The 144,179-nt window shown below is 34.8% G+C and overlaps 4 protein-coding genes, 2 long non-coding RNA genes, 1 other non-coding gene and 1 pseudogene across 10 annotated transcripts; 3 read left to right on the top strand and 5 right to left on the bottom strand.

Annotated features, from left to right (window-relative positions):
- Positions 1-9,121: 9,121 nt before the first annotated feature.
- On the bottom strand, positions 9,122-10,916 carry LOC141487096 (zinc finger MYM-type protein 1-like; annotated as a pseudogene).
- Positions 10,917-23,844: 12,928 nt separating this feature from the next.
- LOC111512688 (uncharacterized) lies at positions 23,845-73,855 on the top strand. 3 transcript variants are annotated; one of them, XM_023168833.2, is made up of 2 exons: positions 23,845-24,546; positions 25,984-27,294. In XM_023168833.2, the coding sequence occupies exons 1-2, from the start codon at positions 24,228-24,230 to the stop codon at positions 26,805-26,807; spliced, it is 1,143 nt and encodes a 380-aa protein (XP_023024601.1). In that variant the 5' UTR covers positions 23,845-24,227; the 3' UTR covers positions 26,808-27,294. The 3 variants fall into 3 exon arrangements, 2 of the variants coding, with proteins under 2 accessions (XP_023024601.1, XP_074042028.1); XM_074185927.1 differs by lacking the exon at positions 25,984-27,294 and adding an exon at positions 73,579-73,855 and having other exon boundaries at positions 23,846-24,546; XR_012468212.1 differs by having other exon boundaries at positions 24,412-24,546; positions 26,952-27,294.
- On the top strand, positions 39,267-51,865 carry LOC111512687 (uncharacterized). Its single transcript, XR_002723109.2, has 3 exons — positions 39,267-44,621; positions 50,813-51,049; positions 51,103-51,865. It is a non-coding gene; the product is annotated as an uncharacterized lncRNA (long non-coding RNA).
- Positions 46,251-49,442, bottom strand: LOC141487126 (uncharacterized). The gene is made up of 3 exons (XR_012468214.1): positions 48,653-49,442; positions 48,267-48,342; positions 46,251-47,590 (listed from the first exon to the last, which is right to left on the bottom strand). It is a non-coding gene; the product is annotated as an uncharacterized lncRNA (long non-coding RNA).
- On the bottom strand, positions 67,939-76,884 carry LOC111512685 (uncharacterized). 2 transcript variants are annotated; one of them, XM_023168831.2, is made up of 3 exons: positions 76,589-76,884; positions 75,395-76,370; positions 67,939-69,926 (listed from the first exon to the last, which is right to left on the bottom strand). In XM_023168831.2, exons 1-3 carry the CDS (start codon positions 76,781-76,783, stop codon positions 69,046-69,048), a joined length of 2,052 nt encoding a protein of 683 aa, XP_023024599.1. In that variant the 5' UTR covers positions 76,784-76,884; the 3' UTR covers positions 67,939-69,045. The 2 variants fall into 2 exon arrangements, with proteins under 2 accessions (XP_023024599.1, XP_023024600.1); XM_023168832.2 differs by having other exon boundaries at positions 69,793-69,926; positions 75,390-76,370; positions 76,589-76,880.
- Positions 76,885-79,564: 2,680 nt separating this feature from the next.
- On the top strand, positions 79,565-79,636 carry TRNAD-GUC (transfer RNA aspartic acid (anticodon GUC)). Its single transcript has one exon. It is a non-coding gene; the product is annotated as a tRNA-Asp (tRNA).
- A 4,016-nt stretch (positions 79,637-83,652) lies between these two features.
- Sou (required for meiotic nuclear division 5 protein souji) lies at positions 83,653-101,216 on the bottom strand. The gene is made up of 5 exons (XM_023168827.2): positions 101,010-101,216; positions 100,372-100,926; positions 90,591-90,859; positions 83,987-84,141; positions 83,653-83,896 (listed from the first exon to the last, which is right to left on the bottom strand). Exons 1-5 carry the CDS (start codon positions 101,143-101,145, stop codon positions 83,833-83,835), a joined length of 1,179 nt encoding a protein of 392 aa, XP_023024595.1. The 5' UTR covers positions 101,146-101,216; the 3' UTR covers positions 83,653-83,832.
- Positions 101,217-104,351: 3,135 nt separating this feature from the next.
- Positions 104,352-105,005, bottom strand: LOC111512684 (uncharacterized). The gene has a single exon (XM_023168830.1). It carries the CDS (start codon positions 105,003-105,005, stop codon positions 104,352-104,354), a length of 654 nt encoding a protein of 217 aa, XP_023024598.1.
- Between the last annotated feature and the right edge of the window lie 39,174 nt (positions 105,006-144,179).

A 144,179-nucleotide genomic window follows, 5' to 3' on the forward strand; every position in this document is an offset into this window, starting at 1 on the left:
TTTGTTTCACAAACTTTTCAGTAGTTATAAACTATTTGGATAGTTGAATCCCGAAAGCTCACTCCTTTTTGGGGGGTTGAATCAACAGTCACTAAGTGAAAAATGAATATTTTTTTCAAGCAAACAATTTTGTATAAAATATCTATTTCATTAGTAATTTTTTCACAGATTCGGGGAACGTTTTTGTTGAAACAGAAAATGGAACAGTCATCGAGAAGAAAGAAAAGAGCTTCAATGAAAAGAAGTCGTCAGCGTTATGCCAAAAAGAGTTTGGCATTGCAAAAGATCATATTATGAAACCGTATCGGTGCAAAATCTGCTCGAAATCATTCATTTGGAAATGTCATTTAAAAAGACATGACAAAATTCATACAGGGCAGAAATCATTCCAATGTAAAATATGTCTTAAGTCATTTGTTGAAAGAAGTAATTTGAAAGCCCACGAAAGAATTCATACTGGTAAAAAGCCATTTCAGTGTAAAATCTGCTTGAAGTCTTTTAGTCATAGTAGTAGTTTGAAACCCCACGTAAGAACACATTCTGAGAAAAAACCATTTCAGTGTAAAATCTGCCTGAAGTCATTTTTTCAAAATAGTAATTTGAAAAGACATGAAAAAATTCATACTGGAAAAAAATCATTTCAGTGTAAAGTCTGCTCGAAGTCATTTTTTCATAGTGCTAATTTGAAAACGCATGAAAGAATCCATACTGGTGAAAAGCCATTTCAGTGTAGAATCTGCTTGAAGTCATTCACTCAAAATAGTAATTTTCAAAGACATGAAATAATTCATACTGGCAAAAACCATTCCAGTGTATAATCTGCTTAAAGTCTTTTACGAGTAGTAATTTGAAAAGACATGAAAGAAGTCATACTGGAAAAAAATCATTTCAGTGTAAAGTCTGCTCGAAGTCATTTCTTCATAGTGCTAATTTGAAAATGCATGAAAGAATCCATACTGGTGAAAAGCTATTTCAATGTAAAATCTGCTTGAAATCATTCACTAAAAATGGTAGTTTGAAAAGTCATGAAAGAACTCATACTGGGAAAAAACCATTCCAGTGTAAAATCTGCTTAAAGTCTTTTACGAGCAGTAATTTGAAAAGACATGAAAGAAGTCATACTAGAAAAAAAACATTTCAGTGTAAAGTCTGTTCGAAGTCATTTCTTCATAGTGCTAATTTGAAAATGCATGAAAGAATCCATACTGGTAAAAAGCCATTTCAGTGTAGAATCTGCTTGAAGTCATTCACTCAAAATGGTAATTTGAAAATACATGAAAAAATTCATACGGGGAAAAAATCATTTCAGTGTAAAATCTGCTCGAAGTCATTTTTTCAGAGTACTAATTTGAAAATACATGAAAGAATCCATACTGGTGAAAAGCCATTTCAGTGTAAAATGTGCTTGAAGTCTTTTATTCATAATAGTCATTTGAAAACACATGAAATAATTCATACTGGAAAAAAATCATTTCCATGTAAAATCTGATCAAAATCTTTTTTGCAGTGTGCTCATTTGAAATCGCATGAAAGAACCCACACTGGTGAAAAGTCATTTCAGTGTAAAATCTGCTCATAGTCCTTTTTTTACAGTGCTAATTTGAGATTGCATGAAAGAACCTATATTGCTGAAAAGCCATTTCAGTGTTAAAGCTGCTTGAAATCATTTAATCAAAGTGGTAATTTGAAAACTCATGAAAAAACACATTCATAATGCTTTTTTATGCAGAATGTATACTGGAAAAAACCATTTCAGTGATAAGTCTACTTGAAGTCTTCAAAAACTCATGAAAATCAGGAAAAATATTTCATTGTGCCAAGTTACCTTTTGATAATTTGTTTTTTGGTATCGAAAATGGAGAAGTTGATGAAATGAATGTATTATCTTAAAATATAAAATTATCAATAATGTCTTCATTTTTTAATCCTTTGCAAAGTCCAGTATTAATACCCCTCCGTTCACCTGAGTACCATTTAAAATTATTCAATATTAAGTACATTATGAACACGGAAGCAAATATAACTAAATAATTATACTTGAATTACACAAATCAACAGATTGAATTGAAAGTGCTATATTTTTGGGAAAGAAAGGTTTTTGCCTTTCTACTTCTTCACCTCTATATAAAAAAATCTGTTTCTCCGTTGATGAGCTGTCGCTCCCATACGAACGACAACTCTCAGAAGTTGATAAACTTGTGCGACTAACGAGGTCTTACCTTTTAACGTGTGATTCCTAACACGTGGGAATCTTCCAAATAAAGGAAGAAAGCAAATAATTTTGAAATAAACTCTTCACAAAGATGTGCTGATCATGCAAAGAAGTAACATTCAAACACAAAACTGGAAGAAAAAAGCCCTCTCAAAACAACTACTCTCATATAAACATAGAATTACACAGAAGAAAAAGAAACTTTGAAACAACTAATTTTATATGAACATTGAATTATACATAAAACATTTTTTCCCATTGAGTTTACTTCAAATATTCGTTATGGAATCGAATCAGACATCAAAAGATTGCTATTAAAATACTTAGTGTATAAAATAGGTGATATTTTACTCACATGGAACACTGTCACCCTTCAATAGTGGATATTGATGTTTCGAAATAAGACACTTGCCTTATTGCCTTTTCAGCATCATTCTCAAAAATTAATCTCAAGCTGAAGATATACCCGTTTTAATTTAATTAAGAAATTTTTCTAAACACTTAAAATACATAAAATTTTGTTTCTTCAGGAACAATTTTCATAAATACTTGCAAGAAAATGTTTTTCCTGAATTATTTTTTGTGAATAATATAAACTAAATTCGTTCTTTTATTAAAATACTCTTCAAAGTTTTTTTAATAAACACTCATTAAGGCCGGGATATACTTCTTCATACACCTCTCCGATCTGACTCCGATTTTATTTTGCTCCAAAAACGGATCGGTGCAGGATCGCCAGTGGGTAATCACACTTGTCATACATGCTTCCGACTTCTTTCCGATCTACCGCTCCGGCTTGATACACTAGTCACTCTCGCCAGTGTCGATTCAAACAATATCTTGGAAGGTCCTCTAAGCAAAATGTTCAAGAATTTTAGCAACTGCGATTTAGCCATTATGACACTCCGTTTGGAAGAAGATGAAGAAAATCGAAAAGCTCTCATAGAGAATCGCGGAAAACGAAGATTTTGGGTACATGCTGCTTGGAATAGAAGATCTGCATGTAGAAGGAGAGTATTTCACGCTCGTACCACATCTGTTGGACGACAAAACAAAATTTTATCAATATTTTAGAATGTCCATGTCGGCGTTCAATCTTTTGGAAATTAAACTCCAAGAAACTTTGTTTAAGCAAGATACATATTTTAGACGAGCAATCACTTATTCTAGACATCGTTTGGCATTTTTTTTGAGGTAAGATATTAACTTACCTATCGACCCATTTACTTTTTTTTATTACAATTTGAAATGCACTAAGAAAAAAAAAAGCAACGTATTTTTGCATGAAACTTGAAATTTGTATTTTAAACAGAAAATCTTATTACAAATTCAAAAATGAAACGTCATTGCAAATTCGAAAATGAAAGGTCGTCGTCTTCTTGTGTAGAGGTAACAGGTGGTGTTGGTATTGGTGCATCTTGGTGTTGAAAATTTTCAAGTTCATATACATTTGAATAGGGTTTTCATCTTCTGATGGTGTATCTTGTAGAGTAGGGAGGGTGAATGTAAGCCCACAGTACTTAGGCCACATGTGACCCATTGTACATCCTCCCGAGGAGTTGTCCTCCTAGGTCATCGTCCAACCTGTCCTGTCCAGGAAGGTGGACAGGTCACTGTGAGACATCTCCTTTATATCGGCAGGTTCACACATCCTGCAGTGAGGTGTGTCCACCAGCTCCATATTATGGAGGTGACCAGTCAGAAATCCTACTGTTAGGCGTAGATTTTTCCTGGTCACTGCCAAATATTTCTTCGTCGCCAGCTTCCCAGGGTCACCCAAGGTGATCCTGGCAAGATTACATCCTTTGGTTTCGTCCCATCTCTTTAATTGTCGAAGTCATCAGGCCGTAGGTGCCACTAGGTCTTAAAATTCTTAGTCCAGCCGCTTCCTTGGCTAAAAAGTCGGCAATGCGATTACCTTTACTCCTGTCGTGCCCTTTAACCCACCTCAGGATAATGTTATCTACCGAGGCTTTGGCTAAATCTTGGTGACACTCTAGTACTAGCCCTGAGGTTATACGTTGTCTGTTCAAGGCTAATAGGGCTTGTCTGCTGTCAGTACAGATTGTTATGTTTTTGCCAGAAATTCCTTTCTTGGTTAATTCTTTTGTGGCGATTGAGATACCAGCCAGTTCTGTTTGGACCACGCTGGTATTTCTTCCCATTCACCACTTAATTCTTAGGCCTAGTGATCTGGAATACACTCCACACCCTGAGCCTTCTTTGGTTTTTGAGCCGTCTGTGTAAATCCGTATTGAATTTGTATCATCTGACTCTATGTTCTGCTTTATTTGTATTTTGTAGGGTTTATTAAACACAAACCTGGGTTCAATTGCATCGTTTGTTGCCTGCAGCAGAGGTTGCGCAGTGAGCGCCTCCCGCCACAGGCCCAGCCTCAATTGACCCATTCCTACTTCGAGGTTTACACCAGCCGTGCGCAATCGTACCATGGCCATCAACGCAACCTCCTTAACTTACAGATCAAGAGGGGTCAGACCCATGATTAATTCCATTGCCGCAGTTGGTGTTGTTCTCATGGCTCCTGTGATGTTTAAACAAGCCATTCGCTGCATTTGGTATAATTTTTGGATGGTCGTTGCTTGTAGAACTTTCGGTCCCCATGCAATGGCTCCATGCGTTAACATAGGTCTTATTATTGCAGTGTAGATCCAGGTGCACACGGGGTGAAAGACCCCATGCGCGTCCCACTGTCCTCCGACATTGCTCATAAGAAACGTATGCTCTTTTTGCTCTACTCTGTAGATGAGAGTTCCATGTTAGCTTCCTGTCGAGGATAGTACCAAGGTATTTTACCTCTTCAGAGAATTTCAGTTTGCTTTTGAAGACTGATGGTGTATTACGCACAGGCGTTGAGGCAGAGGACGTTTGTGCTGATGATGTTGACGGATACATATACGGCATGGTAGTTGTTTGTGGTCTATTTGCGTGAAGCTGTTGCAATTCGTAATCTTCAAACGATTTCAGAGATGGTGCGATTCCGGCCAAAAAAGAGTCAACAGGGTGTTGTTGAGATTTTGACGTATTTTTTGAATCGCTTTTTTTCTCAGCCAAAATATATGCCATTAGCTTAGATGATGCAGATTATTTCACTTTTGTATTTAGGAGTTTCCGTTTACGTCCTGCTGATCCAGACTTCTTTTCGGTTGGAGTTATAGCCGGTGGTAATGGCAGGGGTTCTATGATCTCCTTAGTTTCATTAACATTTTGTAGTTGATGTAATTCCTGAATGGAGTTTTGCTGATGTGACTCATGCTGTTGTGGTTCGTTACCAGTTTCGGGTGCATCGTCATCAATTTCTTCAGCTGGAACGTTAGTTAACCCTTTTCTTTTGGCGAGATAAGGAATTAAGAATTCAAGAATAGCCTCATACTTGCACTTATTAGTTGATGTAGCTGCCTGACCAAATTTTGTTTTTCGTTTCTGTCGAACTCTTCAACTGTCTCGAATACCGTTCCATTTTTTTGCATTCTTCCTCTTGGCCTACTGCAAGTTATTTAAAAGAAAGTTGATTATAACCAAAAAAAGATAAAGATGGAAAAGAATAGAAAATAGTGATAAAGAAAAGATTAAGGTTATCATCCATGTAAAATTTATATTCCTCCCAATTCTAATAATGATATATACCAGGCTCACTGTACATCAGTAGAGGATCTTTGTTCCAAATCCAAATATGTCAATCAAAAATTTTTGGAGATTGAGATTGAGATATTAGGCACATTGGAGATTACAATGTGCCTAATACCCTTTGGGATAATGATCATCTGGGTTTCAAAGCTATATGCCCTGCAACTTCTTATGGAAATATCCTTGCCAATACTTTTGGTTTCTTGCAGTTTTATCAATTGAATTCTGTAGTGAACAGTAGAGGCATATTTCTTGATCTGCTATTTTCCCAAATTCATGATGTTGTGGTTTCTCCTGCTGTTGATCCTCTTTTTAATGACACCATTCATCACACTGCAATCTCTTTTTCAGTTAAAGATGGTAAGATTAAATTGTCTTCTCCAGAGAGTCATTATTATCATGGCTTTAAACATGCTAATTACATAGCTATAAATGATTTTTTGGCAACATTCAACTGGAATAGTACTTTCGCATACTTAGATACCAGCACAGGAATTTTATAAGATTATTCAACAGGCTATTGACATATTTGTCCCATTGAAACTTTTCAAACCGTCTAATTTCCCAAAATGGTTCTCATCAGAACTGAAACAGATAATTATAGAGAAAAAGCGAGTTCACAAAAATTACAAGATTTACAATCAAAATGAAGACTATATAGCTTTCACACAACTGAGATCACAGTGTAAAATTCTTACGAAAGTTTGCTATGACACCTATTTAGAACATGTTGAAAATAACTTAATTAATGACCCAGCAGGTTTCTGATAATTTGTTAATGATAAGAAAAATACCAGTTATATGCCAAATGCAATGACTTATAATGACTACACGTCTACTGATATGTCGAGTACCGTCGACTTGTTTGCTAGATTCTTTTCTACAGTTTACGTGGAATCTGATCCAGATCCTACGCAATTCTTGTATGAAAAAACTTTAGATTTATCATTTTGTACATTAGAATTAGCAAAAATATTTGAAACTATATGTAACTTGAAATCAAAATTTTCGAGTGGACCTGATGGTGTTCCTTCATTTTTCCATAAACAGTGTGTATATACTTTATCAACTCCTCTTTTCATTTTATTCAATAAATCACTGACCAGTGGCACGTTCCCTGATCTTTGGAAACGGAGCTTCATCTGCCCTATTCATAAAAGGGATCACATTGTGGCCCTTTGTTGTTCTGCCTTTTTATCAATGACATTAGCTCAAATATCACTAATTCAAAAATCTTGTTATTTGCCGATGACCTGAAAATTTTCAAGGTTGTAGAGAAAGTGTCCATGATGCTAATCTTCTTCAGAGTGATATAAACTCCATTTCTGATTGATGTGAAGCAAACTGTCTTTATCTCAACACAAAGAAATGCTACTCAATGATGTTCAGTAGGTCTCGATCACCAATCAAATTTAAATATTTTTTGAATGATGAAATGTTGGAATGTAAAGAAGAGTGTAAGGATTTGGGTATATTGTTAGATGCCAAGCTTTGTTTCAACAACCATGTGAATTCTGTTTCTATGAGAGCTCTAAAAATGCTCGGCTTTATTGTGAGATCATCAACCAATCTTTCTCCATTCACAACCAAAGTATTATATTGCTGTTTAGTACGCCCTATCATAGAGTATAACACCATCATCTGGAGTCCCTACTACTATAAGTATAAACAACAATTAGAAAATGTGCAAAATAAATTTCTAAGGACCATGGCATACAAACTAGGGTTGGTTATAAGTGGATACAGTTACAGTGAAGTGATGAGTATATTATCTCTGTCGAGTCTTGAGGATAGAAGAACAACTGCGACATTGGTTTATCTATTCAAAATTATATGTGGTCTCATTGATTGTCCGGAAATTCTATCTCTTATCAACTTCAACGTTCCACAGAGGTCCACTAGACAAAAAAAGCTATTTTTTACACCGTATCACTCAACCAACTATGGTTATCATTCTCCTTTATCTGAAATGTTGAGACTGGGAAATAACTACTGTGATAAAGTCAATTTTTTCTGTGATAAAATACTTTTAAAAAACAAGTCTCTCGCTCATTAGTCATATAAATGTATTTTATTAGTTAATACTGTCTGTTTTTATTGTCTTTTGTTACACACATAATGGTATTTATAATAATTAGTATAGTGTATAAGCTTTTATTGTTACACAATTTATTGTAAACAAATATTGGGGTTCACCCGTAAATAAATAAATAAATAAATTACTCGTAAGGTTTCTTCAATATCATTACAAACATACTTTTCTCCTTTCCTTCTTTTCTACGTACATATACTAATAAAAGATGCAGGAGATTCCTTTAAGACGATATCCTTTAGCTACAGGTTGGGAAGAAGTACAGTTTGTTCCATTATTCATCAGAAGAGCAAAGCAGTAATTGAAGTACTGCTAAACGAAGTGATGCCAGTTCCGGATGAGATGAAATGGAATCAAATAGCAACCGAATTTTGGGAAAGATGGCAGTCTCCCAATTGCATTGGTGCAATGGATGGCAAGAATGTGACAAAACAAGCCCCAAAAGTCTACTGGAATTACAAGAAAACCTACTCCATTGTTCTTCTAGCATTAGTTGATTCTTGTTACAATTTTATTTTTATGGACTTTGGAAGCTACGGAAAAACTCAGATGGTGGTATTTTCTCTAATTCCAATTTTGGAAAAAAACTATTTTGACATAAACTCAATATCCCAGAAAAAAAGCTGCTTCCAGGGACTAACACTGAACTTTCCATGGTTATAGTGGCTGATTACGCTTTTCCTCTCACAATAAATATCATGATACCATTTCCTGGGAAGAATTTGACTGACGAGCAGAGAATTTTCAACTACCGATTGAGTAGGGCAAGAAAGATATCGGAAAATGTCTTTGGCATTTGGTTCAAAAATTTCGGATGTTTATGAGGCCACTTCAGGGAAATCCTAATAACATAACGAGGGTTATACTCGCAGCATGCATCTTGTCCAACTTCATTCGAAATAACGAATGCTACAATGTGCATGAACCATCTGATATTGATAATGATACGGCTCGAGCAGAGAGATCTCGACTTCAGTACTTTACTCAGTTGCCGGGAAAGGGAAAATCGCGAAGAATTTAATCTGAGGGAGCAATTTAAACAATTCTTCAATTCTCTAGAAGGTAGTGTGGAGTGGCAAGAACGTCGCGCCCTCATAACTTGATTTATTTGATGTTTTTGTTTTACGACCTAATGTATTACTATAGCTGTGCACCTTAAAGTATATTGCATAACCAGCGCCGGCTCAACGAAACTTGGCGCCCTAGGCAAAACATTGGAACGACGCCCATAAAAAACACAACAAAAAAATACTAGGTACACCTATTAAAGAGTGACAAAACAAAACTCCGCACAAACAAAACTGCGAATTCTGTACTTTTGAATAACCCGGAAATAGCATATTCAAAGATAAAAAAACATTTTTACTAGGTACTGGCATGGGTTCAGGTAATTAAAGCAAAGCAGATTATAAGTGTATTTTTTAATCAAATAATTAGAGCATAGTCTTGTGACATGATTCTGTTGCTAGGCTGTAGACATTAATTTATGAAAAATGAATTTTTCTTGTCTTCATTCTTGCAAATGTAGAAACCATTTCTTTTAAATCAATTGTTTCAGCAATTTCTTGCTCTATAGATAGAGTCGATAACCCCACAAGCCTTTCTTGAGTCATTGTGGACCGTAGATATGTTTTAATCAGTTTAAGTTTAGAACAACTGCGCTCTCCACTGGCCACAGACACGGGAAGTGTGAGCAATACCCTTATTGCTGTTACTGAATTAGGTACGCTATCTAGAAGCCCATTTGCACAAATATAATTTAAAACTTCTTGTGGCGCAGTGTTATTTGGTACTCTTCTTGCAATAGCTTGTAATTCACTGCATAACTCAGTTGCATCAACATCCTTAGAGTTTCCATCACTAAGAGATTCTTCCAACTTTATGCAGTGTTCCAGAACAACTTTGGAAGTTTTATTTTGCATCTCATGAACGTTGTAGAGAAATCCAAACACATGACTAATATCTAGCACAGCAAAATAAAAATTTATTTTGAACTGGTCTTTCGCATCACATATTGGCTCATCTTCCGCTTCATAGCTTAACTGTCTTTTCTTTTTTCTTAGGCGCACTGGCTTCGTTTCTGATGCGAATGATGCTTCAATATTCATTTCTTCTGATAGTTCTTTAGCTTCTACTAGCATTTTTTCTAATCCCGAATCACTTCTGCAGCTTTCAAGAAATGTTTTCGTTTTTAGAAGAGCATTTGTAACGGTATTGAGGTTAGATTCCTGGGATTGAAGAACTTTGCTAGTCAAATTAATTTCGAACAAAATATTATACCACACGACAAGTGAAGCAACAAACTTAAAATCCGCATTTTTTTAGTAATAGACTGGCACATGACGCAATAGGACTTCCCAACGATGGGTTGAGGCAGAGAAATATACATATATTTTTTCGACCAAGTTGAAAAAGGATGTCGCTGCCAGACAACATTTTGCAGCATCATTCACAACAAGATTTAGCGTGTGTGAACTACAGGGTACAAAAAAAGCACGTGGATTTATATCTAAAATCCTTTTTTTGAACACCACTGTGCTTACCTTTCATGTTACTTCCGTTGTCATACCCTTGCCCACGTAAATTTTCTAATGAGAGAGACATCTCATTTAACTGATCAAGAATTTTTTCAGTTAAGCCAGCACCGGCGGTGTCTGAAAGAGGGACAAATCCTAAAAAATATTCTTTGATTTCACATTTACGTTCATCAGTAATCAATTTGACAATTCGAACGATGATGGTCATTTGTTCAACATGACTAACGTCAGGTGTACAATCTAGAATTATTGAATAATATTTAGCTGAGTTAATATACGCCAGTATTTTCTCCTGGACAGCTTTAGCCAAAACACTGATCAGTTCATTTTGGATATTTTTTCCGAGGTAATGAACATGAATATCTTTGTTACTCGCTTTTCTAAGATGTTCATTCATTATAGGATCAAATAAAGCTAGATATTCAACCATTTTCAAAAAAATTCCATTGCCAGGAGTAAATAGTTTATCATGCGTTCCACGAAAAGGTAAGTTTTGACTTCCTAGAACTCTCACTAAAGCAATCAACCTTTCGAGAACCTGTTGCCAGTATTTTTCCTCGTCCCTTATCAAACGTAAATTTTCCTCATCGATTGTTTTATTAGTCCTCAACCGAAGCTCTAACTCTTTCCACTGTTGGTAGTTTGCTAAATGGCTACTACTTTTCTCGTGATTTGATAATATATATGAAATATTCTTCCAGTCATTCGCACCTTTGTTGCATAGAGCGGATTTTTCATCTGTAGAAAATAGCTTACAACAGAAACAGAACACAGAATCCTTTGAAGCTGAATATTGCAGCCATGAACGAGGCACACGTTCACCATTGACTAGTTTTCTCTTATAATGCACTGTAGAAAACTTTCTTCGCTGGTTATCTAATGGGAACTCGATATTTTTCACTTGATCTGGCCCGTGTTAGACGAGAATTTGCCGCAGATGATCAGTAGAGACATCCCATGTTGCAGGGTCACTGAAGTTTAAAATGAGACAACTTTCTGTCGGAGGATTATTAGTGTCTTCTCCCATATCATCATTTGTACTTTTGCATGGTTGTGGTTGTTTGGTTATTTCACGCTGTTGTGGAGTATTTTCTTTTGCTGAAAATAAAGCGGGACCTTCTGTAGTACAGCTTCCTGTGGTGGGATTGGTTATGTCTTCTTTCATATCATCATTTGTATTGCTGCCTGATGGTTGCTGTTCTTGAAGATTTGGACGAAGATACTTCTTGAACGAGTCTGCTTGCTTTGCTAACGATAATTGTTTCTCTAATTTTCTCTTACGAAATTGTGCTCCAGACATTTTTTTTTTGTCATCTGCCATGTCTCAAGAAATGACTGGAACAGAAAAAAAAGACATTTGTGTAATATCAGTTTCAACAATTATCCGTTATAGCGGATACATCTAGGCGCCATGAGCGCAAAGGCCGAGGTGTCCCGGTGTACCTACAGTTATGTTACTTGTGTTAAGCGAAAAATAAAATTTTTTACCGTGATACAAAAGCGCATTTAATTAAAAAAACCCACCCCGACTACACCGTCCGTTTCATTTAAGCACTGCACTTTTTGGAAGTGGTACGTGTGATAACGTGTGTAACCCATCTAAGTAGGTTCAATTTAAACTCTCTCCACTCAAGATGTAGGATCTAAAGATTTCATAATACTCGCTAAGCGAATACATCTTTCAGATGTCATTACACTCGAAAAATGCATGCCTACTGTATGGACATTAGACATAAATTATATTAATAAAAACTTAATTATTATTCTAAATAAAATAATACCTTCACGAATTACTTACTTGTAGCCTGTAGGTGATTGCAATTATTATTATTCACAATGATAGTCCGAGGAATTCACTTAGCGCATAGAGTTGACGGAGAACACATGAGATAGTTAAGAGTGCGCGGCGGCGACTGGCGCCTGGCGGCGATGGCATGCGTGGGGGGCGGCGGTGGCGCGCTCCGCGAGTTGCGATGCGCGTCGCGCCGCACGTACGATTCGATTGATTGAACCATTTTTTTGATCGATCCGCGTGCTCAGTGGTGAAGCCGCTCGCATTGCTATGCCGCCCTCCAAATACGAGCGCCCTAGGCAGTTGCCTAGTTTGCCTATAAGGGCGGGCCGGCCCTGTGCATAACTTTAACAAAGTTGTAGATTCAATTCCTTCATAACTTTTTTCCAGATTATATCTTTATACTCGGAGTTTCGGTACAGCTCTTTAGTCTGGTCATAAAGAACTGGATATTTTCTAACTTGTTCAATAAGTTCCTCCGGTTTTCAATAAATTGATGGATGTAGCCGTTACTACGTGGTAGGAGATCATAATGAAAAGAGAAATGAAAATTTCTATGTTTTTTACCACTTTTATTTGTAATTAACGTTATTGCAGTTTCGTCCTATATGGACATTCTCAAACTAAAACATAGAAATTTCCATTTCTGTTTCCTCCGGTTATAATGATGTTTTTTAAATATAATTTAAAGAAAACAAAAAACTCAAATATACGCGTCCCGCAGCTAGATAACAAATAGACTGCACGATCGGATCATGATCGGAATGCATGAACGGAGTCGAGTGGGAGCGGGGTTGGCTACGTATCGGAATATCGGAACGATGTGAACTACTTTATTCGTACTAAAGAACCATTTCCCTCTCAGACACTCGTCCGACTGTATGATGGGAGTCGGATATGAAGGGTGTATGACAGGTGTGTCCCGGCCTTTATCTTTATTACAATCTGTTTTATGCAGTATGTGTTTTTTGTTGTATGCAAATGAGAATTGTATGTCTTAGTTTTAGTAATTTGTATGCTGTTAATATAAGTATTTAAAAAACAACTTTCAGTTTGAATAAACATCAAGGTTGGGAACTCCATCCTAAGTCAAATATTTCATCTTACGTGGAGAGTATGGAATACAGTAGAGATCCCCATTTATCCGGATCAATTGGAACCGACGTTGGTTCAGATAATTGAATATCCGGATAATTGAATTTGGCCAATAGAAAAGGCGTATTTAAAAGACAAAAACCCCCGAAAAGGTTTTAGTGACTGAAAAAATGACTTTTATTGAAATCAAACTTGGACAAACTTACTACAAATACTTACAGAAAGCAAGAACTTGGGTTTGTTGCTAGATGCTGATCTGCAATTTCACAAACATATAATAAATTCAGTTTGTCGTAGCTCGTACAGTATCTTACGTCAACTCTATCATAGTAGAGATATTATAACTTCCAAATTGAAGTTGAAACTTTGCCAAATCTTTATATTGTCTAGATTAGCATATTGTGATATAATCTACTGGTGAGAAAATTATCGAAGTGCTTCTACGCTCAATTCGTTTAATTTTCGGACGCTGATTTTTTTAAGCAGACCAGTGCCGGCTGCTACTGACGCAATTTTTGGTACATTTCGTTGATTTCATTACAATAGGACTCCGCTGTGATGGTTTGGCCCTGTTCTAGTGAATCACACAAGCCGCTGACCACCATAAAGTAATCATGGTCTTTTTTTTTGGTGGGTTTTCGCCTTTGGGAAGTGCCTGGGTGGCTCATCGGTGTCCAACCACAGTCCTGAACGTCTCCTGTTGTCATGAAGGATCATCACACGTGAAGATGAGGCTCGCTTGTGTTGCGCAAAGGGAAAGGAAAACAGATTGCAATATTAGCCTGGTCAGATAACCCTTCACAAAGAAGAAGAACTCAGTAAGAAGGACGTTTGCCATCAGCAAACTGTACAGTACAATGTTATACACTGTACAGTTTGAACGATCCTTTTTTTTCTCAAAATAGGCCTCAGTTTCAGCAATGACCTCTCCATTCGAGCGAAATTTCTATCCGGTGAGCATTTTTTTGAGGCGAAATTGAAGGATGTGGGAGCAATCAAAGTTCAATTCATGTAATTTTGCCATTGTTTTGATTGATTCGGGACATGATGCATTGTCTTAATGAAACATTTTTTTCTTTGCCATATGCGGTCGTTTCTTTGCAATTTCGGCCTTTAAATGCTCTAATAAAGCAATATAATAAATATTCACTGTTTGATGGTATTTCGCTTCTCAAGATAGTCGATGAATATTACACCACGCACATTCCAAAACACCGAGCACTTTTCCTTTCCAGCCAATTGTTGTGCTTTCGGGCACTTTGGAAGAGGTTCATCAGTTGCTCTCCACTCAGATGACGATCGTTTTGATTCCGGAGTGAAGTGTCATGTTTCATCCATTGTCACATATCGACGCAAAATTTTCGGTTTGTAATGCTTAAACATGGCCAAACACTGCTCAGAATTACCAAGACGTTCTTTTTTTGGTCGATTGTGTGCTCACGTAGCACCCACCTTGAACAAAACTTTCTCATACTCAAATGCTCATGCAATATAAAGCCAACACTTTTTTTTGATAGCTTTACATTTCAACTAACTCACGCAACTTTACTCTTCGATTATTTAAAACGATATTATGGATTAAGACACGAAATTGTTTTTGATCCATTGTTTTGAAAATAACAAAAATAGTTGTCACTCTTAGCTCAATAACTCACAATGATATTTTAAAAAGGATTTGTGAGCTGACTAAACTTGCTCGTACTACAATTTTTACTGTTGTTAGAGCAGGACATGTCATTGATCATTTTGTAAAACAAAAAAAATAATCATAAGCTCAAGAAGGTTGATAATGCCGACGAAGACGTTATACGCCGAATTGTATATACATGTTACTAATAAAACAAGGTTTCAACTCTAGGAATGGTTCGTAACGAGTTATGGGATTATCCCGATAGTGAATATTAATCTTTGAACACGCTGCGTAATATTTTGCTAGATGCTGACTCCAAGTACAGAAAAATAAATGAAAGAATGTTCATAACGGAGTCATCTCGCATCGTAGCATGGCGGCAGCAGTATTTGCGATAAATTAGGAAATATCGCCAATCAAAACCAGAGATAGTGTCCTTGATGAAACTTGGCCCGAAATACATGATTTTGTTAAATATGAAAAGGCGGATAACGGTAATATGTGCTCTCTAAATGGACCTTGTTCTCGCGGTAAACAGGTTTACATTCTACACACAGGCAGTATAAATAAAACAATAATCTGTTGACTACGATGAAGATATGACCGCCAAGTCTTTTTAAAAATTGATTTAATGAACAACTGCTGCCAAATCTTTCCCCAAATTATTTTACTGTTATAGACAATGCGGCTTATCATTTCCGTCTACATAACAAAAGTTCCTAATATTAACACAAAAAAAAACATTCTTAAATTCTTAAAAATATAGAATTTCCAAAAAAGGCTACGATAAAAATGTTATTGAAAGCTTAAGAAAGCACCGTTATCGTATTGGCTCTGTAGCATCTCTCTGTGATGGCCACTTCTGCGTCACCTGAAATATTATTTACCAAAGCGGGAAACATGGTCAGGAAAACACGAAACCGTAATTTAGTAAAGAGATAATTAAATTTATTGTTTTTAAAATCCTTACCTAGAAGTTTATGGTAATAAATATTCTAGTCAAATGTAAAATGAGGCTGAACATTTGTGAAAATAATTAATTTTAATTTTCCATTGTTTAAACTCAAACATTGATGAAATATTTGTTTTATATGTTACTTTTTGAGACCATAAGATGCTCATCATTTCATTTTATGTTCATTCTAATGAAATGTTTGGAGGTACTTGAAATTTGTAGCAATAATATTTGGTTTCCTTAGTCTTTACCCTGAAAGTTTGAAAAAACATTTTTTTTTTTATTTTTAGTTTTAAAATCAGAATGTTGTCATTTTAGTTATTTTTTATAATTATCATTTCATTTGATTTGTAATGTCATGAATCTCTTAGTTTTATTATTGGTATATAAATAGCATGTAGGTAGTTTGTTGAATAATAGTAAAAATCGAATTTTTCACAGAAATCGATTATTTCATTCTTCCTTCCGAAATCGATTTCTGACAAATCGATCAATATTGAAAAAAGGAAAATCGATTTTTAATGATAGATTCTTTTTTTTTTAATCTCAATGAATAATACCTGGTGTTTTAACCGATTCAGTTCTGTTTTATCAGCTCTTATCAAAAATTAATCAATCCTAAAAATATAACCCCTTCAGCTCTTGTTATTTTGAAAACTGATGAAAATATTACCCAGTAAATAAATGTCACATCATGATTATGAATTCTTACCTATAACAAAGTTATTTCACAGTAAATGAATTTTATATCGTAATTATAAATTTTAACCTAATATTTAAATCAACAGATTTCAGAGTTGAAAGATGAAATGTAAAATATTATTTTTCCACAGAATAATTATTGAAACTCTAACAAATTTCATGAAATTTAGCCCAAAATTATAACAAAAGGGATTACTTTTTAGCGAATTTCAAATATAAAAACAATTCTTCATTCAAAGGTAATTTTATAGTAGTTTCATTACTTTTTTATTCAAAATACTACATTTTTGTTTTAAATATTGCTAATCGTTGAGTAGGTTTTATTAAGGTGAGAAGAACCAAAAATACATCTAAGAACAAAATAGATTGATGTATTCGTAGGTTGGTGTGGTGTTGAGGACCAGTCACGGCTTACCAGTACTCCGTGTGGAATGAAATTCTAGATATGAGCACTTTTCATCTTTCCGGTAACGGTTAGGTTGCCATTTCATCCGATGATACTGCAGGATAAAGCCTATGCTGGGGTCAGCGACGTTCGCTTGGAATTTATTGTACTAGAAATGAACTATTTTTTACACTAGATTCAGATGTAAAGTACTAGATACTTCCGATATATCAATATCACTGTTGCTGACTTCTTCATACTCCTCATAATTTCCCTTGTCACTATTGTGAGTTTTCTAGCCCTAATAATCTATCATTTCCGTACTCTGATTATCACTATTTTCATCCTCATTCGAGATTTCATTAGTTTTTACCTATATAGTAACAATATCTGCAGCTTGGGACTCTTGAGAAAGGCCAGCTTTTAAAATGTTGGTAACATATATGCGAAAAATATATTTGCTCGTTAGGAAAAGTCGCCTGAATACTAAATTTTACCAAATACCTACTTTTCCATCTCTCTTTGAAATAAAAATGATCAACTCTATTTCCAAATTTCCAAAAACAATGAAAACAAAACATCAAAAATCAAATAAGTTGTCATTAGTTTAAGTTTACCGTCAAAATCGATTCTTCTTGTTATATTGTTATAATATGCTATTTTCAGTGTTCTTCAATATTTATGTGAAGTAAAGTAAGTTTATTATTGAGTTACTCATTGATATACTCAAATATGTTTGTAGCAAGCTCAGAGTAATAATGAGACATAGAGTTGCCAGTTGCCATGTCTATACCAATACAATACATTTGTTTTGAAACTGGTATCGTAATATCCTTTTCTATACCACTTAATGGCGAGGGGGCGGGTAATGAGGGGTTATGGAGAGTTTGTTTACATTTGAAGAAAGTTGGACCATAAAACAGTGGCGGTTGGTTCAGTTGATAATCAATTATGATAATGTATTCTGTTTAAATAGTTCTTGCAGGAAATCTGATTTATTGATAATGATTATGGAAATGAGGCCAGTTTTTCTACCTCCTACTAGATGTTTATTCATGTATGGCTTCATAATAGAGCGCGTGGTTTACTGGCTTAAAATACATTTATTTCAAATGATAAATGTTAATTTTAAAAGTAATGAACTTTGCTTCATATAATCAGATGAAGAAATTTGTGAATTATTCTCGGATTTTATAAACAAGCGGTATGGTTTGTGAGGTCCGATATAAAGAATTTTCGATTAGAAATCATGAATATTTATAATTACGATTGAGGTTTGATTTTATTATGTGATTTCTTTCAAAATTAGTATCTAAGGGTCATTGTAGACCGACATTGTTTTTTTTTCAATAATTCCTGCTGACGAATTCTAGAATTACGAAAAATCTATAATGTAAATGAAAAAAACTGTACTGAAAAATGAAAAATATGTTTTTCATATGTGTGCCATGGGTCATATTCATTGTTTGTTTTAAGGTGGTTGACAATGTTTCGTGGTGTATTTCATCAGTTCGGACTAATATAATGTAATTGATTGAAATCCCTGAAAAAAATTAAGAAGATCAACCGAAAATAATAATTTTATTAAACAAAAAAACTGAAATTACAAAATAATAACATACAAGCAACAACCAAAAAAAAATATAAAATTGAAATATTAATAAAAGTTGAAAATTAAAAAATATCATTAACAAAAAGTGAAAAATAAAAATTGAAAGATTCCAAACCAGGTTACGTCACCACGTTTCGATTGTTACTATCCACAATCGTTTTCGGATGATAACTGGACTTATTTCTCCGAAATCCAACTATTTATAGGTCATTCGAGTGCTTTCACCTATCACCTGTTCCCTCTCACCGCTTCATTGGTTTTAGCGGGAGGTGACCGTTTGACGGGAGTTTTTCGCTTCTGTGATCAACAGATAAAAAAGCTTTCTGCTCAATGTTCAGTTTGTATAGTAAATAGTTATTCTTGTGCAACCGGTCTTAAATCTGTTATTGCTCACTTAACAACTAACTCACGTCATATTACAAAGAATATAATTTCAGTCTTGGTTTTTCTTTCTTTGCACGAGGCTTTCGCGTTGCATACAGACAATATTCAACAAGAAATGACGGTTGTCCTTTTTTCAACCATTTATTGGTTGGGATATGTGAAATAATGGAATAATATAAACCTAGTTTCAAAAACTTTATTTATAAGAATAAGATAAAAAAGAATGATAATTAAAAACATCAAAAATATATCCTTTTATAATATCGATCCACAAAGACCCCTAGATACCAATTTTGAATGAAATCATGATTTCTAATCCAAAATTTTTTATATCGGATCTCACAAACCGTACCGCTTGATTATCAAATCTGAGCATAAATCACAAATTTCTTCATCTGATCTTATGAAGCAAAGTTCATTACTTTGGAAATCAACATTTATCATTCTTATGAATTAGTTCATATGAAATAATTTAATTTTAATCCAGTAAACCACGCGCTTTATTATAATGCCAAACATAAATAAAAATCTAGGAGGTGGTAGAAAAACTGGCCTCATTTCCATAACCATTAATAATAAATCAGATTTCCTGTAGGAAGTATTTGAACAGAATACATTTTCACCCGAAATGATTTATTTTATAAATATATACTATCCTTCCGATTATCAACTAAACCAAACGCCATTGTTTTATGGTCCAACTTACTTCCCATTAACCAACAGAGTTATGCTGCATTCAATGTAAGGATGCAAAAAGCCTCTCTGTTGTCTTTTATTACCCTGAGGTAGCAAGTCATTTACAATCGAAATGAGTCATAAATATTCGAAAATACAAACATTTTGAATATTAGACAACACAAACATTTTAAAAACTATCTAAAATATCCTTCAGCCAGAAAAATATACAAAATATCAACCAACCTACAAATGAAAAAAGAAGAAGAAATAGCCAATGAACTAATGTCAAAATTAGGTTGTTGAAGTATATTCATTGACTCAGTAAAAAGAATATTTCATAAGATAGTTTTCACTGTTTTTCAAAACTTGGATCTACTAAGAACTTCAAACTCAAGGGTAAGACGATTATACAAAGTATACTCCAGGCTATTTTTTGAGATTTTGTTATGAATAGATGTCGGCAATGTTATCTGTAATTAGAGTGACTAATGATTCGTATGTCCCTTTTTTGAATCTTAAAAATATCAGCAGCTCCCAGAGAACTACACCATAGCTAATCGGAGAGTGAAAAATAAGTTGTTTTTAGAATATGGGTACTAGTTACTGATTAGTGTGACAGTTTCAAGTCAGGTTACTACCAAAAATATTCTCAATAATTTTACCTCTTTCAAGTCATCATTCACAGTAAGCGCAGAAAAATGCAAATTTTGCGTTTTATTCGTATTTAATTTAAGATTATTCATTGTGAACAAACTTTCTGCCATATCATTCACTTCATTAGAGAATTCATCGTTTTGACTCCTTGAGAGGATAAACGCGGTGACGTCTGGAAACATAACTGATTTATGAGGCTGCTTGAAGTTAGAAATATTTATATATAATGAATAGCAATGGCTCCAGTACTGATCCTTGGGACATCCCATGTTTTAGAAGTTCATATTGAGATACTAGCGGACAGTTAATGAATGAGCAAATTTAGGAATTTAAAATTGATACAAAATTATTAAGTATGAAGAAATAAATGGTATTAGTAAATAACAAAATGAATGGGAATTGATAAGTAAGAGTGCTCTCTTCAGTAAAGCACCCTGTGATATACATGTTGCGTTTTATTATAACACGTCACTATTATCACTGATGTTTTGCCTCTTTCATTATTATTATTTTTAATGATGAAATATAATTTTTATCACTCATTATTCTATTCCCGATAAAGACAAATTAAAAAACAAAAATCATAAAAATGGGTCCAGCCGTTCTTGAGTTCTTCCATTATTATAATTATTTTTATTGATGAAATTTCATTTTCCAATACTTATTTTTCTATTCCCTATGAAGACCAAACCAAAAAGGCAAAAAAAAAACATGAAAATTGGTCCACTTGTTCTTAAAATCTTTTATTATTATTACTCTTTTTAATGATGAAATATCATATTTCAATACTTATTATGCTATTTCCGAAGAAGACAAATGCGAAAACACAAAAATCATAAAAATTGGTCCAGACGTTCTTGAGTTTTTTTACCGAAGTATGCGCTGATCAGGCCATATCCCCCGAAGCCCCGATACATTCGGGAGGGCGCGCCAGCATTATCAACCAACGACCCCTCCCCACACCGTGAGGAAAGTGAGCATTGGGTCCGAAAATCATGTGCCCTGAGCAAGCGCAGTGAGCCAAGAATGACAGCCTTCTGCATCTGTCCGGCTGAGATTTCTGCCTTAGTGCGGCAGACCGGTATGATTTTAAGATTCGAGAGTATTATTATTATTATTATTATTATTATTGTTGATGAAATGTCATATTTCAATACTTATTGAGTTTTTTTTATTATTATCGATGAAATATTATATTTCAATACGTATTTTATTCCTATATGAAATATTTTTAGTTCCAATTTGAAATTTCTAGAATGGAGTCGAAATAAAGTCGAAATTTCTAATTTATAAACTAATCACCGGAGTAATCGACGAATTTGCGAACGGTCTACCGATGTATCGATCAACGGTTGATTTAAAAAAACTTGCTTCAAAATTCAGAGAAAATTACTTTTATTGACAGCAGATGCGATAGCAATTTGTATTTCATTACTCATTATCAACGGAACTTCAAATTATCAGTCCAAAGGGCAAGGGAGCTAGGCTCCAACTTGTTAGAAATTAAGACGACGTGCAGGAACTTCAAATTTTTTCGTTACTAATACTATCTGCAGAAACTTTCAAAGTCAGAATTTCTAAGAAACAATAAATGAAATTATGTGACCAGTCTGCGCGTCCTTACTATCATTTCCGCCAAAAGTTATTTGCTCTCTCTATTAGAAAGCCAAAAAACTTTCTTTCCCAAAAAATTAATCACTCCTAAAAATATAACCCCTTCAATTCTCTATTAGATCTAAATACATCGAGCATAGATAACGAATAACTTTTGGAGGAAATTACTTAATCTGAGTGTCAACAAAACACAACTTCTCCTCGATGTATTTTTATTGGGCAGGAAGTGACAGATCTGGAATAAAACGCACCTATGGCGGTGTGTAATGAATTTACAACGTTTTCTTCTTCTATTCGACTTTGACATTTTGACACTGATTTATTATTCAAAATAATTTTCTTTTATTAACTGAGTAATTTTCAAAAATTCAAATAAAATATGTATATGAATAATAAAACATGCAGAAAACAACATATTTGAGATTATCCATCCAGGGGTGCTTCTTATCCGAGACAACAATTTTGTTTGTGCTACCTACAACTAAACAAGAAAAGAAGAAGTAGAATGACATAATTTCTCTTCACTTTAGACAAGAGAAGAGAGCTCTTCACAAAGTATTGACAAAATGCAACGATTATGGACGTATGGACGTATATCCATAATCGTTGGACAAAATGAACCTTTTTCCTGAAGTACGAAATGTCACTCACTAGCAGCGCTAGTAGTTCGGTAGGGATAAACACTACCTAATCGTCATATAAACATATGGTAAAGTACAATTAAAAAAGAATATTTTTAACAGAAGAAAATGTTTCTGGAGCAAAACTAAAATTTGCAACTGTAAATGATGAGAATTTTGTAACATTAAAACGTTGTCTTGCATGCCGTAATTTAAAAGTAACTGGAAAAAAATTAGTATACGGACTTTAGTAAACGAGGAGCGGTAGATTCAAACTGTAATAAAAGAAATTTAAAATAATTATGAATTTCAGACTTATTTCCGAGTGAAATATGAATCAAATATAGATGGTAATGAAATAAATTTAATCAAATATAATGAGTATAATTTAATGAATGATTGAGGTTATATCTCATTCTAATCAATGGTAATTAACTATGAAAAATTTACCTCGAAGCATGTATCCATTTTTTGCATCTAACCTCATTATTATGAGGTTTTATAAATTGTATAAAAACACGTTTTCTTCCGGATATCCATTATCCGACGTACAATTTGCAAAACAGCAATACTTTGTTGACATTATACTAACACAAATTTTTTTTTATCAGATTTATATTTTCAAATAATAAATTGATATTACGTAAATAAAACTGTTTTACATGTGAATAGTTTATTGTTTGTCCCTACTACTAGTGCTGCCTCTCGTGACACGTTTGCTGTACTATTCTCAGGAAAAAGGCTAATTGAATTAAAACAACACCTTAACATTCCGCTGGATATTAAAATAGATAAAAAAAACTTTAGACCCCACATGAAACAAATAATGAATACATCATTTTACACACAATGGAAACATGAAATTCAAAACAAAGGAAAAATGTATTTTAGGGTCCAACCTGACTATCCAACAAAACCATGGTACACCAAAAATACCAAATATGGACAGAAGACACATAACAAGTATCATTAGAATGAGAACAGGACACTGCAGTTGTAAACAACATTTATATCGCATAGGGGTCAGTGATAGTTCAAACTGTGAATGCGGACAAATAAAGACAATAAATCATATCTTTTTAGAATGCCCAATCAACAGTATCCCCGGACAAGATTTATATCAAAAATTTATTAACAACGGAATACAAGCACTGTTCGATATGTTTACAGTACTTAGGAATTTAAATTTAAAAATTATTAAGGACATAACACAATTTATGGTACACAATCAAATTGAAGTATAAAAGAAACAAAAGGTAATTGTATCGTTTAAAGACAAACCCTTGTATCATTCACCCTTGTATGTGTCTTTCGTCTAAATTTCTATCTGTGATATGTGAAAATACTAACAAACCTACACCGACTACAACAGACAAAAGACAAAGCAAAAAATAACAAAGAGAGCAAAAGAAGAAGAAAGTGACACAATAAGGAAGCAGTCTGCATAAAGCAGGACAACTACAACCCCGGACGAAGCTATTGTTACATAAGTGACGTGTAACAGAAGGAGAACTGGCCAAATGCGCCTCCTCGGAAGCAAGGGCCAACCAAACAGAGAGAGAGAGAATTAAAACAAAGAATTCGTCGTTGAAAACAAATCCTCTTTGTTCATGTTCAAAAATGACTACTGATGATTATGGAAGAATTATTAAGAGAGAGCTTGAATCTGTTGGGAATGAAATGGTTTTGGAAACAAATATCATGAAATGTGAAACAAGTGAAACTGAAATGGTCCCTGAATCTATGTTTGGTATCGAAATGGGTACTCATAACCTGGAAGAAAAATATGATATAGATCAGATTAAAAATGAAAGTGTCATGGATGTTTACCATGAACCCAAATCAGAAAAATGTGTAGAAGAAATAGGTGAAGGCCCTCAAAATAAGTTCCTTTATGTACAGGATGAAGATATGACTCATGATTCAAAAAACACCACAGGTACTGTAGTTTGATGAAGGTTTTTTTGCATTCAATAATTTTCCAATCATGTTCGATTGCTGACCTATTTATTTTGTAGAAATTCATGTTATAGGTACTGAGAATATAGAAGTAGTAGAATATAGCAAACTGAATTTACTTGAGAATTGTTTAACAAAGTGAAACCAGTGGTAAGAAATTAAAAACTTGGTAGAAATCAGGCAAAAGTTATCTTCTTCATCCTATATTCAATTTGATTGCTGAGTTTTGGTTACTATGATATCCACTCTGGAATGAACACTCCTGTAACTTTTATGGTTTTTGATTCCTCTATAAAAAAATATCGTTGTTCGAATGTATGCAGCCTGCAAAATTGAACATTCACCTTATTTTTTTAATAGACCTCATATTCTCTCTGTTATTTATACTTGTGTATTGAAAAATAGTAGAATATCTACAAAGGTATCTTCCTCTGATCTGCATTCCTTTGAGGAAGATACAACTATTGATCAGCTCGGTGACTCCAGTTCTAAATTTGATGTATATGGTACATCCAGTTGTATAAAAGGTTCTAACATTGTTGACAGATTCAGATTCAAACATTTCCTGATGATGCTAACTTGTTTAGCAAAACACACACCGTGAGTTATAATGCTTTAGTTATAATGTTGAGAATAGCAATTTTCCATGACATAAGTTCTCTTAAAACCTTTATATTATGTATTCTGTAAGTAGTTATAAGATTCTTGAAAAATAAGTGTTTCATGTTGGTTGATATATGTCAAAAGGGTCAATGTAAGAAAAATATATTAAGCGTAGTGATAATAGAAGAATTACAAGGAAAGAAACTTGGAGTATCTTTCTCATTTTCAACAAACAGTTGATATCTAAAGAAAAGTAGTTATTTCATTACATAATATGTGAAAAAGGCTTTCATTAGATTGATTTTATGCCAGAAATTCCAATTCTACCTATCCATCAAAATAGTCAAAAATATGTTACAAAAAATCTCCTCAGTGGAAATCATTCATTTCCCCTTGAATTTTTTTACAATTAATTTTTAGATTTCCAATTTTTCATTCATGAAACCTCAAGAAAGAAAAAATATTATGAATAAATATACTTTGATATATTATTAATTTGTTTGATTATTTGGATTAAAAAGTTTGTTTAATTATATATTGGAATCTTTATGATCAGTAAATATTTTGTGTATATAAATATACATTTCCTCATTTCATGAAAAGTTGAAAAAAATTTGATTTATATAAATTTATGGTCGTTTCCAGACACATTACAGAACAATCAATAACTTTGTTTCACAAACTCATTAGTGGTTATAATCTATTTGGATAGTAGACCCAACAGGTTCCTCCTTTTTGGGAGTAAAATCGACAGTTAAAAATGAATATTATTTTCAAACAAATAATTTTGTATAAATTTGTAATTTTTTCACAGATTTGGGGTATGTTATTGTTAAAATAGAGGATGAAACAGTCATCGAGAAGAAAGAAGAGAGCTTCAAAGATGAGAAGTCATCAGTGTTATGTCAAAAGGAGTTTGGCACTACAAAAGATCATATTGTGAAACCTTATCAGTGCAAAATCTGCTTGAAGTCATTTATTCAAAATAGTAGTTTGAAAACACATGAAAGAACTCATACTGGAAAAAAATCATTTCAGTGTAAAATATGCTTGAAGTCATTTTTTCAGAGTGCTAATTTGAAAACACATGAAAGAACACATACTGGTGAAAAGCCATTTCAGTGTAAAATCTGCTTGAAGTTATTTTTTCAGAGTGCTCATTTGAAATCACATGAAAGAACCCATACTGGTGAAACACCATTTCAGTGTAAAATCTGCTTGAAGTTATTCACTCAAAGTAGTAATTTGAAAACACATGAAAAAACTCATACAGGAAAAAAATCATTTCAGTGTAAAATCTGCTCGAAGTCATTTCTTCACAGTGCTAATTTGAAATCACATGAAAGAACCCATACTGGTGAAAAGCCATTTCAGTGTAAAATCTGTTCGAAGTCATTCACTCAAAGTAGTAGTTTGAAAAAACATGAAAGAACTCATACTGGAAAAAAATCATTTCAGTGTAAAATCTGCTCAAAGTCATTTTTACAGAGTGGTAATTTGAAATCTCATGAAAGAACCCATACTGGTGAAAAGCCATTTCAGTGTAAAATCTGCTTGAAGTCATTTAATCGAAGTAGTAATTTGAAAACTCATGAAAAACACATTCATAATGCTTGTTTTATGCAGAACATATACTGAGAAAAACCATTTCTAATGAAGTCTTCGAAAACAGTACCGTTTACAATTATTCAATAGCAAGTACATTATAACTAAATAATTATACTTGAATTATGAAAGTATAAAACATAAAACGGATCGAACTAAAAGTGTTAAATTTTTCAGAGAGATTAATTTTTGGGAACAACAGGGTTTGGCTTTATACTTACTTCTCCATCTTTATACAAAAAATATAGGAATCCTACAAATACATTTGGAAGAAAAAGTCTTCTCAAAACAACTGACCTGTACATTTGTTAATAAAAATTTGTTCTTTCAATAATAAAGTATACATTGTTTGAATTACTAATATTGTCAGTTAATTTTTCCCCATATTCGAAGTTGGATGTAGCCTTTAGTACGTGGTAGTAGTTCATGAAAAATGAGAAATAAAACTTTGTTTTTTTGCCCCTTGTATTTGTAGCTAACGTTACTGCAGTTTAATCGTATAAAAACATTTTCAAACGAATACATAGTTTCTCTTCATCATATTTTGAATATAAAGGCAGGTCTGAAAAAGCTGTCGCATTCGTGCTGATTGCACGAAGGTCAGTCTTTTTGAAACCTAACTACACCGTGTACCTTTTTGAGATTGTTTCCCCTCTATGTTCTACTCCGGAATGAGGCAGGAGGCTAATACTTTTGGCTAAAGGCCTTTCAACTATCCTGAAATGGTGCGGGACTTGCTCAATTAATGAGCCATCAAAAACAAAAAGAAGATTCAGATTAGGCTTATATTAAAAAGACAAATAAAAAGAATAAACAAGTATGTAACAACTAACGCTTTAAAAGTATAACATGAAAGTAAAACAATAAACAAAAATGTTCGAAAGATAAAATCAAAATTTTACAAGAAATCGCATATAATAGCTGATTCTCAAAACAAAAATTATTTCATTATCAACTTGTAAAATGTTATATATTCTCTCATAAGGTAGAATGACAATTTACACAAAACCTCAATTAGATTATTTAGGTTTGGCGGAAATTCTGAAGTGATTATTTGAACTTGCCTGGCCGGCGTACTATTTTTTGGCTACAAACCTGTGTGTACGAATGTTATGACATTTACGCATATCAAAAGGGATATATATGGTGTACTTTATTAGCTTTCTTATATTGTCCCCAAGACACAAAAACAATAAGACAAATATTTCAAAATTAAAATGACATTGTCTCTATAAACCAACATGGGGGTTAGTAAAAAATCTAGATTGACTCACGATACTACACTGGGTTCTGGTCTCCCTTTCTGGTACGGTATCCGTGTGAAATACTGATCTGTTCTAAGTGTCGCCAAAAGGAAAACAACAGTTAACTCACTGACTGTAATTTATCGTAATTACACTATATCAATTTCCTCCTTCACTATATCAATTTCCCCCTTATTCCAATTAACTTCTTGGTTCAAACCGCGGAACTGTCCCGATCGCAATTCTCTTTCGCTCCTGTCGACTGCAACTATCTTTGGCCAATGTCTTCCAATTTTCACTTCTCAATTAGTATTCCCAAGTCCCCAAATGTGTCCCTAACATTCCTCTCTTCTACCGTCCCCTGATTGGTCTGATATCATTATTCCCGAATTTTTGCATAACCCTTCCTAGTCAAGAAAGACCTATATCTTCTTTTTCATTAGTCAGTTCTTATTGTAAATAAATTTTCAGGCACGCCTATTCAAATATGGTCGGACTTGGAGTCGATTAAGCTAATTTACAAAAACTCCTAGATTGCATTTTCGCGTTCCCAGTATTATAACTCATCAACTGTATTCCTTTGTTTAGTCTATCCTGAACGTAAATATCCTTTATGATGCCGCCAACGTTCAACAATTATAAACTGAATTAATCTGTTGGAAAAGTATTGATACCGAAAAACCGGGTGAATAAATTTAAATTTTTCGTTACTGTCGCAATGGCAGTTATTACAATTGAATGTAAATCTTATTTAAAATAAAATTTTGTAAATAATTGTAAAATGAATGAGTTTAAAGTAATTTAATTCCTAATTTTATCTTTTTAGGGCTTGACTGAAACCTTTTTTTTAAGTTTTCATTTAAATTTATTTTATATTTCTCAGTTTCCGCTAGATATATTTTCTTAGTCTATTAATTTAACTCAGTGCGTCATTGTTACACGAGCTGGTGCCAGTTAATTTCGAGCAGTCTGATTCTTCTATGAGGAGACCTTCTATTGATGTGACCCTACTTAAGACCACGTACGCTTGGCCAGCAGCGAACAACTTTGGGCCCAAATACACAACGGCGTGGTCAATCTTACTATCCTGTATTTTACGCACTGTGCAAGCACAGCATAGTACTATTGACAACATTCTGCGTTCAGCGGTGTCGTACTGTATTTCGCTGGAAATGTCACAAACTTTGGTTGAATCAGGCGAATCCCATCTTTACTTCTTTTTCTCTAACCTTCTTTTTCTTCTTTGTGTTGTTGTTTTTTTATTTCCCATAGTGTTCCTACGAGAACCGAAGAAATATGAGGCACATAGAATAATAATGTTCTAACTCCAAACAAGTAAATGTCTAATAATTAGGCTGATTATAAAAATTCGAATAAAAAATTCAACAAAATTTTTTAACATAACGTGAATGTTTATTCTTAACCAATACAGTAAAACATAAGTAGGTTTTATAACACATCGAGAATTTTTGCAAAAAAAAAAACACCTTAAAACTAGGAGGCCAACAAAAAATGTGGACTTAGACCACTATAAATCTGAACTATTTTGTTTAAGTTGGTCTAATCATAAATCATTTCATCGTCAGAAGATCTATCTTCCACGTTTTGTTGAGCAGAACCTCGGGTGACTGTCTCAGTGGGCAAGTTTTTATAAAAATTATGGTGTAGGGGTGGTATGTAGGGCAGCAGGTCCATCATGTCTTTCTTCTTTGCAACTGTCACAGTTCTTCTTGTGTGATAAACCAGCTAAAGTGATATCCATTCGTAGTAGTTTTCCTATTGGTAATCAAATTTTCTAAATTTTTCGTGCTTGAAAACTCTTAATGTTGAATTTCAGATACTACAAACTTGTGCCTTTCGTTTGGAGTTATTAATTATATCTATCCACTCATCTGAATGATAAATCATGCCATGGCGTCTGCTTTCAGACTCTATTATACCAAATTCGCAATCGTTAGGAAGAAAAGAATGTCCAGATACGAAAAATTTAAGATCTATGACGTTGATTTCAACTTCTGGATCTTGTACAAGTTTTAGCAGAGATAAACTCATCTTTATATTCCGATTCTGACCTGTACAAGAATCTGAATAAGCAATGACATGTTTATGATTCTCAGCATAAAGCTTTAAATGCTTTACTAAACAAGTTGCAATGTGTTGAGAACCGCGCCAACCCAACAATACATGTAACCAGTATTGCTGTTGAAGGAATGTATTCCCAGATTATACAAATACAGATTTCTTTTGTAGTAAGCCACATACGTTGTAAGCTTAGGAAAAGGCAAAGCCTTTTGTAAATCAAATACTATGTATGCTTCTGCAGCTTTCTTTGAATCGTTTCATAAAGACTCTCTCGCCGATTCTGCTTTCCGTAAATACAACTCCTTTTGAGCTGAAATATTTTTTTTGATAACTTCGTTGTCGGCACCTTTTAGTTTTAACTCTAGATCATCGCACAACTTGCAGATGTCTTGAGGAAGTTTAAAATGCAAATTTAATTTGGTATTGAATACCTGATAATAGTACTCCAATTTTTTTGGTTCAATATTGTGGGTTTGACATTCCTCTACATATAGATCATACATCTTCTTTACAGTTAGACCGCTGTTTAAATACTTTCTATTTGGATTTTTAATTCTAGACTAATGGCTTTGATGAGCCGGAAATGTTTTTATATGCCTCACAATATCAGAATCGTCCAACTTTCTAAAGCCTGTAGTACCTCTTAGCTCTTTGCAATCTGAGGCTTCTCGTTTCGAAATGCATCTGTGCAGATGGCCGTTACTCATTTTAAATGTATCAAGAAAATATTTCTTGCAAACTCTATGTGTTTTATTATTAGTTTTCAGCACGTATTGAAAATGGGTATGCTTTCCTAAACGAGATCCATTTTTTGGGCGTTTTCTATTTACAGGTGAAGCTTACTAAACCAAAAATGTAACTATTTTGCGCCACATAATCGCTAAGCCTCCAAAATGATTCAAACGCGTTTTGTCTTTCGGTAAATGAAAATAAATCAATACACTTCTTTCTGCAGTTGCAGTCAATGTTTTCGAATTGTTTTGCGTTTATTTTTAACCCTATTTTAGAAATGTACTCTTTTCCAGTATTTCTCAGTATTTTTTTTATTAATTTTCCAATTTTTCTCGTTCCTCGATCGTTTTTTGCTTTTGATTTTTGCAAGGCCACCTGTAAATATTTTAAAACCTGTAAAATATGTATTATTTGAGATATTTTCCCATACTTGTGGATGGCTGGGGGTCCTGCTCAACAACGTCAAATCTATAATACCAAAAACATGCATTAAAATTGGATTGACAGTTTTTATACTTATCTTAAGTTATGTTTCCATAATTAACTCAAAATTGAGTTAAATTATGAAAATTAGACTTACCAGAAGATTCTCCGCTTTCGCTGGGTATATATTCAGACCCAGAGTCATAAACATACAAAACGTTCTGCAACGTCCGGTTATTGCACGTAATAATGGTCTAACTCCAAAGCTGTTCCAGTATTATTCTGAATACAATAAGAGTAAGATAGTGCCATCTATTGACCAGAAACTGGAGTATGGAGTTAGACCACCTATATAATGACAGATCAAGGTAGAGTGATACTCTTTAGATGACTGGCGCCAATTTTCAAATTATTGGAGTTAGACCATTATTATTCTATGTGCCTCATTTCCGTCAACCCTTCCAGAGCTTCGTTTAGAAGGGTAAGAGCTAATATACAATAGGGTTCGCCCAGGTGCCCTGAGGCGAACCTGACAGTGTTGCATATCGTGAACATGCATTGTAATTGGGACTGTACCAGTATGTGAAATTTTAGCTCAATCGGACAACAGGAAGTGGGTCAAATTCAACTTGGAAGATTCCACCTTCACAAACAAACATAAATTCAAGTCAAGTTAAATAAAAGCTTTTACAAATGTATCGTTTTAGTTACGCAAAAACAAAAAAGAGCAGAGCTCGAAACGTGACAATTTCTGTCAATCGTTCTTAAGCCATACCACACATCGTTTGTGGTGCGTCAGTCTCTAGCAGGGTCCTCAAATACACATCCTGGATTACTATAGGCCCACCACTTCGGAGCTCATCTTCGAGGCTAAAGTCTTTCTAACGAAATTTCGCAAACCCACGTTGAATAGTGCATTCATCAACACTGTCATTGCCAAATGACTGGTTAATTTTTCGAGTTTTCGACAGCGATTTGGTTCAATTTGAATTCGTAGAGAAAAATTGGCCGAAAATCGTATTATTTGTTATGATTAAATAAATGTTTCACTGGTAAACTGAGTTTTATTTACAACTGATTACATTAGCATACATGTGCAAGTCATCATATACACAACCATTTCTTATCTACAACTAGGTTAGTTTTCTTCTTCTCTTATCTTAACAATAATGACAAATAAGCTTTTGGCTATAGGTTAATAGTATCAATGGACAATATTCTCAACAAATCGGTTAAGTGATGATAGCCGTAGACATTTCAATTCCTCCTGATATTCATCATCCTCCTGATATGCATCATCCTCCTGATATTCATCATCCTCCTCTTGAAACTATTATACAATATAAGTCGAACTTCAGTGCGTGACTATTTTCGTCTTGCCAATTTTAAAAGTATAGGTACGCCAATGTTTGGAATCAATGGATTTGGATTGGCTTCTTCAAGGAAAAGAACTGTTGGAAATGATTTATACTTTTAATGACGCTTTGTATTCGATAATTGAGTTATTTATTTCTTTAAAGAAATTTGTTATTAACAGATTCCCACATTGGTATTCCTCTCAAGTTAAGAACCTTGGTCAGCGATAAAACAGTTGCACATAGGATTCATAAACAAAACATAGTTCTCCAAAACTATGTAATATTTAGTCAATTAAGATCACAATGCAAGATTATATCTAGAGAATTCCATTTGAATTACATTCATTCGGTTGAAAATAATGTTAAAAGCTTCTGGAATTTTGTTAGAATTAAAAGATCCAATAACACCATATCTTACAATATGCATCTTGACAACTCTTTTGCCTCCTGTGGTAGTGAAGTGTCCTGTTTGCTAAGCACTTTTCATCAGTTTACACAACTTAAAATCTAAATCCTAATTTGGATGATTTTAAAATTGAATCAAAACGTAACGTCTCTTATCACATTTCAATTTCAACCATTTACGAGAAATTATCCAATCTTGATATGAAGAAAGGTCCAGGTCCTGACATTATTCCACCCATTTTACTCAGAAATTGCAGCTTCGTTTTGTCTCACCCTCTATATTTTCAATAAATATATCCAGTCGGGCGTGTTTCCAGGTTATTGGAAACAATCTTATGTCACCCCAATTTACAAATGGGGTACTAAGTCAGACGTTAATAATTACAGACCGATATATATTCTCAGTACGATTCCCAAGATATTCAAGAACATTCTGGCAGTTTATTACCTTACCTACGATTGCTCTGGAATCATGACTGAACAAGAATAATGTTTTTATGCTGGGAAATCGACTGAATTAAACTTAGTTACCTATTCCCACTTCTTGCCGGAATCTTTGGAAAAGGGCTGCCAGATTGATTCTGTGTACACTGACTTCTCTAAAGCGTTTGACAGGGTCAACCATAACCCCTTACTCCAAAATCTCAACAGATATGGTGTAGGTGGAGTACTATTGGAATGGATTAGTAGTTATCTTACGAATAGCACTCAAATGGTTAGAGCAAATTATCACTACTCCACGTTATTAGAAGTAACCTCAGGTGTTCCTCAGGGGTCACACCTAGGTCCCTTATTATTCAGTTTATTTATTAACGACATTATTCATTGCTTCCGGCACGGCAAAGCACTATTATTTGCAGATGATTTAACACTTTTCCTAATTATTGAAACCTCTTTGGATGCCCATAGACTTCAGTCTGACCTTGACAATCTATCAAACTGGTGCTCCTTAAATGGCATGGACTTGAATGCCACAAAGTATCATGTCATGCGCTTTTATCGATCCCATGTACCTTCAACCACTTTTGATTACACTTCAAATGGTCATATCTTGGGAGTCTGTTTATCAAATAAAAGACCTTGGGGTTGTTCTTGATACCACCTTGAGCTTCAATCTACATATATCCATGGCTTTCCATAAAGCCAGGAAAATGCAAGGGTTTATCAAACGGCTAACCCACGAATTAACTGACACAACTGATATTAAAGCCCTTTATTGTTATGGACCCGAGTAGACAAATAAGAGCCATACATTGTTGCCAAAGTGGATGCTCCTTCAATAAATCAAAGTTGAAGAATTATTAGGAACATACTTGATGAGATCAGCGCTACACACCATTTAAAGCTAGTAATTTTAAGTGAAAATCTCGAAACGAATAATTTTGGAAATTATATATATATATATATATATATATATATATATATATATATATATATATATATATATATATATATATATATATATACAAATCAAAAAAAAACAATTAGTGGACATAACACTCCAAAAAGGGGGGGCAAACCGCGGACACGTGTTTCTGGCTATTGGCCTCATCAGCGCGGTGCAGCCAAGTGTAAAGGTGGGCAACACTTGTTTGCCGAAAGCAGGAAACAACACATATGCACGGAGTCAACAACAGGAGCCAACCGCACATTTGTGGTTCCAGTTAATAGACCTAGAATTCCCAGGCTACATCTAACATGACCACGTAGGCAGCTATAGCTACCTGCGTGACATCCGGGTCCAGGATATAAATATAGACAAAGAAGATTTTATCGAGTGTGTATGATATACAAATAAAAAAAAAACAATTAGTGGACATAACACTCCAAAAAGGGGGGGCAAACCGCGGACACGTGTTTCTGGCTATTGGCCTCATCAGCGCGGTGCAGCCAAGTGTAAAGGTGGGCAACACTTGTTTGCCGAAAGCAGGAAACAACACATATGCACGGAGTCAACAACAGGAGCCAACCGCACATTTGTGGTTCCAGTTAGAAGACCTAGAATTCCCAGGCTACATCTAACATGACCACGTAGGCAGCTATAGCTACCTGCGTGACATCCGGGTCCAGGATATAAATATAGACAAAGAAGATTTTATCGAGTGTGTATGATATACAAATCAAAAAAAAAACAATTAGTGGACATAACACTCCAAAAAGGGGGGGCAAACCGCGGACACGTGTTTCTGGCTATTGGCCTCATCAGCGCGGTGCAGCCAAGTGTAAAGGTGGGCAACACTTGTTTGCCGAAAGCAGGAAACAACACATATGCACGGAGTCAACAACAGGAGCCAACCGCACATTTGTGGTTCCAGTTAGAAGACCTAGAATTCCCAGGCTACATCTAACATGACCACGTAGGCAGCTATAGCTACCTGCGTGACATCCGGGTCCAGGATATAAATATAGGTTTGCCCCCCCTTTTTGGAGTGTTATGTCCACTAATTGTTTTTTTTTTATTTGTATATCATACACACTCGATAAAATCTTCTTTGTCTATATTTATATCCTGGACCCGGATGTCACGCAGGTAGCTATAGCTGCCTACGTGGTCATGTTAGATGTAGCCTGGGAATTCTAGGTCTTCTAACTGGAACCACAAATGTGCGGTTGGCTCCTGTTGTTGACTCCGTGCATATGTGTTGTTTCCTGCTTTCGGCAAACAAGTGTTGCCCACCTTTACACTTGGCTGCACCGCGCTGATGAGGCCAATAGCCAGAAACACGTGTCCGCGGTTTGCCCCCCCTTTTTGGAGTGTTATGTCCACTAATTGTTTTTTTTTGATTTGTATATCATACACACTCGATAAAATCTTCTTTGTCTATATTTATATCCTGGACCCGGATGTCACGCAGGTAGCTATAGCTGCCTACGTGGTCATGTTAGATGTAGCCTGGGAATTCTAGGTCTTCTAACTGGAACCACAAATGTGCGGTTGGCTCCTGTTGTTGACTCCGTGCATATGTGTTGTTTCCTGCTTTCGGCAAACAAGTGTTGCCCACCTTTACACTTGGCTGCACCGCGCTGATGAGGCCAATAGCCAGAAACACGTGTCCGCGGTTTGCCCCCCCTTTTTGGAGTGTTATGTCCACTAATTGTTTTTTTTTTATTTGTATATCATACACACTCGATAAAATCTTCTTTGTCTATATTTATATCCTGGACCCGGATGTCACGCAGGTAGCTATAACTGCCTACGTGGTCATGTTAGATGTAGCCTGGAAATTCTAGGTCTTCTAACTGGAACCACAAATGTGCGGTTGGCTCCTGTTGTTGACTCCGTGCATATGTGTTGTTTCCTGCTTTCGGCAAACAAGTGTTGCCCACCTTTACACTTGGCTGCACCGCGCTGATGAGGCCAATAGCCAGAAACACGTGTCCGCGGTTTGCCCCCCCTTTTTGGAGTGTTATGTCCACTAATTGTTTTTTTTTTTGATTTGTATATCATACACACTCGATAAAATCTTCTTTGTCTATATTTATATCCTGGACCCGGATGTCACGCAGGTAGCTATAGCTGCCTACGTGGTCATGTTAGATGTAGCCTGGGAATTCTAGGTCTTCTAACTGGAACCACAAATGTGCGGTTGGCTCCTGTTGTTGACTCCGTGCATATGTGTTGTTTCCTGCTTTCGGCAAACAAGTGTTGCCCACCTTTACACTTGGCTGCACCGCGCTGATGAGGCCAATAGCCAGAAACACGTGTCCGCGGTTTGCCCCCCCTTTTTGGAGTGTTATGTCCACTAATTGTTTTTTTTTTTTTTTTTGATTTGTATATCATACACACTCGATAAAATCTTCTTTGTCTATATATATATATATATATATATATATATATATATATATATATATATATATATATATATATATATATATATATATATATATGATAACCAAACATAGATCGATTGTAATTACTACTAGTAAAAAAGTGGCTTGAACCCGAACATCTTAGAAGTAGGTGGGCCAGTTCATTCCATTCACACATTCCAAGGTGTTTGATAAAGTTAACCATACTCGTTTATTACAAGTACTTGAACACATGGATACAGTTATCTCAATAATCGGATACAGATAACTCGAGTTAACGGATTTTAATCTTCCGGAAGTTTAGTACCATCCGGTGTTCCCCAAAAATCTCATTTGGGACCATTGCTGTTCAATGTTTTTATGGACGATATTCAGTACCTACTGCTTTTCTAATGCAAAATTCCTACGCTTAGCAGGCGATTCGAAAGTTTATAGAGAAATCGATTCACCAGACGACTGTGTAGAATTCCAGAGCAAGCTGAACCATAATTTTCACTTGTAAATTTTTAGCCTTAAATTCTATAGTTACTATAAATCAATTTCCACTCAGTAATGTAAAATACTTGGGTTTACTCCATCTTGAATATGTATCTTCTGTATGGAACTTATCATATGCAAGCAACATCAATATATTAGAACAAGTCCAGAGAAAATTCATGAGATTGGTCGCGTTTATATCCAGAATTATTTCTGAGAACTACATATATAACACTCTGTAACAGAAGGTTTACTAAAAACTTGACGATATTTTTCAAAAGTATTAATGGCATTGCTCATTGTCCCTAATTGCTATCCAAGATTGAACTTTCAGCATCTCCCAAATTTTCCAGAAGTAACAGAACAAATCAGTACTTTCATTCCTTTCTGCCACGAACTATAAGAACGGCAAATAAAACTGGCCTCGATTCCTTTACTTGTTTCTGCATCAGAGTCTGTTTCAGAGGCAGCTTAATTCAGTGTGGATATAGTTTCTGCGAACGTTTTTCTAATAGAACATTCATCCCAGTTCATTCATATGTACATGTCTTTGATTATTGGTTGTATTTTTTCAATTTGATAAATGAGGTATGTATGCGGTAAATTAGACATTGTGTCTAATTCACTCCATCGATATAGACTAGCACCCAAACTTACTGATTCTCATTTATTCCCAAGTAACTTCCAAATGATGAAGGTTAGATTAGACAGTCATGTTTTCAGTCATTCGGTAGCTACAGTCAGTCGCTTATTAAAGCGCCTGACGTTCGCTTTTCTCAGGTCGAGTGGGCTGAAGTCGGAAACTAAGGGGTTCATCATGGCTTGCCAGGATGGTGTTGTCAACACCTTAGTCTACCGCAGTCGCGTGATGAGTATAAGGGCCCCTGACACAAGGTGCAGGGCCTGCCGCGAGGCGCCCGAGACCCTAATGCACTTGCTATCAGCATGTCCAGCATATATGCGGTCTCGGCCTATATCCATCGACATAACGCGGCCTTAAGAGTGCTATATTATCATCTAAGGCACTCTTACGGTACTGACGAGACACCGGTGTTGTCCTACGCTCCGGAGGATATTGAATCTGTTGTGAGGAACGAGAAGTGCCGAATTTATTGGAACTACTCGTTCCCCACCCTCAGGCTCATACAAGCTAATAAGCCTGATGTAGTCCTTCTCGACCACCAGAGCAAAACGATATTTGTCGTTGAGTTTTCAGCTCCTGGCGAGACGAATATTGTCAGAAAAAAGGAGGAAAATCGGATAAAATATCGAAATTTTCTCTTCGAACTTCGCAGACTCTATCCAGATCACTCTGTCAAAATGGTTGTTCTGATTATTGGAGTCCTTGGTGGAATGATGTCCTCTCTACTCTCGAATATTAAAATCATACCGGCTTGCCGCACTAAGGCAGAAATCTTGACCGCACAGATGCAGAAGGCTGTCATTATTGGATCACTGCGCTTGCTCAGGGCACATGATTCTCGGACCCAATGATCACTTACCCCACGGTGTGGGGAGTGGTCATTGGTTGATAATGCTGGCCCGAATGTATCGGGGCTTCGGGGGATAGGGCCTGACCAGCGCACACTACGGTGAAAAAAAATTATTAAACCACTGTGGTATAATATATACATATGATACGTCAATTAAAACAAACCATTTACCCTCAGTACATAGTTGAAATGAAGTATAAAAAAATTTGTCAACCTATAAAAACGATATGTAGTAAAAACACAAAAGAATAAAAATATGAACATTCTTACAAAAGCAATTGTCAGTAAGATATATCTTATATTATAATAATAAAATTAATAGTAATTTATTTTCGTCAATGGGTACAATCTGTACATATGGCAGGTTAATTAAAAACAAAAAGCATACTATTATAACACTAATAAATAACATTTATAATATTCACATTAGACTTATTCAGAAAATAACTACATTAAATTATCGTTTAGGTATTCCTGGCGACTGCATAGTAACACTTTTCAATGGGCAAGGATTTAACAAGGTTATAGAACACATTTTCAGATTTCAAACTCTTAATCGAAGTTGACAGTTTATTATATAGGATGATCCCATTATATACGGGTGATTTTTGGAATTTAGCTGTCCTGTGGAGGGGTATTATCAATTGATCAGCATGACGTGTATAAAAATTGTGAGAGGATCCATTAGTTGTGAGAGTTGTAAGATGTTTTCTAATAAAAACTACACATTTAAAAATATACAGTGCTGGGACAGATAGCAATTTCATTCCTATGAACACTGGTTTAAAACTTTCACGATATTCCATGCCAAAAATTAGTCTCAGAATACGTTTCTGTCCTGTTGAAATCCGAACCGCACCCCCAAAACATGATGTTCAAGAAAATATGTGAAAAAGCCATTGCATAATAGATGCTAATCAGACTTTTCTGATCTACACAGTTTTTCATCTGCTTTATTGAGTTTCTTGCAGACACTATCAATATGAGAGTTCCAATTAAAGGCTTCATCCACAATTGTTCCTAAAAATTTTACTTCTTGTGACATATCTATTTCATCAATAGAGAATACTGCATCTTGAGTATTATCATTTCTGTTATAGAATTTCATTGTCACTGATTTTGAGGTGTTCAAGACTAGTCGGTTGCGTTCACACCAAGAAGTGAATTCATCGATAATGTTACTAATTTTGATCACCACGTCGTCCATAGTCCAGTGACTGTCATCTGCAAACATCGTTATGTGGCAGTCCCTCACATATTCAGGCAAATCATTGATAAATATAATGAATAATAATGGTCCTGAAACTGAGCCCTGAGGAACGCCCAGTTCAACAGCATGCTCATTTGACTGACATACAGCGCCTCTCCATATAGGAGCCTTACCATCTTAATACATTGTTTGGAAGACCAAGTCCAATCAACTTATTAGACAGAAAATTCCATGACACAGAGTCGAATGCCTTTAACAAGTCAGAGAATACACTTATAACAAAGTTACCAGCGTCCAAGTTGGAATATATTTTGCCGAGAAAGTGATAGGAGGTTGTTCCTATGGAACGATTTTTCCTGAAACCATGCTGGTTGTTACATAATATGTTGTTGATTTCTACATACTCCCTTATTCTGGAGGCTACAATTTTCTCATATAATTTTGAGAGCGAGCATAGAGAGATCTGTCTATAGTTATCAATCTCAGCACGATTTCCTTTTTTAAATAGGGGAATAATTACCAAAGCTTTTTTAAATTCCTTTGGGAAGTACGCTTGAATGAAAGATTGGTTCATCAAATAGGTAAGTGGATCAATTATAGCACTGATTATATCTTTAACTGCAATTATTGATATTTCATCAATGCCTGTCGACGTCTTATTTTTCATTGATCTAAGAGCGTCATATATTTCAGATTCTAATATTGGGCTGTTATCAAAGGGGTGTTGGATACTGAAATTCCTACTACTGGTGCAGGGTAGGGTTAAATTCTGTCCAAAGTTGATGGCTATGATAGATGTAACAGTGTTTGAGAAGTACTGAGCAAATAATTCAGATGTATTTTGCACATTCCCAACTGAGTTTGAATTATAGTTTAAAGTAATGCCCCCCTCCCCAGCATCAAAATGCATTGGTTTCCCTAGTTCGCTATTTATTATTTTCCATGTCTCCTTCGTTTTGTTGGTTGCATTCCCAATTTTTTTTTTTAGAAAAATAGTTAATTTTATTCTGTTTGATTGTTCTTTTATGTTCTCTCAATCTTATTTTATATGTAAGCATGCTTTGGGCATCGATTTCTTCATAACTGGTGATCAGATAGAACATTTCTCTTAAGCATTTTCCTTCTTGAACAACATCGTTAGTTATCCATGAGTTTTTAGGCTTCTTAACTTTACTTTGTTTTATTGGAGATGATACATCAAAACACCAGGACAGAGACTCTAGGAAAAAGGCAAAGCCTTTTTGTATAGACATATATAAAATTGGACACCACTTTATACCATTCAGTCCAATTCGAAATTCATTTATATTATTTGGATTAGCTATTCGTTTCATTATTGATTTACTAGGGTTGCATGCATTTACTCTCTTAGAAATATCTGTCTTGAGAATGACCATATGCGATAGATGGTCAGCAATGTTAGGTTGGATAAGCTTACAATCATAGTTAGCATCATGTAATGTAGTGACCATATAGTTAATACATATTTTACTTGTCTGACCATTAATGTTAGTAAATATCCTTGTTAGACCGAACATATTATTCTTTAATTGAAATGAAACAAAGAGGTCTGTCAGTAATTTAGTATTGGTTGCATTCGCTAGGAAGTCAATGTTGAAGTCCCCACAAAGAATAATGTTATGAGATTTTTTCTCTGCAATTTTTAGTGTCTGCAACAAACAATCGAAAAACAAATATACATCACTATTTGGAGGTTAATAAGCGGTTATGATAACAATTTTTACACTTTTACCTTACAGTAGATACCGCATATTTCTATTTGGCACTCAATGGATAGTTGTTTTATTACGACAATTTCCCTGAATTCAATGTCTTGTTTTGTTAAAATACAAACTCCACCACGAATATGATCACTTCTACAAAAAGATGCTGCAATCATATAATCAGTGAAATAAACATTATTAAAACAATCATGACTGATCCAATGTTCAAATAGACATGCTATGTCAATATTGTGAGTTTTTACAAAGCATTCTACCGAGTTCAAATTATTCAAAAATCCCTGAACATTAACGTGGCATATTTTGGTCTGAAATAGATATTGGTACTACTGGTCTTATTGTCAATAAAGCTATTGTGGACAGATGTATTAAATTCTGGATTGATATTCATAAGATTCAGGTTTTTGTCATGGGTTCTCTGTGATTCACTAAAAAAGATTCATTTTTATCCTGGGACCTTCTGTCAATCCAGGCTGCTTAAACGATGTCATTAGTATTAGGTTTGTAGTCAAGCATTACAGTTTTTAAAGCGAAACAATTGTTTGGTTCTCAGAGGGAATTTTTTATATTCTCAAGAATAACAGATTTACTTTCTTTTGCCTGGCGGTCAATGAATATTTTTAAAGAACAGTTACGATTCTTTAGTCTGAAGTTTTTGATTCTGTTGTTCAGTATATTTATTAAGATTTCATCATAAGATGAGTTTCTCTCAGGAATTATCAAGATGTTAGTGACATTACCCAGAGGCAATATTTGTCTTAGTGCTAGATTTAAAAGGCGATTATTACTTACATGGCAAGTATTGAACATGACAATAACATAATCATCACTACCAAAATTTATAGTTTCATGAAAAATGTTTTTAACCAAATCAGCAAGTTCTGCGTTGGAGTTGAATATTTCTTTTACATGGTATTTGGATACGTCTATTGATTTTTTTAGTACAGAAGGAACATTTTTTGTGTATTCATCTCCAATGACCAGTAGTGTTTTTGCAGCTGGAGTAGATGCTTCTTTGCAAGTGATAATACACTCTTGTCTCTGAATTGTTTTTGGAAGCACTTCTGCTCTGTCATCGCCAGCTGATGCCGTAATAGTAGTAGAGCATTTAGTAATCACTTTGCTTTCATCAACTGTTTGTTCAGCGGAGTTACCACCAATATAAATGTCGTTTATTTTTGTTACCTCAAAATCAAAACTCTTCTTAAGATTTGTCTTCTTACCAGGTACTTTCCTTTTTTCATTACTCTTTTCTCTAGCTTTAGTTTTGCTCTTTGTTTTGTTGATTTTGCATGATTTTTTTTTACTTCTATTTGGTTATTAATTTTGTGTTCGAAATTTGCAGATTTCTTCATATCTCTGTTTAAATCACCCTGTATGTTTGTGTCCCCAATGAGACATTGCCTGTTCTAGACTGTTTGTCAAAACATACATCGTCTTTTTTGTCACATGGAATTCCTTTGGTGTTTTATCCATGTCAATGTCGTGGTAATGGCATATCGATGTTCCTATGTTTTGTTGCTTTTGGTCAGTTTGCGTTTCAACAGTTTTTGTTTCAATCACACTATTTGTTACTTTTTGTTTCAAAGATATGACTTCGATCTTCAATTCACTGATGAGTTTTTGTTGTTTGTTTATTTTGTCATTTAATATAGTTTTCATCTCAAGCGCCTCACTAATTAATTATCTTAGTTTTTCCTTCGTTCAATTTATTTATATGATTGATTTTCCAATTTCCGTCTTCAATCAGCTCAGAAAGTGTTTGTTGTAGAATGCTGGAATCGGGTTCGTCTCAGTTTCACTTACATATTCGGTTTGGCAGCACACTATTTTGTTTCCGCCAGTAAAGGTAATGTCCTTCTTTTTCCTTAAAGCACACTGATGATCTTCAAACAAGACTCAACCTCTGACGGAAGCAAGAAACTCTTTCGAAGGTTCGAAATAGATAAACATTTCAATCTAGCAGACCACTATTATAATATTCATGCAGTCATTGTTCACTGTTGTTCTGGCGTTGAATTTGGTCATTATTACGCCTTGGTCAAAGACGAAACGGACTGATTTGAGTTTGACGATAGTCGTGTCAGGAAGTGTTCTGGTGATGTATGGAATCTATTGGAGCCTCTGGAGACGCCCTACATTTTGTTCTATGAGAGAGAGGACTTTGGCAAATCAAGGTCTTCAGATGATGTGGTACTGCAGGTTTTTCCGGGTTTTTCTGCAGCTGAAAAAGCAAATGCGCCACTGGAATCAATGAAGTCGCCTCGGAGCGCCAATTAATTTTCATTGTTGTTTTCATTTTCATCGTTGTTTTATAATTTCTAGCAAATCAACTGTAATATAAAAAAAGAAAAAAACACGACTGGACAAATGAGATTCATTGAGGGGTGGCAGATAACAATTTCGGCATTTCTGCAACTTTGGGAAAACCTACATAGTGAAAGACACTCCTATATTGACAAGGAATATAAATCAGGACTGTGGAAAATTATTTTGATCAACTTAGAAATACTTGTGGAAATGCCAGAAACCCAACTCCTATTCAAATTACCAGAGCTTTCAAAAACACATTTACTCTTCAGTATTTCACACAGGCAGAAGGAACTAACTGTCTAGAAGATATTAGTGAGATTCTATGTAGTATTACAGATGCAGACATAAATAGAAGGAAGTTTCTTGTGGAAGTCCAAAAAATCCCTATAAAAAACTTTGAGAGTAGGGACAAATGATTATAGAACTCTAGCCACTCCAGAAGGCAACAGGTTGGGCTATGTTTGTGGATATTTTTTGAGAAAATGTTTAAGAAAACATTCATGAGAAGATAGTATAAATTTTGTCACGGCAGCTAGTACGACACTGAATGAAACAAATGTAAGTATATAGTAATTTCAAGGCATATAGTAATACAGTTGCCAAACAGTTTGGAAGTTTATACAGGGTGTAACTAAATAAGTGTAAAACATTTAAGGAGGTGATTCCTCATTCAATAATTCACTTGTTATTAAAATGGCATAGACAAATGAGGAAATGGCTGATATGCATTACGTTTACGGTCTGTCGCAGGGGAATGGGTTGGAAGCATCTGGAAGATATGCTGAAATGTATCCTCAACGGCAACAACCTACTACCAGTATTAGAAAGATTGCTTTCCAGCTAAATGTTGGTCATATGACGGTATTTCGAATTTTAAAGGAACAACTCTTATACCCTTACCATCTGCAACGAGTACAGGCACTGTTACCGCGAGATTTTCCGAACCGTCTTGAATTTTGCAATTGGATGCTGGAAATGATTAGAAGAAATTGTGACTTTCTTAAGACGATAGAATTCACAAACGAATGTAGTTTTTCTCGGCACAAGATTATTAATTTTCATAATTACCACATAATTACCACACTCTGCCATGAGTTTTCGTCGAGTGTAGACGCTATTTTTGCAGCTCTGGCTATTTTTTAATTTTTGGTGATAAAAACAAATAGTTTAAAAAAAGAGCCGATAGTGGAGTGTTTATTATAAAGAAATACTTTTACATAGTTTTCTGCCGAAACTGTAAGTTTAGTTCTTTTATTAATTTCTTGCATCAATTGAATTGAATCAAAAAAATCTTCATATAAAAATATCGAAAATGGTTTTTACTGAAAGACAAAGAGAAGAGATAAAAAGATTGGTTAAAGACATATCGAAAGAAGTGTTGCAAGAAATGCTTCAAAACAAGAAATTCGTTGAGGATATATCCGAAACATTAGCTGATAAACTGTCACAAAAATTATTACAAAAAGTTGAGAATTTATCCTTGCAAATAAATGAACATTCAAATAAAATTAGGACTATACAAGGGGAATACGAAGAGTTGTCCCTAAAAGTTGAAGAATTGGAACAGAAAACCAATAACTTCAAATTAAGGTTCTATGGTATTAAGAACGAAAATGTAAACGAATTGAAAGACAATATTCAAAATTTAATTGCTATGAAGATCGGAGTGCCTGATGTACAAATAAACTCTTGCTATCGGATAAATAGTAAAAAAAATAGAAATAAGGATCCTGTTATTGTTGTATTTGATAGTTTGAAGCAGCGGAATTCCGTCTACTTTAATAAAAAGAAATTGAAAGGTTCAAAGGTAGTCATAACCGAAGAATTGACAAGAAGCAAATACGATTTAATGGTGTTTGCTAAAGAAAAACTTGGAAAAACGAATACGTGGACCATAGAGGGAAGAATTTACTCATGGATAAATGGCAAAAAAATCCTTATTCAGAGTGAAGAAGATGTAAGAAAGTTATGTTGAGCCAGGGCAGCGACCTGAAAATTGTTTATATATTTCTCATTATTTCATTATTTTTAGCATAATTTATATATATATTTTTTTTCCTAATTAGGGTAGACAATTAATTAATCTTAAAGGACAGTAAAGAAATAGAGAGAATTGGGGATGGATCAGTACATTAGGGATGTTAGAATTAAAACTTTAGATACTTATACTGTATATAATATTGTAGAATATGAGGATATTTTAACAAAAAAAAATTGCAAAAATTCATTCAAGGTGTTTAACCACAATATACGAAGCATTGCAAAGAATATGGATGAGCTAGAGATTATATTAGAACAGTTCGAAAATAAATTTGATGTAATAGTTTTAACTGAAACGTTTAAGGTTCAAAATACAGGTATTTTTAAATTAAATGGGTATAGTTTAATATATAATGAAGGTGATATAAACAAAAATGATGGCGTGATAATATACATATGTGATAATTTAAAGTACCATACCAATATCATAAACATTAATCAACTTAAAGTCATTGAAACAAATGTAACTGTAAATAATGAAAAAATTATTCTTACGTCAATTTATAGACCACCATCTACTGATATTAGAGAGTTTTTAGATAGTCTTGGGCGGTATTTAGTGGCATCAAAATTTCTTACTGATTATCATTTCATTTTGGGTGACATTAACATTAACATATTAGATGAGGATGATCAGTTGGTGTCTGACTATTTGAACATACTTTATGAATTTGATTTTGTTTCAACAATAAATGGAATAACAAGAGATGCTTCAGGAACTTGCTTAGATCATATTTTTGTAAGAAGTAAAAATTATGAATTATCCAATAATTTGTGTGCCCCCTGTATTTATAAGTCTGCACTCACTGATCATTCATCGACAATTCTACATTTGCAACAGGGTGGCATTGGGAAAGACTATTCGGGACAGCAAATTCAAAGTTTGTATACGAAAACTATAAATTATAATAACTTAAAACATTCTTTAAAGCATTATGACTGGACTACATTCTATGATATTCAAGATACAAATAAATTAGCTGAAACTCTTATGAAAGTAGTGAAAACAAATATAGATACTAATACTCAAAAAATTAAAATAAATGCCAAAAACAAACATCGAAAACAGTGGGTTACAAATGGTCTGGTAAAATCTATAAACAAGAAAGACACACTTTATAAAGAACATAAGAAAAACCCAAATGATTTATTTAAAAAACATGAATTTATTAATTATAAAAACAATTTGACAACACTGATCAGAACAGCCAAACGTAACTACTACCAAAATAAAATTGATGCATCTAAACATAATTCAAAAATTCTGTGGAACACTGTAAATGAACTCACAGGCAAAACAGAAACAAATAACAGTATAACAGAAATACATAATGTTCAAGGAAACTCTATCACTGATTCTTTTGAAATAGCTACGGAATTCAATAACTATTTTTCCAATGTAGGACCAGAACTTGCTAATAAAATACCGCAGACTTCAAATTGTAAACATTCTTACAAATCACTACCCCATTCAATTTTCTTGGAACCTGCAACAGAAGAAGAAGTTATTAACACCATAAAATCTTTAAAAAACAAAAAATCACCGGGTTACGACGAAATTACCGCAGAATGTTTGAAGGAAATAGCAAATGAGATTGCAACACCACTGTGTTATTTAATAAACAATATTATTTATAAAGGTGTATACCCTTCTTGTTTTAAATTATCAATTGTAGTCCCATTACATAAAAAAGGAAGTAAAACTGAAGTTTCCAACTATAGACCTATCTCCCTGATTTCTAACTTTGCCAAAACATTTGAAAAAATTTTGAAAATTCGTATTACAAAATACTTAAATAAATACAATTTAATATCAGAACATCAATTTGGGTTCAGGGAAGATAGGTCAACACAAGATGCAATCTCTTTTCTGACAAGCAAAATTTATAAATCACTAGATACAAACAAAAAATCGTTATGCATTTTCTTGGATGTTGCAAAGGCATTTGACACAGTGTCTCATAATAGGATGTTGAAAACTTTACAGGATTTAGGTTTCAGGGGCAGTGTTTATAATTTGATGGTAAGCTATTTAGCTGGAAGAAAGCAAAAAGTCAAAATAAATGATAAATTAAGTGAAGAAAATTTAATAACATATGGTGTGCCGCAAGGTACGGTTCTAGGGCCTACTCTGTTCACCATTTATATTAATCATTTACTTACCTTGAATACTGAAGGTTCCATTATTAGTTTTGCAGATGACACGGCTGTTTTTTATCAGAGTGAGTCATGGGCTGACCTACAACAAAAAATTAATCAAGATTTTATTCACATTATAGACTGGTTTGATTATAATTTATTAACTGTTAATTACTCAAAAACGTGCTTTGTTCCATTTAGTTGTTATGAAAATGGTTTACCAGATTTTAATGTTGTACAGTTACATGTCAACAATAAAATAATAGAAATAAATAGAGTTAGATATATAAAATATTTAGGTATAACAATTGACGATACTATGAAATGGAATATACATATACAAAATGTAATTAAAACATTAAGGCCTATGCTATATAAAATAAAATTTCTGAACCGATACTTAGACTTACCTGTGATAAAGATTGTATATTACTCTCTGGTTGAATCTAGGCTAAATTACGGAATATTGGGATGGGTGGAGCCGCAAACTGTCATTTCTCCAAACTTGAGACTCTACAAAAAAGATTCCTAAAAATAATATTTAAAAGAGACATGTTGTATCCTACAAACCTTCTTTATCAAGAGGCTAAAATATTTGATATTAGTCAGTTGTACTACATACAGTTAGTGTATTTTCAATATAAACACAAACGTCACGATTATATAGACCACGTACATAACACTAGAAATAAAGTAAAAAAATTGATCAAAACAGAACTGACACTCAAAACAATTGGTCATCGAAGTCATTTGCATTCAGCTAGTCGAGCCTATAATATACTATCGGAGTCCATTCGACAGGCAGAACATTTTAAAAAATTTAAAAAATTAATTAAAAAATTCGTTTTGGACGAACGACATCAAATTAATTTGTTACTAAGAGCCTGACGTCCTAGTAACATAGTATGTTGTTCTTTTTTTGTATTGGCAAATCCTGTTGTTTGCAATGGTTTGTAGTTCTTTTTGTTTATTATTATTTTTATTAACTACTACATAAAAAAGTTTTATTTACTGTCTAGATTATTTCTTCTGTATTTCTTTTTTGTTTGTTGCTATAGTTTATTTCATAGAATACGTATATTTTTTTAATCGAAAATTTTGGCAGTTTCACCGCATACAAGCTCTGCTTTCGCGATGTTCTCTGTTGGTGTTTATTTGTATTATTATTTGTTTATTATTAAATATTATTATTATTATTATTATTATTATGGGCTGATGAAAACCCTCACGCTATTGTCGAAACTAACCATCAAGAACAGTTTTCTCTTAACGTGTGGCTCGGAGTTATTGGGGATGATTTAATTGGGCCTCATTTTCTACCTCCTCGATTAAATGGTGAGGCATACGTTCAATTTTTAAGAGAAGTGCATCCAGTACTGCTGGAGGAAGTTCCTTTGAGCGTCAGAACGGATATGTTTTTTATGCATGATGGGGCTCCCACCCATTTTAGTCAAGTAGCACGTCAGCATTTAACTGAAACATGCAAATCAGTGGATAGGTCGAGGAGGACCACAGAACTGGCCCGCTCGATCCCTGGATCTCAATCCTCTCGATTTCTCTATTTAGGGCCATTTACAACATTTGGTTTATCGTACTCCTGTTCGCGATATAGAGGACTTAAGAAACCGCATCATCGATGCGTGCAGGGTAATCAAAGAGACTCCAGGAATATTTGTATTGAATATTTACTATGAGTTCTATAAGTTGTGTGTTTTGTTATTAATAAATTAGTTTTGTTTACTACCTTTTAATCGTTTAATGCAGGTACTAACTACAGAATAACAATAAATTCAGTTCGCAATTATGACGATGTATCTCTGTAGTTGTTCGTAAAATAATTTTTTGCTGCGAACTGGTTTATTTTGGGCAAAAAACCCAAGAGACATTTTTTGTTTAGAATGAAACAGGCTATCGGAAATAAATTTTCAAATGGTAAAAAATTAATAAGACAAAAAGTTAAATTGGAAATAAATTTCAGAGGTTGCGTTTTCCACCCCTTATAACCATGGGGTAAACCAAATGAATTACTGACTAAATGTCTTTTTGGTAGTACAAAACTTCAGGTTAATTTCAATATTATAACTTTTTCAGCGCTTGTGAAAACAATTGTTATACACATTTTATGTACCCCCTTTAAGGGGATGTATCTTAACAAGGGATGCTCCAATGAAGTTTCTTTATATGAAAGATCATATCTTTCATTCTATGAGGAATCACTTCCTTAAATGTTTTACACTTATTCAGTTACACCCTGTATATGCCTCCAGATTCATTTTTACAATGTATCATTCATCTAGAGACAGAATTTCTTGAAAATTTCAACAATTTATGTGCCACTGATTGTGATAATTTTCTTTTGGATTATTTATTTTTTTTGTGCTTTTGGACATTTTTTAAACCGGTGTAACGAGTAGACGCCACATAAGATTCTGTTTGTTTTTTGCCATTGTAGAACTTTTATGTTTTTTGAACATTTTTAAATTGAATTAAGGTAAAAATTGGAAATATTCACAGTTTTGTAAGTAAATTGCAATAATTGTCTAATCATCAAATAACCTTATAATTTTTAGTTAAAATGCCTGGTCGTATTTGTGCAGTGTCAACTTGCAAAAGAAATCAGTTGACTTTAAAGAAAAGTGGTGTTACTGATGTAATATTTCACTATTTTCCTTTTTGCACAACTTTGCAAAAAGAATGGATTCGTCGCTGCAAAAGAGGGGATACATTCATTCTCAAAAATGGATTTGTTTGTTCCAAATATTTTGCAGAAAATGATTATGAACGATACCTTGAAAATGAATTGTTAGGTAAAAATGTATTCTTTTAATTTACTGCTCATAATAAATATGTTTTTTTGTAGGTTTGCCTTTGCGTCGTAAATGAAAAAAACTGCAGTACCTAGTGTTAACCTAAGTTATCCAACAATTGATAAAGAGAGGGAAGTTTTACAGAATACAAGTCGCAATATTAGAGCCTTACAGAAAAAACACAGTGAAACTATCAGTATGTTACTTGAATCAAATTTGGATAATTTTAAACCATCCACATCTTAAAGTTGCTCTTTTCCTCATAATATTGTATCTCCTCAACCTCAAGCTGATCAACAAAATATCCAAGGAGAATAATAAAAAATAAAAACCGTATCATGTATTTTCTGTCAGATAAATAAAAAAAGTTGTTACACCTATAAACAATTTATTACTTATATATATTTTTGATTATTGAGCGTTTATTATAAAAGATGGAACAAAAAGTTATACATTTTTTTTAGATAATGCTATTATTTAAAACAAAGTTCATTACAAAATTTTTATGGGAGTTACAGTTTTCACGAAAATAATAAAAACTGATGACACCTCTTACTTTTAAAAAGGGAAAAATGGCTCGCCCTATCATCCACAAAAAAAATTTTTACTTAGTATCAATCCATTTATATTAAGTATTTAATCCTATATAAAAATAATATTTTAATAAGGAATTTACATGAATTTTGTTTATTTTAATTTAAAAGTGCAGTACCGAATCAATCCAGAGTCACCACTGTTACGTCACGATATCACGTGACGTGTCTAACAAAATCGCAAAAGTAAGCAATCCTGTACCGTCCATAATCGTTGGTTGGTTGTGGGTATATATTCATTGTATATTTGTATAATTTGTATATATGTATATATAGATATATATATATATATATATATATATATATATATATATATATATATATATATATATATATATATATATAAATATATATGTATATATCTGTATATATTCCCGAAATTATTAGATGTTCCCATATCTAATGATATTGGTTTCCGAGTGCAATTGTTGAAAAGGGAAGGTGTTAGATATCGGATCATGTATAAAAACAAAGGTTTTTATTGTACATTTTTTTACATGAGCTACCGACTCGTGGGAAACGGAGTTCAGTTGTTGTTTGGTTTTGGAATTAAGAATATATGTGTAGTTGTGAGCCGGAAGCGTTTTATTTCATTCTAATATATAACAATCACAAACGGTCCGTGGGATGTCTTAATAACTGGACGTCAGCTCCCATGCGGTTTTTGATGGTTTTAAACAAAGCTGCTCAACCTTTTTAACAGTCGGGCTAAACTGTGGTTTCAGAATTCACGACGGACCTCTGACAATTCCTATTTCGATTACTCTCAAGACATGCGCAATAAAAACCCAATATTAAGAAATAAAATTACATTTTTGTTTATTTTGTAATATTATGAACAAACAAAGAGTATCTTATGCTAAAATTTAGCAGCTACATAAAGAAAGAAAATTGAACTTAAGCATGTATCTTCTCAAATCTAAATCTTGGGTAAGTCGTTGTTACGATCAATGTGATTTCTGCCATTGTTTGTCTTTTAATAATTTACTTATGTTAGGCGACAAATCCGATGTTGATAGTAACAAGTCATAAACATGTTGCTCAGTTGAGGATGTGCGATATTTATTTTTTACATAATTAAGGTCTGAAAATACCTTTTCACACACATACGTTGATCTAAAACTACTTAAAAACTCTAACGCCAGGTCAGTTATTGCTGGAAATTCTGCTTTTGGTACCAATTTCCAGAAATCTGCAAAATCTTCTGAAGAATCGTGTGCTTTCGAAGACAATTTGTTGGCAAAAAGGTTTTTTACCGTATCGTGATTTTGCAGTTCAACGAGTTCGAACTGCGGCAGGCAATTGGCAGGATTTTTTAATTTGGTGCGTATTTCAAAACTTACTTGCGCGGTCAATTTAAAATTCTTTTGTGGGCCACATCGTGGACCGCGGTTGAGCACCCTTGGTTTAAAACGTATTGGAAAGGTCAAAAAGCTTGAAGTGGCACGTTTCGAGGTCTGTTTTCCTTTGCCTTTGCGCAACAAAAATGATCCTTATCGTCACATGTAATAATCCTCCATGATACCCACCAAACCCTGCTGAATTTGATGCTGCAACATCGGAAGAATTACGAAGTAAACATCCTGCTTCTGAAAGTTTATACAATTCTGGACAGTATACAACTTCTCATAGTCCTCTGGAAGTTACAAGCGTAGATATTCTCAGAGCAGTGAGATTTTTTCGCACCGGTTCTTGTGGAGGTCTTGATTCATTGCGACCGTCCCATAAATGTCAGAGTCCCATACCTATAACACCCGATCATCTAATCTCCTGAAAACACAGTCTTTTCGACTTACAAAATCAAAAAACAACTCCCCTCCCCTAGGGCTTTACAATAAAATACCGGAGAGAATAAGGCAGCTTCCACTACAGAATTTCAAAAAAAAACTAAAATGTTACCTTCTTAAAAATTGTTTCTACTCTGTGGAAGAATTTGCATCTTCCCACATGGACATATAGAACACTGTACGTTGATATGCAGAACCCATTTATTGTATTTATATATATATGAAGAAGTTCTTCCTCTATTTTAAATATTGCACGACTGTACGTGCGTTTTAGGCAATTTGTATTTCAGTTATATTTATTTAAGTCGGTATTTTACTATAAACTGACACATTCTTCCTAGTTTTACATTTTATATTGAATGATATGACTTGCTACAAATGTTTTTTCTTTTTACATAACGTAGTCAAATAAAATCTATCTATCTATCTATCTATCTATTCAAGATATGCTAAGCTATAGTTCCAGTAGTTGTGGCGAACATCTTTTGAATTCTTTATCGAACCTTTGCAATATGCTTCTTTCTGGAAAGGTCAATCAAGACATACGTCCTATTTTATATGGTGCTTCTTTATGTGCGTTAAAGAAAAAGACTGGCGGTCTACGTCCTATAGCTGTTGGAAATTTTTAACGACGTTTAGTAGCGAAACTTGCTTGTTTCAATTTACGAGGATGTCTTGGAAATCTAGTTCGTCCCCAACAATTTAGTTTCGGAACAAATGGTGGTTGCGAGGCAGTAGCCCATGCTGCACGATGTTATATTAATCAAAACCCTAACTCAGTTGAAAAAGTTTTTCTGAAACTTGATTTTAAGAATGCATTCAATACTATAGACAGGAATTTCATGTTACATTCGGTGGCTAACGCCATACCTGACGTATATCCTTTTATTGAACAATGTTACAGTGAACCTTCTTTCTTAATATTTGGTAACGAAATTATAATGTCCGAACAAGGAGATCCACTTGGATCACTATTGTTCTGTCTTTCTATTTATCATATTATAACTAAAATATCCACTGAATTCAACGGCTGGTATCTGGATGATGGTTCAATTGGTGAGAAAGCAAATGTGATATTAGAAAATTTTCGTTACACAATAAGTCATTCGAAAGACCTGGGACTTGAACTAAATTTCGAGAAATGTAAACTCATTTTTCTGGATAAACAGGACCCTAACATCATCGATAAATTTAACCTAATAGCTCCTGGTATACGAGTGATTGAAAAACCCAATTGGTTTCTTCTTGGTGCCCCATTATCTGATGATGCCTTAAAATTTTGTTAGGAAGAAAAATTACAAACACTTCGTGTCATGTCAGGACGTTTATCTATTTTACCAACACATGTCGCATTCCATTTATTGAAGAATTCATTAGCCATTCCAAAAATATCGTTTATTTTGAGGTGCAGCCCTACTTGGCATGACGAACAGGGATTACAATATATCGATGACTAATTAAGAAGGATGCTGGAACTCATTACTAATAACCGTATCGAAGACGAAATTTGGTTACAGGCATCACTTCCAGTTTCTAGAGAGGATTAGGAATTCGTTCAGCCACTTGACTCGCTTTGCCATCATTTCTGTTCTCATTTTGCAGTGTTTCCAATCTGATAGAAATTATCTTACAATACCCAAAGCCAATATCTGATTGTGTTTTTGATCAGGGAAAATCTCTTTGGGAATCTAGAACTGGCCAAACAATGAAAATTGAAGACATGAAAAACCAGAGGGCATGGGATAAACCATTACTAGATCAAGCAACTAGTATTTTACTGAAGACAGCTTCTGACACTTCAAAAAATAAGGCTTGTCTTCTCGCAGTAACTGTGAAAGCATCTGGTGCTTGGTTAAATGCTGTTCCTGTAGCATCACTTGGGACTCTATTGGATGACGACTCTTTCAGACTTCTGGTTAAAATCTGTTTTTCCGTTAACCAGCTGTCGCACCCCTACGAACGACAACCCTCAGAAGTCGAAACTTGTGCGAGCTAAGGATTAACGAGGTCTTACCTTTTAACGTGTGATTCCTAACACGGATCGGACCTTGCCATCGGATTTCGACTTGGTACACTACTGTGTATTCAACACTTTTGTAAATGTGGTGCATTTGTGGATGAATCAGGTACTCATGGGTTGAGCTGCCATTTTAGCGCTGGTCGTTTATCTCGCCATTATGCAATTAATGATTTAATCAAAAGGGCTTTAACTTCAGCAAAAATTCCTGCGATTTTAGAACTCATAGGCACAAGTCGAGACGACGGAAAACGGCCGGATGATATGACATTTGTTTCATGGTAAATCTGTTGTTTGGGACTTTACTTGTGTAGATAAATTAGCAACTGCTACTTCTGCGAAAGCCGGTGCTGCTGCTTCTTTAGGAGAAAGTTCCAAACTACGGAAATATCAGAATTTGGGAAATAATTATATCTTTCGCCCAATAGCTATTGAAACGTTTGGTGTTTTTGGCTCTGAAGCCTTATCTTTCATCAATAAAATTGGAAAAAAGGTAACCGATGAAATTCACGAATCAAGAGCCACATCTTTTCTCATTCAGAAAATTAGTATAGCCATCCAAAGAGGAAATGCAGCTTCGATTTTCGGTACTCTCCCTGATTCCAAAAAACTTGATGAAATTTACTTGTTTCCTGAAAACCAATTTTATAAAGAAAAGAGGGGTAATAAGAAACCACTTCATGAAATTAAAATAAAAGCAAATGGAAAAAATACTTTCTCTCAGCAAAATTCTCAAATGGGTTTCAAAGATATTTCGGATTGTTCAGTGATAAATTCTTCAGTCAAAACCTTTGGGTTGGATGGTTTAAAAAATATTGGTAACACCTGTTTCATGAACAGCGTAATTCAATGTTTATCAAATACGAGATGGTTATTGGAATATTTGAAAAAGGATGAATTCATGAAAGATGTCAATACTAGTATTTCTAGAATGAAGGGTGCTTTAATCAAAGCGTTTGCAGAATTTATCAAGGAGTTGTGGTCAGTAGATTCATTTCATAAAGTAGTAAATACACCCAGTTAACACAAACATCTATGCGATGTTACTTTCTTGTCTTTGAATCTATTGAAATGTGAAGTTCTTATATACATCACTGTTACCGTAAAGGGATATTGAATTTGATTAAACGCGTCATCTCTCATCACTTTTTTGCTACAGCAAGGCACAAATAGACCTGAATCTGTGATGCTATTTGATGTATCAAAGACGCCCAAATGTGAATCACAAATTAATCATCTGTTGATTCGCATTTTTTTCGTCTCAGTGCAGTATATACTATTCACATAACGGTTCACATTCGGGACTCACAAAATAGTAAAGAGTGAGTTGAATTTTAACCGAAGTTTTATTTGTACCAAAAGTAGAAAATTTGACAAATAGATAGATTCTGTGGTTTCGCATTACTTAGTGTTCTGTGGTTTTACTGAGTTTGTGTTATCCGTTTAAAAATTATTTGGGATTGTTGTTTTGATGCAAAAGGTAAGTGGCAAATACAATAATAGTGAAAAAGGACTCCGCGTCTTTTCATATTCAGACATAAAACTCTTTCAATCAAGAATATTCAGTGTTTTAGATATCACATTGAAATATTGAAGCGGATCAACATAACCTCAATTTTACCATGGTAAGATATAAATCAGTTCAATGTTGTATGAGCTTCAGAAAGAGGAGAGGAATGAGATTGTTGTTGAATCATTATAGTCGACAATCTTCTTCTGTCGATCAGCACAAGTCAGTGTCAATATATTCAAAAGAGTCGAACATGGACAGACAGTTTCTAATACCCCATCATTAAATGTGATAATTTTGTAGTCAAGTCTATCTCTGTAACACAAATTGACTAAAAGTGTTTGAAATTCAACATTGATTCAGAAAATTTTGTTACAGTACCATACATTCATCATATGAAAAAAACATCTAATAGAATAATTTAAACAATATTTGTAGTGTTTAAATCACAACTGAAGGAAGTTGAAATCATTATTTGTTTATTTGATAAATGAGTTTTGTTTTCAATATGGGAGTTTTCAGTTTGAATCAGTCAACGAGTCATTTTCTTTCCCGTTTCCCGTCAAACAAAATATTGATATTTATTTTGTAGTTGTAAAGTTTGTTTTTAAGTTATCCATTTATACAGGGTCATTGTTATTTTAGTTTTTCCATAATTTTATCAGTCATATATTACTCTTGATATATCATTATGATACTATATTTTATATAAATACTTTACTAGAAGACGGATAGCGGATAGCGGTCCTTCAAAAGGGATTAATTCAACCAATTTGCTTTGAATTAAAAAATTTTTTGTGTAACCAGTTCTTGATCTGTCTGATCCCACTTGTATTTAGTGCAATAATTTGCTTATTGGCAACATCACTGTAGTAGAGGTTCATTCAGAATTCCTTTTTCTGAAAAATGTCAGTTTCTCGTAAAGTCTGATTATTGCAGTTATATCTCTCCAGATTGTCTTCTGTTATTTTGTTTACAGTATGTCTTATGCTGTGGTTTGCTTTCTTCATGAGAGTGAGGTAGACTCCGAAGTGCTACAGGAGGTGCCACTAACATGGTTGAGAGAAGATAACACAATATGTTTATGGCCACTAACTAATCAAACTCGACAAACTAATAGCAATGTTTGGGACACTTATAGTGAACTTGGAACAGAACAAAAATCACATTGAAACCAGTTACGAAAACACAGAAAAATTTCCCTTTAGTTCGGTCGAGGGAATGGTCGAATTCAATAGTATTGTAGAAACAGACCTTCTACGAAGGAAAGAATTGGTATGTACTAATTTAAAAAATTTGAATTGAACTGAGCTAAGAAATTAATATTTTTTGAAATTGTTTTCGTACTGAAACACTATAAGAACTAGTACTTTGTTTTATAATAATAACAATTAAAATTAGTCCCATTGTTGAATATATTATCTGGGTTTGTTGACCGTAATATGCACGTTTTTGTTCCTGCAGACCATGGCCGATAAAACTGGATAATACCTTTGAGAAAGTGTTAACATTGATGAATTATTTTCATTTCAATATTTATTATTTATGTCTGTATTATAATAAATGTGTGCTTGTTGTTCAAACTGACCAAGAACAATCGCCTTTTGTGTAAATCAATGTCATATATATATATATATATATATATATATATATATATATATATATATATATATATATATATATATATACTTACTTACTTATATACACTTACGAAAGTGAGGTGAGTAATTATGTGCATTACATAATGTAAAGTTTTTATTTCATGTTTTTTTTTACCAAGAGTGTTTGTCGTTTGGGAAGTGTTATGTTTACATATTGCGGCAAGTGAAAGGGATTACTAACCTCACTTTCGTAAGTGCAACACATTTCACAATATCTTAAATAAATATTACAATCAATTATCAATTCATTGTAGAGTTCCTGGTGAAGAGCCAATAAAAACTCAAAAGCTAGAACAGAAAAAAGAGTTCATTTATTTTACCATCCCCTTATTGACTGCATACCCGAAAATTATAAAAAATTCTTTCTCAGGAAATTGTAAGCTAAAATATTTATCTTTGTTGACGTTTCAAAGGTTACAATTCCCAGAAAAAATACAAAAAAATTCACACCAGAGAGTTTTAACAATATTCATAATTATTCATCCAAACATTTTCAGACGAAGTATTTTTTGACCATCGGAGGTTTGACTGCCAAAGACTTCCACAGCAAAGCTATGGGAAAACTGATGACCAACTCGTTGGCGCTGATGTGCAGCTGAAAGGGGTTGAAAAACAATCACAAAATTGGTGATTACCAATTACTGGAATGTTTATATGGTGAGAACATCATGAAAAAATCACTAGGTATTTCTACCAGAAGATGAGTTTTTGCTATTAACCTTTTTTCTTTTTCAAAACAATTGTCAAACTATAACAACGTATTTGAAATAACGCTTTATTGTGTGATTTGAGTATTGAGCATGTCTGAAGAAACTATTGTATAGTGAAACACGTGTCGCCGTTTCGTAAACTGATAAGTGAAAATCAAACAATTAATTGTTAATTGAATACGTTATGATGAATTTTCACCAAGCAGCCATTTACATCACTTTTATTAATATATTATAATATATTCCACTAGGAATGTAAGGATGGTATTTGTCAAAACATTTTATTTTTATTTTTCGTTGATAAATTCTATTCAGTTTTATTTCTAAAATTTATAAGAATTCAATAGAAGCATTATGAAACATATCATTTGATTTTAAGCTGGGTTTTTGATTTCAGGTGCAATTTGTCAAAGATTTGAATTGACGTTGATAGAGTTCGAGATATTGACGAAAGATTGGCTTCGCCATGCAAAGCAGAGGAGGACCAGAAAAGAAAATAAATCATCTTGTTAGTTTCTGTCATATGAGAAACAGTTTTCTGGGAATTTTGTTTTTGTTTGTTGCTTTCAGAGTTTATTTTTATTTATATTCATACTTATATACTATATGATGCGCAAATATAAATTGCGAAAATGCTTATTTGACTTTTTATTTTACTCTTTGGTGTTTGGCTATTGAACTTTGTAACTGACTACAGCATATAGTGTGTAACAAATGAGCTTCCTATAAAACTTTGAGGGAAAGAATTATATGAAAGATTTAGCTATTGGTATTTATTTGTATATTATCAATGTGATGAAGTGAAGAGTACTAAGAGCAATACCAATAATTGAATCATCAGAAGTTCCTTAAAGTTTCAGTGGATGCTCCACGTGACACACTATATGTGAATTGATCGGCTTTATCGCATTCACTATGAAAGCGACATCTATGCGAGTTACAACACACTTCAGAAAATGCATCGTTTTCATTGGAATGTGAGTTACTGAGTGAATCTTAATGTAACTCTCATTTTGAGAATTTCCAATCTCACATTTCATTACTAAAATCATGATTATGCGAGTTTGATTTTGAAGCGAAAGAGTACTTCACATTCAGCTCTTTTAGAGTTTCATTGTGCAACACAATGTGATGCCTGAAGCCGGTCACCAGGGTCCGAAATAGAAGTTCGTGAGATGTCAATGTGAGTCAAATTGCGATTCAAGGCTGTGATCTGAAACATGAATGTGCAGCACTTTGACATCTCTGAGATCGTTTTGTGTTAACTGGGCAGCCTCCTTAAAAAATCAAATTCAAAGTTTTGCTCCTCGATTCATGGGTAATTCCCATCAAGACGCCCAGGAGTTTCTTCGTTATCTTTTAGAAGGATTACATGAAGAGGTTAATATAATTAATGAAAAACCTAAACAAATCTTAACGGAGATTGATGAAAAATTAAGCGACAGCGAAAATGCACAAGAGTCATGGCTCACATATTTGAGGATGCATAACTCTAAGATTGTAAATAATTTCGTTGGCCAATTGAAATCCACGATGAAATGCACACACTGTGGATACTCTTCAGTAACATTTGATCCTTTCTGGGATTTGTCTCTCTCCATACCACAAAGAACCGACCAATTGAGTTTGTGGCAATGTTTGGATTCGTTTACAAGGGAAGAAACTTTGGATGGAAATGAAAAATCAACGTGTTCGAAATGCAAGGAAAGGAGAAAATGCACAAAGTCCCTATCAATCCACAAGTTTCCCTATATTTTAGTAATTCATTTAAAAAGATTCTCTCCAACGGAAAGTAGAGGCAAATTGAATGATGTCATCGAAATTCCTCTAGAAGGATTGGATATGGACAACTTTGCAGCAGAAAATGTGGCTACTTGTTATAATCTATATGCAATTTTAAATCACAGTGGGACTACTAATAGAGGACATTATACAGCATACTGCAGACACCCGTAAACTGGCGCCTGGCACCAATACAACGATTCACAATTGTCACCAATTTCACCAAAGTCACTTGTGAGAGGAGAAGGATGGAACAAAATCGCACCTTTAAGATAACCGAGAGAAAGTTTCTTTGTGCAATTATCATTTATTTTTTGTTAATTTCTTACATGTAACTGTTTCCATATAATTATCATCCAAAACAAACAAATAAGTTAATAAAACAATAGAAATAAAAAAAAAAGTTTGATTTCAATAAGTCATTTTTTTACGTCACTCAAACCTTTTCGGGGGTTTTTGCCTTTTAAATACGCCTTTCCTGTAGGCCAAATTCAATTATATGGATATTCAATTATCCGAACCAACGTCGGTTCCAATTGATCCGGATAAATGGGGATCTCTACTGTATTCCATATTCTCCACGTAAGATGAAATATTTGACTTAGGATGGAGTTCCCAAACTTGATGTTTATTCAAACTGAAAGTTGTTTTTTAAATACTTATATTAACAGCATACAAATTACTAAAACTAAGATATACAATTCTCATTTGCATACAACAAAAAACACATACTGCATAAAAGAGATTGTAATAATGGTGTCTACAAATTACGATTACAGATAAAGGCCGGGACACACCTGTCATACACCCTTCATATCCGACTACCATCATACAGTCGGACGAGTGTCTGAGAGGGAAATGGTTCTTTAGTTCGAATAGAGTAGTTCACATCGTTCCGATACGTAGCCAACCCCGCTCCCACCCGACTCCGTTCATGATCCGATCGTGCAGTCTATTTGTTATCTAGCTGCGGGACGCGTATCGCTTGGAATTTGTATATTTGAGTTTTTTGTTTTCTTTAAATTAAATTTAAAAAATGTCATTAAAACAAGTTATAATATCTCTAACTTCCAGTTACAGGCCTAGGTTTAGTATAGTTTCCATTTATTCTCCCAATTCGAAACATCTTCACATCATCTTGGCCAATGTTAGGGTTTATACATTTAATAATTTCTGTGCAGACTAATTTATCTTCTCGGTTGTTTTAGTTTTCAGGAAGGTAAAAAATAATCACTTTTTTTTTCTTGATTCCCGGTCTGCGATTTCGGCAATCACTTCACTCATTTGGAGGTTCCAGAATCTGCTGCTTGTTCTTCAGGGCTTCAATTTCGTTCTTTAGATCTGCGAGTGATTTAACTATAGCAGGAATCTGCTGTAGGACACAGCTACAATCATTGCATAAAATCCGGAGGACCCTATTTTTCAGTTGCATACACTTGATTTCGGTGGCTGATAACTCAGAGCAGAGTGAATTCGAGTGAACAGCCCTCTTACAGGAATCACACTCGAAATACGCTTCATCTCCCACATCATTCGTACATTTGCAGCACTTTAGTGGCATAATTAGTGGCAAAGTATATCACAAGCTTGTAGTTTCAGAATGATACGCACCAAATGATAAAAACTAGTCACTGTATGCACACACTATAACTCGCCTCTAGTAGGGCACGCCTCTGGTAACTGTAACTCGCCTTTGGTAGGGTACGCCTCTGGTAGGTGCTCTACCCACTTGTATTAACAGATGTGGCTAATTGCAAGCAATTTACGACTTAGTACCAGTACACTGAATCAATTTTAGATATAATTCAGTTTTAACTAACTCAAAACTTGAAATTAATTTTTATTTTGACAAAGTTATTCACGGTACTTTCACTGTCGTTTTGATGAGAAATTTGAAAATTTTCTTCGGGAAAAAACCACAAAATTTTTAGTTTCTGTTGGGACAACTTATTCACAGATGGTAAATAAGCGCCATTTTCTAAACAATGGATCAAAAAAAATTTCGTGTCTTAATTTTATACTGCTTCTTGATGGTAAATAATACCCTTCAAGCGAAGCAAACGCTTGAAAAGTGTTATAAGGACTTGGCTCCATCAGAAACAACAATTAAACGTTGTTTTGCCGACTTCAAACGTGGTCGTAGAGACACCGATGATGCAGAAGGCAGTGGACGTCCAAATGAGGCAGTAACATCAGAAAACGAAAAATCCACAATATCGTTTTGAATAATCGAAAAGTAAAGTTGCGTGAGTTAGCTGTAATGTAAAGCTATCAAAAAAACGTGTTGGCTTTATATTGCATGAGCATTTGAGTATGAGCTCACAATCGCGCGAGCTCACATTCGACCAAAAACAAGAACATCTTCATAATTCTGAGTAAGAAATTTCGCTCGAATGGAGAGGTCTTTGCTGAAACTGATGCCTATTTTGAAAAAAAAAAAGGATCGTTCAAACTGTATAGTACCTACAACATTGTACTGTACAATTTGCTGATGGTACGTCCTTTCTACTGAGTTCTTCTTCTTTGTGAAGGGTTATCTGACCAGGCTAATATTGCAATCTGTTTTCCTTTCCCTTTGCGCAACAAAAGCGATCCTCATCGTCACATGTGATGATCCTCCATGACAACATGAGACGTTCAGGACAGTGGTTGGACACCGATGAGCCACCCAGACACTTCCCAAAGGTGAAAACTCACCAAAAAAAAAGACCATGATTACTTTATGGTGGTCAGCGACTTGTGTGATTTACTAGAACAGTGCCAAACCATCACAGCGGAGTCCTATTGTGGGGAAATCAACGAAATGTACCAAAAATTGCGTCAGTAGCAGCCGGCACTGGTCTGCACATTTAAAAAATCAGCGTCCCAAAATTAAACGAATTGAGCGTCGAAGCACTTCGATAATTTTCTCACCAATAGATTATATCGCAATATGCTAATATAGACAATATAAGGATTTGGCAAAGTTTCAACTTCAATTTGGAAGTCATAATATCTCTACTTTGATGGAGTTGACGTAAGATACTATACGAGCTACGACAAAGTGAATTTATTATATGTTTGTGAAATTTCAGATCAGTATCTAGCAACAAACCCAAGTTCTTGCTTTCTGTAAGTATTTGTAGTAAGACTTGTCCAAACAAATTTGATTTCAATAAGTCATTTTTTTACTCACTCAAACCTTTTCGGGGGTTTTTGTCTATTGGCCAAATTCAATTATCCGGATATTCAATTATCCAGATATTCAATTATCCGAACCAACGGCAGTTCCAATTGATCCGGATAACTGGGGTTCTCTACTGTATTCCCAAGGACCGTTATATAACATAGGATAGCTGGATGAGTACAGATTTTCGCCAGTCGAGTAGCGCTTGGTGACGTCACCGCGGACCGATCTCAAAGCGTTCTCCATTACACATACGGAGCGAATATTACATTTTATATTTTTTGTTTTACTTTTGGGACATTTTTCGTTCATTTAATCAATACAAATTGAGAAATTGATGTAGTAAAGTTTTTAAAAGAAAGTACAAACTTTATTCACGAAAATAGAACAAAAACTACATTAGGAAAGAACAATTAAATAAAATTCCTAATGGGTGCTTACTTTAACATACGTTCTTTGTTATTGAAAAATAAATTGTAATAAAGAAGTTAACTACATTTACATACCTATTACTATGTAATGATTATTTTTAAACATTAAAAATATAAATAATAATTTTAAGAATTATTACATAATAGTTTTTTTCATTTTTTTAGCTAATTTCCGTTTCACGTCAGAATTTGGGGTACTGCAAATCTTGGGTTTACCTGCCCTTTTTAACTGACTGTCTAAAAACTGTTTTGTGTTTAAATAATTTATACAAATAACAGTCCTCAGTTTACAGAAGAGTTTGATTATATCAAAAGGTAAACTTTCTTTTTTTTAATTTTTAAAGATAATTTTTTGACAACCATTGGCTCTCTCCTTAGTTTGTTGTCGCCATGGTAAATTTCAAAGTGCTTGTTCCACTGTTTAATTTTATTTAAAAATTCACTTGAGGGTTTAATAAGACCCCCAAATGAAAGCTGCTGTACCCATGATGGTATATTGGGAGAAAAATCAGATTTAATCTTATAAGTAAAATCACCTAGTTGTGGATGAGTCGTTTTAAATTTCTTTGCTATAAAACCAGCAATATACTCAAAAGCATCATCTATAGTTTCTGGTGATTTTGTATCGGAAGTTCCTGAAATGTCAGATGTTGAAAACGAACTTCCACTGCTACTACTTTGAGTTACTGTGCCATTAGAGGTGCTATTACATGCGTCTTCTTGAGGTAACTCGACAAAAACCTTAGCTTGTTCCAAAACTCTGGCGACCATATACTCCTCAGGAACCGTTTCTTGTGTGTTTACCTTGAAAACAAAAGTTAACATGCACATTGAAGCAATAAAAAATAAAATGTTTTTTATTACCCGAGCCTCTAAAATACCAGGATTTTTCCTAAAATAATCATCCTTATTCTTTTCATGGCTTCTAATGGTGACGGGTGTTCATTTGGGCCTCGGCACCGTAGTTGGGAAAAAAATTTTCAAGGCAATCCTGATTGAGTTTGTGAGTACAGATGTAATGTACATCTTTACATTCGGCTGTGATATCCCGGTACAGTAACTTTAAAGATTCAATGGACATTATCATCCCTTTTTGAAATGTTTGTAAACATTGTTTTCCTTCGGCTCTCATGTCAAGTAGCATAGTTTTAACTTTATCTAAATGGTGTTCTTGTTCATTTAAATAAATTCCATAAGGAGCTTTCAAACGATTGGGATCAGGTGGTGTTTTTACATGACTGTTGAAAATATCAAACCAAGAATTAACATCGTTTATAAACATGCCAAGGTCTTCAGCAAGTTTTTTGTCGGGGCCAGGTTTGTATCGTAACAGAGCCTGTGCTGTATTGCGGGACAATAATTCGGCTGCTAGTCTTACGTTTTGTCGTTTACTTTTTTCAACAGTAATATGTTTTTGCGAAATTTTGTAACAGGAATTTACCTCTGTATCAGTTAATTCTATTAAATTTTCTAACGGTTGTTTACATATTTTAATATTTCCGTCACTGTCTAGAACAAATCCTCTGTCCAAAAGCCAATTACGGATGAGTTTAAGCAAATGTGGAGCATCCGCAAAAACATATATATTTTTTTCCGTCTGTGGATGGTGAAATAGGTCTTATTTATATCAACAGATAAATCTTTCCACAAGCCAACATTACTGCTTCCACAGTCGCTGACAATTGCCACACACTGGTATGATATTTTATGCAATTGTGTAATAATGTTCATTAATATATCCTTCGTCATTTTTTGGTCGAAGCCTATATAAATAGGCTGCTTCCAAGTGGAAAAAAGGCTCCGAACCATACACACTTGCATTAAATTGTAGTTGCCTAGAACTTGATCTTAGCCAACATCGTATTCTAAAGTAGATTTAACCTTTACTTCGTCGAAGGAAATTACTACATATTGTTCCATGATCGACATATTTTCTCCAGCTACTTTCAAAAAAGTTAGCACATCTTTCAATAAGCCTGGCTTTATAGTAATTTTTGATGCCCAACTCCTTAAAGTGGACAATGCTGGTAAAGGAAAATTTAGTTTAGTTCGCAAAAATACATAACATTTTCTGCTAAGATAACGAAGAGTAAAAGCAACAGCAATCTCTTCTGTAGTCCAATTCACGCATTTCTTTTTGTTTAGAAGAATGGCAATTTGATTATCTGTCAAAAGTTTTTTCAATGCATTTAGGGCCTCTTCTTTCTGAGGAGATTTTTTTTTCTTACTTTTCATTTTATAATAAACAAGCTGTTTTCTTTGTAAATTCAATCTTCGCTTCATACTTTCCATTTTTTTGCATAATTTAGAGTAATTTTTGCGGAGCTTTTCATACTGAATGGATATATTATTTTCTGATGCAATTAAAGCGTTGCTGATGATGTGAGATGAACCTGCTAATGAGGATGGTTCACTTGAAATGGTAAGGTTCAAGTCGACTGAAGTAGCTTCTGGCTCCTTTTCGAAAATCTTATCCATTTCTTCTTTGTGACGTGTCACCTTTTCCTTTTTTAAATACCTTGCCTCTCGCGATGAATTTTTTGGTACATATGTTGTACAGGTTTGGGGCAGATTTAAACTAGGTACAGCACTTTTTTTAAGCAGTTTCCTTACAGGCAATCCTAATAATTCGTTTCTCAGGTCTCTTTCGTAATCACTGCTAGTAAAATAAACGAAACAAATTTGACTGGTATCAGGATTACATTTATCCGCTCTTTTGCAGCGTCTTATCCATTCTTTTCGTACAGTACTCGATACGAAATCATTTGCTTTAGGAAAGTTGTGGTAAAAAATGTCTTTTCCGGTAAGTTTTGTGGACACACGGCAGTTGTTACAACCAAAAACAGCGCAACGACGTCCTGGCATGTTTATTGTAAAAAAATTCTTTCATTTACTAGATGCACGAAGAAGTATAAACACAAAAACCGTCACTTAACAACGTGTCTCATCGCGTTCACAGTCACACACCGCGATATTCCAACGGCTACGGGTCCGCGGTGATGTCATAAAGTAGTGGGGACTCGGTTCACGCACGACAACGTTGCTGGTATAGGGATCTGGCTATCCTATGTTATATAACGGTCCTTGCTGTATTCCATTCTCTCCACGTAAGATGAAAATATTTTACTTAGGATAGAGTTCCCAGTTCATTCAAACTGAAAGTTGTTTTTTAAATACTTTTTTTATTTTCATACCACAAAAAGCACATACTGCATAAAACTGATTGTAATAATGGGTGTCTACAAATTACGATTACAGGTAATCAGAGTCTATTGAAAAACTTTAAACATTATTTTAATAAAAAAACGAACTTAGTTTATATTAATCAAACTTTCACAAAAAATAACTTAGGAAAAACATTTTCTTCCAAGTACTTATGAAAATTGTTCCTAAAGAAACACAAATTTGATATATTGTAAGTGATTAGAAAAATTTCTTAATTAAATTAAAACGGGTAGATGTTTAGGGAGAGATTAATTTTTGAGAATGGTGCTGAAAAGGCAATGAGGCAGTGTCTTATTCCGAAACATTGATGTCCACTATTGAGGGGTGACAGTGTTCTATGTGAGTAAAATATCACCTATTTTATACACTATTTGTCTAGCAATCTCTTGATGTTTGATTCGATTCCATAACGAATATTTGAAGTACAAACTCAATGGAACAAAGTATTTTATGTATAATTCAATGTTCATATAAAATTAGTTGTTTCGAAAGTTTTTTTCTTTTGTGTAATTCAATGTTTATATGAGAGTAGTTGTTTTGAGAGGGCTTTTATCTTCCAGTTTTGTGTCTGAAAGTTACTTCTTTGCATGATCAGCACATCTTTGTGAAGAGTTTATTTCGAAATTATTTGCTTTCTTCCTTTATTTGGAAGATTTCCCCATTTTTTATATAATGGTGAAGAAGTAGAAAGGCAAAAACCTTTCTTTCCCAAAAATTATTCTCCCTCAGAAATATAGCACTTTCAATTCAATCTGTTCAATGTTTTGTACCTTCATGATGTGTATAATTCAAGTATAATTATTTAGTTATATTTGCTTCTTTGTTCATAATGTACTTACTATTGAATAATTTTAAATAGTACTCAGTTAAACAGAGCGGTATTAATACTGGACTTTGCCAAGGATTAATGAAGACATTATTGTTAATTTTATAATTTGAGATAATACATCAATTTTATCAACTTCTCAATTTTCGATACCAAAAAACAAATTATCAAAAGGTAACTTTGCACAATGAAATATTTTTTCTGATTTTCATGAGTTTTCGAAGACTTCAAGTAGATTCAACATTGAAATGATTTTTTCTCCCAGTATATGTTCTGCATAAAAAAGCATTATGAATGTGTTTTTTCATGAGTTTTCAAATTACCACTTTGATTAAATGACTTCAAGCAAGTTTTACACTGAAATGGCTTTTCACCAGTATGGGTTCTTTCATGCGATTTCAAATGAGCACTCTGAACAAAGGAGTTTAAGCAGATTTTACACTGGAATGGTTTTTTCCCAGTATGAGTTCTTTCATGACTTTTCAAATTACCACTTTTAGTGAATGATTTCAAGCAGATTTTACACTGGAATAGCTTTTCACCAGTATGGATTCTTTCATGCGATTTCAAATGAGTAGTCTGAAAAAAGGACTTTGAGCAGATTTTACATGGAAAAGGTTTTTTTGCAGAATGAGTTCTTTCATGTCTTTTCAAACTAATGCTTTGAGTGAATGACTTCAAGCAGATTTTACACTGAAATGATTTTTTTCCAGTATGAATTCTATCATGTGTTTTCAAACTACCACTATGAGTGAATAACTTCAAGCAGATTTTACACTGATATGGCTTTTCGCCACTATGGGTTCTTTCATGAGCTTTCAAATTACTATTTCGAATAAATGACTTCAGGCAGATTTTGCACTGAAATGGTTTTTCACCAGTATGCATTTTATTGTGAGCTTTCAAATTACCTCTTTCAACAAATGATTTTAGACATATTTTACATTGGAATGATTTCTCCCCTGTATGAATTTTTTCATGTATTTTCAAATAACTTTTCGAAATGAATGATTTCGAGCAAATTTTGCACTGATACGGTTTCAGAATATGATCGTTTGCAGTGCCAAACTCCTTTTGACATAACGCTGACGACTCCTTTTCATTGAAGCTCTCTTCTTTCTTCTCGATGACTGTTTCATCCTCTATTTTAACGAAAACGTTCCCAGAATCTGTGAAAAAATTACGAATTTATACAAAATTATTTGTTTAAAAATAACATTCATATTTCACTTATTTTCTGTCGATTTTACCCCCCAAAAAAGAGTAACGTTTTGGGGTTCTACTATCCAAATAGTTTATAACCACTAAAAAGTTTGTGAAACAAAGTTATTGAATGTTCTGTAATGTATCTGAACTGGCCATAAATTTATATAAACCAAAAAATTTAAACTTTTCATGAAATGTGGAAATGAATATTTTTTACAAACTATTTACTGGTCATAAAGATTCCAATATATAATTAAACAAACTATTTTAATCAAAACCAATCAAACATATTAATAATGAATCAAAATATATTTATTCATATTTTTTCTTTCTTGAGGTTTAATGAATGAAAAATTCAAAATTAGAAATTTAAAAATAAATTGTAAAAAATTCAAGGGGAAATGAATAATCACTACCGAGGAGATTTTTTGTAATTGATTATCATGTCACTATTTCGATTGATAGGTAGAATTGGAATGTCATAAAATGGCATTAAATTAATCTAATGAAAGCTTTTTTCACATACTATTATAACTGAAGCACACTTTCTTGGCGTGTTTTTCGCTTAACAAGTTAGCATCATCAGGAGATGATTGAAACTGAATTTTCAACTAAGTTAGAACCTTTTATTTACAATTGGAGGTGGCATATACATCAAATCCAGAACTCACCGAGACGGATACAGTTCCACCCTCCTCACAGGAATGCAGATCAGAGGAAGATACCTTTGTGAATATTCTACCATTTTTCAATATATAAAGTAGAAATAACAAAGAGAATACCAGGTTGTTCAAAAAATAAGATAAATGTTCAAATGTCGTAGGCTACATACATTCGATCAGCGATTTTTTTCATGTTGGTACACTCGTGTACCAATATAAAACACAGTTTCAGCTGTTTAGCATGTTTAGTTTGTTGGTGAGAGGCATACAAGTTACAAGTGTTTTGCATGTTCGGCAATTTTCTGCTATGGAAAAAAAATGATCAAAGAATCTGAGTCAAATTTTTGTAAAAAATAGAATTAAGTGCTCAAAAACACTTGAATATCAACTGTTAGAAGAATCAAAAAGCATAAAAAATTATGGGAATGTTCATTCCAGTGTCGTTATCATGGCAACAAAAACTTAGCAATAAAATTGAAACCAATAAATTGATGGATGGAGCCGTTACTACGCGGCAGGAAATCATAATGAATAAAAGAGAATTGAAACTTTCTATGTGTGACCCTGGTAAGCTGGTCTGACTGGTCACTGTCAACTAAGGAAACACCTCCATAATATGGGGCTGGTGGACACACCTCTATGCAGGATGTGTGAACAGGAAGATGAGACTGTCAGGCATGTCCTGTGCGAGTGCCCGGAGTTATCGTCAATAAGAGAGTGTGTGTTCGGCGAGTCTTGGCCTACACCTGTCGATATAAAGGAGATGTCTCCCACCTTCCTGGAAAGGACAGGATGGACTATGATCTAGGAGGACAACTCCTCGGGAGGATGTACAATGGGTCACATGTGGCCTAAGTACTGTGGGCTTACACTCACTCTCCCTACTCTACAGATACAGATAGGGTCTAGATTACAACAATGGAATTTACTAGCCCCTAAAATCAAAGTTACAATATTTAGGAACCGTAACCATGAGCTATCCTCGTTTTTTACTATGCAGGATAAAATGTGTGTTTGTGTAAATCCAAATGGTATGAGGGAAAAATTAGGATTTGCACATAACCCGGACGAATGGCGTTTATTTATAGATTCATCTAAAACAGGGCTCCTGATCGAGAAGGAATTCTTTCAATAATAATAATAATAATTTTTATTGGTCTCAAGAAACATAAAGTTTGTAGACAGGTCAGTAGAAAAATACATTTAAAAATTTATATAAGGTCATACATTAAAATTGGTTAATGATAAAAAAATAGAAGGTATAACGCAATAGAAAAGCTAAATAATACATAAAAACAATGGCATTATACATTATAAATATATAAAGTAAGTATATAGATAATGATGAACAGACCTCAGAAACCTGCCTACACCTCAATGTTGTGTATATTTTGGGGGATTCTGTTATAGAATGCCTCATACAATGCCTTAGTGTGAATGGGATAAGCAAAAGATATACACTGGTGGTGCAGTGAACAACTTATTTGACCTAAAAATTACCCTACATGAATCTCTAGAATTTTTATTGAAAAGTACTCGTACCACTTTTTTTTGACACAGAAAAACTCTACATAATTCATTACTTGAACCCCAAACTGTTATTCCTAGCCTAATGATTGAGTAGAAATTTGCATAATACACATGTATGTCACTTATTCTAAATGCAATAAGTTATAATACGTAGAAGTGGCAAATATGTGGTGTCCTAAAAGTCATAGGACTATTATTAGGTCTTCAGAGCGGATTTACGAAGTTTTACTGTTTTCTTTGCCTTTGGAACAGTAGAGCAACACAGAGCCATTATCAAGTAAAAGAATGACTACCCAGAGATAAATATCTTCCAGGTGTGTTTGCTTGACCTGGAAGAATATACCTCTTGTTAATCCCAAAAACGTTTTGTTACCTCCATTACACATCAAACTGGTGTTAATGAAAAATTTTGTAAAAACATTAGACAAAGGTGATGCGTTTGAATATCTTAAACACGTTTTTCCAAAATTAAGTGATGCAAAGCTCAAGGAAGGTATATTTGTTGGACCACAAATTAGAAAACTAAGTGATCAACAGTTTGATCAAAAATTATGTAATGTTGAAATATCTGCGTGGACTTCTTTCAAAAGAATTGTTTCCGAGTTTTTGGGGAACAAGAAAGTAGAAAATTACGAAACACTTGTAGAAGAACTACTTAACAACTACTATAATAATAATAATAATAATAGCCTTTATTACCCAACAGTTAAAAACCATTTACAGGGTTAACTAAGTATTTCAAAAAAGTAAATGAAATGAAATACTGAGATGCAGTGTAAACAATATATTCTAGGGAATCATAAATTGATATCACACAAATTTGAAATTATTGCAAATGCTAACGATAGGTGACTTGAGATACAAATTGGTTCTAGACAGTCGGCTGTAAAAAGTTTTTGTACTTTTAGTTCTAAAATGAGGCACACAGAAATTTATAAAAGATAACACCTCATAGCATCCACATTGTTGTGCAGTGATTTATACATAAAAATTGTTCCAGCACGTTTTCTGCATAATTCAAGACTTTTAATATTGAATGTCATGGTAAGAGATTCACATGGAATACCTCTATCAGGATAGATAACATAAGATTTTAAGTAAATAAACTTTAGGAAACGACGTTGAACTTTTTCAAACAATGTATAATAGCAATTGTAGAATGGAGACCTTAAAACAGAGCCATATTCTAATGTTGACCTTAAACTCTCAATGCTTCACTTACTTTCGATCTAATGTGGTTGGAAAAAGACAAATTTTGAACAAAATATACACCAAGATCTATGAGTTACTTTGTGACAGTGAAATGGTATCTACTCGATAATTGTACTCGATGACCAACATTTTCCTACTATAAGACACTACTTTACATTTGGATGCATTGAGATATAGTTTGTTAACTTCACACCAAGTCTGTTTATTTCAGAATGGGATGTCGCATATCTCTCAAAATCCATTTATTGCACTCCCGTTCGAATTTTTTCCCAGAAAATTTGGGTGCTGTCAATGACGAACTAGGGGAAAGGTTCCACTAAGACATACTGACAATGGGATGCAGCAATGATGGGGGATTATTGTTGATTCCTTAATGAGGGAAAACGATGAAACATATAAACAAAAGTTAACATTTTAAAAAAAGTTAGGCACAAAAGACTTCATCTGAATGTTTTTCTTGTGTTTTGTAAATAAAGTCTCAAAATATATGGTTTTTTTCTTGTTTTGATCTCATATTTCCCTATATGTGAAAATTTTTGTATAAAATAAAAATAACTACAACTAAAAATCTAAACGTGATGGAAAATTGTTGATGTTGTAGTTACAGTCAGGATGCTTCAAACTCTCATGCATAGCCATTATGATATTAATCGCAATTTTTTCTTATTTATTGGCTAGTGTAATTAAACAAACTATTTTGATTCATACCAATCAAACAGATTGGTAATAAATCAAAGTGTATTTATTCATAATATTTTTTCCTTCTAGAGGTTTTATGAATGAAAAATTCAGATTAGAGATTTGAGAATAAATTGTAAAAAAATTCAAGGGAAAATTAATTATTAATACTGAGGAGATTTTTTGTAATTGATTATTATGTCACTATTTGGATTGATAGGTCTGGCATGAAATGATTCTAATGAAAGTTTTTTCACACACTATAACTAGAGCACTCTCTCTGCGTGCGTTTCGCTAAATAAGTTACAATCATCAGGAGACGTTTAAAACTAAATCTTTCAACTAAGTTAGAGCCTTTTATATACAACTGGATGTACCGAATACAGCAAATTCAGAACTAGACTGACCGAGACGGATCAACAGGTGTACTTTTCTCACAGGAATGCAGATCAGAGAAAGATACCTTTGTGAATATTATATTATTTTTCAATACACAAAGTATGAATCACAAAGAGAATACGAATGTGTGAACTGTTGACAGTGGCATACGCTGATTGTACTCTTGAGTCAGAAAAATACAAAGGTACACAATAGAGGTGTTAGGGTATGGGGCGGTCACGCGAGGCCTACTTACTCGTAAATTCCCGAAATTTAGCGAAAAAATCGCTAAATTAGAATGGAACACAGTGTTCAAATCGAAGCACTGCACTGCATCCATTTAATTTTACCGGAAACCCCCGACCATCCAGAAAAACATTATCTATCTCTTTTTTACGTTTAAATTAGAGAGAGTTCATGTTATTTTTGATGAAGCGGAACACACTCAGCTCATTCTCATTCATTACATCGGTACACACACTTAAAACAGTTATTCCAATTATTTTAAAACAAAAAGATGCAGTAATCAGACGGTTCATGCCTTTTTTGCCTGATCAGAATGTGGCTACCCCTGTTTTTGTTTTAAATTTTATCAAAGATCGCAACTTACAAGATGGATAGCAATTCGCATATTATTAACTATACCTGCAACAGTTGCTAATGAGGAGAGGAGATTTTCTAAGTAAGTAAGTAAGGTAATTTCATTATATCTTTTTCCTTTTTTTTATATAGGTTTGAATTTCCGTTGCAGGGTGAGATGTGATTCTGAAGATTTTGTCAGTTGAGATGTAATGAAAATATCAACTGGTAGAGAAATCAAAAAGCATAAAAATTACGGGAATGTTCATTCCGGTGTGGGTATTATAGCAACAAAAATTTAGAATAAAATTGAAACCACCTGATTATATTGAATGAGATTGGAAAATCCTGAATGCAAAACAATGGGTTTTGAATCACAAGTCATACCTTACCCTGTATTTCAAAGAACTTATTTTGAGGGCCTTCACTTATTTCTTCAATACATTTTTCTGATTTGGGTTCAAGGTAAACATCAATGACACCTTCACTTCTAATCTGATCTATATCATATTTTTCTTCGAGGTTATGGGTAACCATTTCAATACCAAACATATCACATTTTCCAGATTCACTGACCATTTCAGTTTCACATTTCATATCTGTTTCAAAAACCACTTCATCCTTAACAGATTCAAGCTCTCTCTTAACCTGTATTTCAAGGAACTTATTTTGAGAGCCTTCACTTATTTTTCCTATACAGTTTTCTGATATGGGTTCATTGTAAACATCAATGACACCTTCACTTTTAATCTGATCTATATCATATTTTTCTTTGAGGTTATGGGTAACCATTTCAATACCAAACATATCATATTTTCCAGATTCACTGACCATTTCAGTTTCACATTTTATATCTGTTTCAAAAACCACTTCATCCTCAACAGATTCAAGCTCTTTCTTAACCTGTATTTCAAGGAACTTATTTTGAGGGCCTTCACTTATTTTTTCTATACATTTTTCTGATATGGGTTCATAGTAAACATCAAGGACACTTTCACTTTTAATTTTATCTATATAACATTTTTCTTCGAGGTTATGGGTAACAATTTCACCACCAAACAAATCATATTTTCCAGATTCACTGACCATTTCAGTTTCACATTTCATGATATTTGTTTCAAAAACCACTTCATCGTCAACAAATTTAAGCTCTCTATTAATGTTGTCTTCAGGTTCGGAGAGAGCTTTATTCATAAGTGATAATCTTCTTTTCTTAACAGCATACATTCTCTCCTGTGGTGATGAAACATTACGTTTTTGGCATTGAAATTTATGAGGCATAACTCCTTTATTTAAGAGTAATTTAACTTTTTCGCCTTGTTCCTTCATGAGCTTGTATTTAATATAATTTACTGTATCTTCCTTGATCTGAAATAAACAAAACACTTGGTGAAGCATCTTGGGATACCTAAGTAGAAATAATAAATAACTTTAAATATAGGTTCATAGAAAATAGTTTTTTTAAGTCTAAGCAAAGCTTAGATGAAGAATCTTCTAAGATGTTATGACATACGTAAATAAGGTTATGACCTTATAGAAAGTTCTGTAACTATATGATGTTATTTGTCCAAATATAATATACTTACATTAAAATGATCTTCACAACAATGTTGACGCGATATTGGAGATACATTATCCCTTCGCATAACCTTACACCATTGTTTACGTATGTTTGGATCTCTTGGAACAGCAAAGAAAACTTTATCTGGTGTACTTTTTATAGTGTTCGGACACATTGGTACCATGCAATATCTGTAAAATGGCTTTTTTTCTTTTTCCATGATTATTATTACGCGATATTTAAACTAAAACACCTTGTTAACTATCAAACTAACTCTCAATGCAAACAATAAACTGACAGGACGTGCCCTATGACGTCACACCTCAAGCGCGCGAGAAATAGGAGCGTTTGAACTTGTCAAATTAAACCAATATTTTTAAGATTTTATGTAGAAAAACTTACTACTCTTACAGCTATGTTTATTTTTTTTTCTATATCAAAATGAAGTGAATATTGATTAAAAAAAATACAAAAATTGCCTGTATATTCCCTATTCTTCTACAAACATCGATAGCCATTATCTTTGAATACATACGATATGTTTTCAATGAACGACAAATTTCAATTCACTTGTCAATGTTGTCGTGTCTACGAGTCTTTAACTGGTAGATATACAAAAGATATTTTAGCATTTTATCGGTTTAAACCTGAGTTCAAATATAAGCTTAAGCCCAAGTTTAAACTAAACTATAAACGAGACCTATACAACAGGCTCATTCAGGTTAATTTAGTTTTTTATCGAAAATTATATATTATAAAAGTAAATCATCTCCCAAGTATCCCACAAAATTTTCCGGTTTTTATGTCAATTAACAACTGACCAAGAGCAATTGAAAATGTGATATCGCCCGCGGTACGTCCTGACGTCACATCAGGCAGCAAGCTTCGAGTGGTGGCCACCGGGCCTGTAGTTGGAGATTATGAATCGCTGCCATCGTCGGATTTTGTTTCATTTGCTGACTGATTTGAAAACACAGTGTTACATATTCACGCAGTTGATACTCTGCAGTAAACAACACACAACTTGCTCTCTACAGCTTCAGTACACGTATGTATTTCGCTTATTCGCCAGCACAGACGTCCTGGCAACGTCAAGTTTGACCACGCCCCGTTTCGGTGAACGCCACATTCAACTATTAATTTGAAGGGGAAGATAAAGAGTGAAAATTCAGATTTTTGCAGATGTACTATTTGAAACATAAAGTTTCAAATAATGAAATAAAAAAAATTGGTAAATGATCACACTGGCCCTTAGGTGTTTTCTGGCGCTCATTTATGCACCCTTTGTGGTCTATGATTACAGTTTACTGTAATGACTGCTTGCGCAATCTGAAACGGCGTTGATCTCTGCTAATCAAGTTAGCCATAAATCCCTCATTTTACCCCAAACTTTTACAGGTATGAGTAGATGCACCAGGGTTTTTAGATATCTTAGACAAAACACATTTTAGTTTGAAACAAAGTGTTTGACAGACTTTCTTGTTCTGACCATTGCAGTGGTGTCAATGAGATCTCATAGAACTATAAAATTATATATGTCAAAGAGTGAAGGTGAAAAGTTTTCTTTATGGAATTATTAATTGTTATCAAATTTATTATCTTTATTTAAACAAAGGAGATAAGTATGAATCAGGCTTAGACTTTAACCGTCTGTCCTGGAATTAATATTATTTGAATTTTTAAATATATGACACATTTCCAAGAAAATTCTCTTCTAGATTATATATATATATATATATATATATATATATATATATATATATATATATATATATATATATATATATATATATATATATATATATATAATCTAGAAACATGTGGATTCGTTTTCCGATGGCATTTCAGGTTAGCTTCCCAAATTTCTGTTACCGCAGTTGTCGGTTGATTGGTCAAACCACCAACACTGACATAAAAACTTGGCAAGTTGACTTGGGTGTCACACCAATAGGTGGTTCCACTTATGTTTCGCTTGCATTTACGCAGCTATTTTTATCAAGTACTTTCTTGGTTTTTTCTCATTTTGTCTTCAATCGAGGACCGCCTGCCCGGTACTGACGATGCCCAATAGGCTGAAACAGCTGTGTACCGGTGGCTCTTGAATTGAAATCAATATGGGAATGATCAATGAGTACTTATTTATATATATATATATATATATATATATATATATATATAGACAAAGAAGATTTTATCGAGTGTGTATGATATACAAATCAAAAAATAAACAATTAATGGACATAACACTCCAAAAAGGGGGGGCAAACCGCGGACACGTGTTTCTGGCTATTGGCCTCATCAGCGCGGTGCAGCCAAGTGTAAAGATGGGCAACACTTGTTTGCCGAAAGCAGGAAACAACACATATGCACGGAGTCAACAACAGGAGCCAACCGCACATTTGTGGTTCCAGTTAGAAGACCTAGAATTCCCAGGCTACATCTAACATATATATATATATATATATATATATATATATATATATATATATATATATATATATATATATATATATATATATATATATATATATATATATATATATATATTACAATGTAAGTTTTCACGGATGGTAGAATATATATATATATATATATATATATATATATATATATATATATATGAATCCTTTATTTAGTCAAAGACTAATAAATTATACATATAAGTGAATAACAATTTTAAAGAAATCGATACAATCTAAAAATTATAGTATTTTTTTTTTGATGATGTGTTGTTTTTCCGGGTGTTCATCCGTTGTGTACTATTCGATAGTCGACGTTTCTCCATCATCTCAGATGGCATTATCAAGACGAGTTACTGCTTCGCTTCGAGAGGTGTAACACCTCTCGAGGTGTAACACCATATAAAAATTATAATGGAGAACTTTATACAAGTGTAGAAGGGCAAACTTTTTAGTTTACCCCGATAAGTTACTGCGTAAAAATCAAAGTATATTTCACAAAGAAACATCTTCTTCCACAAAAAATTACTTACGTTGAATATTCCCCGGTAGTATAGTGGTCAGTATCCCCGCCTGTCACGCGGGAGACCGGGGTTCGATTCCCCGCCGAGGAGGTAGTTTTTTCATTATTTATTTATTTATTTTGATTTTTTTATTTTTCACGTCAATAGGGATTTTATTATTCACTTATGGTAAGCTATGGTTTCGCTGATTAACTACTTAGTTGAATCTATATATATAAAAGAAAGTGGTGTTGAATAACATGAAGACTTGCAGTGACATGCTTATTGAATTTTTTTAAATTTTATTCTCATGATCGAAATCAATGAATTAACACTAAGATTTCAATGAGGGCGAATGTTTGATCTATATTCATTATTTTTAAGGAGAATATGTCTATAAATTGACAGTTTTAAATTATTTTTTTCAGCACCTTAATTTTGTTGATGCGACCTCGGGGATGTCTTTGGTTTCCTACTTCTCCATTAATATATAAATATAAATTTGTATGCCTCGCTCCACCCTCAGGTCGCTCACTATTGCAATTTGTAGGAAATTGAACTGTAATCTCTACTGAACCAGGTTTTAATCATCAACATCAAACGATACATTCAATGTATTAACAATAACATAACGCACTTGATCAACAACCATTTCCACGGAATCATTAAAAACAAGATCTATCGAATGAAGTGAAGATGGATTTCTTCAACACTCACCCTACGAGGACGAGGAGAGATTCCCAAGGTAATTATATTGCAGAGCAAAGTATCAACACTTATATACAGCGTGACTCACGGTCGATATGGTAGGTTAGACGTTTCTGGAAAACGCAAAGCATGATTTTTCTGAAAATTTCACCTCTCACATTTCCTTACCTGTTCTATCGATCTAAAATATTTTCAGCATTGCGGCGTTGCCACTTCCATCAAAAAGTCCTAGCAAACTTTTTTTTTTTAAATGAAACACCTCGTATATTAATACATTTTTGGAATCGCTCTGGTATTTCAATACTTTTTTGTTAATAATGTCCTATACCTATCTCTATCTGTTTTCGAGATAAAAAATAAATTGTGCTAAATATGGTCCAAAACATAGCCTTAATTGAAATTAAGTACATCAGTACTCTCAATTCATGAAAAGTTGATATTTTGATGATAGTTTGGATAAACTCGAAATATTCAAATAACACCAAGAAATCGACTCTATATCATACAGGGCGTGCTAAAATTACTATTATTTCCATTGTGCATAAAAGTAGTCGAAAGTTCATTTTCTCAAATGAAACCCCCTGTATATTACTCGGTAAGTTGAAAGATGGTGAAAAATGCTTCAAGATGATATATCATGTCCCTATACCTAAATCGTCGAGTTTTCTCAATAAAGTCACTTCTTTTAGAAACATTTTTTTTTAGAATTTGGATTTAGGTAGCAGTGGAATTATCAAGCTTATAGCAGTTCGGTTACTTTTATAAGTAATTTACAAAGAGTTATTGACGGTGTTTCGAATCATCTTCCAAAATGAATGCAAATATTGATTATTCAAACGAAGTTCTTATGAAATTATTTATTATACACATGAACAAAGTGATCAAATCATTGTCGGAACGTGTAAAAAATTCAACCAAATGTATCCTGAATTAACACCAATGAACGAGAGGAAGTTTGTAAGGTTACAAAATAATTTCCTTAACTATGGCTCAAAGTTTCCAGGGAACAACTGTACCAAAAATCAGTCATTTCTAGGTAAAAAGTAAGATTTTGTGGGCTAAAACATGTGAAAGTACAGACAATAACAGAATAGAATGATTCAAAATAACAAAATAGTAAACAAAATATCACATTTTCACAATAAATGCTGAAAATGTTGTCCACTTTAAAATGTTTTTTTGTACGCGACTTGTGGTTGCTTTTTCAAATTCCTGGGGATCCAGATCTTCAATTCTCCGCACTATTCGCCGTCGCAATTCTTCTTTGGTAGGCACTGTTCTTTTAGAACACCCCATAAAAAAAAGTCAAGTGGCGGGAGATCGGATGATCTCGGTGGCCAATCCCACAGCCCTAAACGCCTAAACCAACGATCGTCGAAGGGTTCGTCAAGTTTCCTGGAAACTTCCTGGGTGGAATGAGCTGGCGCTCATTCCAGTTGAAACCATGAATTCCTATATTCCTCTAAAGGCAAATTTTCAAGAAAATCGGTTACAGTCGTCCTTAATATTTGGAGATCTCTCTGCATTCAGTGTGTCTTCATAAATAAAACAGGTAATTTTATTGTTCTTCAGAATACAGAAAACATTCGGGTCAAATTTTTCTTGAAAACCCATTTCTTTTGTAACATGATGATTATGATCAGCCCAAAAATGTTTATTCCTTCTATTGAAAATACCATCCCTCGTAAATTTTGATTCGTCGCTCCATATTATTTTTGACAAAAAGTCTCCTTCCTGTGTATGAATCAAAAGGGATTCACAAAAATGCATTCTACGTTCGGAGTCTTCTGCTTTTGGAGCTTGAACTTTGGTAAATTTATACGGATGCATTTCGTGATTTTTCAGAATTCGTTGTACTAAAGCATGTGATACACCTAAATCTTTTTCTGCACTGCGAATGGAAGCTTCTGGATATGTATAAAAATATGCCAAAACGTTAACAGTATTGTCCTCATTTGAAGTAATAGGTTTTGGTAATGTTAAAGGCACTTTTAACATGGAGCCATAGTTAAGGAAATTATTTTGTAATCTTACAAACTTCCTCTCGTTCATTGGTGTTAATTCAGGATACATTTGGTTGAATTTTCTACAAGTTCTGGCAATGATTTGATCACATTGTCCGTGTATAATAAATAATTTCATAAGAACTTCGTTTGAATAATCAATATTTGCATTTATTTTTAACGATTTTTTGAAACACCGTCAATAACCATTTATCAATTACTTATAAAAGTTACCAAACTGCTTGGTATTTCCACGGCTACCTAGAAATCAAATTCTTCAGAAATTATTTTTTGTACAACTGTTATTGAAATTCTCTTTGATAGAAACACTTCAATCAGAACACCTACCAAAACATCATTTAGAAAAGTTCACATATGCAGTTCGTGCTATTGGTAATATTAAATCCCTGTGAAGTTACTGACGATGACGAAGTAGTATTCAGTCCAACTGTAGAGTCCTTCATGACTAACCAATAATCCTCCTTAAAATAACGTGAGTTGGCGTATGTAGTTGTAACATATGCCTTGTAATCCAAAGATCGTGTATTCAAATCCCATGGACCTTATATATTTTTTTTATCAGAAGTAACGTTATACAAAAAAATTTGTAGGATACATTTGTTAAAAGTGATTTTATTTTGCTCGTGAGTTTGCTCCACTTGCTGACGCTCGTTTTGCAATAATCCCCACTCACAAAATAAAATGCCACTTTCAACACTTGTAGGTAAAACGTGAATAACTATTTTTCCACAAAAACGGCTTTATTAAGAAAACTTGACGATTTAGGTATAGGGACATGTATATATCATCTTGAAGCATTTTTCGCTATCTTTCAATTTATCGAGTAATATACAGGGGGTTTCATTTGAGAAAATGAACTTTTGACTACTTTTACGCACAATGGAAATAATAGTAATTTTAGCACGCCCTGTATGATATGGAGTCGATTTCTTGGTGTTATTTGAATATTTCGAGTTTGTCCAAACTATCATCAAAATATCAACTTTTCATGAATTGAGAGTACTGATGTACTTAATTTCAATTAAGGCTATGTTTTGGACCATATTTAGCACAATTTATTTTTTATCTCGAAAACAGATAGAGATAGGTATAAGACATTATTAACAAAAAAGTATTAAAATACCAGAGCGATTCCAAAAATGTATCAATATACGGGGTGTTCCATTTAAAAAAATATAATTGCTAGGACTTTTTGATAGGAGTGGCAACGCCGCAATGCCGAAAATATTTTAGATCGATAGAACAGGTAAAGAAATGTGAGGTGAAATTTTCAGAAAAATCATGCTTTGCGTTTTCCAGAAGCGTCTAACCTACCATCGACCGTGAGTTACGCTATATTCAGAAGGTAAAGCATGGTGCAGTTGAGAGATGTCACAGAATAAAATTGAATTAAAATTCAGTAAAAAAGTCAACTTTATTCTTTTCTAGCTGGAAAGATCACAAATGTTATAAAATCAAATTCAAGTACGCCTAAATGCTATTATTCACAAATCTAAACAACAAATTATAATTATAAATAATTAAATAATATTTTTATACTGAAACATGAGATACCACCACAGGATAATGAAATTGTTAGAAAAATATAAGTCTAGCATCTGCCGGAGTCTGCTCCATGGGACAATACGGACATTTCATTCTGAAACAATAAATAGTGGAATTTAATTGTGAGGGATCATGTAATAAACCAACAATCAGACATATGATGAAAAATAATTAAAATACATACTTATTTCCACTACAAAGTTTATTGAGAGCATCTCTTGATATTACGTGCCCACACACCAGTCTCATAGGGGGGTTGAATTTTGTGGACTGCTGTCTCAGAATTGGGCAGGCAAATACTGAATGATATCTGGCTTCGCTTCCCAAATCAATTTCAATCTGAAAAGTTATATAATGTTAAATAAGAATTATATTTCAACATACTGAAAACCGAATTTTTAAACTTTATAGATAATGATAATTTTGCAGTAGATTTTTTAAACTTTTAGAGCTACAGTGTATTTTTATATTAAAACATCAGTTGAATTTGAAATGTTTAGTGACATTTGAATTTGAATATTATCGTTATCATTTAAAATAACGTCTTTTATTTTTTTCATATCAATTTCATTACATCTCACTTTTTCTTAACTTCCAGCAATTCTTGTATCGTGACACTTTTCTTTCGAAAGAGATATATTTTTAGATGTGCATTCTTTAGCATTATAAAGACGCGTCTTCAGTTTGGGGAAAGTTTTTAATTTTTACTAGTTGAAGTCTCATCAGTGGTGCTAGGCTTTATCACAAATGCGTTGCTGGAATCAACTGTCCTTAAAGGATAATCCTGAGTAGGAAGGGCTACTTCTCCCCTTACGAAGACGCCATCTATGGGATCGACGGAGAACTCAGCCCTCAAATATCAAAGATAAACGAGGCGCTCCAAGGCGATCAGTCGCAACGCATTTGTGATTCACTAGTACCACTGATAAGACCTATGGCGGATCGAAACAGCGCTGTCTGGTGTTTAATCATGAATGGGCTAATGGTTCCAACTGGTAAATTTGCGGTGAAAGCTGCAGTGAAAGAAAGAGGACGAATCTCGTTGGCGGCCGATGTCGAAGCTTGGCTTTGCAACTAACCACCTTGGAGAGCCTCTTTTATCGTTGATATCCAAGGATAAAGTTCTTTCTTGATCCCATAGATGGCGTCTTCGTATATTACAACAAAATGACGAAATGAATTTTTCCTACCTATTGAATTTCTATATTTTACAAACAATTTTCCAACAAATGATTTAAAAAAGTTGCAACCAAAGTTATTTACCGTCATTCCATAATAAGTAAAAAACTTAAAATTTACACATTTAAAAAAAGCTTTACCTTAATTTTTTTATGTGTATTCAATTTATCACTAAAAAAAATATAATAAACAAAATAAAAAAGTTTTATAAACTTTTGCTCCATGATCTTCGTGAGTATGCATATAAGAAAACATTAATTGAACTTTTATTCGACATTTATAAAAGCAAAAATCCAAGAACAATTTGTAAATTAAAAAAAGCATAACTTCATGAAAAATGAGGGTAATGTTTTTTCAACGGGATCTTATTTTTTGAAGTGTTTTAAATGAAGCATTTTTGTAAAACTTCTAAATGAACATTTAATGTTAATAACACACTGTTAACGAGTAATAGTGGTGCTGAGTATAATAAAGTCTAAGAAATCATTAGGTCAGTCAGAATTGATTCGAATACAAGTAAGGAGTAGTGGTTATGTCAACCACACGCTAAAATTTGGAATATCCTCAAATCTATAATCATTGCAAGTATTGAACATTTCAAACTGGGCGTCACAGATATATATTGCTATGTAGAGTGAATGGAATTATATTTCTCTTGTAATGAAATTTCCGAAAGAAAACAAATATAATTGTTTCTTACATTGATTAGCCTATGAAACATTGAAGATCTAGTGTCACCAGACGAACCGATTGATACGACGTATGATGAATCACATAAATGCAGTCAAGCTGCTGGAAAATAATCCCATGAAAATCAAAAGATAAATAGATAAGTACTATTCCCTCTCCCATAGATACCATTCCCACATTGATTTCAATGTAAGAGCCACCGTTAGACAGTTGTTTCTGCCTATTGGGCATCGTCAGTACCGGGCAGGCAGTCCTCGATTGAATACAAAATGTGAGCAATCAAAAAAAGCACTTGATAAAAATAACTGCGTAAAGGCAAGTGAGACATAAGTGGAACCACCTATTGGTGGGGCCACCCAAGTCAGCTTGCCAAGTTTTCATGTCATTGTTGGTGGTTTGACCAATCAACCGACAACTGCAGTAGCAGAAATTTGGGTAGGTTATTCTGGAATGCCATCGGAAAACGAATCCACATATTTTTAGAAGTGATATGAAATCGGGATGAAAATCAAAAGATAAATAGATAAGTACTATTCTGATCATTCCCATATTGATTTTAATCCAAGAGCTACTGGTAGAGAGCTGTTTCAGTCTATTGGGCATCGTAAGTACCGGGCAGGCAGTCCTCGATTTGAGATAAAATGTGACGTAATCCATCTTGATTTCCTGCAGGTTGAAGCCTGGCTCCCTTTCCCTTTCAACTGGTGTTTGTCAGAAAGACAAACGGGTTATGACTGGTGTTTATTGGTGGCATGAAAGTCCTGAGACATCCATACCGCCCTTCGCTGGGGTGAGATGGATGAAGATATTATTCATCCGTTAACTGAGGACATAGGGGCCTTATGCGACAGAGTGTCGGGGCCTTCTATATCGGGAGGGGTCGTCTACAGCGTAATCTATAGCTTCCCTGACTAAAGGATTTTCATGAGTTTCAGCATAATCTAAAACTCGCCGATTCCTCGACTGAATGGATTGCTGAATGGAAGGCAGCTTCAAATCTCTGCGGATGGCTTCATTCCGCACGAACCACGGAGCATTCACAATCATCCGTAGAATTTTGTTTTGTAGAGTCTCCAAGATGGAGATGTTAGTTGGAGCCGCTTGTCCCCAAACGCCTGAAGCATACATGATGACAGACTTGAACATCATGTTATAGATCGTAATTTTATTCTTTAGGCTTAACTTGGAATTTCTATTTATCAAAGGGTACAGGCTTGCCACCCGACCCTGGATTTTTGCCTTTACGCTTAACAGATGCGGGTTCCAGGTGAGCCTACGATCTATAAGAAGACCTAGGTACTTGACCCGCGCTTGTCAATCAATCTCCCTTCCAGAGATTCTCACTTTCATGGCCGGAGAAGCTATCGTTCTTCCCATGGTTATTGCCTGAGTTTTTTCCGGATTCACTCGGATCTTCCACTCGAGGTACCAGCGCTCGAGGTCGCCCAATGCACGTTGCATATAGACGATCCCGAGCTCCCGACCCATGGAAGATGAGAGGAGAGCCGTGTCATCGGCGTAGAGAGATACCTTCACATGCTCGGACCTCGGAAGGTCGCTGGTATAAAGAGAATAGAGCATGGGAGAGAGCACGGCCCCCTGTGACACTCCAGCGAGGATCTCTCTGTTGTCAGACAGAGAGCCCTCTACTCTAACCTGAAATGTTCTGTCTTTCAGGAAAGACCCAATCCACCGGATCAGGCCCCGAGGCAGGTCGAACGCTATTAATTTGTGAAGAAGGCCTTCATGCCAAACGCGGTCGAAGGCCTTCGAGATGTCTAGTAGGACTAGATGGACTTTTTTGTTTCTATTTAACTCCGCGATGGTGTTTTCGACCAGTCTCAGAGCCTGCAACTCAGTGGAATGCTCTCTCCTGAAGCCGAATTGCTCATCAGGCAGAACATTCCGGTCCTCAATCAAGAAAAGCACTTGATAAAAATAACTGCGCAATCGCAAGCGAGCCATAAGTGGAACCATCTATTGGTGTGACATCCAAGTCAACTTGTCAAGTTTTTATGTCAGTGTTGGTGGTTTGACCAATCAACCGACAACTGCAGTAGCAGAAATTTGGGTAGTTATTCTGGAATGCCATCGGAAAAAGAATCCACATGTTTCTAGAAATGATATGAAATCGGGAAAGGTTAATGCAGTCAAGCCGCTGGAAAATAATTCTATGAAAATCAAAAAATAAATAGATAAGTACTATTCTGATCATTCCGATATTGATTTTAATCTAAGAGCCACTGGTAGAGAGCTGTTTCAGTCTATTGGGCATCGTAAGTACCGGGCAGGCAGTCCTCGATTTGAGATAAAATGTGAACAATCAAGAAAAGCACTTGATAAAAATAACTGCGCAATCGCAAGCGAGACATAAGTGGAACCATCTATTGGTGTGACACCCAAGTCAACTTGTCAAGTTTTTATGTCAGTGTTGGTGGTGTGACCAATCAACCGACAACTGCAGTGGCAGTTTACCAGGTTACCTATGACTTTGTAGGGACGTGTGGCAGATACCCAACGAAAAAACAACAACTAACCCAGCTAATGCTGCGCAAAGAGTTGAAGTAAACATATTACACCAACATATTTTAGGGAATTTTGACCAATGAGAAGCCTGGAAAAGGACAGATGAATATTTTCCTTATTCCTTGTATCATGTGCATGTATTTGATCATTCTTCAGAAACGTATTTTATTTGTCCTTTATAAACAATATCAAGTTCAAGATGTAGAGACAAGGTAACGTTAGTATTTTAGAATTTCGGAATAGTGGCTTACAAGATTCTGAAGGGTGAGTTTTATTCATAGCTCTGATGATTTTTTTTTGGGAACGAAAAGCCGCTAGTATGTGAGTTAAGGATCCCCAAAATATTATTCCATATTGCATAGCTGACTGAGCCAGTCCGAAATAAAGAATTCTCAGTACATCAGCTGATACTGTATCCCTTAGATTCCTAATAATATATGTGATTGTGCTGAGTTTTGAACATAAAGTGATGATATGGTTTTCCCATGAAAGTTTCCTATCAAGCACAACACCTAAGAACTTCATCCTTTCTTTGCTTTCTATCGATTTTCCATTGACTGTTAAGTAGAGATCATTATCAGGATTTATACTTTTTGGTAAGAATCGAATATGATAGGTCTTAGCGGTGTTTAGTGCTAGTCCATTTTTACTACAATAGTCACTGATTTCCTTTGATGCCTTATTATAATTCTTTACTAGTTGTTCATTATTTGTTCTGGACATTAAAATATTCGTATCATCTGCATAGAGAATGATTTGATCTGCATCAACACAGGTGTTCTTTATGTCGCTTGTGAATATTATAAAGAAGAAGGTCCCAGAGTGGAGCCTTGAGGTACACCTTTATGATAACACTCTCTTGTCTTGGATTTTATGGAATCTAATACAACAGTTTGTTTTCGATTGTCCAAGTAAGAAGTAAGAACTAATGGTGGCTACCTCACATTCTGAAATATTATATACCATCAAGTTCTCAGCTCTTTTGCGACGTTCTTCTAGTTCGTAAATCATGTTTTCCATGGCAGTAACTGGATTTTGAAAGGTATTAGCTACATCAAGTCTTTCATGCTACCTATCCAGTTCCATATAAAATAAGACATGAGGTGGAAAAGGCGTTGAATAAATGAATAAAGGATGGAGTTTTTGTTAAAGGCCAACATGAAGGAATGTCTAGTCCAATTGAACCTGTCCCAAAAAAGACAAAGGGTGTAAGATAACGTGTCGATTTTGAAACTACTTTAAATCCCGCCTTTCGCACAGATTTCTTTCCATTGCAAAGTCTGGATGGAATCTTACACAAAATTATCGGTGGTAAAGTTTTCACAATCATAGATTTGTCAAATGCTCATCTTCAACTAGAAGTTGAGAAAGATAATCAAAAATTACCTACAATAAATACTCATTAAAATCTTATGAAGTATACTAGATTACTGTACGAAGTATAGTTTGCTGTTGCCATTTTTCAGTCTGATGAAAAGAGCTCTTAAAGGTCTAAAAGTAGGAATTTACTTGAATGATCTGTTGATCTCAGATAAATATTTTGAAGACTGCTTACAAGATATTGAATAGGTTATGAATAGATTGCAACAATATTGTATAAAAATTAATGAAACCGAATGGTTTTTGTTAAAGAATAGATTTTTTAGGGTATTCTATATTGGAAGATGGTATGAAACCTTTAAATGCCAACGTTGAAGCAATACGTAATTGCCCAGAACCTGAAAATGCCAATCAATTAAATTTTCATTTGGGAATGCCTAATTTCTATGCAAAATTTATTACTATGTTGTCGAGGGAATTAACACTTTAGTTTTGATTTTAGCTTGAACAGGATGCAAAAAGTTGGTTATATTATGAAAAATGAGTGTTGTTTTGAGAATCAAGACAGGAATAGTGCCACGCAAATTTATTGATATTCCTCTGAAAATCAACATTCCTAATGTTTTATCTGGGTCAGAGAAAAAGAAAAAGTTTGAAATAGTATGTTTCTTGCAGCCACTTTCAGAAACTTTCACAGACAATCCATATACCTCCTAATTCACTTTAGAGAACACAACTCAGAGAGTGGAAGAAAAAAGTGTGGTTATAAACTGGTGTCTTCTATCAGTCTGTGTACAAGAGCTGTTATTTTCAATCTCTACTTGATGCTGATTGATAGCATCCTAACACGTCATAAAATTTCGGCATTTTGAACAAACTTCGGGTAGATGATTTTTAAAAACTATTTTGTGTCTCTAATATTATTGAAAAAAAATTGAAAATTAGTTTTTGTTTATTTGAGACACGATCTTCACTATGAGGCAATACATTTTTTTTGTGAGAAACCCTAGAGACTTTCTTTTTTTATTTGTAGGGTGGATTTTACTATATAGATTTTTAGTACTGAAACTTACCGGTAATTCTTCTCTTCCATTCCATATTCCAGTGACCTGTCGTTGCATCATGACATGTTTGATATTGAGCAAGGCTGGTACGGCTGTGCACCCTGCATTTATGCAAGTGGTTAGAGGGCTATTCACACAAACACCTAATAACTGACATGCTTCTCTGATGAATAACTCATGAATTTCAATCCACATTTCAGAGTCAAGTAAACAACTATAAGGAGAAGAATTGATTCCGTTGGGTATGTACAACAGCATGCCCATCATGGTTTGAATATCTGAAAGAAGAAAACTTTTTGAATTTCTCAGTCAATTTTGATTTATGAATGCACCCTCACTCGAGGAAGTTATTCTTCAGTGAAAGACATCACGTTTTTTGTAAAACCTCTTATGAAAATCTTACAGTAAATATGACTTAGTGTCAATATGGATTTTCATCAAGTATCGGCCAGTTCTATATTATTGATGTAGTGTAGGAAAGTTTAGTTGAGAAATATATAGATATTTATGTTTAAAATGTGTTTTTCCGTTAACCAGCTGTCGAACCCTTATGAACGACAACCCTCAGAAGTCGAAACTTGTGAGAGCTAAGTACTAATGAGGTATCACCTTTTAACGTGTTATTCCTAATACGGAATAGATAGGTACATTTATTTCAACAGAGTAGATAGATAATTTTATTGATCTCCACAAATCATTTACATGACATGAGATAAGTCCAATGGTAGTCACAAAAATAAGATGAATATACCTAATAGTTTGAATAATCAGGTATTTACACATAAAACATTGAATAATTGATTTAGCATACACATACATATATAAGTCAAAACTTGGATGCCAACTATTTACAAAACTTGTTGAAAATATAAAATAAAATGTACATATAAAACAAATTAAAAGTGTGGAAAATTTGTCTATTGGTCATTGGATGTAGTTCTAATATTCAACTCAATGTATTCAGTTAGTGAATAAAAGGAGTGATGGAGCAAAAACTTCTTTAGGTCGGATTTGAAATTTTTTAAATTTTTTGCTAATTTTATGCATTCAGGAAGCAGGTTATAAAAGTAGCCTCCAGTATACAGGGGAGGGTTTGTGTATCATGTTTTGTTAAATTTATTTAGGTGTATGTTGTTTTTATATCTAGTATCGTAGTAGTATTTTATAATCATTCACAGGAGTGGCAAAAGGAAAGTTGTAAAAATATCAATATGTGTAGATATACATATAAATTTAAAAATGAAACATTCAAAATGAATAGCTTCAAGTTTCAAACACGATTGCAAATCATGCGTCATATTAATAATAATAATATTTATTTATCCTTTGAGACGTTAACAACGTATAGGACATGTCAGTACAACACGTTAAAATAGTATAAAGAAAATAAACATACATAAAGATAAAATATCTCAGTAGTTTTAAAGTATAAAAATGTATAAAATATAAAGAAAAAAAAAACAAGATTAGTCAAAATTGGATGTATAATAAAATAAGGATGAAAGTCTGGACCGCAATCAGCTAAAGTCGTCTAAAAGGAATTCACTGACACTGTAATAAGCCTTAGACGGGAGCAAATTTTTAACTTCTCTTTTAAATGACATCAAACTCATGGTTTTAAAGTGATCAGGTAGGTGATTGAATAATTTTATTCCCATATATTTGGGTGACTGTTCAAATTTAGAGGATCTGTGTCTAGGAATACTTAACAATTTTCCATTTCTGGTTGAGTAACTGTGGTAAGAAGAATTTGTGTTATATTTTGTTAAATTATCGTGGATGTATAGTAAGCATTTAAATATGTAAATACAAGGGAATGGCAGGTTTTGATATGATATGAAGTGCTGTTTGCACGATTCTCTCCATGGGATATCAAATAATTTTCTGATGTTTTTTTTTTGGGAAATAAAAACCCTATCTTTGTTGGTTGCATATCCCCAAAGAACCATATTGTAGCTTAAATGGCTGTAGACGTCCAGCAAGGCATGCAAGGGCATAAAATGTTTTATTCTGGAGAGAGCATAGTACGCTTGGTTAACTTTTTTACAACTGACTGTAATGTGTTCAGACCATCTTAAGCAATCATCCACATAGACTTCTAGAAATTTTGTAAAATTCGTTGATACCAATTCCACCCCTCTAATATCAAAGACAGTAGGCTGTTTATCAAGACAGATGGAAGAACTAAAATGGATACATTTTGTTTTATTCAAGTTAACAATCAGATTGTTTAACTTACACCAATCTAAGAAGTGTGTTATAAACCTTTCCGTTGATGACTTTAATTCCTCTAGGCTGTGTGCTGACACCGCTAACGAGGTATCGTCAGCAAAGAGAGTGAGACTATTGTTGTTGATGTTGAAGTATTTGGGTAGATCATTGACGAATAATAGAAAGATAAGCGGTCCCAGGACAGAGCCTTGAGGAACTCCTGAACTGATTGGTTGAGGATCAGATAGTGTATCTTTTATTTTTACCAACATATTGCGCATGATTATTGAAAGTAGAGATAATTTCTATAAATACATAGCGCGATTTTGAATAAAATTTGATTCATAAATTTCTACAGGCCAGAAAATATTCATCAGCATCGTAGAGCTCTAGATTACATAAGAATTCTCTTGTAGATTTCAGAAACCTGTTAGCAACGACAATATCTTTTATGTTTTTTGGAAGATTAGCACAAAATTTCATTCCAGTATACAGGGTGTTTATTAAACATGAAGCAAAAATATAAAGGACTATTCCAAGGATATTTTGTCTTTTGATGATTCATGATAGGGCGCTTTGTTGCGAAGATATGGAGCAAAAAAAATTTCAACAATAACAATTTATTACCAGAACTTACATGTAATGTTTCTTAATCTACAAGAACTGTCGAAAATGACCTCCCGCTCGGATGCAAGAATCCAATCTCCCTCCGCATCGAATCCCGAACTCTTTCAAAAACACCAGGATCACTTACGAGACATTCTATTCGAATTGAATGCCTGCAGCCGTTTACAGTAATCGGAATGTTGTTGATAGGTACTCACGGAATTGATAGATTTTTTTTACTTGGTAGGTCCAGTGTAGTACGCTATACTTTGTCGAAATTTTTTCTCGCCCCGTATCTTCAAAACAAAGCGCCCTATCAACAATTATCAATGGACAAAATAACCTAAGAATAGTCCAAGAAATAGTCCTATAATTTTTTGCCACGTTTAATAAATATCCTATACATTGTGCTACTTTCATACAGGGATTTTGCATGGATGGGATATACGAAGTGTTTTTTTCGGTTCGTCTCATAAATATGCGTTTTGCGATGTATGTCAAGCCATAGTATAAAAATAAAAAGATAGTAGAACAGCCTTACAAGGATATCATTTGACGAGGAGGACACCATCAATAGATGGCGCTCGGGAGTTTATGTCCTCGGTATGTCTATTCTTACTGTATGTTGTAGTTTGATTTCACGATTTGATTCAAACGACTCTTCCCAATGACAGATGGCGCCAAACTAATTCTATAAAGATGATATTGGATGTAGATGTTCCATCGTATGTCTACGTAGGCAGAGGTGTAGGTAGTTTTTAAATCTGAAGAAATACTTTTCTAATTGAGCTTTCGAATAAAAATGTGTATTGAAAGCAGCTATTATCGTACAAACAGCCGTTTTGATGAATTATGAGATATGTGCCCAATATGTCTCAGTCTTACAATTCAAATTTGATCCATACCACACACGAATTGTGTGGAAAGGTCTTTTGACAGTTTCTCAATAACTTGGCGAATTGAGATAAACGGTTTTTGATATTTCCAAATGATTTTATTGAAAACTGTTTCAAGGATTATGAATCTGATGTCAAAAACTTTGGTTTTGTGATTTAAATAAAATGGAAATGGATAGAGGAATGAGAAATATTTTTGGATTTTGAATAAATATTTGGATATAGGACTATCCATTAACTCAAGATGGCTGACGAATGCTTTGATTTGTGGTCTGATTCCATTCAAAATCTATAAAATTGATTGGGTTTTTGAGAGTAGATGAAGAAAGCGCCCCACAGATATTGTGTGCGTAAATGAAATGAATAAAAACACTTCTGTCTAAATACCACTGGTAGATTTTATTTATATGACCGGTTTCGGGTTTGACGCCATTATCAAGTATAAAACTGAAATCTGAAATTTTGAAATATCGGTTTTATTAGAAGTTTCAGGTATGCTGCAAGGGTAGGTATTTGTGAAACAGGTAGTTGGCGAATCAGGATGCCAACTTAAAATTTCACCCTGAAAATTCTCGGGGTTGTTAAACTCATAAATTCAAGAGAGGAGACCTACATCGAGTTGCTCGTTGCTCGTTTAGGGGTATATGTTTCTGGTTTTAATTGATTTGTTAATTTCCATGGCCTCCAACAAATTCATTTTTTCCCTTTATTACAAATGTGTAGGCTTTTGAGGTTATCTTCTTTCATCTTGTGGTTTGATTCTTGAAGATGTTCGTACATTGCAGATTTTTTGTCCAAACAGACGTGTTCACGCAGTCTTATGTCAAAATTTCTACTGGTTTGGCCCTGATTTTTTCATTCCATCCCGTTTAGTTTGAAGGTGGTTAACAATGTTTCGTGGTGTATTTCAGTTCGGACTTTCATTGTCTAATATAATATAAATTGATATCACCCGAAGACGATTGTGGATACTAACAATCGAAACGTCCTGACATAACTTGGTTTGAAATTTTGCAATTTTTATTAATAATACTTTTTAATTTTTATTTTTTAGCTTTTATTAATATTTCAATTTTTATTTGTTTGGTTGTTTACTTGCATATTATTTCTTTGTAATTTCAGTTTTTTGTTTAATAAAATTGTTATTTTTGGTTGATCTTACTAATTTTTTAATTTTTCAGGGTTTTAAAATCAATTTATATTATATTAGACAATGGAAGTCCGAACTGATGAAATACTATCCCGTTTAGGTTTTGCATTAAACAGAGTTCTACCTAAATTATTATTACTTGTGAAAGCTGGAAAGCTGTTGATATTTTGTATTTAGAGAAATAATTTTGAATATTTTCTGAAAGTTTACCCGAGTAATTGATGCTACTGTACTTGACTATATTGTGTTATTATCTTTTCTATTAGGGAAATTGGAACCTGATTGTTCACTGCAATTTGCTTAATTATTTTTATTTCATCTTGGAAATTCTTTTCCACTAAAAGGGATTGTGAAAGCTCTGTGTATCATTGACCTAAACGCGGATAACTTATGTAAGAGCGGACTGAAAGAGTCAACGGGAATTGGATGTCGTTACGTTATCGTCATCCAAGATACAACCAAAAATTCAAGAACTATGATTAGGAAGAAATTAAAGGAATTTATAAAGCGCGAGACAACTTTAAACTTAACCAAAAATTAGTCCAAGACGAGTTAAGACATATACTCCATAACGTGGAATTTGACTGCCTGGAGGATAAGATTAAACAAGAAACTAGTAAAGTATCGAAAGAGAAATATGATAAGCTTAAAAATAAGATATCAGTGCTCCTCAATAAACAAAAGCCAACGACGAAGGAACAAAATATTCAATATTCGGATTAGACATTCTACCCAAGATTCGTCAACCCAACTAATACCGATTTCAATAATGAAGAAAGGAAATTGCTAGAAAAAGGACCAAAATTCGCCCTCCCCCCAGAAATTTGGAACATGAAAGACATCATAGGAGTACAAGCTGAACTAGCTATCTCAAACAACGTCAACAAACTGGAAGGAGTAGGTTTCCTTCACAAACACAAAGTAACAGAAATCATTAAGAATACTCAATCACCCAGCTATCCCAGGAATATCAAAGGCACTCTAAAAGACTTAACGAAACGACTTAACGACAAACTCATTTTCACCAAAGCAGACAAAGGAAACAGCATAGTCTGTCTAGTCTAGAAGAAAAAGAGTACTTTTTGAAAATGCAAGAAGTGGTGGATACATTACATTTCACCATTTTAAGAAATGATCCTACCAAAATGTATTCCCAGCAAGCTAAGAAGGCCATCGAGGAATCAACAATGCTGTTTCCCACACCATGCGATATAAAAAAGATAATATGCATCGACCCCCAGCCTCCAGAATTGTATTGATTGATCAAATTCCACAAAGAGGGACATCCAGCCAGACCCGTGGTATCATATATAGATGTCCCAACCAGTAAGTTGTCTAAATTTTCAAATTCAAGATTCAGAGACCTCACAAAATGAAGTCCTTTAAACAAAGTTCTAAATTTAGTAGACCCAGCTGACAAACTATCTGTTTCTGTTCAAAAATCTAAATATAAAAACTAATATCAAACTAGTATCGTTAGACGTAAAAAACATGTTTCCCAACATCTCAACAGACGAATGCTTTCCCTAGTGAAATACATATTCGAATTTCGCAATCTCCTTGATAATAATAATCTTTATTTCGAAGAGTGTTTTACACAAATCAGTGAAAAACAAAAAAATTAAACAGTGTCAATTTTCATAATTCTTAAATCTAATATCTAATAAAAATAATTTAGAAAGTCTTCTACATTATATGGACCTACTTTAATGAGGAAGGATTTAACATTTGTTTTAAATTTGTTGATGTTGTTCAAGGTTTTAATGTTCTCTGGTAGTCTATTAAAAAGTCGTATAGAGGCATAAGAGGGTTGTTTTTCAGTTGCTACTAATCTATGTATTGGGTAAGATATGTTACTACAATTACGTGTTTGATAATTTTGAAGGTCCACACACTTTGTAAAATTATTTTTATGTTTATACAGATATAGTACACATTCATATATATAAATTGCATACACAGTAAGTATGTGATTTTTTTTGAAAATTCCTCTACGGGTTTCTTGATATTTCATTTTAAATAAACATCTTATTGTTCTTTCCTGAATGGTAAATAAATGAATCATGTGATTCAACATAATCCCAAATCTTAGTGATGCTTCAAAATTTGCAATATAAATAATTTTTAATGAGTAATCATTCAGATATTTACTTACTACTCTTAAACTGTAAGATAAGTTATTTAATTTTTTTGCTAAGTTTTCTATATGGATATTCCACTGCAAATGCTCATCTAAAAATACTCCTAAAAATTTTGAATTCTTTTCTAATTTCATTTCGCTACCAGACAATTTTACACTACTTGGTGTATCTATTTTTTGTTGTTGAGTTCGAAACAAAATAATGTTAGTTTTCTGGACATTCAATATAAGTTTATTTTTTGCGAACCAATTACTTACTTCACTTAAGAAATAATTTGCCTGTTGAGTTAAATCAAATGAGTTAGAACTAGTAACTAATAAGTTTGTGTCAACCGCATATTTAGTAATGCTGTTATACTGCCTTGAGGAACCCCAGTGTTATTTGTTTTTATGTTAGATTTAACTATCTTTCCATCAATGGATATTTTTACTATTTGTTGCCTATTTGTTAGGTATGATGTGAACCAATCTGATGCAGTTCCACGAATTCCATACCTTTCGAGTTTTTCAAGTAGATATTTATGATTGAGACAATCATAGGCTTTAGATAAATCCAAGAAAATGCCTAACAATAAATGGTTATTTTCAAATGACTGAAACAAAATTTCTTGAAATATAATAATAATTTTTACTTGCAAAACTCAGGTCTCCCTATGGGCTCCCCATTCTAGTGTGTCCATTTTCATGGACACACTAGAAAACACCCGCATTCTTAATAACCCCCTTTCACAGAAACATATTGTGTTTTGATTCAGATATGTTGATGACGTACTGGTTAGTTTTGATGGTTCAAACAGACAAATTATTCAATTTTTGAACTTTCTCAATAGTCTGCATAACAAAATTAAGTTCACAGTAGTAATCAAACAAAACATGGAGCTTAACTTGATAGATTTGAATATTTCAAGAGTTAATAATGGTTTTGAATTCATTATCTACCAGAAAAACACGTTCACAGACTGTACAATTTCCTTTGACTCTTTCAGTCCGCTCTCACATAAGTTATCCGCGTTTAAGCCAATGATACACAGAGCTTTCGCAATCCCTTTACTGGAAAAGAATTTCCAAGATGAAATAAAAATAATTAGGCAAATGGTAGTAAACAATCAGGTACCAATTTCCCTAATAGAAAAGATAATATCAGGTAAAACTCACAAAACACTTATGAGTAAATTATACCCAAACTGCCGAGAACACAATATAGTCAAGTACAGTAGCATCAATTACTCAGGTAAACTTTCAGAAAATATTCAAAATTATTTTTCTATATACAAAATATCAACAGCTTTCACAAATAATAATAATTTACGTAGAACCCTGTTTAATGCAAAACCCAAACGAAATAGAATGAAAAAATGATGTATATATAGAATAGAGTATGGCAAATGATCTGCAGTATATACAGGCCAAAACGGTAGAAATTTTGACATAAGACTGTGTGAACACGTCTGGTTGGACAAAAAATCTGCAACCGACCAAATCCGGTCGTATAAATAAAATCTACCATTTCATTTAAGTGATAATGAATTACCATAAAGTAAACAAGTCATCAATCACACATATTGGAAATTATACAAAAAACATGGCGACTGCTTAAAAAAAAACGGCGACTGCTTTTCAAATAAAACATGGCGGTTGCTCGTCAAATTTAGTATACCAGGTGTACCAACATATCATTTAAGAGAAAAGAGGCAGAGAAAAACGCATCATTGGGAATATGGGGATTCAAAATAGATCATTAAAGCAAAAATATCAACTGAATCAACTGCAGAAAGAGTTCATGACAGCTGGAATTATATTTGTTTGGTTGTGATACTCAGATGGTTCACACCGTTCTGAAGAGACCATGCTCGGTACTGATGATGGGGCAAGTATCCCGAAACCAGTCTATCAATTGGTTGTATCAACCAAAGAAATAAGTTTTTGTTTTTTATAGTGGGAAATAACTTGTAACAAATCTTTCAAATCGAAGACGTTGCACAGGTGCCTGATGGTTTTACTTCAACTCTCTATGTGGCATTACGGGTTAGTAGTTATTTTTCCGTTGGGCATATGCCACACGTACCTTCAAAGTCGTAGGTCTACATGAGAGGCAAGGAGTACTGGAAAAAGATATGGATTGTTTAGAAGAAGCCAAATTAAAATACAATAAGGTATTTTCCTGTTCTCACATTGTACATTCTACCATCAGAATCTTTATCAGATATAAAAAGGTTCTCAAAGTGCTTTGATTCATGAAAATTAAAACACTTACAATTCAACAGACCTGAGGTTATGGAAAAACTAAATGAATTATTTGTTCATTAATAAAGATCTACAAATACCAATACCACAAATACCAAGACAATAAACGGATGAAATAAATTTGTGAATCTGAATCCCGATTTGATACATGGATTCATACTAGAATAGACAGTCCAAGTTCATGATAATGCCTCTAGATATAAGTGGAGACTCTAAAATGGATTCTATTTATCAATTTCCTGCCACAAAAATTTGCTGATCAGAATTTCATTGAAAGAATTCACCAGAGGGCAGAATCTTAGAGATATGTAATTAGAAAATATACTGTTATCATTATGTTATGTCCTGTCAGGCATGTAACATAGCAGATTCAATCCACATCAGCTATTAAAAAAAAGATCTAGTCAAAGCAGTTTCAAACTTACAATCTCCTAGTAGAGAGCAAGCTGCACAACTTCGCCCATTCATCGTTAAACCCCATTTGTAGTCAAAACTACACTTTCAACAGTCAAGAAATATACCTTGAAATTTCAAATTACTAACCTTTTTCGTGTCTGTGTACAAACTTCCTGAAATGTGTTCTAGCATATGATATAGCATCTGTTTGATGAGAAACTCCTTTACGGAGTAGCTCAATGAACTTCAAGCGATGTAACATGAATTCCAGAGGAGAGTTTTGTGCTTCTAAATTATCTCGATGTACAACAGCCCACGCAAGAGCTGGCTCCAAATCTTTAACTTTCAATCGTTCCAGTATGTGGTTTACTTCATTCAAAGGTTCTTTTTCATGTGCTTCAGGCATCACTTCACATTCTTTAGCTAATTCATCAGCAACATCCTGCATTCCTTGACGGTACAAATGTTGGCATATGATTTTGTTGATCAATTGTAATTTTTCAGGGCTGGTGAGACTGTCCTCGCGAGTTGTAGCAGCAAAATCAGACACGAAGTTGCGATCTATAGCTTTTCCAACTTTTGAGACTGTGCTATGTAAATCTCTATGATCAGTTGCTATCTTTGACACTGTATCTTTGATTTTACCCATACTTTGTTTCAATATGTCACGCTGTACACTGCTCAAGACATAGTCACCATCAGCTAAGAGAAATCAACAAATATTATTCGAAAACAGAACATGGGGACTTTTCTTTGTTCAAAACAACAATGAAAATACTACTTACTGTTATCATATTCTTCTTTTAGATTTTGTATTTGATTCACTAAATCCGATAAAACTCTTTTCGCATGCTCATTTATTCCTCCAAATTTTGAAAGGACTTTATCTATTTCTTTCTCTACTGCTAAACAAGCTTCCATTTTTAACTTTTATGTTATATCTCATGACACGAACTATTTTGTTGATGTGTTGATGTATTTGTAGCAGTGTTGCCGCACTGAGAAAATTTTTAGTACACAAATATCCTGCATTATTTGCAACGTCACATCTATGAATCGTTAAGGTAGGTCAAGGCCAAAGAGTAGAGTTACAATAAAGCTCCATGAAATGAAAATTTAATTAGACTCAATTTCATGATGTACCTCAAATAATACATCAGCGTATTAGGAAGAATCATACCACATTTCATGTAATGAGTACCATACCTTCTGGTGAATGGTTATGGAGTTTCACAAAACTCTTATTCTTGCTTGTTTCTTAAATCTCACAAATAAATGATATGGACTTCACAAGCCTCAAACAATGAAAGAAATTTCACTAGTTTTTTTATCAATAACAACAAAATCAATTCCTAGAAAGCACAAAAAATAATGCAATTTTGATATCCAAGAAGCATCCCCGTGGAAAATTGTAACTAAGGAAAGGTCCGAAAATTAGAAATTTCCACTGTCGTATTATGAAAAAAACAAAGTTTGATTCATGATTCCAAGCAATCTCAACATCTTTTCTTATCCCTCAACCACTGAGCATCTGAGGACGAACGTATTCACTGAACCAGGGTCAAAATGACCCTGTTATTTGGATCATTTATTATATAAACATGTATTATCGTTATTCAGCAATATAAACTAGTTCATAATGCTAAGTAGTATATTTGCCTATGTTACGAAACGCTACTTTGTTCAAAATAAAATGTATAATATTTTTCAAAAAAATGATAGAAATAAGCGTATCGTTTCTGCAGAGCATGATTAAAAAATCCATAATTACAGTAAAACATTTTAATAACCATTGTTTTGATAATATGAGGGAAGTAATCATATTTATAAGGTATATGAAAAATGGTGAAAAAAGTTAAACTTATCCACTGAAAAAAAAACCTGAAACGGCTGTGCTGACTTCAAAAAATTCAAATCATTACTGACAGTCTCTACAAATAGGTATGTTTGTTGCAGTCACTGCAAACGGGTTTTTGCAATTTATGTACCTATATATATATGACATTTTCCTTTCTCTTCCATATGGACATATAGAGCACATCTTACTCTTTCAGTAAGCTTATTTGTGTCAATATTCGGTGGTGCTTCTACTACTGCAATCTCAGTAACACGAACCATAGTTTTCTTCAATTGCCGTTGTATGCTTGGATTATTATATTGCTTAATTATTTGTGGTAGAACCAATGATTTTGCAAACATTTTTATGAATGCAAATCTGATAATTTTGGAAGTATTGACGTAAGATGTGAAAACTATACAAGAATGAGCCTTTTTCCTGAGAATAGTACAGCGAACGTGTCACGAGAGGCAGCACTAGTAGTAGGGACAAACATAAACTATTCACATGTAAAACAGTGTTATTTACGTAATATCAATTTATTATTCAAAAATATAAATCTGATATAAAAAATTATTTTGTGCTAGTGTAATGCCAACAAAGCATTGCTGTTTTGCTAATTGTATGTCGGATAATTGATATCCGGGAGAAAACGTTAAAACCTCGTATTAATGAGGTTAGATATAAGAAATGGATACATACTTGGAAAAGAGTGGATTTAACAGTGCAAAAAATAAATAAATATTCATATGTATGCTCTAAACATGAAATGAATAGTAAATTTTTCATAGTTGATTACTATTGATTAGAATGAGATATAACGTCAATCGTTAATTGAATTATATTCATTTATTACATTTAATTAAAGTTATTTCATTACCATCTATATTTGATTCATATTTCACTCGGAAATAAATCTGAAATTCATAATTATTTTAAATTTCTTTTATTACAATTTGAATCTACTACTCCTCGTTAACTAAAGTCCGTATATTTTTTTTCAGTTACTTTTAAATTACGGCATGCAAGCCAACGTTTTAATGTTACAACAATGTTATCCTTTACAGTTGCAAATTTGAGTTTAGGTCCAGGAATATTTTCTTTTGTTAAAAACATTCTTTTTCAACATATATTTCAACATAACATTTCAACATCAACGTATTAATCATTTGAAAAAGCTAATGTTTTAGCGAAACATGTTATGATTATTTTCAATAAAGTTAGTGGAGATCAAATCGTTTAAGTGTAGTTTGTGAAATTCTTTTTCAATTGTACTTTACCATGTTTATCTGAGGATTAGGCAGTGTTTGTCCCTACCGAAATACTAGCGCTGCTAGTGAGTGATTTTTCGTACTTCAGGAAAAAGGTTCATATCCACGATTCTATACAAAATCGCCTTGGGTCATCAATTCGTGCACCTGCCTGATGAATATATTGAACACTTCTGATCCAATGAATCGAGCCCCCTTTTGGAGGAATTCAGAATTCAATAATTTCAGGTTTTCCACTTGCAAGATTTATCCCACCACTATGATGCATAGAAGATAGTAACAAAACGGCTTTTTTCTTCTTAGGTACCTACGTATAAAAGTAAAGTAAAATTCGACGTAAATCTAAATAAACACGAATCAACATCATGATTTTTAGTCGATAAAAACTCAGATGGAATTTCTTTTTCATTTTTGCCTATAGTACCTACAGAAGTGAGGCCTTTTTCTTTCAGCTCTCTAGCGATTCCTAATGAAGAGAACCAATTGTTAGCAATAACGTTTTTGTTTGTATTTTCGATAGGTTTTGTCAATCTTACAATAGATTGCGAAGGAATATTCATTTTTTTGGAAACGGCTGCTGCAGCATTACTTTTTTTTTTGTTATTTCTGACCCGGGAAAGTGTACCTGGAAAAGCTCTCTGATAGTCTCTTTTCCGGTTTTTGTGTACTCCCCCGTATTTGTTTTCAAATTATTTATTGAGACTTGAGGTTCCTTCGAGAGTATTTTGTAGAGCCTGGCACATGCTTGGGTCTGTTCGACCTCCTCACATTGCCTTCTCCACGTATCTCTCTTGGATTTTCTCAGGACTTTGTTATACTCAGTTAGGGCCCTTCTGTATTGGTCCCATGAACCTGATTTCCTTGCGCTTTTGAAGGCTTTTCTAGTTTTTTGTCTCATCCTTGCCAGATCTTCATTTCATCAGGGCACATTCCTGTTTGATCTGTGATTTACTATGGGACAATGTTCGTTTTACGTAGAGATGATAGCTCCCTGTAATCGATCTGCTGCCAACTCTAGGTCAATGGATGTCAAAATCCATGCGATCTAAACAGGTTTCCGGGTCCACCGTATAGGCTCCCCAGTTTGTTTTCCGAGGATTTTGATATGTTAGGATCGAGGTCTGAATCCCCCCGATTTCAAAGTTTATGTGTCGATGGTCTGAACAACTTTCCTCATCGGACACATTCCATTTCCGAACGTAGTTACTTACAAATGTAGTTCCTATCGTTACGTCTATCACTTCACTACATCTCGCATTTACGAAAGTAGGTTTATTGCTTATGTTCAAAATGTCCAAGTTATTTGCCATAATAAACTGTAGTAAGTGCTCACCTCTTTCATTGGTGTTTGTGCTTCCCCAGGTTAGATGGTGTGCATTGGCATCACAGCCAATTATAAGTTGTAGTCCCTCTGCTTGGCAGGCCCTAACCAACTCCTCCACTTCCCTGGTTGGTGGTGGTTCCGGACTGTCGTAAGGAAGGTATGCTGATACAATGACGATTTCCTCAGTTCCGCCCCCGCCAGCCGTCTTTATTTTGACTGCCGTCAAGTCTCTGGAACACAAATTACTCAGCGGCAGTATATTTATTCCTTTACGGATGATGTATGTTCTTGGGGTATACGAGGTTCTGTTATAAATTAACTCCCCTCTTATGCCCCCCAATCCCATCATTTTTCCCTTGTACACCCAGGGATCTCGTATGACAGCAACATCAAACCCCCCCCCATCACTTTGGTAAGGACAGCCGAAGCCCCCTTACTGTTGTAATAAATGACCGTCGGGTCTGAATTGGCGATCCCTATATAAGTACTACTAATGAATATATAATAATCATTTCAGTTTACTCGCACCAGAAAAAATCACCCCCTGTATATGTGATCGTTCAGCCAAAGGTATTTATTTTCTTAATTTAGTTTGGTAGCGTGAGAGTTGCTGCCACCAGATCAGAAAAAGTTTGAAATCCGTCCTGATCACGCGGATTGAGAATTAGTAGGCAACTTGGTCAACAGCTGAATTTTTCCTACCTTCTAATCTTCGTGGAGAAATGGCTTGGTTATGCCACCAATTATATCCTCAGAGACTGGATTCGGCCACGTCTTAAATGCGTGGTCTTTTAGGGGTTTGAGGAAATGAAATAATATTAGCAGAATTTTCACAAACCAACTTTATTGATGAGTAAAGTTGGCAGAATAATCGGATTAACAATAAAAAAAAATTAAATGAACAAAAATCAATACTGAACGTTATTAACACTATATAAATAATTATAATCATGAGCAAACTATGGGTAAACTACTAAAACAAAATGACAGGAGTATTCCTTTGAAAACTGAAGTAACTTCACTCAGGGCATAGATATGCCTTGCCTGAATTCTACTAGCTATGCTATAAAACCAACTAAAATACAACTCTGAGAAACTATCAAGAGACCCACTTAATCGCTCCTCCCTGTATAACGTAGGAAATTACTATGACCTATAATAACCTAATAAAATGAAAAGGGAACCCGATTCGTAGCTATATTATTATGGTGAATGTTCACTGATACCCTAGGTGCCAAGTCGAAAATATAATCCACATACGCATGCAATAACATCTACACTATATATCAGAATTGTTTAAAATACGCTCACCAAACGTTTGTTTGAAGGTGATTGACAATGTTTCGTGATGAATTTCACTAGTTCGGACTTCCATTGTCTACTATATAAAATGAGTTGAAATTCCTGAAACAAGAAAAAAAGAATAATTAAAAAAGGATAGCTGAAAATAACAATTATATTAAGCAACAATAAACCTGAAATGAAATTATAGTGAAATAACCTACAAGTAAAAATATAATAATTGAATAAATGAAAATTGAAGGAATGAAAAAAGAAAATAATAAAAAAGTAGAGATTCCAAGTCACGTTAGTTCACGACGTTTCGATTGTTGGTATCTACAATCGTCTTCGGGTGATGACTGGACTGATTCCTCCGAGAGATGACTATTTATAGGTCGTTGAAATACCGTCTAGTTCCCGACATTTCTAATGTCGTGAGTCTGCTACTGATATATAGATGTCACTGCAAGGGTCGGTTTGATATTTTTGCTGTCTTGAATAAAACATATGTAGATTAACTTGGGTGGCTTCATTTTATCATGTCGTTAAATTTTGGGCTCATAAGATAAATTGCGATATTTATTATACGTTTGAGTGCTTTCTGACTTTTATTCTGAATGGGGTATACAGACTGGATGACATATTTTCGACCCCTAACGAAAGATAATGAAATGAATCATGAGGTTGAATGTTTCAAAATATCGAATTTCTTATCATCAAGCAGTTAATTTTAACGACTTTTTCTTTAAATTGCTTGGCTCTGTTGGCCTTAAGGTTATTTCTGAAAGATGATAAGGTTCCCTTTTCATACGAAGACACATGTGTTTTGGTATCTAAAATTCAACGAAAAATATAATATATCCAACTTATTACACTGTGTTGCAGGTTTATTTGTATCACTCTAAACATTATTGTTAAGACCTTTCAGGACCTTGAAGGTGACCATGCCCAGCCTGTAATAGGCTTTAAACATGTTCCCCTCCATGGTCCTGAAGGAACTTTCATTCGTGGAGTAGGCCAGGATTTGTCCTTCCTCTTCCACTTTTCTGTTCAGGAGGATCCAGTTTTCCACTCCCAGGGCAGGATTCTGCTTGCAGAGGCGTGTCCTAACTGTAGCCTCCTCGTCTTTTTGTTCCGGAATGAAGGCTAGGATCCTTGGTCTCTTAGGGAGTTCGTTGGCCTCGACCACAGTCAAGTCCGCCCCCTCCCAAAGATTTCTCAAGTTTCCAATGCTTCCTCTGAGCCCTTCTTTTGTCCCTTCATTCGCGCAGGTTATCCATAGGACCCCTGCGCCGAATGAAGTCTTTTTGAATTGCAGATTTTCGAGGGTACCAGAGGGAGTATTGTCCAATTCGCGGACAAGTCCCTCCTGGATCAGGTCTGCTTGACCCTGACTCAGGGTGACCTCAGGGTGTCGCGTGTCGGTGACAGCCACCCTCAGTCCCCTAGCAGCCTCGCTATAGGTCCCAGTTTCTCTGGAAGCCCTGGGTTTTTTCAGTATCTTCTGTGGGGGAGTTTTAACATCCTCTCTAGGTCCCTTTTTGGCCCTTTCCACAGAAGTTACTTTTGTTTTTTCCGTTTTTCTGCGGTCTTTTGTGTTACATGGTTTTTCAATCCATGTACCCGCAGCTATTTTTCGTGCTTTCATCAGTTTCCGTCTTTGGGCCCCTGATGGCCTTTTTTTCTGCAGTTCAACTTCCGTCAATCCTGCACTTATGCTTTCGGAGGGGCTGGTGTTTCCTCCGTTTGACTATGACTTTCCTGGTCAGTTTACACTCCAGGATAGTCTGGTTTCGCGAGGAGTCGCTCGAAGAGTCCTCCTCTGATATTCTAGTAGTTCTTTTATCCATTCAAGTCCCACGAGTATGGGGGAGAGGGTTGTCCACATCCATGGTGCCCCCTGCATGGATGTAAGGCTGGATACTTTGGGAGGTCGCCTGGTATCCCAAAGGCACCATTAGTGATACCTGATTAGGCTCAGGTACCATTCATCCTTTGGTACGTGTCGCATAACACCTTGGATTAAGCCTGGGTCCTTCTTGGTCTGACTGTTCTGTTACGGCCTCTTCGTCCTAGGAGACCCTACCCGCAGCTAAGCTGCTGCAGATCATTATTGTATCTGATATTTTCCATCTTTTATTATACCATTACCAATATTTCTCGCATTTTCTATTTCCAATAAGTGGAACGTAGTAATTGTACCTTGTCCCTTTTTTTGTTTCAGTTTTCAATAGAGAAGAATAATAAGTTTCCGCTTTCAGTTATTGAGTCTCACTCAAAGAATCTGACTGATGTAGCCGAACAACTACCCAAGAGACATTTGTTCTGTCAATGCTCAAAATAGTTTTGTGATGAACCTTGTAATATTCAATCCATGATATTTCCCTTACCTGAAATTTTTTGTGATAATTAATGTGGAAGGTGTTTCAATTTTCTATGCAATGACTTTCACTTTTTTGGGTTTCTATAACCGGTTGGGCAATTATTGATGTTTGAGTTTGAAACAAGAAGTTTGACAGCTCCGCCACAATGTTTCGGATTTTTTTTCAAATTGATGTTGATTGAAAAGAGGAATTAATTAGTAACAGCTCTCATGTATAAATTGATTCAATCAAATGTTTGCAATATTCTCCTCGATCCTCCTGACTTATTTCAAAATTTTGGAATATGTCTAGGGTAATGCTAATACACGTTTCGGTAAAATCAACGTCAAGCTCCGCTATTTGCACATAACAAACTTTCAGATGGACAAGTATCTACTGAAGCGCTATAATTAAGACTGGAACTATTGCGAAAATAGGATTAACGACTTTGACTCGTTCCTTTACTCAGCAGGAAAAAAAAACATGAAGCTTGGGAGGAAACAAAACAAGGAACAAAGAACCAAGACGATTCGAGGAAATAGAGTTGAATCAATCAACGAGAAAATTGATGCAAAAAGAAAGATATTCACCAAATGCAGATGATGAAATCATTTGTATAGTATTTATTTCTAGAAAGAATAAAACATTGGCTGACAAGACACATAATAGAAATGAAATAATCTTCCTACAAAAAAATCTTGAGGATGCGCGAGAAAAACAGGGAACGAATTATTAGGACTGTGTAAGACTAATCAGTTTCTAACTCGAAGGACCATAATGTTTCTAGTTTTTCTGGAAAGGTACTAGTTCTCCTACAAGTACGCCAAATCTCAGCACCAGCTGAAAAAATCAGTGATATTATAATCGAACAGTCAGCATTCGGGTATTCCAATTACCTGAATAATCATTCGAGTATAATATATGCGGAGTCAATTCAACTGGAATAAAAATTAAATAGTTACCGAACGTCGGCAGTTTCTTTGTATCGTGGTATTCATACAAGGTCTACTCCTAATTTTTACGTGGGATACGAGAAAACGAGAAACAGCCAATTGATGTATCTAGTGCTATCCGCCGTGAAAGAACGTGAAACAGACTTTTGGTTCAAGTTGCGGTTGTGTCTGTACTTTGCTCGAGAAAATGTCATTTATGTGCTGCAAATCAAAAACTTTCATTCACTATGTTTGTACCAAATTTGCTAATGTTTATCACCGGTGCTGTATCCAAAAAAAATTTGAAAATAAAAAGAAATTTTTACAAGATAACAAAATATTATGCTGCGAAGAGTACGACGAATTCAGGGGGCTAAATAAAATGAGCCTGTTGGAGCAAACCGTCCGTGAATTATCAACTGATAATGTATTGAAAGACAAACCTATGGAGCTGTTACACAAAGAGAAGAATGCTTTGATGCAGGCTGCAGAACAATCAGAAATGGAACTCAATGACTCGTTGGAAGAACATAAAAAAATCAACACAGAAATGAAAAAACTTATTGCAGATCTACAAAATAAAATAGCTTCTAAAAACGAAGAACGCTGTATTGGAACTCAGACAAAACCAGTGGTACAAAAAACAATAGGAATCTCAACAAATGAAGTCGAGTTCATTGCCGTAGGAAAAGGTAATAAACGTAAATATATAAATACACTAAACAAGGAAGTAGGTACAGACAAATTCAATAAATCCATCGATGATAAAAATACCCAATGATGAAGTAAAACAAAATAATATATCACTGAAGCAAAACTGTGTCCCAAGACAAAGAAGAATATTGATGGTTGCTGGATTCTTCGAAAAAAATATGACGAAGTTCCTCACAAAGTTCAAAAATGACGATCATATACTAGAGATGCTACTCAAACCTAATGCAAATAATAATATTCTGCTGAAAACGGCAATTAATAATTCAGAAAATTTTACAAAAAATGATATCGTTATCTTTTGGCCAAACACGATGGATACGAATTTGTTTGTCAAAATCTCATTAGGATTAAAACATACAAATACTGTTGTAATCACGGAACCTTACCGATTTGATATTGAGAATATCAACCAAAGCATCTATATTAGTAATATGTCATTCACTGACAGCTCAATACTTCAGAAGATAATTTTTTATACCCTCGATTGTCTCAGATTATACTGGATGTATGACAGAAGACAGCGGATGTACTTTGAATGAACCCTCATTAGCTCCAAACCATAGCATACATGAAAAATTTTCAATGACAACAAATAATGGCCAAAGCAACTTGGAGACTTCCTCAAAATGTTTGACTACCATTGACAGTGTAAAAGAAAAGGAGTAAGTGAGTATGTATTACATTAACATACAAGGTATAGCTAACGAAATTGAAAAAATCAATGCTTTTTTTATTGACAATAGCTACAACGTTCTATGTTTTTCCGAACATTGACAGAGTGGAGAGTGTCTCAAACTGATTAATATTCAGGGTTATAAACTTATTAGCAGTTTTTGCAGGGCCACAAAAATACATGGTGGCTTAGCCATTTACCTAAACAACAGTAATGACTCGGGCCTAAAACACTCTCTTATTGACTCGAAAGAACTCAGTTTTGAATAAGACTGTGATTTACTGCAATCTACCTAACTCAGTTGAGAACGGCTGTCGTACTTGTTTATAGATCAGGTTTGGGCGATATCGATGTATTTTTTACGAATTTTGAAATTGTTCTACACCAGCTCACAAATAAATATGATAAAATAATAATTCTAGGAGACTTTAATATAAACTTCAAAGTTGAATCCGAAGTCCTTTTAAACTTTACTTGCCTGTTAACTTCATTTGGTTTATTAGTCACAATTAGAGAAGATACCAGAGTAACGGCTACTTCTTCTAAGTGCATTGACAATACAATTACAAACATTACTGATGAATTGCTTACCACGGGTGTCAATGAACCCTGTTTAACTGACCATAGAGGCCAGTTTGCCAAAATCAATCTTATGAATAAACCACATGAAAATTATCATGAATACAAAAGACATATTTCAGCTAACGGTATAACTAGGCTTAAAAATGACTTATGTGATATTAATTGGCAAATATTTTTTAGCGACCCAATTGATTCAAATCTTTTAGCAAATTTCTTAATCACCAATTATAACACTCTCACATTAAAACTTTTCCCTCTGGAAAAATGTAAACGAAAAGTGAACAAATCACCGGTTCAATGGTTTTCAGATGATCTGAGATTGTTAAGAAATAATATGCACAGCCTCAAACAAATAGCAGACATAACCAAGACCCCAAATGGTTTCACAGCGTACAAACAGGTCAAAAAAGAATATGGTAATAAACTGATATTCGCTAAAAAAATGGCGTATGATGAATACATTTCTTCGTCCAACAATAAATCTGAAGCTTGCTGAAAAATAATAAATTTCGAGAGAAATAAATACGATTTCTATTTGTTCTTCGCCAATTGAAGTACATCACTAGTGCAAATATATTAAAAACCTCATACTTTTCACTGTTTCACTCACATATCAGTTATGGGGTACAACTTTGGGGAAATTCATGTCATTCCATTCAAATATTTAGGATGCAAAAGAAGGCATTGAGAGTGCTGGCTAATATTGGATACAGGGATCACTGTCAAGAATATTTCAAAAAACTCAAAATTATGCCATTGCCAACTTTATTTCTATATTACGTCTTGATTGAAATCCATGAGAAGAAACCGTCCTTGACGAAACAATGTCATATCCACGAACATAACACACGAAACGCTCACCACATTAGATTAAATCGATTTCGTCTTCACTTTTCGCAAAAAAATCCATAGATTACTCTCTGTACAATATTTTGCCCCAATATTTCAAAGAACTCAGTCTGAACACATACAAGAGAAAACTGAAAAATTATTTGTTGAGGCATTGCTTCTATTCTGTCGATGACTTCAGAACACATATTTGTGGTAACATACAAGTCACTACTTCTTTTTGATTTTCAAAGTTTTTACATATGTGATTGTTGTGTGAATTTTAATTTGTGAATGTTGTGTAAATTTTAACTTGTAAATTTCAAATGTAAAGCCAAACATGACTTGCTACAAACATATGGTATCATGTAACGTAGTCGAATAAATATTATTATTATTATTATATTAACTAGTAAATTTATCAGCACGGTACATTAGTCTTTTATTAATAATAATAATTATTGCTTTTATTGACGAAATGCTGTACAACATATTGTAGATATAAAAAAAACAGGCAGTTCTTAAATGATATCCTACAGCTGTTCGGATTGACTTCGTGGATATTCGTTCGAATAATGCAGTGACATTACTACCAATAGACGGAAAATCTCGAATCACTTCACTAGTTCGAAAAGGACGCAGATAGTTTCCATGGTACATGACAAACTTTCTTGACTGATTGAGAATAGTCATTCAACATTGTTGACCTTGATCTATTTCAGTACCCAACTATCTTCATCTACAACACCGAATTACTGATTATTCAATAATTAGTAATACAATCTAGATGGTTATCAGATGATCTATAGTGGAGGAGAACTCAACGAAAATTATGGAGTTCCATAATTTTTGTTGAGTGATCATCAAGTGATGATCTTCAAGAGGAAGATAAAACTGACGGGTATCTAGAAATTCATCTATGTCGTTGGTAAATTTGGCTAACCAACAATTAGAGAATTTACATAATTTAATTTGAGCCAGTTCAAACAAAGTGGAGCTACAAAAGCGAATAGACCCCAAAATGGAATAAATGGAACAACGGATGCAGTCCACAAAATTCGCATCAATTTCAAATTGATGCAGATCATTATTGTGTCTGATATTTTTCATCTTTTATTATATCATTACCAATATTTCTCGCATTTTCTATTTCTTATAAGTGAAACGTAGTAATTGTACCTAATCCCTTTTTTTGTTTTAGTTTTCAATAGAGAAGAATAATGAGTTTCCGCTTTCAGTTATTGAGTCTTACTTCAAAGATTCTGGCTGATGTTGCTGAACAACTACCCAAGAGATATTTGTTCTATCAATGCTCAAAATATATTTTGTGATGAACCTTGTAATATTCGATATATGGTATTTCTCTTGCCTGAAATTTCTTGTGATAATTCATGTGAAAGGTGTTTTCTATGCAATGTTTTTGAGTTTCACACGTTTCGGTATAATCAACGTCGAGCGCGGCTATTCGCACATAAAAGTATCTACTAAAGCGCTATAATGAAAAGTGGAACTATTGCGAAAAAAGAATTAACGACTTTGGCTCGTTCCTTAACTCAGCAGGAATAAGAAAACATGGAGCTTGGGAGGAAACAAAACAAGGGACAAAGAACCAAGACGATTCGAGGAAATTGAGTTGAATTAACCAACGAGAAAATTGATGCAAAAAAATATACAAAATGCAGATGATGAAATCATTTGTATAGTATTTTGAGAACGTATAAAACATTGGCTGACAAGACACATAATAGAAATGAAATAATCTTGCTACAAAAAATCTGAAAGATGCGCGAGTGAAACAGGGAAAGAATTATTGGGACTGTGTTCTACTCCTTATTTTTATGTGGGAGGTTTTATATGATATTAACTAGTAAATTTATCAGCACGGTACATCAGTCTTTTATTCAGCTCTTCGGATTGACTTCGTGAATATTCGTTCGTACAATGCAGTGACATTACTACCAATAGAGTGTAATAAGTTGGATTTATTATATTTTTAGTTGAATTTTAAATACCAAAACACATGTGTTTTCGTATGAAAAGGGAACCTTATCATCTTTCAGAAATAACCTTAAGGCCAACAGAACCAAGCCATTTAAAGAAAAAAAGTCGTTAAAATTAACTGCTTGATACTAAGAAATTCGATATTTTGTAACATTCAACCCCATAATTCATTTCATTATCTTTCGTTAAGGGTCGAAAATATGTCATCCAGTCTGTATACCCCATTTAGAATAAAAGTCAGAAAACACTCAAACGTATAATAAATATCGCAATTTATCTTATGAGCTCTAAATTTAACGACAAGATAAAATGAAGCCACCCAAGTGGCTAATCTACATATGTTTTATTCGAGACAGCAAAGAAAATATCCAAAAATGACCCTTGCAGTGACATCTATATATCAGTAGTAGACTCACGACATTAGAAATGTCGGGAACTAGACGTGAATTCTTGAGGACTTATTCGCCGGACCATGAGGTGGCGAAAAGAGTACCAGTCTTAGAAACAATTTCAAACTTTCTGATTGGTTAGAATTTTCTGGGATAACATTACTTACATCCCCTAACATAGTAAAGGTGGTGAGGTTTTTTTGGAAAGATTTAAGTCAGTGGTGCGCGGAGATTTGGTGAATCCAGTTGAATTTCCTACGGTAGCTGGAAATTTTGAGTGAATTGAAATATTGAGATATTTCAAGTCACTGTTTAGAGAAGTGACACTAATTGGGTTTTGGTAGTATTCGCGGGTTTATTCAATTTAGTGATTTAGAGATTTTTCCGAGTTTCTGTTAAGAGTTTTTGGGGAAATAGTGGCTTTCGTTGGAGTTTTCAGGGGAGTCCGTCTACGATAATTTTGGTGAGCGTATTTTAAACAATTCTGATATATAGTGTAGATGTTATTGCATGCTTATGTGGACTATATTTTCGACTTGGCACCTAGAGTATTACTGAACATTTACCATAATAATATAGCTACGAATCGGGTTCCCTTTTCATACTATTAGATTATTATAGGTCATAGTAATTTCCTACGTTATACAGAGAGGAGCGATTAAGTGGGTCTCTTGATAACTTCTCAGAGTTGTATTTTATTTGATTTTATAGCATAGCTAGTAGAATTCAGGCAAGGCATATCTATGCCCTGAGTGAACTTACCTCAATTTTCAAAGGAATACTCCTGTCAGTTTGTTTTAGTAGTTTACCCATAGTTTGTTCATGGTTATATTTATTTATTTCTTTTTCTTTTATATAGTGTAAATAACGTTCAGTATTAGTTCTGTTCATTTAATTTTTTTTCTATTGTTAATCCGATTATTCTGCCAACTTTACTCATTAATAAAGTTGGTTTGTGAAAACTTTGCTAATATTATTTCATTTCCTCAAACCCCTAAAAGACCACGCATTTAAGCCGTGGCCGAATCCAGTCTCCGAGGATATAATTGGTGGCATAACCAAGCCATTTCTCCACGAAGATTAGAAGGTAGGAAAAAGTCAACTGTTGACCAAGTTGCCTACTAATTCTCAATCCGTGTGATCAGGACGGATTTCAAACTTTTTCTGATCTGGTGGCAGCAACTTTCACGCTACCAAACTAAATTAAGAAAATAAATACCTTTGGCTGAACGATCCCATATACAGGGGGGTGAATTTTTCTGGTGCGAGTAAACTGAGATGATTATTATATATTCATTAGTAGTACTTATATAGGGATCGCCAATTCAGACCAGACGGTCATTTATTACAGTGGTGGCCTAGCGGTGGGATATTATTTTATTTGAAGGGGATTATTTTATTTGAGGGAGTGAAAGAAAAAGATCGGTAGGATTAACTTTATCAGAAAGATATATTATTTTATTTGAATGGTAGATTTTATTTGAGAGGGTGAAAGAAGGAGGTCCAGAAAGAAAAAGTAATAATATTTTGCGTTAATTTTTTTGGTTGATAAGATACAGTAGAAGTCAGTTAGGTTTATCAACATAGAAAAGGGAACCCTACAAATTACCCGACTTGTGCCTATACATATATATTTTACTCGAAGTTTGGCAAGGAGTCCAAAAAATATATAGTTTCTAGTTCGATACTCATTCCGATTATCGAAATGAATAATAAAGAAGGTGTATCAGGGGTTACACCCACGCCAACACCTGTTAGAGTGGCAACCCACTATTCGCTAGGTATGATCGCGGCAACTTTAGATGATTTTTCAGGAAAAGAGGTTGTAAGGTATTTTGAGAAATTACAGTTGCGTGCAAGACTGGATAATTGGTCGGAGGACGAAACCCTTCAGTTATTTAAATTCAAGCTTGTTGGTGACGCCTATAATTATTTTAAATCGGATGCGCAGTTGGACACGTTAAATTTTACTGATCTTAAGAATAAATTCATAAAAAAATTTACCCCATTCCAATTACCAGGCGAAAATCAGTGGAATTTAAGTAAATGTTTTCAACGACATGACGAAGATGTGTCGTCATTTTGTACTAGGTTAAGAATTTTAGGGTCTGCCTTACTAAAGGAAGATTTAGCAGGAGCTGACGCTGGCGAGGAAGCTGGGATAAAAAGGAAGAATCGAGAACTTATCCTGAATCAATTCAAGGTGGGGCTGCGAAAGGACCTTATGAAAGAAACTGGCGTTTTATTGTTGAGTGAGAAAAATTTGGATTTGGAGAAGGCTGAGGAGTTAGTTAAGTTACAGGAAACAACCCTTATGATGGTCCAAGGAAGATGTGCGAACTTGAAAATTTCGGCAGTAGATAAGCAGGGCGAGTGCCAGGCTTGTGGTGGAAAGTCTGAACATTGGTCTAGGGAATTGAGGGTCGATACCACGGATAACAATAGAGATGAATATAGAGGCTCCAGAGATTATAGGAACAAAAATAATCCACTTCTAGGAAAGAATTGTTATTCATGCGGAAAACCAGGTCATTTCTCCAGAGACTGTCGCAGAGTTCAACCCGAATACAGTAATGGATGTTATGTGTGCCAACAAGCAGATCATTGGGCAAGGGATTGTCCAAGAAACAATCAGAGTAGGGGTCGATCAGATTTTCGTAGGTCTCATAGGGGAGCTAGGTTTGCAGAATTTCAACCACGTACATGGAAGCCGGTCAGAAACGTAGTTGGATACAATAGAGATGGAAAACCAAATGCGGAAGCTGAGAACAGCAGAGAGGCAAAGCAGAATACGGGAGCCATACCTAGACAAGCATCACAGTCGACTTCTTTTTCAGGGCCACGACTGGAAGATGGGGACAATGTCAATTTAAACTTCTGAGGCTGAATTCCCCCTGCCAGGATGGAGGCCATCGACAAACAAGAAGGCAGAATCAAATATATAATACAGGGAAATTGGGAAATTCGGGTGTACAAAATCATAATAAAAGGGAAAGTAAACGGGTTATGGTAATACCGGAGGTAAATTCAGGAGATATACCGGATATACCCCATATTATAAGAGTGAGTGTGAATGGAGTATTGAGTTATTGTTTAGTAGATACAGGAGCAGCGGTAACGCTTATTCAAAAAAAGCGAGTGCTGGAGAATGAAGTAGATGTGAGAGGAGCGGATAAATATCAGTTGACCAGTGTCACAGGACATCCTTTGCGGACGTGGGGTACTACGAGTATGACAATAGGACCTGAGGATGGAGATGTTAACACAAGATGTACCGCAATCGTTTGTGAGGATGAAACATTGGGAACGGTTCAAGCCTTATTGGGAAGGGATTTCCTATATGCCAATCGAGCACGTATCTCCTACGAGCAAGTACCATCAGTCGCCATGTGGGGAAAGGTCATCCCATTTCTGCACAAAAAGGACATGGACGGAAATATTGGATGTCCATTACCATCAAGGATAGGACAAATCACCAGGAGAAGAAACGACAAAAATCTAATAGGCAGTGCACAAAACAAAAGTAATGGAAGAAGCATAGACGCAACGCACAGGGAAACCGCATCTTTTCAGCACCGGGGATCAGAGAATAACTGGGCTGGTTGGCTTCAAAAAGTGAAAATCTTCTTCGATAGTTACAGAAGACAAGTCCAGCGGACAGATCGATGGGAGACAAATAGACATCAACAAATATCAGAAAATTTTGAAAGAAGAGGAAATAACAAGCAAGGCGATGCAGAGGAGACTGAAGCGATAACCGAGGTACCTTTAGCGGTACAAGTTATCACAACAGAAGAGGCAGCAGCCGAGACAAGGAAGAATACGACGGACACAGAAGATGACGAAAATAAAACTGAAGGCATCATCAGAATCAACGATGCTGGCAGAATTTTTCCTCAGGAATTAGAAAATGAAATCGTCAGAGTACCAGAGTTATCCAAACTTAGAGACAGTGTCGGTACTTCCAAGACAGATTCAGGAGTGCGTCCATCGCACGCGAAACAGAGTGAGTCTGATATCAGTCCAGACGAAAATCAGACATCAGATGAGCCAGTATCAGAATCGGACCTGGTAGCAATGGAGGATCTGGTAATTTCCCCAAGGACAGAGGCGTATATACGAGGAAGCCTGAAAGTACCTGTAGAAGGTGATATCCTAGTTTGTGAGCCCTTCGAAATAGGAAATCCTCAAGCACACGTAGCCCGTACTGTTGTAAGGAATGAAAAAGAAATCCCAGTGAAAATCATAAACTTATCGTGGAAAGAGGTTATTCTGAAGAGAGGACAGAAACTTAGTAGAGCTATTGTGGGAGAGGAATCACCTCAAATTAACACCTCTAATAGCAATGTTTGTAAATTGGATTTTTCAAACGATGATTGGATGAGAAATGGATTTGACCTACATCATTTGGATGAAATGAACAAAGAAGAGCTATTTAAGTTAATTCGAAAATACAAGCATCTGTTTCGGGATGAAGATGAAGAGTTGACTAGTACGACAAAGGTAAAGCATAGCTTGACTTTGGTACCAGGCGCACAGCCCATTTGTAAAGCTCCATACCGCATACCTTATCGTCAACGAGAAGTACTCGAAGGGGAAATAAAAAGATTATTGGACTTGAAAGTTATAAGACCATCATGTAGTCCGTGGTCTGCACCCGTAGTACTGGTAACAAAACGCCTGCCTAATGGAGAAGAGAAAGTGAGAATGTGCATCGACTACCGAGGACTCAATAACGTAACCAAGAAGGAATATTATCCCCTTCCTAACATATCGGATTTGATTCAAGGACACAAAGCAGGTACAAACATGCTCTTCTCGGTTATTGATGTAGCCGAAGCCTATCATCAGATAGACATGGACGAGCAGGCGATACCGTTGACAGGATTCAGTACGTTTCAAGGTCACTACGAGTATATGAAAATGCCATTCGGTCTTGTGAATGCGCCTTCGACCTTCCAGAGGTTTATGAACATGACACTCACAGGGTTGACTCCAGAGACATGTATGGTCTATTTGGATGATATCATCATTTTCAATACTGAGGGTGGAAAAGACCACATTGAAAAAATTGAAAGGGTTTTCGAAAGATTGAGCGAGGCTAATGTGAAGCTGAAACCAAAGAAATGTAATTTCATGTCAGAGAAAGTGAAATATTTGGGCCATGTCCTTTCCCAGGAGGGTATATTACCCGACCCGGAGACCATAGAGACAATTGCCAACTTTCCACTACCAAAGAATATCAGGGGAGTGAGGTCCTTTTTGGGAATAGTAAATTGGTATCGCCGATTCATACCCAATATTACGGAGATATCTGCACCATTGGTCAATTTGACGAAAAAGAACGTCAAATTTGAAATTACAGAAGAAGTGCTAGAAGCCATAAGGAAACTGAAGAATGTGTTGAAGTCAGATTCGATTTTGATTTTTCCTGACTTCGAGCAACCGTTTATTTTGGCGACCGATGCGTCAGGACTAGGTGTGGGAGCAGTGTTGAGCCAACTACGAGATGGGTATGAAAGACCCATTGCCTATGCGAGCCGTAAGTTGAAGAAGGCAGAATTGAACTACACTACGACAGAAAAGGAGTTACTTGGAGTTATGTATGGAATACAAACTTTCCGTTGTTATGTATACGGGAAGAAATTCTCGGTAATCACCGACCACCGACCGTTGAAATGGTTGCTGACTCTGAAAGACCCGAGTTCGAGGTTGACTAGATGGGCACTTACCTTGGCGGAGTACGATTTTGAAATTATCCATCGACCCGGAAAACTTCACGGAAATGCCGATGCTCTTAGTCGAATGTATAATGAAGAGGAAAACTTCATAGACGTGAAGTACGTGGAATTCGAAGAGTATAGGAAGAAACACAAGATACCACGGTTCCAGAACCTGACGTATCGGAAAGAAGATTTGTTCACTTCACCAGAAAATTGGGCGTTAGCTCACTGCGTGTCGAAGGATCTAGCTATGGGAGCGGGGCTCGCCAAGATTTTCAAGGAGAGATATGGAGGCGTGGAGTCCCTGAAAGGACAAGGAAAAGGTGTAGGGGAAGTAGCGACGTTAGCGCTTCCGGAAAGGAACATTTATTACCTGGTCACGGAGAGTGCCTACTATGAGAAACCCACCTACCACACATTATGGGAGTGTCTTAAAGAACTCCGAGAATGTTGCGAAAGAAACCAGGATAAATTTCTGGCCATACCTAAGCTGGGATGTGGTTTGGACGGACTGGAATGGGAAAAAGTCGTGGAAATGATTGAATTCATTTGGTACGGATCTGACATGGAAATCAGAGTGTACGACGACAGGGGCACTATAGACAAACCTATCTGGATTGTAGAAGAAAATATAGTTATAGAACCAGTTTGGGATCGAGAAACTGTGGAGAGGGCACAAAGTCGTGATAAATTTTGCCAATCCGTGATAGCCCAACTGAAAGATGCAGAGGAAGGAAAACAAGAATTCTATACAGATAAAGACGGAATACTGTATAGAATTGAAGAAGATGGAGAAGAAAAGCTAGTAGTCCCCAAGGAAATGATGAAGAAGGTACTTGAAGATTTTCATAATATGCCTATGGCCGGACATCAGGGGCAACAAAAAACGTTGTGGAGTATCAAGAAGAGATTTTATTGGCCTAATATGAGGGCGGTAATATCAAATTACGTGGCAGCTTGCGAATCTTGTAATAAGCGAAAAACTTCACCACATCATAGAAAGGCACCTCTTCAAAAGTTCACGACGGCTTATGAACCCTGGGAACTGACGTCTATGGACATAGTGGGACCCTTAGTGACATCTTGGGATGGAAATCGCTACCTATTAACGTTCCAAGATTATTTTACGAAGTACGTGGAAGCTATTCCCCTTCCAGACCAAAAGGCGGACACAATCGCACGAGCCTTCGTGGAACACATCGTGTACCGACATGGAGCGCCTAGGATGCTCTTAACTGACAAAGGAGCAAACTTTACGTCTGGCCTATTTAAGGCTGTATGTCAAATGTTGGATATCAAGAAGATCCAAACTTCGAGCTACGCACCGACATCGAATGGTCAAATTGAACGGATGCACCGAGTGTTGAAAGATATGCTATCACATTATATAGCAGATAATCAACGCGACTGGGACACATGGATTCCGGTGGTACTGATGGCTTACCGCGGGAACGTTCATATTTCCACCGGATACACCCCGTTCTTCCTTCTGCATGGACGTGAGCAAGTGTTGCCTGTGGAAGACTTCATTCGACCGCAGCGAATCAGATACGACTGTGCAGAAAACTACGCTTCGGAGCTAGCTGCCAGACTGAAAGAAGTGTACTCGCGAGTATTGAAAACATCGGAAAAGGCCAAAGAAGAAAGAGCAAAGCATTACAACAAAAAAACGAGGGAGAGGACGTATGAGCTCGGAGATCAAGTGTATCTCTTGCGAATGCACGTTAAGCCCGGTATATCAAAGAAACTCGTGAAGCCCTGGATAGGGCCATACAAAGTTGTAGAGATAATAGGTCCAGTGACCTATCGAGTGAAGAAGGTTGGTGGAACAGACGAACAGGTAGTACACGTGAATCGACTGAAGTCATACTCAACCTATACTGTCGAAGGGGATGATTCCGAGGAAAATAATAATAGCGACTATGAAGAGGAGAGGATGAATAGCTCTGGGAGGACGTCTAAGAATGGACGTAAAGAAGAGGAAAACGAGAAAAAAATCACAATTCTCCCCCAGTGGATAGAATTCGAAGGTCACTCGGAAGAAGCAGTGACTGAGGAGGAAGATGTTGATGTAGAGGAAGGTATAGAGGAACCCCAACCCTTAAGGAGATCCGCTCGGATTCGGAGAGAACCAGATCGACTGAACCTGTAAGAGAATGTAACTGAGTGAATGAGAACTGGATGATGGAGAGTGAAATTAATGAGTGAGATGAATGTATGATACGAGTAGATGAACGATTAGGGGTGGGCAGGAAAGAAACTATAATGATGAGAATGCATTTGAGCAAATCAGAGGAGTGCCGTTACTTGAAGAGCCCGGGGTAAACTCTCTTCAAGCTAAGTTATTGATGTGTTCGTCGAACTAGTGTCTATCTTTGACCCGGATTGACATTAGATGACGTATCAAGTGAATTTTGTTTTCACTTCCTTTTAGTTTATTGAATAGTTTATTGTAGTCTCAACTTTTCTTAATGAATGTAATGATTTTTATTTTACCATATTATAAACGATCGATGGTTTAATCTAAATTGGAGCGTCTATACACCCTTCGTCAATCCCTGGCAATGAGATGGAAAAAGGCAGCACGATCTCGATTTTCCTAATGATTGCTATCTTGCTGGTCAGGCATTATTTTGTATCGGTAATCAGGATGATCGCGTACGGTTGCAGGGATGAGAGAGTGAACATTTCGACTGTATCTCTCAGGGACGTTAGTGTCCAGAACGAGAATCCGCGTACTTGAGCGACTTCAGATTGATGCATCACCGTGAGATGCATAGTCAGACTTATTTGGTGGAAAAGGACTGTCGAGTTATGTAGACAGTTACGGAACGTTGAAACTATACCTGTTGGGATCCTGTTAGTTATTGAACAAATAACCTTGAATTGTTCAATCAGCGCCACATTAATAATATTGGGATCAGTGGATAGTACCTGCACCTGCGAAGGAACAACCTACCATGAAAATGGACGAACCTGGAAGAATATGGCTTTCTTAGTCGACGTGAGGATCCGAGCGAGAGACTAATTGGCGGTTATTATACATTTCGAGTTGCGAAGTACCTACTCTATAGGCGATACCCTGACCTGGTGTGTAATTCAACTGGAGCGTTCCAGAGAAGCCCAACCAGATGAACCCACGACGCCATTGCCAATCATCGCAGAACCCCAGCAGACTGCCCATCATACCACTGGCGGTTACCCTGTTTTGCCCCAGACACACTGGACTGTGAACAAAGACATTAACGAAGCAGCTTGAGTGACTTAACCAAAAGACTTTTTCAATCAGTGCGGTACAAAGTTGTAGGACGAACTTAGGATCTGTGTAGATTGAATTCAATCTGAGTTCAATCTATTCGAATCGTATCTAGAATAATGTGCCGTTGACCAATAAAGAGTAGCATATCATATGGAAGTTATTGAGATGGAAATTCACCAAGGCGTAAAAGACTACAGTGAATCGTGAGTGAATATGGCCTCTGTTGTGATGTGATAACGCGAACTGTAGTATACAAGGAGATACGTTCACTCCTATTTCAATGACTTTTTTTTGTAAAATTTGGAATATTTCGTTAGGGAACCCCTAATCATAGCATGCGAGACAACCCCACTGAAAGTCGCGTAACTTGAGGTGATACCTATTCTGTTTTCATATTCGAATTCGACATGAGGTGGCGTTGTTGCATTTGTCAGTAAGCATGAAGCGAGAAAAGTTATGGCAATTAAGCCAAAACTTTTTCAAAAGGGGGAGTATTGTAATAAGTTGGATTTATTATATTTTTAGTTGAATTTTAAATACCAAAACACATGTGTTTTCGTATGAAAAGGGAACCTTATCATCTTTCAGAAATAACCTTAAGGCCAACAGAACCAAGCCATTTAAAGAAAAAAAGTCGTTAAAATTAACTGCTTGATACTAAGAAATTCGATATTTTGTAACATTCAACCCCATAATTCATTTCATTATCTTTCGTTAAGGGTCGAAAATATGTCATCCAGTCTGTATACCCCATTTAGAATAAAAGTCAGAAAACACTCAAACGTATAATAAATATCGCAATTTATCTTATGAGCTCTAAATTTAACGACAAGATAAAATGAAGCCACCCAAGTGGCTAATCTACATATGTTTTATTCGAGACAGCAAAGAAAATATCCAAAAATGACCCTTGCAGTGACATCTATATATCAGTAGTAGACTCACGACATTAGAAATGTCGGGAACTAGACGTGAATTCTTGAGGACTTATTCGCCGGACCATGAGGTGGCGAAAAGAGTACCAGTCTTAGAAACAATTTCAAACTTTCTGATTGGTTAGAATTTTCTGGGATAACATTACTTACATCCCCTAACATAGTAAAGGTGGTGAGGTTTTTTTGGAAAGATTTAAGTCAGTGGTGCGCGGAGATTTGGTGAATCCAGTTGAATTTCCTACGGTAGCTGGAAATTTTGAGTGAATTGAAATATTGAGATATTTCAAGTCACTGTTTAGAGAAGTGACACTAATTGGGTTTTGGTAGTATTCGCGGGTTTATTCAATTTAGTGATTTAGAGATTTTTCCGAGTTTCTGTTAAGAGTTTTTGGGGAAATAGTGGCTTTCGTTGGAGTTTTCAGGGGAGTCCGTCTACGATAATTTTGGTGAGCGTATTTTAAACAATTCTGATATATAGTGTAGATGTTATTGCATGCTTATGTGGACTATATTTTCGACTTGGCACCTAGAGTATTACTGAACATTTACCATAATAATATAGCTACGAATCGGGTTCCCTTTTCATACTATTAGATTATTATAGGTCATAGTAATTTCCTACGTTATACAGAGAGGAGCGATTAAGTGGGTCTCTTGATAACTTCTCAGAGTTGTATTTTATTTGATTTTATAGCATAGCTAGTAGAATTCAGGCAAGGCATATCTATGCCCTGAGTGAACTTACCTCAATTTTCAAAGGAATACTCCTGTCAGTTTGTTTTAGTAGTTTACCCATAGTTTGTTCATGGTTATATTTATTTATTTCTTTTTCTTTTATATAGTGTAAATAACGTTCAGTATTAGTTCTGTTCATTTAATTTTTTTTTCTATTGTTAATCCGATTATTCTGCCAACTTTACTCATTAATAAAGTTGGTTTGTGAAAACTTTGCTAATATTATTTCATTTCCTCAAACCCCTAAAAGACCACGCATTTAAGCCGTGGCCGAATCCAGTCTCCGAGGATATAATTGGTGGCATAACCAAGCCATTTCTCCACGAAGATTAGAAGGTAGGAAAAAGTCAACTGTTGACCAAGTTGCCTACTAATTCTCAATCCGTGTGATCAGGACGGATTTCAAACTTTTTCTGATCTGGTGGCAGCAACTTTCACGCTACCAAACTAAATTAAGAAAATAAATACCTTTGGCTGAACGATCCCATATACAGGGGGGTGAATTTTTCTGGTGCGAGTAAACTGAGATGATTATTATATATTCATTAGTAGTACTTATATAGGGATCGCCAATTCAGACCAGACGGTCATTTATTACAAGAGCTGTCATCGGACGCATGGCAGATGTGTAACATTGGATTCCTTTTGTATAAGTTATATGCACAAAAAACAAATAATGACAGGATTTGATATGTCATAATGTAGAGATGAAATATTACGAATTTTTTCCGGATTCCATGTTGTTTATTCAATTATTTTCATTAAATATAAACATTCATTTCCAATAGTGAAAACTCAATTATTTCAATCAGTCACTTCAGTAATAATTATATTCGATGTAGCCTCTGACGTTATTACTGTGACAATTGGTAGATGATAACTGAAATATTGTTTCGGTTTGGATGGTCCACCCCGTAGCTTCAAAAACTAAATTGGTCTGATAAGCCGTTCGCTCGCAGCTCATTCAAGTGGAGAATTCGTTTCTTGAAAAGAAAAGGAAAAAAAAAGCGAACAGCTGATCTGGGTTTTGATAAACAAGTTCTCTTCTGGTCGTGTGTAAGTGTTGGTATTTTGAAATAGTACCTACCTTTTTCTTCATTGTGCAATAAGATTTGAAGTTATGTAACCTCATTTACTTGATTTACAAGAATAGGGAAGGGCACTAAAGTGAGAACTCGAGTAGGAACATTATGCAGGAGTAGAATGTGGCTTATTATAGTTAGTTGAGTGCTTCAACGTTAAGAAGGAATTGGTTTCCATCGTTGTCTCTGCTCCTGGTTGTGTAAGAGTCTAATATCTGTGGAGAGAAGCATTTCAAAGCGATATTAGGAAGAGCTTTTCGCCAATAATATTCACTACAAAGTAGATGAAATACTGTATAAGCAGTTGGGGCTTTTCCTTTGTTACTTATTTTGGATACGAGAGGTTTTGTGTACGTAAGGACCCTCAAGAGGTAACTCAATACGTATTCAAGAACAACTGGTGAGTGACTTTATTTTTTTGTGCAATGTATAGGGTTCCAGTGAGGGGGCCACTATGCCTGATTGAACTCGATGTGGAAGTTAATGAAGTAGCCAGTTGCTTCCACATGCAATATTGCTGTCTTGGGCAAGTGAAATCGGTAGCTCTCAACTCAATTCACCGTCTGAATTCTTCGGAGAAAACTGTAGAACTTGTAGTTGTTAGGGGTGCTGATTTATTCAAATTGCAAGTTTTGAAATGGTCTTCCAGGTCTATTGAATTATTAGTCGATACCATTTTATTCGAGCCCTCTGATTTGTTAATTTATGCAATGACAATACGAATAAAATAGGGATTTTGAAAAGAATTTCAAAAACGTTCTTCCTAAAAGAAAAATGTATTGTGTGTTTTGTTCCTAAGGTAACGTGTAAGCGACAACGTGACGTTACTGCGGTGCGTTAACTGAGTTTGTTTTGCCTTTTCGTTGTTGTGAGTAAATTTATATCAGATGTTAAAGGGCAGTCCTATCTTTGGTGTGAATTGATTATTTAGTAATTTGTACCGATACTCGTAACCTGTTTATTATTGTAATATAATTGTTAATCATCTTTATATCGTTCCGATTTGTCTGTTCATACTCAGTCATTCTGGGCAGTCTACTAGTTAAGACTGGCTCATTGATAAATAGTGGTGCCCATTCAAATCAACTCAGGAAAATCTAATGAAATTGATCTCGTGGACCCACCCCGACCGACACTTGAGCTTGGGTACGAGTTCACGCACCTCAGCTATTGGACAGATGAACAAGGGTACATAATATTATTTGAGTAGTGCGTAACACAATTTTGGCGCCTAACGTGGGACCCGAAATGAGTTGAGAAGCTACAGGTTTTGTCTTGAATACTTATAGGTCATATAATGAAAAAAATATAGATATGTATATGTGTATATATTCTGTTGCGGAAGGTTGTGTCACATCATGGGACCGTCCCCTTTAACTTCTCACAGAAATAGGTTTTTGTTGGTTGTAGCTGATGTCTTCACGAAATATTCCGTATTATTTCCTCTCAAAACAGCTACTATGGCTGTTATTCAACGCCATATTGAAACTGAAGTTTTCATGGTTAACGGGGTTCCCGAATATCTGCTGTGTGATAATGGTAGACAGTATGTAGGTAAATCATTCAGAAGTATGGTTAAGGGATACAACTGTACTATGATTCTCAACCCTCTTTATCATCCGCAGAGTAATCCTACCGTGAGGATAAATCGGGTACTCAAAACCATGATCAGATCCTACGTAGGAGACAATCATCGGAATTAGGACCTACACTTGCCTAAGCTAGGTTTCGCCCTTCGGACCGTAGTCCATGAGGTTACAGGCTGTACACTGGCTTATCTCAATTTTGGGAGGGAGTTGAATATCTCATGGAAATCTCCACATGATTCAACGCCATTGGAAGGTTCACCGGAATTTGAGGTCGATGAAAGGAGTGCTTTAGCCAAGCATGTTGAAGAACTTGAAGGCGTTCGTAATGTGGTGAAAAATAGATTGCATTCGGCTAATGAGAAAAGCGCGGTCAGGTATAATTTGCAAAGAAGACCTGTGACCTTTGATAGGGGAGACACGGTTATGGTAAGAAATCACGTTTTATCGGATGCAGGTAATTATTTTGTCACCAAATTGGCACCCAAGTTTATCAATGCTAGGATTCGTCAGAAAATATCGAACAATGTATACAGATTAGAATCCGTTCATGATCATGATGGAGTCTAATGCGAGCAGCCGTCGTGTACAGAGGCATTCAGAGCATTTATCTATATTTGTCTGCAAAAAGTCTTAGTTTTTTGGTAATACTTTTGGTTATATGAAATGGAAAATTTCTGTTATTTTCATAAAATAAGGAATAATCCACTCAGGGCAAGTGGGGGAGTCACCATTTATATCAAGAGAAGTGTCGATACTGAAGAAATTCTATGATGACTGACTTAGAGGCAATTGCGGTACTCATCAAAACTCCCATCAAAGCATGTGCCTGTAACGTATACATTCCACCTGATACTGAATTTCGCATTGAAGATCTGGAATCGCTTGCTCAACAGCTGCTTAAACCTCACATGTGTGCTGGGATACTTCAACGCGCATAATCCAATATGGGGATGTACTTCCACCAACCGACGTAGAGTTGTTCTAGAAAACTTTATAAACTCATCCACTATTATTCTCTTCAACACAGGTGACGCAACACGAATCAACAGTATGTCTGACAATCATTCTGCCATTGACCTGACACTCTGTGACCCAACCTTCTGCTCCTCTTCATCTTGGGAAGTCTCTTTCGACCAATTTAATAGTGACCATCTTCCCATATTCATTAGAAGCAGCACTACTTATGACATTAGTTCTGAATACCAACCAAATTGGCGTCTCAAACGTGCAAATCAAGACGATTGGACACATTATGCAGCCCTTATCGAGGACAAACTTTCTTATATATCTTACAGGACTGCGCAAAACGTCAACTCAATAGTTGAAAGATTCACCAACATCATTATTGAATCAGCAAACTCGGCCATCGGAAAATGTACCATTGTCTCGCATCATCACCCAGTACCATGGTGAAATGAGTGCCAAAAAGCAACAACTGAATGTAAACGAGCTTTCAATAACTTGAAAAGACATTTCCCCATCGAAAATGAAATTGAATTCCATAAGCTCAGAGCACGTAAAAAATACATCTTGAAACGAAGTAAACGCGAATCTTGGAACCATTACGTGTCTACAATAAACCAAAATACCCCTGTTTCTGAAGTATGGCAGAAAATCAATAAAATCAAGGGAGCAAAAACTAAACTTAGAGTGTCTCAACTAATCAATAATGGAAACATCATCACTACTAACCACGAAATGTCAAATTTACTAGCTGACAGCTTTCAACAGCACTCTAGCAGCACCAATTACTCTGACATATTCTTAGAGTCAAGGAAAATTATTGATGATGATCCACTGACAATTGATGATAACAATGGCAATCCCTTAAATGCTGTGTAATAATATGGTCTGTTTCTGAAGACAATGAAAGGGGAAAGAAGAAACTGGAGGTTTAAAAGTTTCGAGTATAGGAGCTTTCTAGCTCGTTTCTCCTTCATTTATTTTCTGAAATGAATTTTAGCAGCGCTGTCACCAGATGCAGATTTCTCCACATCAAATTTTGAATATCAAGGCAGGTCCGAACAAGCTGTAGAGTTCGTGCCGATCGCACGAAGGCCGGTCTTTTTTGAATCTGATCATTTGGTATACTTACTTATATTCTCTCTCATTGTGTGGTTCCAGAACTGAATTTTAATCTTAATTGAAATGCTTTTCACTCACTATTCTCTTCTCGATAGATTAACAAAAGGTCTTTTATTTGTTTGTGTTCTCTTAACTTCATATTACTCTACTAGGATGGTATTTTTCTCAGTCCAAGAGAAAATGAAAGTCCAAAGTTTCAAATATAAAGTATAATAAGTAGAATAGGACCCTATGGACAAAATAATAAAAAAACAACTTGTAAAATCTTATATAAAAAAATATTGAATTGCAATAAAACAAGAGAAAATAGAACAAATAATTCGCCGCAAATGTAACTGTGCTATTCACTATTTCATTCAAACTCTTAAACAACTATAAACATACCAACTCGGTACAAAATACTTTTAGTTTTACTTTTACTTCAGGGAAAGTGGTGTATAACTTCAAATTTTCACCATTTTTTGTAATTGTACTCTAGCTTAACTATCAGCACTAGGAACCCCACAATGTGCAACTTTCTGCAAATAGGAAGTGGACTCAGATAAAATATTATGTGAACTCTCTCTAAATATCAACTGGTTAGTAGAAAAAAATAACAAACACTTACATAACGCCTCTTTGTGTGGTTTGTGGTCAACCATAGGTTTCGTTGACCCGGTGTGTCCTCTACACCAACACTTTTAATTTAAACTCCCCTGTACCCCATACCGGCTTAAGATTTCACTATCGTTTTCACTTAAATTTCGCCCCCACGCGCTTACAAAGAAAATATCTCCCCTATTTAGGCCACCTCCCTCAGCCTCAAAGGCTGAGGGATGAGACCCCCGATCTCGTCTCGACGAGATCCGGTGACCGACCTCTTCTGTCTCTCCCAAGCAACTCCCAAGCCCTCGCGTCAGCTACGCTATCCACAAAAACCTCATATCAGCGTTTTTTCAACCTTCTCAAGTGTATGATCATCGGCAGGATGCAATACATTTAGTTGTTTAGTCTAAGTAAATTTTAACATGACCACAACGACGCTCGCAGGTTCGACAGTCATAAAGTAATTCAGCGCTTTTTCAACTGGAACAATATCGACACCGAAGAAACGGGTGATCGACCGCGATCTCAATGAATAAAATAATATTTTATGTTACTCTCGCAATGGCCGTTATTACAGCTGATATAACCATGGAAGAACTTGAAGAAGTGTTAGCTAAGGTGGAAAGTACCTCCTCGGGACCTGATAATATCCCTTACATTTTCTTGACTAAACTTCCTCCATCTGACAAGCATCATCTTCTAACAATCTTCAACAACATTTTTCAATCTCGCCAATTTCCTGCAACCTGGTTGTATGCTATTGTTCTACCTCTCCAGAAAAAAACAAACCACGGTCAAACCCTCAATCCTACAGGCCTATTTCTCTGACATGTACCATGCCTAAGGTACTAGAGAAAATTCTGAACGCTAGACTTCAATTCTTCCTGGAACAGAACAACCTAATGATTTCTCAACAAAATGGTTTTCATAAACATCAATCCGCCACTTATAATCTAGTAATTATGCAATCAACCATTCATGAATTCTTTGAAAACAACCATTAAGTTATAGTTGTCTTTTTCGATATAAACCCAGCATTCGACACATTATGGAGAAGGCACGTTTTGAACCAGCAGAAATCGTGGAAAATTCAGGGGAACCTTCTTGCTTTCATAGCGAATTTCTTGAAAAATAGACCTTTCTCAGTTAGAGTCAATGGCTCACTGTCCAACAAAAAAATCCTAGAAAATGGTACTCCTCAAGGTTCAGCCCTCAGTGCGACCCTGTTTCTAATAGCTATCAATAGCATCCTAAATGGAATCAGGAGTCTAGTGAAAGGTCAACTCTACGCCGATGAATTGGGCCTTTTTGCCAGCGGTAAGAATACATGCACAATGCAATCCCTTTCACAACAAGCACTCACATGACTTGAATGGTGGTCAGAACATACAGGTTTTCACTTTTCAACAACTAAAAGTAAATGCATTCTTTCTCGAAGCAATCAGAATTCTTTTCCTCTGACCTGATCCTGAATGGCCAATAATTGAAATATGTTGAAGAAATAAAATTCCTTGGAATGACCCTCGATAGAAGACCCAACTGGAAATCACATATAAGAAATTTGAAACTCTCCTGTCAAAAAGCGATGAACCTATTGAAAGTACTGTCAAATCATTCTTGGGGAGCTGACTGTAACACCTTACTGACCTGTTATCGAGCCTCAATTAGATCCAAGTTGAACTACGGATGCATTGTATACTCTACTGCCAAACCATCACTTCTCAAAACTCTTAGTGGGATACAACAGTTTGCTATCAGAATCGCCCTGGGTGCATTTCGCACCAGCCCCGTGGAGAGCCTTCTTGTGGAAGCCAATGAACCACCCCTAGATCTCCGCCGAGAAAGCATGATCCTAGCAAACGCAGCAAGAATATCATCCAACAGGAACAACACTGCTCACCATTACATCTTTGCTGATAGATTCACCCACCTCTTTGCACAAAATGACAAAATCCCGTTACCCCTCTATTGTAGATTATCCAAACTACCTAACAACCCAATCGATCCTGTTAACATTTTCCCCTTAAATTCGAATATTCCACTTCCCTGGACAATTAATCTCCCGCAGTGCAACACCAATCTGATTAAATATCCGAAAAATCAAACTACTCCAGCCATAATCCAAAGAGCATTCTCTGCACTGTAATTCAACTATAGGGACTACAATCACATCTACACCGACGCGTCTAAAACATCAGATGGAGTAGGAGCTGCAATAGCCAAAGCCTCAATCCACTGTAGAGAACCAGAAGGAAACTCTTTGATTCTTACTGACTCTTTCAGTGCTGTCCAAAGGATCAAGCAACTTTACCCCCGGAATGCCATTCTTCATATCATTAAAAAAGAAGTATGGGAATTATCTCAGAGCAATAAATGTATTGAAATAATCTGGATTCCCTTCCATACAGGAATTGTGGGCAACGATAAAGCAGACGAACTAGCTAGGCAAGCATGCTCCAAAACCCTCTCGCCAACCGTACCCAAAAAATTCCTCATCAAGACTACCACTTCGTATTCAAGCAACACATGATGAATGAGTGGAAAGAAAGATGGACCTTCTTAGAAAATAATAAGTTGAAAGAGATTACCCCTGGCTTGTCCCCTCAGAATTACTACTCAATCTCAAGAAGATATCAAGTTGTTCTCTCCCGTGTAAGAATCGGACACACCAGATTAACGCACCAACACCTGATGTGAAAATAGAAGATCCTGCAAAATTCATATATTGTGATCAGATAAATAGTGTTGAATACATCGTCAACGAGTGCTCGGCTTATGAAGAGAACAGACGTCAGTCAAAATTATCCGGTGATTTCGGTCGAGCACTAGAGCTGAAGAATATTGAAAATCTTATTCATTTTTTGAAAGACATTCAATCTTTCTTTTTTCTTCAATTTCATCAGTATTGTAATCGATTTCACCTCCGCTAATAACCCCCCGAAGTTGATGCGGTTATTTTGAATGAAAAAAAAACTTGAAAAATCGTACTGAAATAAAAAATTGTACTGAAGTTAGTGAAACTAGGCTTCTTCTGAAAATTGAGAAAACGATATACTCAAAAAAGAATAAGAATACCTCAAAGGAGCCCAAAATAAGAAGAATATTTTGACATTTGGACCTAATAAAAAAAAAAAGGAATTACACCAGAAAATTTGTGTAGGGATATTGAGGATCTTGTAGGTATAGAATTGAAGAATAACGATTTAGCAGACGAATGCCCCCTAGGAAAATCAGAAAACTGTCCAATAAAAATTGAACTCGTTTCATAGTACACCACAACAAAAGTTTATTCTGAATATATAGAAGATCCAAGACCACGACAATTGAAAATCTAGTCCAGAAAATAATACAAGATGAACCCAGAACATGCTCAGGTAACAAATAACAGGTGAAAAATAATGCGATTAAGTTATTACTTCTTGTAACTTTCACCTTTACTAATATTGTACTCGGATATATGAATGTTGAATAATTTATAAGTGCATGTGAATGTGTATATATTATTAGGTAGAGGTTATTCAGTACGCTATCTCGTAAAAAGGTAGGTTACACATATATTTCCAATTCCTATCTTTGCACAACTCATCTCTATCTATAACTTGTTCAGAACTATGAAAGAATTTATGAGATATTGTAATCATGCACCAGTAAACACTCTTGGAATTGATCATATTATAGAACTCAACAATATCATAACTGACATAGACTGTAACAGAACCCTTAAAATATTCCAATAGAATATGAGGAGTATTAGAAAAAATATAGATAAACTCAGTAGTAGTATTTTTGAGTCAACTGAATAACGATTTAGACGTGATTATTTTATCGGAAACATTCAATATTTCTGAGTGTGAAGATGTATACAATCTAGATGGTAACGTATTCCAAAAACACTTTATTGTGAGATTTTCACTAAATTGTTTTACAAAAACGCAACACGTGTTTCGCCATACAATGGCTTCATCTGGCGTGTCTTTCAACTAATTCTACACATTCAATACTAAATATATATAGAAGGCGAAGTTCAGTTTACATGATGACAAGTCATCATTCAATTGCTCTTCCACTTAACCTCAAAAATGTCGCCTAGTACGCAACGGAATGAACAAAAAGAATTTTTGTATATCTTAAAATATTATGACTATTTATAGATTTGTAATAGATAGGTAGCTATTGGGTCATTATTGGTTTGAAGATAATAAGAATCGTTTGAAATTGATATTGAAATGATTGGAGTCATCTCGTTTCATGGGCTCGGGAATGTCATTATAAATTGCACATATCTGGTAGCTGAAACTCCTTCTAAAGAACTCTGTGCGAAAGGATAGCGGAGTTAGTCGGCCTTTATACCTTACATTAATATTATGCACATCAGTTCTAAAAGTGATTTCCTGGTGTAAGTAAGACGGCACTTTACTATTAATTATTTTGTGAAACAAAATTGCAGCATGTAACCCTCTCCTGTCGTTCATATCTAACCAGCCGGTATCCTTCAGTTTATGTGATATTCTTTCTCTTCTTCTTATACCAAAAATTAACCGTAGGCAAGAATTCTGAACTTTTTGTATCTTTTTCTTGAATTGGTTGGTTAAACATGGACCATACAAAACATCAGCATAATTGAATATAGATAAAACTAATGATTCGCACAAATTCGCCTTCACCTTCGTGGGTAGGAAATTTCGGTGTCCATATATAATTTTGAGCGAATGAAATACACGCCGAATAAACTGATTAACCTGGCTTTCGAATGTCAAGTCCTTATCTAAAATGATGCCCAGGCTTTTGGCTTCTGGGACAACCCCAAGTAAATGATCATTCACTACTACTTTCAAAGATTTGCAAATATCATTTCTAGGGCCTTTCGGTCCGAAAACAATAACATTGGATTCACTACAATTTATATTTGAACAGTGATCAGAAGCATTTTTCACAAATAATTTTAAGTCACTATTGATTTGAGTACACGCATTATCTATCATTTCAGGTGAGAAGCTATAATACAAATGGGTATCGTCTGCATACAAATGTATATTACAAAATTTTAAACATTTTGCAAGTTGAGATGTGTAGATAGCAAACGAAAGGGCTCCCAAAATAGAGCCCTGTGGCACTCCACATATATATTTCAAATATTGTGAGCTGTTTCCTTCTATGGCAACCTATTGTTGATGATTGGTGAGATACGATCTGATTAGTGATATAGCATTTTCAGATTGGCGTGAAGTTATCCACAGATTTCTGGCCACACATGCCGACGTAGAGGAAAATAAAAATCTGTGGTTGGGATACAAAATTATTAGCACCCGTACTAATATCTGTGGCTGGAAATACCTATTCACTATAGGTTGAACGTGAAATTATTAAGACTATTTGATGTTCAACATTTTTATAGTCTTGAGTAGATTAAGGCGTTGATAATCCTTTTCTCATCAACAATACAGATTCAGTGAAAAATAAAATTGAAAATATTAGACTTACTTTCCAATATCCTATATAGAAATGATATCCGATGATGTGCGTCAATCAAAATCACACAACTTCCATAGTTTCTTGAGAAGATCAACTTGGTGACAACAGTTTTCTTGTCATCTAAACAGATTTCGAAAAAGAAATTGTTGAAATAATCAGACTCATTTTTTGAGATTCCTTGTATTCATGAAAACCACACAACTCTTATAGAATCTTGAATAGATCAACACAGTGAAAACCGTTATCTTGTTACCCATACAGATTTCGAAAATAAAATTGTTGAAACGATCAGACCAACTTTTTAAACTACTTGTAGAATTGAAACCAGATAATGTGCGTGCATAAAAATCGCATGAGTCTTATGGAATCTTGGGTAGATTGACGTAGTGATAACAATTTTCTTGTCACCCGAACAGATTTCGATAACAAAAATGTTGAAACAATCAGACTCATTTTTTGAGATTCCTTGTAGAATTGGAACCAGAAGATGTGCGTTCATGAAAATTACACAACTGTTATAGAATCTTAGGTAGATCGATATAGTGAAAACCGTTTTCTTGTCACCCATACAAATTTCGAGAAAAAAATTGTTGCAATAATCAGACTCACTTTTTAAAACACCTTGTAGAATTGGAAATAGAAGATGTGCGTTCATAAAAATCACACAACTGTTATAAAATCTTGGGTAGATCGAAAAAGTGAAAACTGTTTTCTTGTCACCCATACAGATTTCGAGAAAAAAATTGCTGCAATAATCAGACTCACTTTTTAAAACACCTTGTAGAATTGTAAATAGAAGATGTGCGTTCATGAAAATCACACAACTGTTATAGAATCTTGGGTAGATCGATGAAGTGAAAACTCTTTTCTTGTCACCCATACAGATTTCCAGAAAAAAATTGTTGCAACAATCAGACTCACTTTTTAAAGCACCTTGTAGAATTGGAAGCAAATGATGTGCGTTCATGAAAACCACACAACTGTTAAAGATTTTCCGGTAGATCGATATAGTTTAAACCGTTTTCTTGTCACCCACACAGATTTCCAGGAAAAAATATTGAAACAATCAGACTCACTTTTTAATACACCTTGTAGAATTTCATGCGTTCATGAAAATTACACAACTGTTATAGAATCTTAGGTAGATCGATATAGTGAAAACTGTTTTCTTGTCACCCATACAGATTTCGATAAAAAAATTGTTGCAACAATCAGACTCACTTTTTAAAGCACCTTGTAGAATTGGAAATAGAAGATGTGCGTTCATGAAAATTACACAAACGTTATAGAATCTTAGGAAGATCGATATAGTGGAAACTGTTTTCTTGTCACCCATACAGATTTCCAGGAAAAAATATTGAAACAATCAGACTCACTTTTTAGAACACTTTGTAAAATTGGAACTAGAAGATGTGCGTTCATGAAAATTACACAACTGTTATAGAATCTTGGGTAGATCGATATGGTGCAAACCGTTTTCTTGTCACCAATACAAATTTCGAGACAAAAATTGTTGCAACAATCAGACTCACTTTTTAAAACACCTTGTAAAATTGTAAATAGAAGATGTGCGTTCATGAAAATAACACAACTGTTATAGAATCTTGGGTAGATTGATAGAGTGAAAACTGTTTTCTTGTCACCCATACAGATTTCCAGGAAAAAATAATGAAACAATCAGACTCACTTTTTAAAGCACCTTGTAGAATTGGAAATAGAAGATGTGCGTTCATGAAAATTACACAAACGTTATAGAATCTTGGGTAGATCGATATAGTGGAAACTGTTTTCTTGTCACCCATACAGATTTCCAGGAAAAAATATTGAAACAATCAGACTCACTTTTTAGAATACCTTGTAAAATTGGAACTAGAAGATGTGCGTTCATGAAAATTACACAACTGTTATAGAATCTTGGGTAGATCGATACGGTGCAAACCGTTTTCTTGTCACCCATACAAATTTCGAGAAAAAAATTGTTGCAACAATCAGACTCACTTTTTAAAACACCTTGTAAAATTGTAAATAGAAGATGTGCGTTCATGAAAATAACACAACTGTTATAGAATCTTGGGTAGATTGATAGAGTGAAAACTGTTTTCTTGTCACCCATACAGATTTCCAGGAAAAAATAATGAAACAATCAGACTCACTTTTTAAAGCACCTTGTAGAATTGGAAATAGAAGATGTGCGTTCATGAAAATTACACAAACGTTATAGAATCTTGGGTAGATCGATATAGTGGAAACTGTTTTCTTGTCACCCATACAGATTTCGAGAAAAAAATTGTTGCAACAATCAGACTCACTTTTTGAAACACCTTGTAGAATTGGAACCAGAAGATGTGCATTCATGAAAATTACACAACTGTTATAGAATCGTGGGTAGATTGATATAGTGAGAACCGTTTTTTTGTCACCCATACAGATTTCGAGAAAAAAATTGTTGCAACAATCAGACTCACTTTTCAAAACACCTTGTAGAATTGGAACCATATGTTATGTGTTCATGAAAATAACACAGCTCTTATAGAATCTTGGGTGAATCGATATAGTGAAAATCGTTTTCTTGTTACCCACACAGATTTACAGACTCAAAATATGAGTCTGATGCAACAATTTTTTTTATCGAAATCTGTATGGGTGACAAAAAAACGGTTTCCACTATATCAATTTACCCTAGATTCTATAACAGTTGTGTAATTTTCATGAACGCACTTCTTCTGGTTCCAATTCTACAAGGTGTTTTAAAAAGTGAGGCTGATTGTTGCAACAATTTTTCTCTTGAAATCTGTATGGGTGACAAGAAAACGGTTTTCACTGTATTGATCTATCCAAGATTCTATAACAGTTGTATAATTTTCATGAACGCAAATTTTCTGGTTCCAATTCTACAAGGTGTTTTAAAAAGTGAGTCTGATTGTTCCAACAATTTTTCTCTCGAAATCTGTATGGGTGACAAGAGAACGGTTTTCACTATATTGATCTATTCAAGATTCTATAACAGTTTTGTAATTTTCATGAACGCACATCTTCTGGTTCCAATTCTACAAGGTGTTTTGAAAAGTGAGTCTGATTTTTGCAACAATCTCTATCTCGAAATCTGTATGGGTGACAAGAAAACGATTTTCACTATATCAATCTACCCAAAATTCTATAACAGTTTTGTAATTTTCATGAACGCACATCTTCTAGTTCCATTTCTACAAGGTGTTTTAAAAAGTGAGTCTGATTGTGTCAATATTTTTTCCTGGAAATCTGTATGGGTGACAAAAAAACGGTTTTCACTATATCGATCTACCCAAGATTCTATAACAGTAATGTTATTTTCATGAACGCACATCTTCTGGTTTCAATTCTACAAAGAATCTCAAAAAATGAGTCTGTTTGTTGCAACAATTTTTTTATCGAAATCTGTATGGGTGATAAGAAAACAGTTCACACCATATCGATCTACCCAGTATTCTATAACAGTCGTGTAATTTTCATGAACGCACATCTTCTAGTTCCAATTTTACAAGGTGTTTTAAAAAGTGAGTCTGATCGTGTCAATATTTTTTCCTGGAAATCTGTATGGGTGACAAGGAAACGGTTTACACTATATCGATCTAATCAAAATTCTATAACATTTGTGTAATTTTCATGAACGCACACCTTCTAGTTCCAATTTTACAAGGTGTTTTAAAAAGTGAGTCTGATTGTTTCAAAATTTTTTCCTGGAAATCTGTATGGGTGACAAGGAAACGGTTTACACTATATCGATCTACCCAAGATTCTATAACATTTATGTAATTTTCATGAACGCACATCTTCTAGTTCCAATTCTACAAGGTGCTTTAAAAAGTGAGCCTGATTTTTGCAACAATTTTTTTCTCGAAATCTGAATGGGGGACAAGAAAACAGTTTTCACTTTATCGATCTACCCAAGATTCTATAACAGTTTTGTGATTTTCATGAACGCACATCTTCTATTTACAATTTTACAAGGTGTTTTAAAAAGTGAGTCTGATTGTTTCAATATTTTTTTCTGGAAATCTGTATGGGTGACAAGAAAACGGTTTCCTCTATATCGATCTACCCAAAATTCTATAACAGTTATGTAATTTTCATGAACGCACATCTTCTAGTTCCAATTCTACAAGGTGTTTTAAAAAGTGAGTCTGATTGTGTCAATATTTTTTCCTGGAAATCTGTATGGGTGACAAAAAAACGGTTTTCACTTTATCGATCTACCCAAGATTCTATAACAGTTGTGTGATTTTTATGAACGCACATCTTCTAGTTCCAATTTTACAAGGCTTTTAAAAAAGTGAGTCTGATTGTTTCAATATTTTTTTCTGGAAATCTGTATGGGTGACAAGAAAACAGTTTACACTATATAGATCTACCCAAGATTCTATAACAGTTGTGTAATTTTCATGAACGCACATCTTCTATTTACAATTCTACAAGGTGTTTTAAAAAGTGAGTCTGATTGTTGCAACAATTTTTTTCTCGAAATCTGTATGGGTGACAAGAAAACAGTTTACACTATATGGATCTATCCAAGATTTTATAACAGTTGTGTAATTTTCATGAACGCACATCTTCTATTTACAATTCTACAAGGTGTTTTAAAAAGTGAGTCTGATTGTTGCAACAATTTTTTTTCTCGAAATCTGTATGGGTGACAAGAAAACGGTTTACACCATATCGATCTACCCAAGATTCTATAACAGTTGTGTTATTTTCATGAACGCAAGTTATGAAACGACCGTTCCCACGGATTGCTGCTCTCACGGAAACATGATCTGCTGACAGCGGTTTTCCAAGAAATCCTTATCTGGACTTGCGAGGCGACGTTGATCATTTTAATGTTCATTTTTATTCATTCTATTTGTAACTCTTGATAGAGAAAGTCGTTTTCAATTGTACATTTATAAAATAAATATTTTTTAAAAACACAATTCTCCGTTCAAAGTATTTAACTGGCGCAGTCGGTAGGATTTGTGCAGTGCGTTAAAAGTAATTTTTCGCGACTTGGAGTGTCTACTTCTTAAGCACAAATTCGAAAAATCGTGATCCATCGAGGATTGTACCGGACGGACCAAGAAACGACCCTACTTCTGGAGGCTACAAAGAATCATTGGAGGAGGAACTGGAGACTACAAGATTTTGGACCACCAAAATAACTGTAAGTGCCAAATTTCCTTTTCGCCTTTACTGAACCCTCTGCATAAGGATTTCGGTGAAGATAATTTAGGGCAGTTCATTGCGAACAAAATCGGTGTCTATTCTAGACGAGTAATTTAAGAAGAAAAAAAAATCAATTTTGTGAATTTTTGTTAAGAAATTTCAATAAATCCGAATCTGAAGTCAATAATACAGAATTATTGATTAAATATTGATTCATGAACGAACTTGACGATATTTTGAATAGACTAGGCAATTTATCAGTACAAGAAAATTCAGTAGTTAGCGAAAGTAATTCCGAACCTGAACTACTATTACCAATAATAACAATGGCTCCACCACAGCAACAGAATGTTCAAATGAACTGGGATCTTTTCAAGTCTCGACTTAATAACCTGAAACCTTTCGATGGTGACAGTAACACACTTAATAAATTTATTGATAGGTGCGATTCATTGATTAATACCTATGAAACATTCAACGATGCATCCTTGAACGAACATGTCTTTGAATGCATCCAGGAAAAATTGATCGGGAAAGCAGAATACATGGTTGGAAATCGACCAGAACTCAATACTTGGGCAAGTTTGAAAAATGCTCTGAAACAGTGTTTTTCTGACCGTAGGAATATAGATTGTCTCGTTCTGGAACTAACGAGGAGTCGACCTCATAAAGGTGAAGACTTACTCAGTTTCGGAAGTAGGTTGCAACTGATTAGAAGTAGCGTGGTACAGAGAATCAGTAATGATTCTAATTTGAGTAGAGAACAGAAACTTTGTCAAATAACACATTATGATAAGGTTGCACTTGGTACATTCATTGCTGGATGTACAGGTATTCTCAGAAATAATTCACATCTTAAAAACCCAAATTCTCTTGAAGACGCAATGGCGTATGTGAACGAATACGAAAATTTTGAAAAGTTATATGGCACCGCCCAAGATAACTATAGAACCAAATTCAATACTCATAACAACAGACATACCCACATGACCAATGTCCCAACGAACACCACCGTTCAACAAACAATACCAAATCAATCACAGAGACAATTCAATTATCCCAACACCAATTTTTCGAACCCAAACTTCTCTCCGAGACCCATTTGGCCCAATCAACCAATAAATGTCCAACCCAGGCAACTACCACCCCGAAAATATCCTACTAATCGAGAAGTGTTTGGTACCCCTCAAAATGTCTTCAAACCCAAACAAATTCCTTCAAATCAACTGCCAAAACCTGAACCCATGTCGACTACTTCTAGAAACCCCACTAGGATGTCCCACCAACAAATTCCTCAATACCGGCAAAACCCCAGGACCAATTTCAGAACGCAATATGGTTCAAACCAATTCCAAAACCAACCACGATTCTTCCAACAGAATCAAAACCCAAATTTCATATCAGAGGAATTATTTTCAAATGAATATGAAAACCCGATTGATTTTTATGATCAACCTACCAACCAATATCAATATTACGAACACCCCAATACAGATGAAAGCCCTGATCAAGGCAATAATTTCGAAAATGAATTCGATCAACAACCACCTTGTATCTCAAACGATGACATTTTAGACCCTGACGAAATCGCAAATTTTCAGACGGCGAGCCAACGAGACCAATCGACCTAGCTGAAATTAATCTCTCATGCAATAATGCCTTACCATATGTAGAAACCAAAAACCCAAAATTAAAACTACTTATCGATACGGGAAGCTCTCGATCGATAATCAAACCTTCGATAATTGAAAAATTATTTCCAGATAAAATATATCACTTCAATACCATTATAAAAACGGCAACTGGTTGTCGAAAGGTCAGATATCAAGCTTCAATACCAGCCTTTTCTGAATTCAATACGGATTATGAAATTGATTTCATCTTATTCGATTTTCATGACTATTTCGATGGCGTTTTAGGACTGACAGATTTAATAAACATGAACCTCAATATTGATTTGATTAATAAGAAATTGATAGGAAAAAATACTGAAATACCTTTCAAATTCAGACAACCTTCAGATTTCAGTGTTTCCTTTTCAGTAAACCCACTGGAAAAGATGATAAAAAATCTGCCAGTGAGTGTGTACGAAGGCGAAATTTTGACAATCGAAGGAACTATGAATAATCTCATTATTCCCCAAATATTGACTATTGCCAAAAACGGATATGCCCCGATTGAAATTCAAAACCCCACCAATAAAACGATTTCAGTAAAATTACTTGAACCCCTACCTGTCACCCAATTTGTATCCTCGACATACGAAATATTCACCCTCGAATCTTTCACAAACCCCGACAGACAGACAGATGACCATTCCGTATCAAACGAAGCCGACCTGAATATCGCAGACTTAATTCGCATTGACCACATGAATTCAGAGGAAAAGACCGCTATAATCAGAGTATGCAAAGAATATTCGGATATCTTTCTCAAACCAGGAGATGAGTTGACATTTACTTCAAAAATCAAACATGAGATAAGGACTACAGATGAAATACCGGTACACACCAAATCATATAGGTATCCATACGTTCACAGACAAGAAGTCCAACGTCAGATCAACGATATGCTTGAGAAAAATATCATACGACCCAGCTGTAGCCCGTGGTCGTCCCCCATTTGGATCGTGCCCAAAAAACTCGATTCATCTGGTAAACAAAAATGGAGAATAGTTGTTGATTATCGTAAAATCAACGAAAAAACTATAGATGATCGATACCCAATCCCCAATATTAATGACATATTGGATAAATTGGGACGTGCTCAATATTTTACCACCCTCGATCTGGCCAGTGGGTTCCACCAAATTGAAATGGCCCAAAATTCTATCGAAAAAACCGCATTTAATGTGGATCATGGTCATTATGAGTACTTGAGGATGCCGTTTGGTCTCAAAAACGCACCATCAAGCTTTCAACGAGTAATGGATGAGGTCCTCAAAGACTTGCAAAATAAAATCTGCATGGTCTACATGGATGACATCATTATTTTCAGCACTGGACTTCAGGAGCACATTCAAAACCTCAAATTGGTATTTTCCAAATTGCGAGAAGCTCGTTTGAAAATTCAATTAGATAAATCGGAATTTCTTCGAAAAGAAGTCGAATTTTTAGGACA

Source organism: Leptinotarsa decemlineata, unplaced genomic scaffold (genome assembly GCF_025532065.1).
Source record: "Leptinotarsa decemlineata unplaced genomic scaffold, Ldec_3_MD MMD2_tig00078363_RagTag_RagTag, whole genome shotgun sequence".
Taxonomy (NCBI): Eukaryota; Metazoa; Arthropoda; class Insecta; order Coleoptera; family Chrysomelidae; genus Leptinotarsa; species Leptinotarsa decemlineata.

What these genes read in the sequence shown, in the direction of transcription:
- LOC111512684 (XM_023168830.1), bottom strand. Translation starts at nt 105,005, where the DNA reads ATGATGGGATTGGGGGGCATAAGAGGGGAGTTAATTTATAACAGAACC.
- LOC111512688 (XM_023168833.2), top strand. Translation starts at nt 24,228, where the DNA reads ATGACTACTGATGATTATGGAAGAATTATTAAGAGAGAGCTTGAATCT. An exon ending in TGATTCAAAAAACACCACAG is followed by an intron (nt 24,547 to 25,983) that starts GTACTGTAGTTT and finishes ATTTTTTCACAG; the next exon opens with ATTTGGGGTATGTTATTGTT.
- LOC111512685 (XM_023168831.2), bottom strand. Translation starts at nt 76,783, where the DNA reads ATGGAAAAAGAAAAAAAGCCATTTTACAGATATTGCATGGTACCAATG. An exon ending in GTTGTGAAGATCATTTTAAT is followed by an intron (nt 76,371 to 76,588) that starts GTAAGTATATTA and finishes TGTTTATTTCAG; the next exon opens with ATCAAGGAAGATACAGTAAA. An exon ending in TAAGTTCTTTGAAATACAGG is followed by an intron (nt 69,927 to 75,394) that starts GTAAGGTATGAC and finishes ATTTTTTCACAG; the next exon opens with ATTCTGGGAACGTTTTCGTT.
- Sou (XM_023168827.2), bottom strand. Translation starts at nt 101,145, where the DNA reads ATGGAAGCTTGTTTAGCAGTAGAGAAAGAAATAGATAAAGTCCTTTCA. An exon ending in AAAAGAAGAATATGATAACA is followed by an intron (nt 100,927 to 101,009) that starts GTAAGTAGTATT and finishes GATTTCTCTTAG; the next exon opens with CTGATGGTGACTATGTCTTG. An exon ending in TGTACACAGACACGAAAAAG is followed by an intron (nt 90,860 to 100,371) that starts GTTAGTAATTTG and finishes TTCTTCTTTCAG; the next exon opens with ATATTCAAACCATGATGGGC.